General features: G+C 37.8%; 1 protein-coding gene and 1 pseudogene across 4 annotated transcripts in view; one reads left to right on the top strand and one right to left on the bottom strand.

The window, feature by feature from the left end:
- Window positions 1-813, bottom strand: part of LOC308556629 (histone-binding protein RBBP4 pseudogene) — a 1,254-nt pseudogene extending 441 nt beyond the window's left edge. Inside the window, exon 1 of the transcript in view lies at window positions 1-813. This exon is cut by the window's left edge and continues 441 nt beyond it. The product of the transcript in view is annotated as a histone-binding protein RBBP4 pseudogene (transcript).
- Window positions 814-47,759: 46,946 nt separating this feature from the next.
- On the top strand, window positions 47,760-108,812 carry IL15 (interleukin 15). Of its 3 annotated transcripts, XM_081135515.1 has the most exons (7): window positions 47,760-50,232; window positions 69,477-69,598; window positions 99,390-99,487; window positions 101,278-101,362; window positions 102,613-102,657; window positions 105,063-105,200; window positions 107,901-108,812. In XM_081135515.1, exons 2-7 carry the CDS (start codon window positions 69,533-69,535, stop codon window positions 108,009-108,011), a joined length of 543 nt encoding a protein of 180 aa, XP_080991641.1. In that variant the 5' UTR covers window positions 47,760-50,232; window positions 69,477-69,532; the 3' UTR covers window positions 108,012-108,812. The 3 variants fall into 3 exon arrangements, with proteins under 3 accessions (XP_080991641.1, XP_080991639.1, XP_080991640.1); XM_081135513.1 differs by lacking the exons at window positions 47,760-50,232; window positions 69,477-69,598 and adding an exon at window positions 98,370-98,468; XM_081135514.1 differs by lacking the exons at window positions 47,760-50,232; window positions 69,477-69,598 and adding an exon at window positions 98,381-98,468 and having other exon boundaries at window positions 108,460-108,513.
- The last annotated feature ends 35,367 nt before the right edge of the window (window positions 108,813-144,179 follow it).

The raw sequence follows: 144,179 nt of genomic DNA on the forward strand, positions 1-144,179 counted from the left end.
GTTCACTTCAGCAGTGTGAGCATCAACTGAGTGGCTTGGTTTGGAAGTATTATTTGAAGGAATATTCCAGATCATAAATTTCTGATCATCAGCAACTGACCCAAACAGGGACTCATGGAGCAGATGCCAGGAAGCATCTTCCACTACTGCTGTATGCCCTGTAAAGATGATTTTGCGTCCATAACTTTTCCTTCCTTTGGAATAGCATTGATGTCCCAAAGGCAGATGGTATGTTCATCTGAAGCACCATGCCAGTGTCCACTGAGATTTGGGTTCCAAGAAATCCCATAGCCACAGAGACGCAAGTCTGGGGTTCACTCTCCCGAAGGATCTGGTTTAGAAGGATGTTTTGTATAGTTAAAAACAAGAACAGCACTGGATGGAGTTTTTGTTGCAATGATGCAAGGGTTCTGCACCATATAATGTACCCTGTTTACTTCTCTTTTGTGGTTGATCTTGATTTTTATTTCAAGTTTTCCACTAACAGAGTCCAAACCTCCAAATTCTCCTTTGCTACTGTCATAGTGTGAGGCATCAAACTGAGCATCATGTTAGGGAGCTGCACACTGGTTGCACAAGGTGGTTTTTTTTATCCGATGTGTGTGTACCCAGGACAAGTCAATGAATGCCGCAATCTTTCCCTTCTGGTCTGGTTCTGTATAGAAGCTGCTGCGCAGTTAAGCTGGACCACTCCAGAGCATGAGGCATCATTAACTCATAAAGGAAAAGGGTATTTTTCCCCCATATTTTGTACTTTTCATTGATCACACATTCTTCTACTGTGTCATCAAAGGCTGCTTCCTTATCAGCCATGGCAGGCAGGCAAGCCAGGAGCGGTGGGGAGGCTGCAGGCACTCCTCTTGTGCTTATTTTTAAGCTATTGTTAATTATGGACTTCCTTTATGATTCTGCCTGTAATTTATGTGCAAGTTGGAAGATGGCCTATCAGGATCTTAACCCAGAAGTCAGGGTGTTCTAAATTGAAGTATAATTAACAGCTTAATGAATTTTATTATTTACATGGAAACAATGAACAAATCCAAGTTGAAGCAGTGCTATTGAGTGGAGAGAATGCCAGTGTCAGAAAACTTGTAGTCAAGTTTTTACCCCCATTTATTAATTATGTGACCTTAAGTCACTTAACCTTTAAGAATCTGTTTATTTTTTTTCATAAAGTGACAATAATCACGCTTGTTCTAAAGACCTCACCTGGGTGTCATGAGGACCAAATGGGCTAATACTTATCAAATCGCTTTGTAGTCATTAATGCTCTAGACTCAGTTCTACCCCATGACCTTGGCATCAACAGTGGTGCATTGAAACATCTGAGCTAACTGAACTACCAGGTGTCAGAGTGATTCAGTGTTATTCATTCCTATTTTTTTCAGCCATTACTGAATGTAGGTTTTGGACACAAAAAAGTAAATGGCAATTGTGAGTTCTCTAGTTTCTGTCATTTAAAGGAAAAGGAAAAATGACTTTTTTTTTGGCCAAGTTGTTAAGTTTACATGAACTTTACCTGCCATCTCTTAGAGTTCTACAAGTAGAGGCTTTCTTTCATAATTTTTTTTCTTTTTTATCCATAAGAATACACAAATTTTCATATTCTAACTGTACTGCCTCCTAGCAGCATAAAGGATGGACCAAATGAGACCAAAGAGTCACAGTTAAACTTTTGTTGTTGTTATTAAATTTGGTTAGAACAAAAGTGTAGGCAGTTAAAATTGGAAAGCATTGTGTAGAAAAGGAAGCCATGAAAAATTGGTCTTTAATTGTCTTTAAAGCTAATTGAACACAGGGACTTATAAATAGAGTTATAATTTACAGGCTAATAAATGCCACAGACATCTTGTTATTAACATGAAAATCAGCAAACATCCAAGGAGAGACTAGTTTGAATATGGCAATTCTAAGGACAGGGAAATAAAATACAGATCAATTATCTATTTTCTTTTCAATTGGTGTATAGTGCTCTTCTCTAAATGGAGAAATTAATAATAACTTCTAGGCTTTCTGCCCTGGTTGTAAGTGTTGTTGAAAAAACGGCCTGCCTTCATGACATAGCAAAACACTTATTTTAAGAAGCAAGGTTCTTTGTTGGAATATGACAAAAATGTTCTCTTTCTTTCTTTAGCCCTAAGCTATTAAAAGAAGTCTGTAAAACTATATTTTCTATGCTAATATGACTTTCCCCTTCATTTGCAGATAGAAAAAATGAGATAAAGAGAAATTGAAGAATATCAGTCTTTTTATCATTTTCCACCACCATTTTCTGTGTCTTTTCTTCCTAACAAACTAATTGTGTCTTGAGGAAGAGACCATGTCTTACCCATAATAGACCACACAGCCTTGGTTGGAGTTACCAGGTCGGTATGTGCTGTCACAGAGCTCCAATCCTCTAATGCATGTTGCAATGCATGGAAGGAAATGGTTAACAGTAAGCCTGTAATCTTTCCTCTAGCCTCTGGGCCTCCTTGAAAATCATCTTAGGAAATTTATAGGAGGAAATTACAAGTTTGGGAGGTTCCCAAGATTCCTTTACATGTAAGGACTTGCTAAAAAGACTGATAGAACTAAGAAAGGCTGTTATACTCACAGCTAGATTTTATTATAGCAAAATCAGCAAAGGGAATGGGCACATAGGGAAGGTTCCAGGAGAGTCCCAGTGGAGTCTTATGGACAGTGCTCACTTCTCCCTGTAATGATGTGGGACAGTAGACACAGAGTATTGCCAGGGAAGCCCACTCAAGCCTCAGGGTTCAGATTTTTTCCCCAGCTTTACTGAGGAGTAATTAATAAATAAAATCATATGACATTTAAAGTGTACATTATAATTAATTGATGTATCTATGTATACATTGTGAAGGGGTTCCTCCAGGTAGTTAATGAACATATCTATCAACCCATTTGTTTATTTATTGAGAACATTTAAATTCTATTCTCTTAGAAATTTCAATTACTCAATTTAGTATTATAGAGAGAGATTGGGGAAAGGGTACAAACTTTGAGCTATAATATGAATAAGGTCTGGGTACCTAATGTATAACATGGTGGCTGTAGTTGATAACACTGTATTATATAACTGAAATTTGCTAAGGGATTTAGAAATTTATATTGGGGATCAACCATGTAGACATGGCTGACTACCCCGGCTTACTTTAGCCCAAGCCCCTCAAGAGATCAAGCTAATACTGCATGGCCCAAGTCTCCCACCATAATTCATATTGTCAGCATAGACAACCCTCAGTAGCCTCAGACCTCCAGTTAAACAAAGATATTTCTATCAGGCATAACGTTTCAAGAACTTAGAGTTTACTTCCCAGGAGCTGGGGACAAAGGGCAAGGTTATCCTTCATTGTATATACACATTATATCTTCTGTTTATACCATCTTTACTATATTGAGGCTATTTACATTATATTCAAAATAAATAAGACTTGGTTGAAGTTGCTAAGTACCTCATTGTTGAAATTCTATATCAAGTACTTGTAGATGCTACTGATGACATAATAGCTGCACTGGAGGCAGACATCAAAGCTCAAGAGGTCCATCAACCCAGAGTTGATGGCTTCTCCGAGCTGAAGTGGTCCCTGTCTAGTCTTCCTCTTCTCTTGTGACCACAGGCCTCCAACGAGGAGACTGTTGGAAACTGTATCTAGTGGGAGTATCAAGACCTCCCCTATGCTGCTGCAGGCCAAGCTGCAGGGTTTCGTTTCTTTTTCTTAATTCCATATCTTTTATTCAAGCTAAGTAAACTTGGTACTAGGCAAAGGCTACTGTATCTCATGGGTTTTATTATCAATCCAAACCCGAGACACTTGCTGATGGTTGAGCAGAGTGGATATTGGATAAGATAACTAATATTTGTGGCGCCTACAATATGATTGACCTCTTTAATTTTTCCAATTAGTTGCTTTAGTTCCTACCAAACTTTAGTAGCAGTAAATTTATTAGCTATCTTTTTAGATCTTCCACATTACTATTCCCATCTGTGACCTGTTGAATTGTGAAAGAAATCTAGAGGCAAACCTAGTCACTGCCACTATGGTTCATACTAATCCACCATAAGCTGGGAGAGATTTAGATCTAGAAGTTCTCCTTAGAGGTTCTTGGGCTTTTTATACAAATTGGTCCATAATGAGGAGAGAAGGGAGAATTATGATAAAATGATTTTTAACAAGGATGCAAAGACCATTCAATGGGGGAAAGGACAGACTTTTCAACAAATGGTACTGGGAAAACTGGATACCCACATGTAAAAGAATGAAGTTGAACCCTTACCTACACCACATACAAAAATTAACTCTCAATGGACCAAAGCACTAAATGTAAAAGATAAAGGTATAAAATGCTTAAAAGAAAATACAGAGGAAAGCTTCATGACAGTAGATTTTGCAATGAATTTTTGGATATGACACCAAAGGCACAGGCAACAAAAGAAAAAAAACAGGCAAATTAGACTTCATGAAAATTAAAAATTTTGTTCATTGAAAGACAATATACACAATATCAACAGAGTATAAAGGCAGCCTACAAAATAGAGGAAAATATTTGCAAATCATTAATATGAAAAGGTTTTAACATCCAGAATATATAGAGAACTTCTAAAACTCAACAACAACAACAACAACAAAAACAATTTCAAAATAGGCAAAGGACTTGAATAGACATTTCTCCAAAGAAAGTATACCAATGGCCAACAAGCACATGAAAAGATGTTTGAACATCACTAATCATTAGGGAAATGCAAATCAAAACTACAGTGAGATACCACCTCACACCCATTAGGATGGGCACTATTAAAAAACAACAAAACCCAACAACAACAACAAACAGAAAAAACAAGTGGCCAGGGTGTAGAGAAAATGAAATCCTTATGTACTGTTAGTGGGAATGTAAAATGGTATAGCCACTATAAAAAGAGTATGTCAGTTCCTCAAAAAATTAAAAACAGAAAATGCTATATGACTCAGTAATTTCACCCCTGAGTACATACCCAAAAGAAACAAAAGAAAGGCCTTGAAGAGGTATTTGTACATTCGTTTGTGGCAGAATTATTACAATAACTAAAATGTGGAAGCAACTCAAGTGCCCATCAACAGGTAAATAAGTAAAATGTGGTATATATATATCAGACTTAAAAAAGAAGAAGATTCTGGCATATGCTACAACCTAGATGAACCTTAAGGACATTTATGGAAAGTGAAATAAGTCAGGCACACACACAAAAAATACTGTGTGACCCACGTACAGAGATACATAGAGTCAAAATCATGGAGATGGAAAGTAGAATGGTGGTTGCCCTGGGACAGGCAAGGGGGGATGCGGAGTTATTGTTTAATGGACATAATTTTAGTTTTACAAGATGAAAAAAGGTATGGAGATGAATGGTGGTGACAGTTGCACATTATGAATGTATTTAGTACCATTGAACTATATAGTTAAAATGATTAAGATGGTAAATTTTGTTATGTTTATTTTGCCACAATAGAAAAAAAAAATGGGAAAAACCATATGATAAGTCGAGTGATACCACAAAAGATAAGAAAAAAAAAAGTTATGTTTTAGTATTTATAGTCACATTTTATTTCTGTTTTTTACCAAGTGGCTCTGAATTTTCATTTTGCAATAGACCTTGCAAATTCTATATCTAGCCCTGCAATGAAAACTTCACTCAGGCATTAAAAAATATATTATCTGACTGGACCAGCTAAGATATAGTTGAATTAGCTGACAGAATTCTTCAACAAGTGCAGAAAAATAGAAGCAATGTTACAAACATACACTGCAATTGAACTTGCCAGAGTCTTAAACCTGAATCAGATAAGGATGGTGGAACCGACAGTCTTTCTAGCCAACAACACATCTTTTGTTGTTGCTGTTATTGTTTTGAGATTAACCAACAACATATATTAAACACTACTCATTATGGTCATTTTAGTTTAACTCAATCACATGTTTTGAGCTAATTTAAAAATCCTCTGGTATAGATTTTGAAAGCAGTATTTTGAAAGCAACAACATCTGGAGTATGAATTTCTGATTAGGGCACTTTGAAAGTTAACCAACCAGCCCTAGAGTATAGATTGAAATTCCCCTGTGTACACATGTTCTCAGCCATTTCAACTGAAGCATTGTTCTGACAATGTAAAACCCAGCTAGTCCCTTGTGGGAGCTCCAGAGTTCCTGGCAAACAGGAACTGATTCATTAGCTTTGACATATATTTAAGTCTAACCCATTTTTTGAAGCAAAAATAATCTTCATTTCTGTCTTGACCTCTCCCCACCACACACACACAACACAAAACAGCTGCCGTGACTCCAAGGTATCGCTCTTATTGCCACCAAACCACTTAAACTCTCCATGCCTTAGTTTCCTCACCTATAAAATGAGGACACTAATATTACTCTTAGAGAATTCTATATTCATTTTCCCTTTTCAGTTTAAATATTACTTTCCCTGGGAAGCCCTCCCTGATTTAGTTGCCCTTCTTATTTCCCTTATAATACTCTATCTCCTCTTTCAGATAACTCAGTATGCTCCATGATCCTTTACTTATGTACCTAACATACCATAAGCTTTGAGACCAGAAAATTAGCATATGTTACTCATATCTGTCTCTCTAGTGTCTGGCAGAATAGCTGCCTAATAAGTATTAATTCAATATATTTTTTATTCATTTAGAAATGTCTATATGGTTTGCAGCAGACTCTATTGCTATATAAAAGGAAAGTTTCTTTTTCAGGCTGCCAGTCATCTTTTTTCAAAGATGCAGAACTTCCCTGTAGCAATTCTCCTCCGTAAATGTTAAGTGTTTATAAGGTTTAGAGATGCCTTCTGGCTAACTTTGTAAAGGACGTTTGCAATATTATGTCTATATATCTTCTTCCCATCCATATTCTACCCTCTACTACCACCTCCCAAAGAAATACATCAGTTTGTTTTCTCTGGACATCTATGATTGATAGCTACAGCCAGAGACTCTCTACAGGCTTGGTCATAGCAGCCAGAGTGTCATTCAACCAAGACTGATGAAAGCAAGACTGAGTATCACTGCGTATTGAGTTTAATTGTCCCTGAAAAACCCTTCCAATATTCCCTATGGAAAGATAGAACTTGAAGAGTTGAAAGTTCCTGTATTCTCTGTTTGTTTCTTTCCCCTTGAAAACTGAAATGTAGATTATAACCTATAATAATTAAAAAATTCTGAACTATTCTATAACATGTTGAGATTGTCACCATTTCTATCAACAAGCATGAAAAACACCAAAGAGAAAAATTATAAAAAATTAAAACACTGTGCTCCGTCTGAGTGGCTCGCTCAGTTGGTTGGAGCATCATCCCACACATCACAAAGTTTGCAGATTCCTTTCCAGTCAAGGCACCTGCCTAAGTTTCAGGTTCGATCCAGGGTCAGGGCGCAAGTGGGAAGCAGCAGATGGATGTTTCTCTCTCCCATTGATGTTTCTCTTTCTCCTTCCCTCTCTCTCTAAAAATCAATAAATATATCCTCAGGTGAAGATTAAAAAAACACTATAGAAAGCAACACTGAGATTCCTCAAAAATTTAGAATAGAACTACCATATGATACAACAATTACACTTCTGCGTATCTATCCAAAGAAAATGAAAACGCTAACTCAAAAAGATATGCATCCCCATACTTATTACATCCTTATTTACAATAACCAAGACATGGAACCAATCTTCGCGTCCACTGATGAGTAAAGAAAATGGAATATGGATTATTATTCAGCCAAAATACAAGAAGAAAATCTTGCTATTTGTGACATCATGGATGGACCTTGAGGGTATGATCTAGGTAAACTAAGTCAGAGAAAGACAAATGCCATATGATTTCTATTATTTATGAAACCTAACCCCCAAAACAAACAAACAAATAAACAAAAAATAAGTTTATAGATACAGAGAAGAGATTGGTGGTTGCCAGAGGTGGGGGTGGGAGTGGGGGCTAGGCAAAATGGGTAAAGGAGGTCAAAAGGTATGGATGTAGTTATAAAAGAAATAAGTCATGGGCATGTAATGGATACAGCATGGTGACTATAGTTAATAACACTGTATTGCACAATTGAAAGTTACTAAGAGAGTAGAACTTAAATGTCCTCATTATAAGAAAAGAAGACATTTTTATAACCATGTATGGTGATGGATTTTCACTAGACTTATTACTATCATTTCACAATATATACAAATATCAAATCATGTTGTATACCTGAAACTAATATAATATTTTATATAAATTATGCCTCAGAAAATATATATGCTAAGGTATTGAAAACAATATAATTATGCCCATGGACAAAAATGAAGTCATACAATGTCATACAAAGTGATGGTATTAAGGGAATCATAAACACAAAATCTCAAACAACTCACTAAAACAAGTTTGTTTGTTTTTTTCAGTGAAAAAATGATGCAATAATGTAACCCTTTGGTATTGAGTTAAATTGAATAGGAAGCATGTTTTAGAGTTAATTTATCTAATCACAATTCCTCCATTGTCAGAATTCTTTTAGACTTTATTATGTGAAAGATGGGTTCCTTCACATCTTTAATCAAGCTCCATAATTCATTTCATCAACATAGTGCAACATATGCCATCAAAACATAATGTGCCATAGATCATTCTCCTGACAGAGCTTCATAAACCAAGGAGTCTGGGAAAATAAATCACATTGTCTTCTATGTTGCCTTGAAAGTAAACATGAATACACATAGAAAGGAAATACAAAAGGAAAACCACAGTAGAATCAAACATAAAATGTCATTAAAGACTTTAACATTCCTACACATCATGTGAAAACAGAGTCTATCACAATATTTTTTTATTCCCCTTTAAAGACGTATGGGATTAACTCATGACTATTACAGATTTTAATTCTGTGACAATATTCAACTGTCTTGATCCTCTGGTGACGATGGTTGAAGGCGGGTTACGCAGTATAGCTGAACCCCAGGTGACCCAGGCAACTGCTGCAAAACCAACCTTCCAGAAGCCATTTCTGAGCAAACCATTCTCTGGCTCCAAAATCTTAATGATTTTCCATAAAATCTCAGTGTGGACTTGTTCTATCTGACCTTATGCTCTAGCCAAACTTCTTTATTCCCTTAACCTCCCCTTTTGTGCCTTTCCCACACTGCACACTCTGCCAACAATTTCTTTCCCATCCTTTCAAATGCCAACATTTTATGAATCTTTCTCTCCATAAAAAGTTCTTCCCAACCCCTGTCTATGGTAAATACTTTCTATCCGCAATTATTATTTTGTCATACCGGCCTTAACTTCTTTATAAAACCATAAGCTCTGTGAAAGCGGGATCCATAAGAGATTAATTTTAGAATGCCTTAGAATGTTGTGATGGAATATTTGCTAATTGAAATTAAATTTTGTATCTTTGGGATTGAAAGAAGAAATTGATCCTCATTTGAGAAATTCTTTCTTTTCACACATACTTGGACTGGTGCTCTTAAGAGATGAGGGATGGGACAAAGAGGGAATCATCAAAAGCCCTCTGGGTTTTGTTTTTTTAGAAAAAAAAAATAAGTGGCCCAGCTTTCTGCCTTTGACCCAATTACCGGACTACTTATCCACACTTCAAATTTAGAACTGGTCACTAAACCTCAGAAATAAGTGAGTTTAAGCAAAGCAAAATGTGAAATGATTGTCAGAGAAAGTAAGAAATTATTCCTTTAAGTGCAAGAAAAATATAAAATGGAAATGGAACAGAGTTGAACAAATTCTCAGTTTCTATGCAAAGGCCCTATGTTACTTGATGAAAAGTTATAAGAACATTTGAAAAGATTACAAATGTAAATTGAAAAATATCTGATATTTAGCTCAGACAGTAAAATTCATACAGAATAAAACTGGAAACAGTAATTATATAGCTCCACATTTTGGAGGGCGGTCACATTTTAGAGTCCAGAATAAAAGTAAATCCCACACTCCCTAAGTGGACTTTTTTTTTCTTTCTAATTTCCAAAACCATTTGTCAACCTGTTTTAAACATCAGCTACAATGAATTACAACACAGAAAAATCACACTTAGATTGGAAGCGAAGTGAGATTAACCTGGTAGGTCATATCTTATTTTCAAGCATTCACCTCCAGCATCAGATTAAAAAATAAGACTTTTATTACCTGGCATTGATGAAAGCAGAATTTGTTCTGGTGAGTTTTCCTTCTCTTTCAACCTTTTGGGAGAAAATTTTCAATTGTTTTAAGCCAGCAGAATAACAAAATCCCAAAACTTTTGCTATCTAACTCTTTTCAGAGCACTGTTAAGTTAATATGTGGAAACTTAGAAAATGTAAGTGTTTTGTCTTGAATTAAATGACTATGAAATCTGGGTCTTTTCTGGTACATCAAATGCCCTAGGATATCTGTTTGACTGTCATTTTAATAGTAACTTTCTAAACTTGATCTAAACTCCTAAGTTCATTCCCTATATAATATATAACATCTTGGGAAGAAATTTTAGTAAATTTCACTCATGAAAGTGGCAATAGTATGCTCTAAATTTTCAAAGCTTGGTGATTCAGATTTTATTCTTTCTTTGTACTTGAGACTACATGACATGATTAGTATCAATCCAACCAAATGCAGCCTTTGACTGTTTTGCCATCTTATCACAGGTTGCTTGTTTTATTCTGTTAATATTTCCATTTTTGTATCCACTCTTTACATTAATCTCCCATTGCCTCTGAACCCACTTTAACTTGGTTCCCTTCTGCCACCACTCAAATGAAATTCCTCTCTCAAGGGTTACTGATGATGTCCTAAATCCAAAACTCTCTCCTTAGCCGCTCTCGTTGGCTCTCTACAATACTTGGAACTGTTGGGCACTTTCTATTTCTTGAAAGAAGTTAACATAGGAGAAAATCTCGATTACTTTGGGTTTAGATATGACTATATAGCTACAACATCAGAGGCATAATCCTCTCCAAAATATACAAAAACTCTTAAAACTCAACAATAATAAAATAAACAACCCAATTAAAAAATGAGCAAAAGATCTTAACAGATACCTCACCAAACATATACAGGTGGCAAATAAGCAAAGGAAAAGACACTACACATCATATGTCATCAGGGAAATGTAAATTAAAACAACAAGATACCACTGCACACCAATTAGAGTGGCCAAAATCCTAATGCTGACGAGGATGTGGAGCCGCAGGAGCTCTCACTCATTGTTGATGGGAATGAAAAATGGTACAGTCAACTTGGAAGACAGTTTGTTGGTTTCCTACAAAACTAAACATACTCTTACCATATGACCCATTAACCATGCTCCTCGATATTTACCGAAAGAAGTCAAAACCTTAGTATCACACAAAAATCTGCTCACGGATGTTTATAGCAGCTTTATTCATAATTGATAATTGCCAAAGCTTGGAAGCAACCAAGATGTTCTTCAGTAGATGAATGGCTAAATAAACTGTGGTTATATCCAAATGGAATATCATTTAGCACTAAAGAGAAATGAGCTATCATGCCATGAAAAGACATGGGGGCACCTTAAATGCATATTAATAAGTGAAAGAAGCCTACCTGAAAAAAAGCTGCATACTGTATAATTCTAACTATATAACATTCTAGAAAAAGCAAAATTATTGAGATGGTAAAATGATCAGTAGTTGCCAGGGATTAGGTCACTATTGCTTTATTAACGTAATAACAAAAATATCTTCCATGACCCTACATTTCTCTCCAGATACCGTCCTATTTCTCTGTTACCCCCTCATAACCAAACTTTTTGACTTGTTGTTTTTTTTAAAAAAAAAAACAAAAACAGGATTTTGGTCATTCCCCCTGTAAAAGCCTATTATGACTAACCTTGATACATGTACATGGACCAAGAAAATCAAATACTTCAGGAACTGCATCATAAATCTCAAGTGTTCTCTTCTGACCCAAGCTCTGGAGTTGTATCCTCACTTGGTTCTTCACTGAGCCTTAACTGAGCTACAGCTAGACTTGAGCTTTTAATAAATCATTCTTGAAAAACTCTCTTCTGCCTCAGAAATAAAAGCTTGCAAACCCTTGAATTTTATTTAATTCTGCAATATTCTTCCTTTTCTCTAAATGCCACATAATTGAATCACAATACAAGTTATTTTGGAACTTAAAACACAATCATCTTGATGCTAGAGCAGCTTTTGAAAAATAAACAATTCTTAGCACAAAATCTCTAAACCCAAATCTTGCTATTCTACCACACTGAATAAAATCCACTTATAAAGTCACCTTTTAAATGTGCTTGCATGTAGAGAGAGGATGATTATCTCAAAATTATAGCTGGATATTCAGATTTTATGGGAAAATTCAAGGAGGCCCAGAGATACCTGAGAAGCATATTAAAATTTCTGAGAATTTTTCAAGAGCTGATTTCTTAAGAAAGTGTGAGATAAGTCTGTTGACTTTAAGCAGTGTCTGTTTTCTTTAACTCCTTTACTCCCTGAAACCAGCACTCATTAGGCAGGTCGGAGCAGCAAGGCTCCTTCCCATCCAGGCTATGACTTATGCCGGCGACCATTGTGCACCTGCATTTTTTAACTTCATCTGGAGCTTTTTAAAATGACATTTCTAAATATATTGCATCCACGTTTCATGGAGAGGAGTTCAGGCATGTCTGCTTAAAAGCTTTCTTTGCTTCTGGTGCAGAGTAGGGGAAAACCACTCCCCATACAATGGAGGCACCAAAGCTGGGAGATGAGAAGAATGAAGAAACTGAGGCAGGTTTGCTGTGAACCTACCGTGAGCTGCGCCCTGCACGGGGCTTGTCTTGTTCTTCGTTAGGGCTTAGTTAAGATAGAACAGGCATTAAGACCTGTGTTTTTCTTCATTCTTTAAAAAAGATGTAGAATTACCTGCATTGGAAATTCATGGAGTTTACTTCGTCCAGCCTTTTTAAAATTTATTTCTGAAATCACTTTGGATCTTCGATTGTTTTGAATGCATTGTTTTCCTAACGATGTTTTCCAATTTTATTCAGAAATGAGATGTCTGAGTGGACAGAGTTTTATTAGTGAGTGTTGATAAGTGCAGTGTTAAAGGGGAAGTTGAGAACCTTTTACTTTATCAAATGGAAGTTGTTATCTAATAATTAAGTGTTGGGACGTGAAGACAATATCTTGGGCCTGCATTCTGACTTTCTAAGCCTCATTTTCCCCTCTGTAAAAGAGGGATGTTTACTTTGAGTTTTCCCAGAAGCTGAATATAAAACAGGAATTTGAGTGCAAGTACTTGATTGGAAAAGTAGAGAAAAAAACAGTAGGAATGAGTGCTAGTGAGACAGAGAGGGGATGGGAGCCAACAAAAATGTGTGTTCTGGGGAAGTTAATATGTAAGCCTTGGGACCTGAGTCCCACTGGGGAAAATTTGGGAGTCAGTGCAGCTACCCCACAGAGGTGTGTGTGTGGGGGGGACAAGATACCAGCTCTTGTCAGTCTTGGAAGAAAGATGCTCCAAGGAAGGTGCTAGCCAAACTTGCCAACCACACAAGCTAACACTGTGGACTCTGACAGCCAGAGAAAGCCCTGGGGGAAAGGTTGAGACTGCTGCAGATGGAATGTTGGGGAGTGTGCACTAAAACGGTAAGGGGAAGGGAATACAAGTGGATAGCAACACCCCTTATTTCATAGGGTTCTTGGGAAAATTGAATGAAGCAATACATTAAACTTAAAATGTACTGAATACTCAATGTCTGTCCCTCAACCTCGGACTGCTTATAAAGCTTCATCTACTCATTTTCTTAAATATCTATTGGTCACTTTTTTATAATTTAAATATTAGCCTTAACTTAAATATTTTTGAAATAATGCAATAAGTGGATGATTATTTAAAATATAATCTGTAAGAATTAAACAGTAAGACTATTTCCATAATTATAATATATTCCTGGTGGTATATAAAAGTGGCAATATAGTCAAGAAAATTACTAAATTTTCCCTGTTTTGTGTACTTTCTTAGACCTAGCTGTTTAAGAAAAAAAAAAAATGTTGTGTTCTTGTTACTGTCATAGGGCAAAGTCAATATAGCAGTGAAAGAATAAGCTGTGTTCCATTCTGTCTCATATATCAACAAAATTACCCCCTGACTTCAGACATGCTGTGATTTCAGATAGTGGATGATATATGGGCCTACAGAATATAACTGGATTCCCAGGCTACAGTTCAGTTTTGGCCAAATGTAGTTTGATTTGTACAGAGAAGTAAAATGATAGGAAATACATAATAACAAGGCAGTATTTTAACTGTTCATCTAGGCTATCAAGAGTTTTGAAAGACATTATTTGATCTGTTACTGTTTGACAAAGCTCTAAAAGCAAACATGAGTCCATTGATAAGGTATATAACCACCTAAAGGCCAAACCGTTAGAGAGATAGTGTGAACTTTATGGCATGGCTATCTCCATTATTGGTAGGAGTGTTGCAAATAGAAGTTCAAAGCATAGAAGTTTATCTGCTCTATGTAGAAGATTAAGTGAGGATTTCAACAGAGCTTTAAGTTAAACAAATCTCCTATCATCCTCTATCCCTTGGTAATGACCTTGAAAGCTTTCAGATCTCTGTTTCATCTTTCTCTAGGAGCAATGTTTCCTAATGCTCACTGGTAGAAATGGAACTAAATTTCTCTAGTCCTGATGAGAAGTTCCACTCCTTCTATTACAACCCTCCCTGCCTCCTCAGTAAGCCTTTTCAGAAGAAAATTGGTAATTGTATTGAATACTCGTTTGGCATTGAGTGGACATCAGTTCACATTTTCAGGAACAAGGAAGAACAGAATATACGGAATTAGGCCCTTCTGTTCTTTTTGGAAAGTCAAATAAAGGCACCAGAATGGAAGTAGGCTAATCTCTGTCCCCAACCATAGCCAAATCCATGTGATAGTCTGGAAAAAATTTAGACAGGTGGCTATTGGTATAAAGTTTGGTTTATAATGCTTAGAAGCTTGGTAAAGTTGATAGATGTTACATATAGTTTCATTAATCCTGAATGGTATTAAGATGTTTAAGGAAGCCAGGTAAAGTGTTTAGAGAATTATGTTCTGTGTTCCTGAGAGGAGTATGGAGAAAGAAAAAGTTTTTTATTAACAAAGGTAACGTACAAATTAACGCTAATATGAGGAAAATACCTCTTGGTGATATATCACTCAGCAGATGTAAAAAGTAAATATGCGGTTTATTTTTATGAGAATAACTACCCGCTAAGATCAGATTTGAACATGAAAAGCCTCTGGCTAATGCACCTGCCCACTTGTCCTTATTCATATTAGATCCAGAGCCTCAGCTTCTTTCTCCGGCCTCGTTTACTCATACAATAAGTACACAAGTGCTTCTCCGATGTATAATGTAGTTGTGCTCTTTAATCTGTAGATTTTTAAATAAGAACGTAGCATAACCAAATCTGTTTCACAGCTGCAACGCTCATGGCCACGTAGACTGTGGATGGTGGCTGGGAGTGGAAGGGAGTGAGAAGGGGCTCCTGAAACCCAGGGGTGAGATTTTTATTAGCTCACATTTGGGTAATATAGGTGAAAATAGAGAAGCATGGGCAGGTTTCAATATTGTTTTTGTGCTCTGTCAATAGATCTTGGTGAGTGATTTTACATGTTCAGTGAGAAAGAGAAGTCATTTTTTGCTTCCATTTCTCTAGCATAACAGAAAATCTACATAACAGAGATGATTAAATTTCCTTTTGGAGAAACTCAAAGGAAAAATAATAGAATGCCATATTCATATCATAGTGCTTCTTGAGTCATGCTGGGGGATTAATAACGTATTATTCATGAGATCAATATATAACTCATAGAACACATAAATATGTGGTTATCATTGTTTCCTTGTGAATAATTTTGCCAAAAATTATTAACATAACTTAGTGCTTTATGATTTACAAGTGCTGGTACGTATTATCTCATTTGTATCCACATAAATATGCCAAATTCTTTCTGACATAGTGTGTTTGTTCAAGCTCTTTCTTTTACTAAGGAAGGCTCAACTGTACTCTTTATGTGATTACTCTAATTATCCTTAAAGTCTTGGCTTAATTGTCACTTTTCCGTGGACAGTTTCCATGCTTCTCCAATCTCAATTATGTTCTTCTCTATACCCTACCATAATATTCAGAAAAATACTTTTTCTTCGGAACACTTGCCACTCCTTGTAACTATGTATTTATACGTGCGATGCTATTGTTAAAGGCCCTCTTCTCCGCTCCATAAGATCCATAAGGGGAATGGTTTGTTCCCCTTCTGTATCTGCAGGCCTGATCACAATGCCCGGCTCAGTAAAAGGTAAATATTCTTCTTTTTTTAAGGATGAAGGAAAATAATTTTTTAAATGCCCCCCATATGTATATGACATATGGCACATTTTTCATCGTGTTTGACTTGAGATCCTCTCAGGACTGTGTTGGCATCATTATTATTAGTATCATTCTGTATTGTAATTTTCCTGGATCCACTAAAGCATGAATCCCTTGAGAGCATTTATTCATATTCTCTTCATCTTTGAGCTACCCTTTAGTTGAGGGCATAAAATAGAGCAGGTACACAATTGGCTGACTGAATGAGTCATTGAGACCCCTGAGGGTATTTTCCAATAATTCAAGAGGTTATGAGGACTTGAACTACGGTTGTAAATTGTATAAATTGAGATAAAATAGAAACAGAGATTCTGTTAGAAGTACAAGCAGTAGGACTGGACAACTTATCAACTAATTACATATAGTGAATGAAAGAATGAAATTTCAGATGCAAGGACTGCGTTTGGGCAGGAAGACCTTACATTTTATTAGGCTGAACCATGGGAAATTCCTGCTTTTCTAAGGCAAACACCATCAGCCAGTATTGTCAGTTTCACTGGGTCCAACAGATACATTTGACTTTTATGATATTGAGTTTGAGGTATTGGTAGTATCTTCGCATTCATTCCATATTTAAATGCAAAATTCTTCCAGATTGTGGAAGTGCTATAGAATTTGGATAGATTTATCAGTTTGATGGTCATTTGAAGTACAGTCATGGGAGTGTAAGGAAGAAAAGGAAGAGTCGAGAAAAATGTTAAAGAACATATATACTGGTGGACACAAGCTATTTCTACATATTTTTTCTGATTATGAACAATGTCCTAAATTTATATGTATGTTTGAACAAAAAGCTTATGTTTTTGCAATGTGTCCTCTGTTTATTTACCAAAATGTCAATAATGTCTATATTTTAAGGTAATTCAAGCTAAATTCAATTTTATAAATATGTATTTGCCTACTACCATGTGCAAGGTGCTGGTAATATAGCAATATATAAAAGATATATGGTGGATGTCCATAATGCATAGTAATATTTGTAATACCTGAATCGTATGTAATGTGTCCTTTATTAATTAGTAAAAATCATAGTTGTAGTAATTAAAGAGAAGGGTGAACATTAAAATACACTCTCTCTTTGGTCTTTTAATTCCACTCCTCAGAATTTTTTAATGAAATAGTAAGAAATTTGCTCAAAGATTTATGTACAGTATTATTTAATGAGTTATTATGTATAATAGTGGAAATTTGGAAACAAATGTGCAAAAGAAAGTATGAACATTCAGTTGATTGACTGCTGTGAAGCTTTTAAAATTCATGTTTTTAAAAAATATTGACATGAGAAATGTTCAGTATATAAAGTTAAATGAAAAAAAAAGACCACAAATCTCTGAGTACAGTGTAATCTTAATTTTTAAACACACATGGGGAAAAGACTAGCAGGAAATAGGTCAAAATGAGTTATTAGTGGTTCTTTTAATGGTGTTGGATTATGAGCAATTTTCATTTTTTGCTTTTCAGCCTAGGTACTTTCTCAATCATGTAAAATGAACATGTATTATTTTTGTAATTAGATAAAATGACTTACCATATTGATTACTACACACAATTTTATATTAGTATAGAAGAAAAGGAGATATAATTTTTCTACCTTTGAGGAGCTTGAGAGATGAGTCATACGTAAGCAGGAAATTTATAATTAATAATAATAAATACAACAGTAAAAAAAAGATAGAAAGAAATTTAATTTGAATACCTGCTAGTCTGGTAGTATGCTAGGTACATTCACCAACGTTATCCCATTTCATCGTACCAACATTTCATCATATCTTAGTGATGAGGAAACTGAAGCTCATTAAAATTAAGTATCTTGCCTCAGGTTACCCAGAGATATGAAGTAGTAATGTGAGGATTCAACCCCAGGACTGAGTCATTTTTTGTAAAAAAATTATCTCTTCCACCTTGTATGCTTGTTCAGTAGAAAGGCACAGGAAGAAGAGACGACCATAATCATTAACCTAAGCATCTCAATGGAAGCCATGAAAACTCACTCATTTATCTTGAGAGATTTAAGGATTGTCACCAACCATAAAAACTGAAGAGTATTTTTTTAATCCCTTCAAGGACTAGTTCAGTGAATGTCTTATATACTCAGTGTGCTACGAGTACAGAATTTTTATGTTTCTGAGAGTTGATTGCTTTAAAAGATATAACATGCATCTCTGTATAGTCATCAATTGCTTCCGCAAAAGGGGAGTCCTTAAACACGACAGATAAAGCAGTGATGGGTGATAAATGGCTGCAAGCTGGATTACTTTTCAGGCCATTCTCCTTATCTACAAGTGATATAAGTTGGCAGAAGTCAGAAGTTTTAATCAATCCTGCTTTCATCTATAACAGATCTCTGCCTGAAAAGGAGTGGGCAGCCCTGTGTCCTTCCTCTCCTGTCTCTATTACAGGGTCTTGGGCTGCATTTTCTCTGACGCAAGAGAAGAATTTATTCAAAATAATGGTTCTCATTTAGATAGGGGAGTGAGATCTATGACTGTGCCCAGACAGCACAACCAGACCTAATTCTACCTCTCTATTAAACAAATAAAACATCACCCTTGTGTCTGCTCCTGAAAAATGTCTGCCGCTAGCTTAAGATTTATTAGTTTTCCCAAGCTCCCATTATAAGAAATCTGGGATTTCTTCTGTTGTTTGATTCAGAACTTTAACCATGCAAAAGGGTTTCAGAGTAGATAAGAAGGGGAAAAATGTGAGATATGTTTTATTTAATAAAAAAGGCATTAAAATATTTTATTTACCTTTCATACATTAAAATGCAAGTTTATGATCATTAGTTTTATTATTTTAAGAGCCATCTTCTTTTTATTTCTCCTTTAGTGGGATGTTAAATGACTTGGGGAAATAGCGAGTTCCTTCACTATCAGAAAAACTGGGATCTCATTTGGAATTTTGCCAGTGTATCTAGTATCCTGAAATGAAACAATTTATTTTCTTATGCTACAGTATTGTTAATAATCACCATTATTTGTGTGTACTTTAAACTCTGAAAAACTAGTATTTTTTCCCTCACTTTCCAAGTGAGGACACTGAGGCTCAAAGTGTTTGAATACATTATTCTTGTTGGTAATTATTTGACTGGGAATACTGAGTCCTAAGTACAGATTCCATACTTCATGCTTTTTTTCATAGGCAATGCTCACTTTTATGTAAAACAGAATTTTTGAAGCACATGAAAATATGTTCATTATTAGTCATAATGGAAATGCAAGTTAAAACCACATTGAGATATCACTTCACACCCATTAAGATGGCTATTATAAAAAATAACAAACAAATAACAAATGTTGGCAATGATGTGGAGACATTGGAACTCATACACGTTGCTGGTGGAAATGTCAAATAAGGCTGGCACTGAGGAAAACAGGATGGCAGCTCCTCAAAAAGTTAAACACAGAATTCCCATGTGATCCAGCAATTTCGCTTCTGGGTATATACCCCAAAGAATTGAGAGCGGGGGCTCAAACAGATACTTGCACACCAATGTTCACAGCAGCATTACTCACAATAGCCAAAAGGTAGAAGCACCCCAAATGCCCATCAACAGATACATGGATAAACAGAATGTGCTATATACATACAATGGAATATTATGCAGCCTTAAAAGTTAATGAAATTATGGTACATGCTACAACAATGGATGAACATTGGAGACATTATACTAAGTGAAATAAATGAGACACAAAATGATAAATATTGTATGATTCCACTTAAATGAAATGCCTAGAATAGGTAAATTGATAGAGACAGGAAGTAGAATAGAAGCTACCAGGTGCTGCGGGGAGGGGAAAATGGGGAATAATTATTTAAGGAGTATAGAGTTTCTCTTTGGGGTAATGAAAAAGTTCTGGAATTGGCTAGTGGTGCAAGTTGCAAAATATTGAATTACACACTTAAAAATGGTTGAAAGGGTAAAGTTTATGTTATGTATATTTTACCATAATAAAAATTATAATTGATACAAAAATGATAAAATTTGAGTTTATAAATCCATCTCTCTGATATACATTAGAAGTTGAACTTTTGTATTTGCATGATAGTAGGTTGTATTCAAAATAACAGACCAAGTTGTGAGGGATGCTGATGACCGTATGGAATACGAAGATGTCTGGACAGAGAAAGACAAGATAAACACATCAGTATAACTGTACCTCTCTAGTCACACACATTCCCCAAATTTGAAAGATTGGAGAATTCAATACAGCAGTAATAAGATTAGTTGAAAGAAGTTACATGAAGCTTCATTGAGGATACAGAGTTTAGCCTATACAAATGAGGTAAAAGAATTGGGTGTGAGTGAGCATTTAAAGCCCCTGATCATGTAGTAACTCTAACGAAGGACTAAGCATGTCAGTTTGAGATTCAGATGATCACTCTGTACATAGTGGCTCTGTGTTTTGTTCCTGAGCTCTTACCCTTAAGAAATCATATTATTATCAGGATTGTCAACCTCACTTCTCTGAAATGCTAAATACATTTTTTCTTGATAATTCTGTAGTTTATCAGCCACAGGAAGTTTTACATTAAATGCAGACATTATAAAGTACATTAACACAACATCTTTTATACTTTGAGTTCAGGGTCTGGAATAAATTTTTTAACTATTGGGGCAGTTTTATATATTTGGCATCTAAAGAATTCATAATGTTTAACAGAACCAGGTAAGTGAAAGAATCTAAGTATAAATTAAAATGAGTAATAGATTTTGGAATTGTGCTTTTAAGCTAAAACTATACCCAGGATTTTGACTAAGTTTGCAAAAACTGGAGATGCATTCTATTTATAATCACACTTTATTATATTTACCGGACTTTTAGATGTATAGGCAGGTTTTTCTTGTTACAGTTTTGTGAGTTGTCAGGAAGTTATTTAAATGCTATAAAAATAAAAGAAATTTATAAGTACAATCTAAAATATTTTAGAAAATGTAATTTATTAAATTTGTCAAAGGAATTATTTAAAGTAGTCTATTCCATTTGAATTAATTGAACAATCATCAAAGAAAATGTGAAAATAATTGCTCTTTGCTTATTAGTTTTATGGAGTAGAACAAGATTTGTCAGTTAAATTAAGAGCTTAAGAGAAGCTAGTTTCCTTTATAATTACAACTTTTATAAAAGTTATAGTAATATAAACACAAAGTAACTAGGCAAAGCTTTTGCCACTCACAAAGGCCCCTTCAAGACATTTAAGAACTCACACTGATGATCTTTACGTGAAAACTACACTATAATTCCCAACTATCTATTCCCCATTTCCTCCTCTACATGTATTATCAAAATACAGCCTGTGGTCTTCATAGGAGGGATAGTTATTAAAAAAGGGGATCAGAAACTTCCACCGTGGGAGCTCCTTGGGTACAGAACAAGTCAATGTTTCAGGCCAGGAAAATACAGGGTCTTCTCCTTTCCCCTTCCCCTTCCCCTTCCCCTTCCCCTCCTCTTCTCTGTCCTTCTCTTCCTCCTGCCCCCCTTCTCTTTCCCCTCCTTCTCCTCCCCACAAAGATCATTTTCTCACCATAAAAGATCTGCCCCATTCCTAAACTCCTTGCTCATCCAGGTTTCTGTATGGCAGCTCCATAAGGCAGTGCCTGTGGGTTGACTTGACATAAGAGCAAGGAAGGGCCATTCTGGAAAGTATCAATTTTGTTATCTTATTTGTTAGACTGATTATTTTTTTAAAAGTCAGAAATAATTTAAATGGTGGAAATAATTCCAAGAAGGTCTGGCATAAGAAAAAATAGTTTTTATTTTATTTTCAAAATATATTTTTATTGATTTCAGAGAGAGAAAGGGAGAGGGAGAGAGAGAAACATCAATGATGAGAGTGATTGATCGGCTGCCTCCTGCACGCCCCCTGCTGGGGATCGAGCCTGCAACCCCGGGCTGTGCCCTGACCGAGAATCAAACCTAGATCTCCTGGATCATAGGCCGATGCTCAACCGCTGAGTCACACCAGCTGGGCAAGAAAAAATTAGTTTTTAAAAAACAGTAAACAATAATTTAAATTTTATCATACTCTTATAATCCTGTTTTCCTTTCTTGTTGACCAGAAGAGAATTGTATTTAATAAACTGACCTGATGACCTTGTATAACAGATACAGAATTCATTTTTTCAAACAACTTCATTTCTTTCAGCGAGGTGAACATAGTGAAAGTTTACTAATAAAGTAGGCAGCAAATAAGCCAGACTTTCAGCACAATGTAGACCCATCCAGGGCAGAGTTCCCGAGACAAGGCTCTATGGACTCCTAATGGGTATTTCATAAAAAAGAGAGTTCTAGGGTGAAACAAGTTGGTTAAAGCTTTTAAAAATTAACAGCAAGATAATGTAAATTCTAAGAAACATACCACCCACCTTATCTTTACCTTATCATGGTTGAAATTCCGTATTATTTTGCTCTAAGGAGTTTTGATTACTGATTTACTTTCCTTGAGTCGCCTCATGAGACCCTTGTGTTCCAGAGGACACAATTTAGGGAAAGATAATCTAAGTGTAAGAGGCAAAATTGCAGACAAGTTAAAAGTTTGTTTGCTGTACCTCTTTTCATTTTTCTGCCATTTCTTTTTTATACCTTCGTGTGACCTTAATTATGTTTTCAGGAGTATTTTATTTTAAATTATGGAATGAAGTATTTCCCTAGTGTTGGATCTTGAAGGAAAGGGCAACAGAGGTGGAGAGTATAGGGAAACCCACACCAGGACCAATAACATCCCATTGGGGAGACCTTAAAAAAGTTCAGTCAGTTGCTTGGGTTAAAGCTACATCTTGCAACCGAAATTGTGGATGAGAAAATAGTCATTTTCATTAACAATCTGATAATCACTTTCTTCTACTTTGAGGTGAAGACTGGAAATTTCAAATTCTTTTTGAAGACTTTTCACTATTATCTGCCAAGCTCCCTAGACTAGTACAGCTAATGCCATGTACCTGAATGGGTCTTGCTTGCTGAAGCACCTGCTGATTTTCAAATGCCACACTTAAAGGCTCTTCTGGTTCACTGGCTCTCTCGGCTCCTCTGCTTCTCCTTACCATGTCACTTGGGAACATCTCAGTTGTTGCATGTCACATTCAGGCAATAAGGAACTAGGAGAACTGACTCAGCCTTGACTACATCTGTGTCCAGCTGCTCCCATTGCCTCAAACCATGTTGGATGCTCTTCTGACTGACAATCTCTCCCTATTTCTCCTGGGGAAGCATATCACTACCTTTGTCATACCTATTTTAATATTTTAAAAACCCCATACCAGTTCACTTTTGCTAAAATAAAGCTGCGTAACAAATAACCAACAAATCTTAGAGGGCATACAAAGTTATATGTTTATTGTTCACACATCTGAAGTTAGCTAGGGATCAGCTAGGCAGCTTTCTGATCTTGGCTGGGCTCACTCACATGTGGGGATTAGCTGGGTGTTCATTTCTCTAAGTTGCTTTGACAGATGCAGGGCAGCTTATTGTGGTCCATGCATTGCTAATCCTCCTGCAGGCTGGCCTGGGCATGCTCTCATGCCAATGACAGAAGCACAAGATAATAAGCAGAGACAGAAAGACTTTTGGAAATTTAGGTTCAGAACTGGCTCACTCCCACTTTTGATCTAATCTGTTGGCCAAAGCAAGTCCAGAATCAAGTAACAGGGCAGGTCATTCTGTCTACAGGGGCAGGAACCACAAAGTTACAATAGCAAAAGGATTGAGATATGGGGACAGATGAAGTAATGCAGTCATATGATGCCATTTCCCACATCTCGGTCCCAGACACATTTGAAGTTGAGTAAGGGCAAACCAGAGCCTTAGTGTTGAACTTTCCTACTCTCCTTCCTCTGTCTCAATTTTGTACATTCACCAGGACCCTAAGGAGCTGGCTTCCTCCCCTTCCTCTTATCATAGGATGGGATCTCCCTTACACATTATTGTATGATCAGGCCCACCAAGCAAGCCTCTTTAGTTATGAAAGAGTGAAATAAAATAACTTAGGAGATTCTTTTCTATTTTTGACATCTGGCTCCCATGACTAAATTGTTGCTAGAGAAACTGAGAAATTTAGGTTTGAATCTCAAGAGTTGACTGTTGGCCTCTTTGCTTTAGGTGGTACCCTTGCTCTCCTTCCCTTGAGAAATAAGCCTGAAGATTAGCTTTGAATATTTAAGGCTGCCAGTGAGCACAATTTAATGGAGAAATAAAAATGCATCTGTTTAATATTTACAAAATACACTCCCATTACATTTTATTTCTAACTTCAGGTACAGATTTTACTTCAGGCAGTGGATTTTATTGCTTGATTTCATGGTTTATTCCAAAGATACTTATATTTTGATACAGGATCTAAGCTATTTCACTTCTCTGGGTTTCCATTTCCTTATCTATAAAAGTCAAGGTATTGGAATTGAAATGTATGAGTTTGAGAAAGTTACTTAACTTTTCTAGGTTTTAGTTTTCTCATCTGTAAAATAAAGGCTATCAGAAATCTCTTGCAACATAATATCTTGTTATTCTTAAAATTCCAAACACCCTCAAGACCTACACTCAATACTCAAACAGTAACAGTGGAATAACTTTTATACTGGGCAAAAAGGAAAGTGGCTGTTTGGAGACCAAGGCTTTATTCAGTACAGTTCAAATCTAACAAAGGAACCATAATACAAGTTCTAAGGCCAGTTCTGCTGGAGACTGGAACACCGCCTGTGCAAAGACATCTGGAGAATGTTGACTTTCTAAAGATGCAAGATAAGGATACCCAACATACTTGCACTGAAAGCAGCTAAGTGCTTAAAAGAAGATTGACAGTCTACTTAGAGTAGAAGGAAAGTCAACTGAGAGCATATGAAATAGCAATAGAGGCAGCAAAAACAAAGTTTATTTATCAATAATGCTGTAATTTATTACATTTCAGTATTTCAGGCACTGTACCATCATTTTTCCACCAATATTCACAAATACTCTGTCACTTTCAGTAAGATCATCCTGATGACACACTGGTCTTAGCCAGAGAGATATTAAGAAGATTACTAATAACTTGATAAAGATATTTATGATGCAAACAAAATTACTGATATGAGCAATCTGCAGGTATCTTAAAGAGAGACATGACTCCTGTCACTATTAATAGCTATAAATGTAATTAATATTACTTTCACCTAAGTCATTTTTTTTAGAGGGGTAATACTGACCATAGTAAAGGGGTTTCATATCTTGAGATTGCATATGGATAAAGAAGACTATTTATAAATAAAGAAAAGACTTTTTAAAAATATGGGTCTAAACAGGTACAGAAATGAAGATGAGGAGGTACCCCTCTATAACTTCCTCCTATGAGCATTCAGAGATGGTAGGTTATAAACAAAGTGGACACTTCTTGTACATACTATTTCTTCTTAAAGGTTTAAAATAAAACCTTGATGGGCAAAGCTTCCTTCTGGGGCAGTAAACAATGGGAGAGGGCAAGAGAACTTTGAGTTCTTGGTGCATGTGGTATGATTTTCCTTTCTGACCTGAAAATCATGCCCTCCCTTTACCTAACAACTACAGATGAGACTGGTGTGGACCAGGACTCAACTCTGGTGATTACCTAGTTATATTACCAATGTAGTAAATATCTATCTCTCTACCCCTCCCCTCCCCTCCCCTCCCCTCCCCTCCCCTCTCCTCTCCTCTCCCCTCCCCTCCCCTCTCCTCTCCTCTCCTCTCTCTCTCACACACATTCATGAGTTCACAGGCTAAAACAATGGTACAAAATATACTGTGTAGAAAAGTAATATTGGAGTAAATTGACTGACATTTTATAACAACATTGAAAATGTGCCATAGGATATAAGGGAAGAACTTCACACTATGAAACAATTCAAAATTGCTTTTAAATGTAGAAAAAATAGAAAACACAAGCTATATACAAACTATAAAAATTAAAAATTTTGAAACAAAAGCGACACTATATTGGATAAATCATCAGATGAAGAACAACTAACATAGAAATTAGTGTGTTGAGCAGCACATCTAGGAATTGCCCCAGAAAGCACGAGGTAATAACAAATAGAAAATTGAAAGATATCACTCATAACAATAGAAGACTAAATATAGGAATCCCAAAAGAAGAAAAATGGAGGTAACTAATGAAATAAAGAAAATAATCTTCATAAAATTTAAAATCGAGAGACTGATTGAAAGGGCTCCTAGAGAAACAGGAGAAAGATAAAACAAGAGAGAAAAGGAAAAATCCAGACCTATGCACCTTAGAGTGATGCTGAAGAAAATTGAAGATAATTCTATTGACCTCAAGAGAACAGATAAAAAGAGAAAAAAATATAATCAGAGTTAGCTCAGATTTCTCAGCAGTAGCACTGTAAGTAAGAAGATAATGAAAGAATACTTTTAAGATACTGAATGAAATGGGGTGAGGGAGGGGAAACTGGAGGAAGACTGTAAAACACACAAACTTCCAGTTATAAGAAAGATAAGTACTAGGGATGTAATGTACAAGGTGATGACTAGCTAACACTGCTGCTGTACAACATATAGGAAAATTGTTAAGAGAGTTTTCAGCCTGGCCAGCATGGCTCAGTGGTTGAGCATGGACCTAGGATTCAGGAGATTGAGATTTGATTCCTGGTCGGGGCACATGCCTGGGTTGTGGGCTCGATTCCCAGCAGGAAGAGTGCAGGAGGCAGCCGATCAATGACTCTCATCATTGATGTTTCTATCTCTCTCTCCCTCTTCCTCTCCCTTTCTTTCTCTGAAATAAAAAAATATACATATTTTTTTAAAAAAGAGAGTTTTCATCATAAGAAGGACTTTTTTTCCTTTAGACTTTTCTTTTTATTATATCTATACAAGAGGATGGGTGTTAGCTGAACCTATTGTAGAGATCATTTCACAATATGTATAAATCAAACCATTATGCTGTGTACCTCAAACTTATACAGTGATGTGTGATTTATTTCTCAATAAATTTGAAAAAAAAGATATTAAGTGAAAATAATTTTGTACCTAGAATTTTATACCTAGCCAAATTGCCATTCAAATATGAGGACATAATAACCTTAGAAGTTATGGTAGGCAGAACTCTACATGCCCTCCAGATCCCTGGCCTATGTGTGCACACCCACATAATACCCTGGACTGTAAATATGGTGAATTTTACTCCTGTGATTAAGCTATGTTGGACAACACAGTTGACTTGGAGAAAGTGAAATTATCCAGATGGGCTTTGTCTAGTTACATGAATCCTTTAAGTCTAGATCTAGAAATCAGAGACAGAGAGAGGCAGAGATTTAAAATAGCAGAGACATTCATTCTCCTGCTGGCCTTGAAGAAGCAACTGCCAAGTTTTGGAGAGAGTGACATAGCAGAGAATGGCAGGAAGCCCCTAGGAGCTGAGAATGACTCCTTGGACAAAACCAGCAGGAAATAGATTCTGCCAACAACCTGGGAATGGATTTTTCCTCGGAACCTCCAGATAACAACTTCTGCCCAGCTAAAGGTTTGCATTCAGCCATGAGCGCTCCTGAGCAGAAGACCCAGGTTTCTGTGCAGATCCCTAACACACTGAAACTCTGAGATAATAAATTTGATAACTTTACAGTAAATGATTACATAGCAATAAAAACAAATGTGGATGTCTTGCCACATAAATATTTTATTGAAAACAAGTAAATTTTTCAAATAAGGAGAAAAATCTAGTAAATACTTCAAGATTAGAACAAATCAAAACAGAAAAGCGTATCTTTATTTCACTAACAAATATGGTTGAAACCTCTTAAATAAAACTTAGCTAATTAGTTCCAACCATATATATTTTTAAAATCATGATTAAGTACAGTTACTTTTAAGGCATAATAAATTACCCCAAAACTTACCTGTATAGAAAGAAACAAGCATTTTATTTTGCTTTAGACTTCAGGAGTCAGGAACTTGGAGAGGACTGACTGCAACAGTTCTCACTCAGGGTCTCTTTCCACTGCAGGAAGATGTTAGCTGGAACTGCAGTCTTCTACTTTGCCTAATAGTTATAGATTGTGAACTTCAGCTTGGCCATGTGTTAAGAAGAACTGGGGGAATTTAAAATGGCTTCTTTGTAGTCCGATCAGGGTCTTTCAAGACTATTATTGTCTTGCATGGGATTAAAAAATCTTATTTTCCTGTCAAAGCTGAAAAATGACTTTCCATCAGAAATGGTTGGTAAACACAGAGCAACATTGTCTACAATTTAACTTGATGTGAAAATGTTAAAATCAAAAGCAAATGGAGACCAGCTTTGAAAATTCCTTGGTTGTCTAGTCATACCACAAAGCTTAATTCACTTTGCCCTGCAGTACTAACTTGACCTCAGTCATTACCTGTTTATGTCTCTGGAAATCATAAGCAGAACTCGAACTGTCTCCCAAGGTTGATACGAGGTAGCCGCCACCAACTCTAGTATAGCCGATCACTGTAGAATACAAACAGCCGCTGCTTTCTCTCTACGTAAACTGCTTCATCACAGTGTACCCTTGAGCCTCAGTCCACGTTTTGGTTTGAGTTCTGGCTTTCAAGCTGCCTTTTTGACGTGTGCACAATACATTTTTAGCAATCGCTACTTCAGTGATTTATTGGTTTACTCTGGCTATTTATAGAAGTTTGAAAAACATTGCACACCTATTTTTTATTTACTACCAATCCCACCAACTATATGCTAAGTGCTATGTTACAATCTTAGCTAAGAAGACCAATAAGATCGTATTTCTGCCCTAGAGGAGTTTCTAGCCTCAGGGCAGAGCCAGATGTGTGTGTAAGGAGCTAATCACAGTTTTCCACAAGTAGCCCAATAACAATGGCATGAGCAAAGCATTGTGAGAACAGAGAAGACTCAGCTAAAAGCAACCAGGAGACAGCTGCACTTTAAGCCTCAAGATTATACTCCTGCTAAATAGGACTATTTCATTGGCAAAAGATAACATAATTTAGAAAAAGTAATGTGGTATATTATAACCATGGGGCAGAAACTGTCAACATCCTTTACTTAAAAGGAAAGTAGTTGCCAATTTAAGATGTTTGATCTCGTATCACTTGAGGAAAACCAAACAATTTTTGGTATTCTTGGGTTTTGTTCGCTTGTTACTTCTTTCTGTTATGGTTTGGTTTTATTAATTGAAAGATTACTTTCTAAAACTCCATTGTCTTTGCAAATCAAAACCACAGTGAGATACCACCTCACACCTGTCAGAGTGGCTGCTATCAACAGACAGGCATAACAAGTGTTGGAGGAGGTGTGGAGAAAAAGGAGCCCTCGCTCGCTGCTGGTGGGCATGTAAACTGGCACAGCCACGATGGAAAATAGTATGGAGGCTCCTCAAAAAATTAAGAATAGACTTACCATATGACCCGGCAACCCGTCTTCTGGGTGTCTATCAGAAAAATTTGAAAACATTTATTCATAAAGATACACATACCCTATGTTTATTGCAGCATTATTCATGGCAGTGACCACATGAAAACAACCTAAGTGTCCTTTGGTGGGTGTTTGGCTAAAGAAGATGTGGTAGATGTGTATGATGGACTACTACTCAGCCATCAGAAAGAATGAAACCTGCCATTGCAACAACATGGATGGATCCTAAGAGTATCATGCTAAGAGAAATAGGTCATACAGAAAAGGACAAGAACCATATGACTTCACTCATATGTGGGATATAAAACAGAAAGCAAAAAATAAACAAAACTGACTCACAGACACAGACAAAAGTATGAAGGTTATCAGAGGGGAAGGGAGGTTGGAGGAAGACGAAGAGGGTAAAAGGGGTAAATATACGCTGCCGTGGGGAGATTAGACTCTGGGCGGTAAACACGCGATGCAATATACAGATGACGTATTACAGAATTGTGCACTTGAATTTATGTGATGCTATTAACCAATGCCATCCCAATAAATTTAATTTAAAAATACATCACTTTTCTAAGGTCATTTAAAGATGCATATAATTTTGCCTTCAAAAACTAAATGTATCTCTTTTTAAAATTTAAAATTCTCTTTGATTATTATTTGTAATTGTCTACTATTTGTGAGATGTTGATGAAATGCTGTAGAACACATCAAGATAGAAAAAATAATCAGCTTCTGGCCTTATGAGGCTTCTATTCTAGTACAAAAGACAGTGCCACAAAACCAAAACAAAAAACGAAACAACAAAAACATTAGGTAAAATAAAATGAAGGCTATTAAAATGTTCTGGAAAATTAGGTGAATGTGCTTTGAGTTTTGATCTTCACGTTTATTGTTTCTCGTTGCTGCCTGTCATCTCAACAACATAATGTAGCTTCAGGTTTAGATTTTTAGTTTTTTTTATAACTTCATTCTTAGAATAGAGTTTTATAGCTGAAAGTGACTCTACATGAGGACACTAAGTGTCAGAGAAGTTTAGTTATGTCTGTGGTCACACAGTTAAGCAACAAGGTTCTGACACAATGCTTTACAGTGTTTACTCTCTAAATCAGGGACAGCAAGTTCATGGCCTGTTGCTAAATTTGGCTCACAGCTATGTCTTAATGTTATTATTTTTAGGTACTTCAGTATTTCAAAATAATTTCTCTGATTTACCCCGGGCAGGGCATGCCTTCTTAATTTACATATATGAATGGTTTGAGCATCTTACAACGGTGAGCCCCCAAGGGCATTTGGGTCAGAAATTCCTGCTGAATCTACACTCTACAGCACATGCCATATACCACATGAAATGCACTACTTGCAGTTTCCAGAGCCTGCTAGGTTCTGTTTAGCTTCTGGGTGTTTGCATTTACAGCAGCCACTTCTTGGGAAAAACATTCCCATCTTACCTTTTCTTAAACTGAGTGTTATTTATATTAAGACTCTGCTAAGAAGCCGCCTTCCTGGGAAGTTGGTCTGTCTGGCTTTGCCATGTCTTCTACATGTAAGCATTGCATCCTGAAATTATCACTAACAAAACATGTCAACTCCAAGTCGTAATCATCTATTTACTTCCAAAGAAACTGAGGACAGGTATTATCTCTTCATCTTGGAATCTCTAGTGCTGTGCAGCAACATCTCTGGCACATTGAACAAAGATTTCAATAAATGTTTACTAATAAATGTTATTTTGTCAAATAGTGTAAAGATGGTAAAAATGGCATAGGAGTTCCATATTTGTATGTACTCTCCTGGAAAAGTACTCTACGTCTTAGAAAAATACTCAAGTGTAAGCACTTTCTTTGGATTTGTGATTTAACATTGTATGCTTTTTAGTCTTTAATAATATGTTAAAATCCTCTATGGAAAATAATTATAAACCTTAAGTTACATAGTCAACATGATATTGAAAAAGGGGGAATAGACAAAGAAAGTTTACTACCTCAAAAAGAAAACATTTTTCAAAGTATGGGTTAGTAAAGTTGGATCTAGGCCAAAAGGAGGTAAAATATACTAGTGTAGAAGAAGAAAATCAATAAAATTTAGAGCGAAGCCTCCTGCACTGAAGGCTCCTTTGAGCTCTAAGTCTCTCTGAATGATGATTTTTTTTTCCAACTGAAGACTGCAGAGGAAGGCAGCTCGTAGTGGGAGGTGCACCTTGGCTTTTGAGTTTGTCATCCCCAATTGCGTGTAGATTTTAGGGTTCTTCTCAGTAATGAACTCCCAACTCAAGCCCTTGTGTCTCTCAGGCCTGTTGTTTCCCTTCTGAGATGGTTCAACTCAGACTTCATTACTGAAAGGTGGGAAGGGTACATAAAGCCTTACTTATTACATGGAAATGTTATATTCAAGAATGCAACTGGCCTGGCTCCAGTGGCTTTTTGACATTACAAGAAAAACTGGCAGCTGTCTCACTGAGAGAAACTTTACCCCCCATGCTGCTGCTTAAAGCAAAGCCACTGGCTTTTCTTGATTCAATGAGATTCCCGTAAATGCCTAGGACTTATAACTTGACCAAGCTGAAATCCAATGGTTTCTACAGGATTGCAGCCACATTTCAGCCATAGTCCCAGCTAGGCAGAATCAGAAACGGATGTGGTTACTCTGCTCTGTTGCAGGACTCCAGACATTTTTCATAGCTTTGTCCAATACTTCCCTCAGTGAATCTTGTTATACTTTTACTTGCTCTTAACTTTTGTCAATGGCCTGGCCGTTTGGTCTGGCACTTCCAAAACAACACAATGACAGATTAAAGATAGTACTCTTTGGGGTCATGAACTTGAGAAATACAGTCATGATTAATGATGATACTTGTCTGAGTCACACATGAAGGCTTCTCCACCCAGATGCCACTAATGCTGCCTAAATCACAAACATATCAGACAAGGCGATACATTCACCCTCAGAGACTTGGCAGAATTTAAAGGATTCTTGGTTTTTGATGCAGAGGGTACCACTATCAGACTTGTGATTCCTACCAAAGTTGACCTATTTGTCTTACAGTGAGGGAAAGACTTGTTACACAGCACATCGCCCCTGCTGTGCCTAGAAGGCTGACTGTATTAGATCTTTGAATCTTTTGGGGGCGGGGCTATCAATAATACCTCACTGCTGCTGACATGTTTTTAAGTTACAATGTTATTTTTCCAGTCCAATCACCCAACTCTAGTCACTTTCTTGTATCCCTTGAAACTAATCTATACCACTTTTTTGGCTTTCTGCACCATTTGCTTTTGAGAAGTGATGCACTGTTTATTATAAAGGCCACTCAACAATGAGGAGTGGTCACAGAATTGAGTGGACTTTCCACACTTCCCGCCATCCACAGACACCTGGTGTTTGTGAGTGTTGGAATAGCTCCTGAAAAATAATCTCAAAACGATTCCAGACTCTCTTGCAGCTCCTCCTTGTCCACAAATCTTAGTAGGTTTGGTCACTAAATATAACTACACTCTCAGTCACTTTCTAAGTAATAATGATCATGATGAAAGGGAAGTGAGAGTATACAGACTTTTTAGAATATGAAAAATATGGATGAAAGTAAGGCATCCCTAGACCACAAGAAGTATCTTTTTTAAGTTGTTAAGGTCCAAAAAAATCCATTGGAAAAAATAATACAAATCATTTGAAATCCTTTTTAAAATTTTCATTCTTAAATAAGCACAGTCAGACATTCATGGGATGTGCGCACTCGTCAAACACTGAAACCTTGAAGCCAGACTGGATACCACCACCCTCATCTCCTGTTTGACATTGATGACACTGCAGTACTTTGTTCTTATTACCACCTCAACCTAGGAAACTCAAGAGTTTCTCACAGTACATGTCACTCAAAGGAATTTAACAATCCAAAGTCCAAACTGACTTTCCTTGAGCTAGTAGTTCAAACAGTAGCTGATGGATATCAGAAAGGAGTGTGTTTACACTGAAAAACCTAAACATCTTCCCCACCTCCCTGTGAGTTTGCGGAAGCGGACCAGGGCACGGTGGCCCACAACATGGGAGCCACAGCACCACAGGGGTTGCAGGGCTCTTTCAACTCCAAGATGCTCTAATTCCATGTTGAGAGAAGATTCTTGCACAGGAAGACATTCTGTCTTTACCGCAAGTGGATTTAAGGACAGCATTACATCCTGCATCCTGCACTCTTCATAATGAAAAATATTAAAATGCAGCATACAGAGGAGTCAATAATTTGAAGCCAGGCACCTGTGGATTTGTATCCTGCATCCACTACTTCCTATCTGGGGACCAGGGAGTCATTCAAATTCTCTAAGCTTCTTCAGGTGTAAAATTAAGATTACATATGCACACCTCGCCTCAGCACTGGGATAATTAAACAAGATATTGTAAAACTCTCAACCAAATGCTTAGTACATTATAAGTGCTCAATAAGTGTTAACTATTAAAATGTAAAATATTAAGCATTAGTTGAGTATGAAGAAATTTTTTTAAGATGTTGAGTTTTCTATAAGCAAATCAAGTATGTCACTAAATTAAATTAGGAGATTGACACTGAAAATAAAGATTTATGAGCCTATTTAAATAAATATTAATCATTTTCTGAGTACATTCTATCTTGTTTAAGAGCATATGAACTTTAAAAAAAGTATGCATTAATTTATACTTATTTCATGAAAGTATAACCCCAAAACAAATTCTGTTTTCCAGATTGTCCAGAAAATTAAAAGATGGTACAGTCCTAGGAAATTATTAACGGCATTGACAACTTGCTTTCTAAATACTTAAAAAACATATATTTAAATTAAATACATGATTTATACATGAAGTTTTATTTAGTAAAAACTTACATTTAATGCAGCATTGCATTCATCAATATAAAGGGTAAAAGAATCTCCTGATCTTTTTTCCCCCCACTTAAGCTTATTGCCAGTTTCTGAAGGTTTCCACTCTGCCTGTCAAACATTTTTTTCTCAATATGAGCAAAATAGATCTTGAAAACAATGGCATTTCTCATTTGCCTTTTGAAAACAGAATAGAACTGAAGAGAGAGGAGAAAAAAAGGGAGGGTGGGGTGTGTGGGGGTGGGGTGGGGGAAATCAAGTTACAACAATATTGCTGATACGGGGTGAAAGAGAAAACTTGTTATACTGGTTTTCCGCATTCTTATCAGTTTGCAAATCACTTGTGATAGTTGTGCTTGGTTGAAGAGTTGATTTAAATGGTAATGTAAGAAAAAAAATCTTTGAATCAAATCATAATTTCTAGATAAGCTTCAGATCTGACTGGAGTACGCTAATATCATATTTGACTGTCTTTGCAGCTAGGAGACATTAGTTTGCCACAGGACCCAGGCACATGATTTTCATTGAGCAGTATTGTTCCTATAAACTCTGACTTCATGGAATAGTACAGGGTAACAATCAAGAACTGGAGCAGAGCCAGTGAGCAGTGCAATAGCATTATTTGGTGGTAGCACCCCTGTTGATTTGGTGGGGCAGGGACTGTACAGCTCTAGTGAAGTGGTCACCTCTAATGCAGCAGGCAGAAGATGCTCTGTAGGACTGAAATGAGTCATGCACGATGTAGCACAGGAAACTGGAAAACAGTAGTAGTGGACCAGAATCAACTAACATTCTTGACATGAAATTATTGGTATGAGATTCAAGAAGAAAAAAACCTATTCATCCACAGGGAAAGCAACGGTATCCCAAGAGAAATCTAAAAATCTCTTTAAAATCTTGAAAAATTTATCTACATGTTTTCTGTGCATTTTTCTCTACCTCTGCTCTCTCAATAGTACTCTAAAGAAAGATTTTCCCTCTCTGTCTCTACAATGGGAGAACATGGAAGCAAAAATAATGACCCACTGGCACAGAAAGATTACCAGAGTAAGATTCTCAGAGTATTTTATTGTGTGTAGAAACTAAACTTGATTGGAGTTGGGGAAAGGAGAAGACAGGTAGAACTAAAAGGAAGGGCCTGGCTAAGAGGTAGACAAGATAGTATCATGAGACAGAGACTCAACATTGAGCAGTCTATCTATGTAGACCCTCCCTGGAATCCAACATTTGTATCCAGCTCCCTTTGCAAAATCCCAGTGTTGTATGCCCATCCGAGTATGCAAGTATTTTAGGTGGAGATGAAAGCAGGAAAGGTAAACTCTACTCCTGACCAAGGTGGAAATAAACAGAAGAACCATTGGACATTACTCTGAGCCTGAGCAATAGTGAATACAATGCCAATGTTAAAATCTTCATATGAGGCCATTGGTTTCAAGCAACATTATGAGTTCTAGGAAATTCTGAAAAAATCTGCAAATATTCTCAAAAAAATCTTTCCAATGCTGAATAAAAATTTTAAAAATAGCAATCACATGAATAAATGGGATCTAAAGAAATTGATGGAAATTCTCTGAAGCCAGGAATGAAGCAAGAACATAAGTCCAGGAGGCAACTGAATTTTGAAGCTGCCCAGTGACCCACTGAAACAGACCTCTGGTGACTTAGAGCTTTGATTTTTAATGACTGAAGACAGGCAAGACAAAGATTAAAGCCATTGGTTAGCAAGGAATTAGATTGAAGACCCCTGTGCAAAGCCCCGTGGAAATCATGGAAAGGATGAAACAGGAGACCTCTCTGACTAGACCTGACTTTGGCTAAAGGGAGAAGCAATAGTTTTTCCAAAATATATTTGTCCATAGGCCTGCTCTTTTTTTAAAAAAATATATCTTTATTGATTTCAGAGAGAGGAAAAGAGAGGGACAGAGAGATAGAAACATCAATGATGAGAGAGTCATTGATCAGCTGCCTCCTGCACCCCCCCGACTGGGGGTGGAGCCCACAACCTGGGCATGTGCCCTGACCGGGAATTGAACCCCGATCATCTGTATCCTAGGTTGCTGCTCAACCGCGAGCCACGCCTGGCTGGGCCATGGGCCTACTCTTTCATGGACTTGTAGCTTTCTGGGACATAGAGAAAGCAGGCACATTCTTTCTTGGTGAAACATTCTCATATCAAACCTCAAAGATCATGAAACATGTAAATCAAACAAGGACTTGTGAGTGAGAGACTGCAGAACTAACAGATAGCAGAAGGAGACAAATATTGGAGTTATTAGAAATATGAAATGAGTATGACTAATAAATTTATATAAATAAAATATGGAATAAAAAACATGAGTAAGGGTCAGGCCCCTATCAAAGATGAGCTGGCATAGTTGAAAAAAAGCAAAATCAAACTTTTAGAAATGAAAAATGTAGCCAGTAAAATGAAAGCTAAGTTAACAAAATAACAGTTTAAGAGAGAATTACAAGCCAGAAGATATAAATTGAGAAGTCATACCGTTGTTACTCACAGAGATAAAGTAATGGGAAAATGCAAAAGAGGTTGAGAAACATGGAAGACAGAACAAGCTAGTCCAACACATATCTAATCAAAGTTCTGGGGAAAAAAATAGACTGAAGAGGCAATATCTAAACGGATAATAGCTAAGAATTTCAAGAGAACTAATGAACTCATTCTGATGATCACTAATAAATCCCCAATAAGAGAAATTATATGTAGGTATAAAATTTTTCTTCAATATACAGATGTAATTTTCTCCATCAGATTTTCAGCAGGGCCCATTCTGTTCTTGCCATTGTGGCGACCAATAGTCTTTCCACCTGCCTCCCTTTAATTCTCAGCTTATTATTTTTATATAACATCCAATGGTCTCCTCAGCCTGTTCTGTACGTATGAAAATAAAAAGTGCAGAGCACTAAATGAAACAAGAGTATTTAGAAAATAACAGAGAGAAAGATGGATTATGAACAAAGGAATGGCAACTATACTAGTATGTGACTTCCCTACAGACTTCTCAACAGAAGCCAGAAGGCACTAGAATAACATCTTCAACATGAAAGTTTCTTTCAACCTTGAATCATACCCAGCAAAGACATCCTTCAAAGAAAGCCAAATTAAAGACATTTTCATGTAATAAGTGGTCTACCACAACAGATTTTTTTCTGAAGGAAAGGCTGAAAAATATACTTTAAGAAAATGTTAGAAATAAGGTCTGATATGTATAGAAACATAGGACACAAAGGGAGATAACTAGAGAGGGCTTACAGAAGGCTTCAATAGTCTGGGTAATCTATTTCATTGTGTTTATTATATATTATGTATGTTACATGTGTTCTTTTAAGTACTAAGTGCATTGCAATTTTATTTTATTATCCAGAAGAAGACACTTTTATATACAATTATTTTTTAAATGACAAGGAATTTTATAAAAATCAATGGGAAAAGCTAATTTAATAAATAGTATTGGGAAAATTATACATTCGTTTGGAAAAATGTAACATGAAATATCAATAAGATGTGATACAAACATACATGAAATTCCAAGTAGATTTGACCTACAAAGTTCTTAAATAAGATACAGGAGAATATTTGCATAATTTTGATGCAAAACAGAATGATAGATTTGACTGTGTACTGTACTTTTATGATAAGAGACATCATGAGCAAAATTAAAAGATATATAACAAAAAAGACAAAAATTGTATATAACAAAAGTTATTCATTACTATATAGAGAGCCTTTATAGATTATTTAGGGGGGGAAAGGGCAAAATAAGCAAGTAGGCAACTCACAAGTAAAGTAACTACAAAGGGCAAATATGTTAGTCAACCATGCTAGTAATTTAAAAAATACAAAGCAAAAACAAGATTATTTAATTGGCTGTCAGATTAGCAAAGAATAAAAATTATCTTTAATGCCCAATGGCATTATGAGAAAATAGGTAACCCTTAGAGTATTATTTATATTACAAATTTTAAAATATTTTTGAAGGGTAATCTATTAATATGTATCAAAATTTTAAATGTATATATGTGTTGTAAGAGCAACTTGATATTTTTTGATTTATTATAAAGAAATAGTAATTGGATACATGTACAAAGATGCATTTTCATTGTGATATTTATACTAACAAAGAAATTATAACCAACTCAAACTTCTATCAACAGGGGACACTTTATTTTTTTATTGAATTTATTGGGGGTGACATTGGTTAATAAAATTATATAGGTTTCAGGTGTACAACCCTATAATACATCATCTGTACATTGTATTGTGTGTTCACCACCCCAAGTCAAGCCTCCTTCCATCACCATTTATCCCCCTGTACCCTCTTCTACCTCCCCCACCCCCTTTCCCTCCAGTAATACCATACTATTGTTTTTGTTTTTTGGTTTTTGTTTTGTTTTTTTTGCTTAATCCTTTCACCTTTTTTACCAAGCCCCCCTCCCCCCCTCCCCTCTAAGTGCATTATAATTTTAAAAACAGTTGAAAATCAGTATATTTCCTCTAGGAAAAAAAATACTGTAGCATAAGAGGAAGAGCAGCACATTATTGTGAAAATCAAATATCTGGAAAAAGAATTTAAAGAGGATGGTAAAAGCTTTTAGACACCTGTTTGGCTTCTAAAAAAGGATTTGTGTAGTTGTTCCTGATGACTTTGAGCATCAGTCATATGCATAGGGCAGGCTGAGAAGGAAATAACTGCACATTATGTAAAAATAAGAAGCTAGGAATTAAAGTGGGGCAGGTGGAAGGGCAACTAGTCAACACAGTGGCAATAACACAATGAACCCTGCTGAAAATCTGATGCACAAAATTACGTCTGTGCACTGAAGAGAAATTTCAGAGTTCTCTTAGAGTAAGGCGCAAAATAACGAGGTGAAGGAGGAGATAAAAGGACAACAGGCATGAAAAACAAAGAGCAGAGATACACTTTTAAATGTATAGATAGTGCTGAGGGGGGAAGCAAGCTGTAGGGACACCCGCAGCGTATTTATCGAGCCCCTCCTGTTTGTAGGATCGGGATTGATACACACATGTCACGCTGCTTACTAATATGTTTACTGACAGGAGAGGTCAGCATTATTTCTCTAGTTACGTAAGAGGAGATCAAGCCTCAGAGAAGTGGCTTACTAAAGATAACATAAAGATAATACAGTTGGAATTTGAACCCAGCTTTTTCTGATTCAAATGTCTGAACTGTTTATCTTTCCCAATAACGTCAACAAAGTTAAAATTCAAGTTATTTTGGATAAGAGTTATATTATATTCATGACAGACAAAATATCAATGAACATAATATTAAAACTTCATACTCCCAATAATATGGCATGGAAATATATATGTATCAGTATTTATCATATAGCTCAGAGGAGAAGATAAAGATAGCAATATAATTTATGAGTGTGAATGCAGATCTCTAAAATCAAATCAACAACTACTGAATTCAGTAGTTGAGCTGCAAAAGAATAAAAACCACACGCATTATTTAATCTTAAAATTTATATAATATTAGATTTAAATATGTCAAAGGAGAAAATGTATTATAACATATCATTTATATAAACCAAAGAAGTTCAATTATAAGGTAATCTCAGTTATACCCTAAAGACATTTAATAACCTTAAAATTCCTCTTTAGTAAAATGACATATTAAATGAGGATATACTTACTTCTTTCATATGATAAAGAATATTTTTCTACCCAACAACCAAAATTACCATTTAAAGGTTAAAATACCAGAATAATTCCCGGTAAAATCAAGAAACAAGGTGGTGGTGTCCCTCCATGCACTCTCCAGGGAAAAGAGAGTTTTGGTAAAATAACATTTATTTATTTTTAAATTCTCACCTGAGAATATTTTTTCCATTGCTTTTCAGAGAGAGTAGAAGGGAGGGAGAGAGAGAGAAACATCGATGTGAGAGAGACACATCAATTGGTTGCCTCCTGCCGAATCTGCAACTAAGGTACATGCTCTTGGTCAGAAACTAATCCAGGACCCTTCACTCCGCTCTAAGTACTAACATAAACCAGCTAGGGCATAACATAGCTATTTGATTGTGTTAGATAGGAAAAAGTCTCAAGGTCAGGGCAGTGCTTACCAAATGCTATTCTTGCTAAATGTTAAAATATATCATAGAATTTTGCAGATGCAGCTGTAAACAAGATGAGCTCGACAGGAGCCCAACAGAAAAAGTGTAGCAAACTGCAAATATGAAATCAACATTAATTAACCAACTAGTGTATATAAGCAACGGCTAAGCCTGCCTTTGGGGAGATGGAACTTTGGATGTGGATCCCCTTTCCTTTACTTATTGCAGGTAAATGAAACCACCTAAGGACAACCAAGTCTTGTTCTTGAATTGAACACCCCAAGTGGTGAACCCCATGTGTTCAGTAACAATTGTGCTATTGAGAAGCAGGACACATGATATCATACTATTAAGCACTCCAAACATGTAACAGAAGCCTCAACCATAATAAAACTGCTGAATTTAATATGGGGAGGCCCCCTGACAGCCAATCAGCAGCTGGCCTTTGCTAGTAACAGCTTAACCTCAATCTGTTCACCCCAATGAAAAGTTCATCACGCTAATTATCTTTTTTTAAAAATTGATTTTAGAGAGAGAGGAAGGGGGGCAGAGAGAGAGAGACATCAAATTGTTGTTCCACTTATTTATGCATTCATTGGTTGCTTCTTGTATGTCCCTGACCGGGAATCAAACCCACGACTTTGGCATATAGGAATGATGCTCTAACCAGCTGAGCTACCCTGCCAGGGCCTCATGTAAATTATCTTAAATCAATTCTCACATTATTTGGAAAGTATGGTAAGCTTGTCAACATTTTAAATGTGGAAACTGTAGCTTGTCCAGGATTATGCAGAAATTAAGTAGTGAATCAATATTTGAACCCAGGTCTACCTCTCACTCTCCAATCTGTTCCAGCTTGAAGACGTTTATATACCTGGTTTCTGAGAGGCTAATCATTGCCAACCTTGTGCCACCATCTCAGTGAGGAAACAGATACACACCCAAAACAGCTGGAGAACAAATACATGCCAATTTGACAAACAAGTGCAAAAGCATTATTCTAAAGGGAGATGAACATGAATTGAAGTTAGCATGGAACATCTTCTTGAAGGGGAAATCTCTTGAGCTGGCCTTTGAAAGGATTTGGCTTAATGTGTCAAATGTTAACCAGAAAAAAAGAGCTAGAGAAGCACATTTGAATAGCCAGAGAAGTAGGAAGTAGCAAAATGATGTATTCTTTAGGGTAAATATAATTATACAAATTTACAAAGAGAGAGAAAACTCAGTGGATGCGCTAATGAAAAGCTAACCCTAAGGAGTTAGAATCTGATTTTGCAGGCAATTACCTTAGGGTTCAACTGTGACTACTCCCCAGTATGTAAAGTTGGTGTTTCATCTTTTCCTTTGCAAGTCAAAATAGCACTTCATCATCTGTTTCTATGTAAATTCAAAAAACTGCCTGATCAAATCTGTTTTACTGCTTATCTTGTTAAAATTTTAGGTGCAGACACAATTTTTTTTCTCCTACATATGAAAAAGATTATTAAATTCAGACTACACAAAAAATCAGATGACTCAGTTATAAAGCTGAATGCTTTATAGGTTCCCAGAAAAATGTTCATTTCACAATTACTTTGAAGTACTATCACAAGATCATTTTAATTGGCTGGGTTTTTTTCCCTATGGTTGTTTATTGATTTGGTCTCCAAGAAAGTATATGTAAACTTGTGTGTGATTTATTGAAGCACAGGTCAAATTATGAAAATGTTACTTTATGTCATTTCTCTAGCTATATGTCCTTTCGCATATTATTTATTGCACCCTAGTTTTGCCATGTGTAAATTGGAAATAACTCTGACACTATTGAGTTTAATTTTAAGACTAACAATGGTGCATATTAAGCCACGAGGGTATACCTGCCATAGTGTAGACAGTGAGTAATATAACCATTGTTAATCATATATGGGCTTTGCTCAGTGAGCTTGCAAAATATTAGGGAAGACGTGACTTTGCTAATAGAGATGGGTTCAAATAGTGGATTCAACACTTAATTTCTGTGTGATCCTGGACAAGTTTATTATGGGTCTCCAGTTTCCAAATGAAGCCAAATAGATTAAAAACTATGCCCTCATTAGAGTATTTCCCAATTTTATATTTCCCAATTATGCCATGCTGACTCACAAAACCATATCTTATCTCAGTGGATCCACATCTGTGAGTTAAGTTTGTACGGTTAATTGCACTTGCTTAAGTAGATTAGTCTTTGAGGCTTTAATTCCATGATTCCTTTCCCTCAGTTTTTGAGTGCACAGAATAAGTATACATCTGGCATGAAAATACCTAGTAAACAATCCTAGAAGAAAAGATAGTTAATTAAGATGACAATTGTGATATTACCTCAAAGTAATTGTGATAGAAAATTCTAGCAAAGAATTTGTATAGGATTATCTGTAGTTATATTAACCTACAAAATTCACCCACATTATAAACTTCTTAATGTGGCGATTATGTCACATATTTTCCCTTTGGAAAGGAGAGACTATTCCTTAAACTCTACTACTTCATATAATCTGTGGCATGTAGTCAGTAAATGCTAGGGAAAGGGTGATTTGATAACATTAGTTTTAGGCCTGTCAACGCCTATTTTGAATCCACAAATCTTAGATTTCCCAAACTAAGCATTCTATAAATGCCAACAAAGGTAGATTTTGAAGGGAAGACCTGTATTTTGGGGGTGAGACAAGCAAATGAAGCAACAAGGCTTCTGACACAATTCCCATGCCCGTAACTAGCTCTTTGTGTGTGGATGAAAGTACCTTCAAATACCATGCGTAACTATTTCCTACAGTTCTATTTTTATTATGTTTGAACATAAAAGTTAACTTTGCAAAAATAAGATTTTCCTTTGCCTGCACTATAAATTCATTCCTTATTTATGTTTCAAATAGAACAATATTGCCAACCTTCCCCTTTGAAAGCCGTTTTTTCAGGGAAACGACCATTCAGTGTTTTTGTGAGTTTCTGACTTTATGCAGTCCACAGTAAATTTTGAAATGTTTTCTTGGAACGTAGCACCATTTTCTATGTGAAATATTGGACAAGAATCCAAATAGGTATGATATTACACCTACCCAAAATTTGCTTTGCCATTTCAACTGCATGAGAGTGGTTATTTCTGTAGTTTGTTTAATTAATACAGTGTTTATTGACAGCTCTTTCCTATACTGAACCACAGTTGGCTTTTGGATGAGTCTTATGGGGGATATTTTGAAGAGTAATCACTATTGTCCCTTTTAATTTAAGATCTACAGCTGAGCAATTTTAGTGATATCCTTGTCACTTAAGGCATCAGTTCTGAGGTCTATCATTCCTTATGTATTTCGTTAGATACAAATTATCTAGTTTCTCTATGCCCCAGTTTCTTTCAAAATAAAGTAGAAATATAGGCTGAGTTTCTTTGTAAGACTAAAGCCTCTTCCTGGCAATGTCTTTAAGACTCCTTTAACCAGAATGAATGCAACCTGAGTTTAAATTTGAGATTCTCCAGCCAAATTTTATATGAGGACTTCCTCATTTTAATAAAATATAAATCAAGCTGTAAATGAGAAACTTTTTCTGTAAAGATCAAAATAGTAAACATTGTTTAAGCTTTGCTAAATTACATGGTATCTGTTGCAATTTCTCAACTGCAAAAGCAGCCATACCCAAATGAAACAAATGGGTGTGGCTGAATTCTAAAAACAAAACAGGCCAGAAGCTGCAGGCCATAGTTTGTCAACCTTTGATTTAGATCACCTTCAGTTTCTCACAGCAATATTTTGTAATTTTCAGAGTACATGTTGTTAAATTTATGCCTAAGTATTTTATGTTGGATACTTTTGTAAATTAAAATTTTTTAAATTTCTAATTATTGATTGATGTATAAAACATATAATTTATGTTTATGTATTTATCTTGTATTCTGCTAAATTCACTTATAGCATTTGGAATTTTACTGGTTGGTTCCTCAGGAACCTATTCTGTGCAAATAAATACATTTTACCTCTTTTTTTCCATCCTTTATGACTTTTTCCTTTTTCTATTTTATTGCACTGACTAGATTCTCCAGTACCAGTTGTACAGGAGTGATGAAAGCAGACATCTTTGCTTATACCTGATTTTAGGAGTAAAGCATTCATCTTTCACTATCAAGTAAATGTTAGCTATAGACTTCTCTGCAGTTGCCATTTATCAGATTGAGAGAGTTTCCCTTCGTTTCTAGTTTGCTGAGAGGTTTCATCACGACTGAATGCTGAATTTTGTCAAGTGCTTTTTCTTCTTTACTCCACTACTACTGAGCATTACATTGATTGGCTTTTAAATGTTAACTCAGCTTTGCATTCATTACATGGATAATTCCCATTTGTCCCCGATGTATTATCCTTTTTATACATTAGGTTAGATTTTTAATGTTTTGCTAAGGATTTTTGTGTTATTTTTAAAAAAATATTCTTCTGTGGATTTCTTTTCATGTAACAACTTTGCTAGTTTTGACAGAGTAATTATGGCCTCATAAAGTAAGTTGAGAAGTGTTTCTTCCTTCTATATTTTCTTAAACAATTTGTCTAAGATTGGCATTATTTTTCCTTAATTCTTTAATAGAATTTGTCAATGAATCCATTTGGGTCTAGAGTTTTATTTGTGGGAAGGATTTTAATTATGAATTAGATTTCTATAATGGATATTAATTTAAGCATTCTATTTGTGTGTGTGTGTGTGTGTGTGTGTGTGTGCATCAGCCTTTGTAACTTGTGGCTTTTAAGGAATATGTCCCTTTAAGTTGTCAAATTTATTGCCATAAAGTTGTTTTTTATATTCTTTATATTTTTGTCTATAATGTATGTAGTGATGTCTCCTCTTTCAATGTTGATATTGGTAATTCTGTATTTTTCCTCTTTTTTCTTGATCAATTTAACTAGAGATTTATCAATTTCATTGATCTTCTCAAATAAATAACTTGTTTTCATTGATTTTCTGTTCCATTTTAGCTTTTATTTATTGTTTCCTTCCTTCTCTTTGTGTATATTTCCCTTTTTTTCCTAGTTTCCTAAGGTGGAAGCTTATTCTATTAATTTTAACCTCTTTTGTGTATAAATATTGACAACTATACATTCTTCTCTAAGAATTACATTAGTTGCATCCCTTAAATTTTGATATATTTTGTTTTCATTATCACTCAGTTCAAAGTATTTTATAATTCCCTCTGTGATTTCTTCTTTGATACATGGTTGATTTCAAAGTTTTTTTCTTAATTTGTAAAGTTGTCAGAACACACTTTGGAAAACTATTAAACACTGTTCTTGTTTAAAACTAGACATACTTGGAATATAAAGCATAGGTAGAAGATAGCCTCAGGAGTAGGTTAATAATACAATCTCATGTGATATATATATATATATATATATATGATAGATAGATATATAGTATACAGATATATATACTCTCATATTATATATCTAAGTAAGATATTTCAACTAAACTTTGATTGATAAGGTCAGCCTTAAAAGACTGTACAGAATAGTATTATTAGCACATCATCATTTCATTTTATTTAAACCCCTTCTACCCCTACCAAATATCAAAACATTTAAGATTCCATATAATTTTAAGAATTAAGTATGTTACTATGTAATTGTTTTTAATTAATCTCAAGCTTGAAACTAGGTAACTAGGTGTCCTTTCCCCCCTTCCCTACTTTACACCTCAGTTACACACAAAATCATCCAGCTCTAATAGAACCCAGCCAGAATCTGTCAGCTACTAGTTCTGCTGTTCTGACTCTGCCAGACTTTGGTTAGTCACTTTATTACAATAAACATTTTTAGTGGGTCTGTAACACTCAGGCCATTTTCATTATAGAAGCACAATGAGATCACGAAGCATGAATTCAAGGAAACTGATGAGTTTCCTGCCTGATGGTAGCTAAAATTTTTCTGGACAAACGGATAGTGCCCGCAATGAATTTTTTGTGTTCAACGTTGTGGTGGGTAGTTGTCAATTTAGAGGCTGCAGAGGGTAGGGGATGTGTACTCAAGTCAGACCACAGGAGTTCAAATCCTTGTTGGGCCACTCAATTGCATGTGACCTTAGGCAAGTCGTGTAATTCCTCTGGGCCTCGGTTTCTCCATCTGGAAAATGAAGGTAATAATAATTCATATCTCACAGCATTGCTGTGAGGGTCTAATGAGTTAATATTTGTGCTCAGCAAGTACCTGGGGACACACCAGAGGGACTACAGAAGTATTTACTGGTACTGCTACAGCTCTGAAAAAGTGGTAGTTTAGGAAGCTCTTAAAAACTTAAGTAATCTTTAAGAGGAAGACTATTATTCTGTCAGTACCATGCAAAAATCAGAGGTGAGAGTAATCTTGAAGTAAGGCTGCATTTTAGGTATGCTTTAACCAAACTGAAACTGAAAAGTATCCTGGATCATATTTTTCAAAGACCGGAAGTTCAACTTGTTCTTGGCCTGTGAATTATTCTAAGAAGGATCATAGGTCACAGTCATGAACTTTGAACACCAAATCAGATTAACTGACTTTTAACTTCTTCCACATAGTCTCAGAAGCTATAGAAAACATTTACTAGTAATTTATTTTAAAGACAATGGCCCACTTGCCAAACATTGTCTTTGGAAGGAAAAATCAAACAGTAAAATTTATTAAACTATAATTTTTTTACTTTTTTATATTTAAAGAAATATTATGGTCACTTCTGTGAATTTAGTTAATTTTTGCTGCTTTCCACATTATAATTTTATTGGTTATCTTCAGGCAGTTTCAAATTATTTCATCAATCTTGGTCTTTGCTTTTAACTTATACAGTGGAATTTACTTGCTCATTGGTGTAATTTTCAATATCTTGCCCAACAGCCTGTGGCAACTGAAAAATAAGTTGAATATATTAGACTTTTCTGTTTGTGCTCAGTGCAACAAAAACAATTTATGCTGAAAACCCAGCTCTGTTGAATTGCAGGCACTTATATAACTAATTCAAAAATACTTTTCTTTCTGTAATTAAGAAAACAATATTGACCTACATATTTGGCAGGCAAATGGTAGAGCAAAGCATTTCTTATGGCTATAATCATTTTCCATTTCACTTTATTGTTATTTATGTCATTTTATCTCCCTAATCTGACTAAATACATTCTATATCATCCCGCCCATCTTGTAAGCTCGATCAATATTTGAGACCAATTTTATTATTCTATGTGCTCAGATGGTGCTTTAAAGCTCAGCTCTCTGAAGAAATTCTCATCAGTCTCAGCGCTGTGAAAACTCTTCACTGGCTTAGAACCTTCAAGGTGGCCCTATGTTAAAAGTGTACCGTCAGCCACTGATCCTCCTCAGTCCTGGGCATCGCTGACAAGGTTCTGGAGCCAAGCGAAGAGCAGGGTCATCTAGTTCTCCCTGGCAGCCCAAGAGCAGCAGGATTTAGGATGTGATGATACCCCTCTGGCAGCAGCCATATCCGGCTCTTCTAGGCAGTGCTGACTGTGGCCAGTGAGGTGCCTTACTGGTCATCTACTTCTGTCACCAGCTACAGAGCACACAGCATCCATCCTAAGGGAGCTGAAAGAGGTACAGGAGAGTTCACCTTGCAGGAGCCCACGAAGCTCTGCTGTCGTCGGAGATGAGGCCGGGGACACAGATCCATTTCTCCATCCCTAATCTCTATATCCACACAGACACATGCTTTAGTCCTTTTGTGGCTGCCATACCTTTTGCAACGGGCTCCAGTCCAGACACACACTCTCTCGATGCGCGCTCATTCTGCAAATCAGAGCTTCAGCATATTGCTATGAGAAAATCTGATTGGATTGGAAATCATTGGCATTATCGCCAGAAAATTCAACATTACATTTTCTTGGATAGAGAAGAATGATTGTTTCATTTCTTTAATTATAATTTCCAACTATGGTAAAATTTTGAATGGTTGTAAAAACTTGTTTTTACATTTTTATATTTCAATTATTTTGTTGATAGTGACTAGAGCTCAACTTTTTCATGAAGATATGAAATGATTTTATGTAGAACTTTATGCAATCTAATATTTAAATCACTTCTAATATTTTTCTATTTTATTTTTAACATGTATGTAATGCAAAAAAAAAAAAAGCATAGATAAATGTTCTATTAAGCTCCAGGGAGCCTTATTTTTTTCTAAGAATAACCCTAAAAAAATTGGTGGAGTACCTTCCGTTGGGGACATTCGGTGGCTCACACCTGTGCAAGGTGCTCCAAAGTGCTTCCCAAACTGGGCACGAATCCTTTTCTGCTGCCTCTGTCCTGCAGATCACTCGGCCTCAACAATAATAAAATTCCACAAGATCCCATTAAATGGACCACGCGCAAAATTTACACTCGACTCTGCATTAGATCCGGAGACGAGCTCATTCCTTCAAGTTCACCCTCCGTGCCAATTGCCTTGGACAAAGTAGTTACCCAACGTTTTCTCTATTAAGACTTCAGAGCCTTCCTTCTTCTAGCCTGCCCTGCGAGCCAGAGGGCTGGTCTGGAGAAGCAGCCCATCCCGATCCAACACCTTTTTCCCTTTTCCCCGGGCGGCTCGGACGCGCACCTCGCCCGGGTCTCCAGGCTCCGCCGGGGCAGCCTCCCGCGCCGCGCCCGGCTCCGCGGACCGTCTCCTCGCGCTTTCTAGGCAGGTGCCTAAGGAGGTACAGGCCCAGGCGGGGGCCAGCGCCCCCCGACCGCCTCCCGAGAGCCCCTAGGCGTGGCAATGGCAGAAACCCGACAGGCTCATCAAGCCCAGGGGGAGGGGAGCCGCGACACCTGGGATACTTCTCCAGGAGCCTCTGCCACCCCTCCCTTCCCCCAGCCGCCGCGGGTGTTTATCTTCGCCTCTGCTCCTCTTTTCTCTTTCACTTTTCTTTTCGCTGGGGGCTGGGACTCCCTGGGTTCAGAGCACTCAGGGCAACCCCAGGTCACTGGCTGGCTGTCCCGGCAGCCCCCAAGGGCAGGGAGCCGGGCGGTCGCGCCCTCGGGCTGCGCTGCGCGCTGCCCCCCGCCCCGCAGCCCGAGCTCCATGGAGGTCGCGAGCTGCGCTCGTCCGCTCCGGGAAGGGAGGTGGTGGAGGTTGAAAGGGCGATCGCTTTCTCGCCCAAAAGTCTCCGCCTCGGGCCCCACCCCAACCCCAGTTGGACCCACCCATCTCCGCGGACCAGCCGCCGGCCAGCAGTCCCGCCCTCTTATGGGGAATACTCGACTTCGACTTCAGTTTTCGCTGGCACTTCGTGCAGACGCGGTGCACCTTCGGGCTCGTTCGTCCTCCCGCGCGCTCGTCTAGCCACCCTCGGCTTCCAGAGGCGCGCAGGCTGCGGGGTCCTGGCCGGTGGCCGGCGCTCCCGAGCGCGCTCCACTCTTTGCGCGTCGCCGGCTGCGGGCGAGACTCCGGGGCGTGCCGACGGTGAGCGGTGACGTGCGCCTGGCTCCTGTCGCCTGTCGCCAAGCCGCCTGTTTGGAGAAGACGCCGTCTGGCTGCACAAAGCGCTGAGTGAGTGGCTCACCTCATTGAGCTCAGAAAGTTCAAGAAAGGTACCGCAGCTCCTCGCTTCTTCCTTACTCCCTCCCAAACCCCCTGCGGGCCAGTGCAAAGGTGGGCGTGAGCCTGCACGCGGGACTGTCTCTGCCTTTGCCGGCAAAATCAAGTTATCCTCCTCTTCTTTGATCAGGAGCCTGGTCTTCGAGGGAGAGGAATAGGAAGGGAATGGTCATTGTTTGGCGGTCAGCCCTGGGACTGTATTTTTAGTTCCAACCCTGGACAAGACACTTGTCTCTTAGAAAAGCAGTATTAGAAGCTTGGAAGCACTGCAGGAGGCTTGTGTTGCATTCGAATTCTTATGCAAGATGGCTTTAAATGAAAATCCAGTTAAATTTTCCAAGTGTTATTGAGACTGCATGTTGCAAGGGTATACAACTTATTGGAATTTAGCTATGTAATTCTATGCATTTAAGAGTTTGTTAACCCCAAGGTATGTATAAAGCAAGGTTGTTATTAAATGATGTGTATAACAGATTCTTAAACAGGGTGAATCAGAAGTCTTGAAAGTGGAAGTGGTTGTCATTAGCTATTATTTTCCATTGTGTTTTTAAAAACAACTTTCTTTTTTATTCAGTGTATTGGGGGTGACATGGGTTAATAAAATTATGTGGGTTTCAAGAGTGCAGTTCTATAATACAGCTGTTTCCTCGTGTTTGGACCCTGGTAGCAGCATCAGCCTGTCGCTGATAGGCATCTTCATCTTGTCAGTGTGCCTGCAGAGGCTGTGTTGACTGGCCCCCACCAACGGACCACCTCTGGGTGCTACAGCACCCTGCTGGGCAGAGGCTGCCAGGCGAACTGTGCAGTATAAATTTTAAACTTCTGTCGTTTCATTAAAAAGGCATGTAGACAGAGGGAGATGGTATTAAAGAAAGAAGGTAAAAATATATAAAGGAAAGGATTGAAGGCAAAGCAATCGCCACTTTAGATTTTAAAAGTGATGAGCCCGGCCCGAAGTGGCTCAGCGGTTGAGCATCTACCTAGGATCCTGGAGATCTAGGTTCAAATCCTGATCAAGGGCGTGTAGGAGGCAGCTGATCAATGACTCTCTCATTGTTGATGTTTCTATCTCTCTCTCTCACTCTCCTTCCCTTCTCTGAAATCAATAAAGATATATATATATTTTTTAAAGTGATGAAAAATTTAAAATTTTACTTTCTATAGTTCAGAAATCTCAGAAAGTTCTGAAGGTTTGTTATGATAGTGTTTTAATGTTACATTCTTACATTTCTCGCTCTGTTTTATGCTCTCAAAGTTTTAGTCATACCCCGAATGACCTTTCCTGCAGGACCATCTGCTCTGGGATAGTGACAGAGAGGACTTGGGTTGGCCTGGGCTGGCTGCTGGTCTGGAAGCTCTACTAGGCAGATTCTACTCAGCTTTTTCAGCGGGTCTCGGATCCAATACAGTTTGTAAGACATTTGAATTCACTGCTTTGCTGGTTTGGAGTGGGAACTCCAGAACCTGATTGGAAGCTATAGTTCTGGAATTTGGAATTTTCCTACAGTTTACTGGTGGGTTTAAGAAAAACAACGTGAAGCTTTTTTGTTTTAATTCATGAGATTCATATATGTCAACAGCTGTATCACAAAACATAGTGTTTGTCAATGAAATGCATGTTTATAAACCGCTTTGGAGGATGGGGAAAAATAGCAGTTTAGAGTTTATTGAAATAAAGTTTGGTAATTGGAGGATTTTAAACCCTAGAAGGTTCTCCATCTGAGGTTTGCTAGCTCTGAGTAGACCTCTGGAAGTCCTGTGAATGAAGTCCTGAAATTTGTGTATAAGTGGATTTTTCCGAGGAAAATATCCATAATTCTAATCAGCTTTTTAAATGGGTCTCGGACCCGAAACGCTTTTTAAAACATTTTAAAATTTAGAAGACTGTCCTTTTTTTCTATCCTTACCATTAAGTGTTGCTCATTATGTAGCGTTTTTTTTGAAGGTTAGGTAATGATAACGTAGAGTGCTGCCTTGCGCCCACAACTTGAATTATGGGAAATAATACTAATCCTAGCTAATTTTTTGAGTTCTTATCAGATGTTGTTCCAAGAATGTATGTATTTCTTTTAAATTGTCATAATAAACTTATGTGATGGTAGGGACTTTATTTTATAGTGAAGGAAATGGAAACAGAGTAAATTAAATAACTTTCCCACAGTTACAGTGAAAATGTGGTAGATCTGGGATTTGGGCCCAGACAGATTTGATCACTGGTGTTTATGAGGGATGCTATTATTTCCATAGAAATACTTCCCAGAATTTGACAGTGACAGTCAACTGCTATTTCCTTTTTGACTCAGTGTTATAATGATAGAATGTTGGTTTTAAAGCAATGCTTATATGGTACTTACATGATTGACATTATTAATTATATATTTAAAGATTACCTTTATGACCGAATAATATTGTCATGAGTGTCTATATGTGTTTGGTTCTTTGGAAAAATTTCTTCTGTGGCTCCTGAATGAAAACATTTGTCTAGTTTGTACCCGTTTTTGCTGACAGAGCTTGACAGATAGTAGGCAAATGTGGATTGATCTATATGTTTATATCTATCGATCTAACTGTCTGCTCATCCATCCAAGCAGAAGCCTGGGATTCGTTGAGAGATCAGGACTGAAGACTTTCCCATTATATCACACCCAGGGTGGTATAGTCAGCTATTTGGAAAGTCCGCTTTCAAAAGGCTTATGGGATAAGGGTTGGCAAAGAGCCAGCTTCTTTCTTCAGCTGGATATTAGCTCTTGGATTAATTACCAAGTGATTACAGATTACTGACTGAGACTATTGATGCTGAACATTGCTTTAGTGCTTGCTGCTACCCTATTTTATGGATTGGATGGGAAAATTCCATAGGAGAGTTGAGAGAACATTTGGGGTTGTAGCTAGTACTGGAATGTGTTCTCTACTAACTATTTAATAGTGAATTTTACTAATTAACTGTTCTAACTATATAACTATTATACTTATTACTTTGCTTTATGTCAAGGAATGGTATCCTGTTTTTTTGATTTTTTTTTAAAGGTTATTTAGTGCTGGAATCAGAAATAGAAAATAAGAGGCTCCTTGATCTCACTTCAATTCAACACTACCATTTGTACATATTTTATATCAAGAGGCCGGTATCTATATGCATATATCTTCCAGTGCTTCATCCCACTTTGAGTCTACTGGTGTCTTGCCAGTTATTTTTAGAAGGGCAGAGGACTGTATATAGACCACATAAAAATGGACTAAAACCTCTGAGTCCTTATCAGCTGATCATGTTTTAACAACACACAATTGTTTCTTCTCCAAGCACTAAGGTTCCTCCAATGCTGACAGGATGCAAGGAAGATTAGGAGAGTGACAGAAAGTATTTACTCAGATAAAGGAATTGAAACTGAAAAGGATCCTAAAAGAGGAATATATGATGGTTGTAAGGTAGTGGGGGGGGGGGGAAGGGGAAAGGGGGAAGCTCTACTTATCACATTCATGTGAAAAGAAACCAGTGACACGTTCGAAGATCTCTTGTGTCATTTCTCCCCTTGCACACTATTAGCACTGACCTCTGAAATATTCAAATAATTATTCTTTAACTGAACACTTTACTGTTAGAAATTTTACAATATAGCTCTCTAATTTCTTTGTTCTCCTTCCTCCGCAGCAACAAAAATAAGTATAGAAATTTCAATTTAATTTTTTAAATCAATAATTTTATTGTTAAAAACAATTTTTTATGTTACTTTAAGTATTATTAGTAGGTAGTTAACCAAAATAACTCATTAACTTTTGATAAGAAATTATTAAACATAAAACTAAACTATACTGGAAATGTAGAGATGTACAGATGTAGGTATGAGTGATGTTAAAATGAACGCTTTCCTTAAAGAAGGTTGCCCTAACCTCAGTTTTCCAGATTGCCCCATCATGTGGCTCCCGGGAGAGGCAAGGCGCCGGTGAGATTCTGGATGGGGGAGCGAGATGCCTTTCTTTCGTAAAATGGGAGGAGGGCAGTTATGAAAGGGGAAGAGAGAAAGGAGAACTTGCTAGAAATCTGCTTGCCTCAGGCACATTTCAGGCATATCACTCATAAAAAGGGGTTCCTCCAAAAATAGTGGACCTGGACATTGGCTTCTCTGGAACTCTTTATGCCTGTGCAGACCTTGGGAAGCCGCGGGCTTCCCCAGGAGCGCCTGTACTTCGCTTTGAGGATCCCTGATCTGGTTCGGATTTGTTGCCCACCCCCACCCTTGGTTTCTGGGCTGCCCTGGTTGGGGAGGGTGGACGGTAAAGAACAGAGTCTGGCTGATCGGGAGGCTTCCTGCTTAGAGGGGGGGGAGGAGTAGGCTCCAGCTGGGCTTGGGGCTTGGGTAGCCTTTGCAGCCTAGTCTCTTCCATCGTCAGCTCCAGTCACACTTTCTCTGTGCTCTAGACACCCTTGCTGTTCCTTGTCACCCCTTGTCAGCCTTCCCGCGTCCTGTTCCAAACACCCACCCTCTGTCACTTTTGCTGCTCCTCCTACTGAAGGATTTTCTCCCTTATATGAATTTATATGCTGCTGTCTGCATTCTCCTGTAACAGCTTTTGTCTCTGTAAATTCATCTTATTATGCGTTTGTCTCTCCAGTTACATTCTAAATAAAGACGGGACAGTGTGTCCTGCGCGCCCAGCCAAGGGCTGGCCAAGTAGTGGACTTGTATTGCCTTCAGTGAGCGTGAGTCGGATCATTCAGCTTGACAGCTAAGCGGAGGAATGTACAACATGTAGGAAACATAAGTAATATAGCAAAAACAGTGTTACGATATTATAATAAAAGCTGTTATAGGAAATTTGGTTCTGGAGTGGGATTTATTGAAGAAAAAGCGAATTAGACATAAGGAAATTAGTTATGAATTTGTGGCAGTCTTTCAGGTGTGTCGTCTCATTCCTATCACCTGCCCAAGGGCATAGCTCTAATAATTATTCTTTCTCTCCACCATCTCTATTTTTCTCTCTCTCGTGGGTCTTTCCCATCACTATATAGCCATGCTATATTTTTTTCCCATTAAAAAACCCTCATATTTCTTTCCAGCCATCACCTAGTTTTTCTGTCCCGTTTTATGGACAAATTTCAAAATCAACTCTGTTCTCTCTCTCTAGTTTCTCTCTTCTTATTCTCTCTTGAACTGGACAGGCTGCGATCCCCACTGTGCCACTAAAAATGTACTTGTCAGAGGTTCCAAGAACCCTCATGCTAAATGCAGTGGTCAGTGCTTGGTGCCCACCTGTGCACAACCCCAGAGTTCTTGATTGGCTTGCAGGCTGCCCCCCTCTTCTTATTTCCTTTTACCTCGCCAGCACCTGTTTGTCCTCTTTACTGGTTCTTTATTTCCAGAACCTTTTAAATATGAGTTCGAGGGCCCAGTCGTTAGGCCTTTTCTCTGTCTATACTCACTCTCTTGGTGATCTCATACAGTCTCATGGCTTTAATGTCCTCATATACTGATGATTCCTAAATTTATATCTCCAATCATGACCTGTCTCTGAACTCTAGACTCGGGTATCCAACAGTCTTTCAACATCCCTGATTGGATATCTAGTACTCATCAGATTCTTGACTTGACCCAAAACTGCTTCTCCCACTGTCTTCCAAACCTCACTTGATGGCAGTTCCATATTTTTAGGCGCAGAGGTAGTCAATCAATGAATCTTGGAGTTGTCCTTAACGTCCCTTTTTCTCACACCTCACATTTACCTTCCACTAAGGCATTTAGCTTTATGCTGATTCCCACATCTGACCCTCTTACCCCCTTCACTGTGCCACCTGTGTTCAAGCCATTGCTATCACATCTCCTGGTATTATTTCAAGAGTTGGTCTCCCTGCTGATATACTTCACCCTCCACCTGACCCCTTCTCAATACAACACAAGAGCCAGAATGTTTCACTTCACCTGTTTCCAGTTGCCTGCCCTGCCTTCATTAAATAATAAAAGCAAAAACAAACCCACCAAACAAAAGAAAACACAAACACCCCTGAAATCAGTGACTTAACCCCCCCCCCCCAGTAATGTTCTATTTGTCATTATTCTGCAACTGGGCTATCTTCAGCTGGTTGGTTTCTCTTAGGTTGCTGGGGATGAAACATTCCAGAAGGTTTCATCAACTCATGTGTCTGGCACCTCACTTGGGCTGGCCGGAAAGTTAGTCTTTTCCTCTGAGTCTTTCTTCTTTATCCATGAGAGAGAGCTCTTGTTAGCAGCTGAGGAGGCTGCTTCCTGTTCATAGAGAGTTAGGAATCTCGAGACATTCTTTGTTCTCCTTTTGGTTTAGCTGATGGTAGTTTTTAAAGTACAATTTTCTTATAAATCTTGGGGGCTTCCTGTAAATTTTACTAAGGTTCATTCCCTTAGAAAAAGACATACCCACAAAACTCTTAAGACAGGCGCCTCTTGATTTTGGCTGCAAGTCAGAATGCTGTGGGAAACGCCCTTGGGGTTTTCAGAGGCGCTTTCGTCTTGCTGACAGAGTCTATGAGGCACTATGGTTTAAATCTTTCCGAGGTCTTAATGAGAGATTTTTCCAGCCACACACTTGATTTATCTTTAATCAGGTGCTAATAGACCCAGGATTTGATCTTTGCCTAGACTACTTCTTTCTTTGAGAATCTTTTGCTGCCTAGACAGGCAAGTATGACAATGTTTTCTTTTCCAACTTAGCAAGTCCCGGTGGAATGGTTTCTTCTAAATTCTGTCTGAACATTTGAGTTTGTCTTTCTCTTCCTGTGATTATTCCTAGGCAGCAAAATGAAGTCCGTTATCACATTTAGAAATCTTAACCATACCCACAAGTTCATGAGGTAATTTCCTTAATTCCATGTTATTGCTGGTGACAGTCTTGCTATTACACGAGTTGCCCTCTTTCCAGGCCCTGATAATAATTTCATTAGTGCCCTTCTAGCCTTCACTAACAGTGTCCTTGCTACTCTTCAGGTGTCTCCCCACCACCTGGTCTTACATCATTTTCAGTGCCAGTTCCTAATTGCTATGTAATAAACAACCCCCAAATTTAGTGGCGTAAAATAAGAACCATTTTATTTGTTTAAGGTTCCCAGCTTAGAAATTCATGTAGAAAACAGTGGCAACGACTTGTCTCCACTCCACAGTGTCTGTCGTCTCAGCTATGTGACTCCAAAGCTCATGGACCGTCTGAGATGGCTCAAGACATTGGGTAATATATATGGGGTCTCTGGCTGTTGGCTAATTCCTTCTTTCTCTCCCACTTGGCCTTTCCACCAGACTAGATTGGGCTTTCTCACAGCATGATGGTGTCATGATTGTCAGACTCCTTAGGTAATCTCTAACTTCTATAAAAGAGGAAGTGGGAGCTTCAGATGCTCTTAGGAGGCCTGGATATGGAATTCCCAGAATATAACATTTGTCTCATTCTGTTGGAAAAAGCAAGTCAGAAGGTCCTCCCAGATTCAAGGGCTGAGGACCTTGACTCCATCTCTTGATGGGTAGTGCACCATGCTTTTTCAATGAAAGAAGGTGTTGATTAATTGCAGCTATCTTTTGGAAATCTGCCACACATTGTGATCCTGTTTAAACAATAATTAAGGCATGCCGCTCCTCTATTCAGACTCTCCACTCCCTTCTCATTTCACTTCATTAAAAGCCAAATTCCATTCCAATGGTCAGAGATACCCTAAGTGACTTGTAGCTCCATGACCTCATGCACTCCTTCTCCCTTAGTTCACCAATTCAGTCACACTGACAGCCTTTCTATTCCTCAACGATTCTGTTCTGTTCTTATCTAAGGGTCTTTGAACTTGGTGTTCCCCCCTGCCTAGAATGCTGTTCTCTCAGACATGACCCACTCCCTTAACTTCTTCAGAGCTTGGCTCAAATATCTCCTTTAAGTGAGACTTCCCCTGATTGGTGTACTTCAAACTGCACTGCCACCAGCACTCTGGGCTTAAACTCTGCTCCACATACCTATAACTGTCCGACATACTGCCGGGTTTTTATAGTACCATCGCTCAAATTCTAAGAGTCAGATGTGTTTAGAATTCAGATTTTTTTACCCCAGATTTTGGAAAAGTAACTGTTATAAACTGAATTGTGCCATGCCCCCTTCCCCTAATTCATATATTGAAACCCTAACCCCCAATGGGACTGTATTTGAGTAAAGAGCTTCCAGGAGGTAATTAAGGTTAAATGAGGTTATAAGGATGGACCCCTAATCGGATTAGGCTGGTGTCTGTAAGATTAGGAAGAGATGCCAAGAGTGGACATGCACAGAGAAAAGGCCATGTGCAGACACAGTGAGAAGGTGGCTTTTTGCAAAGCGGGAAGAGAGAACTCACCAGAAACCAACCCTTCCGGCACCTTATCTTGGAGTTCCAGCCTCCAGAACTGTGAGAAAATGAATTTTTTTTGTTTATCCTGTCATGGAAGACTTAGCAGAGCAGACTAATAGAGTGATATAATGCCTTTAATATATACCAGGTAGCAATCAAGCCGATTCACCTCCCCAAAAGTGAAAAAATACAGATGATAAATAGTTTTACATCAGTTCAGTTCATGTTTGGTTAACCTATGAATTAAGTAAAAAAATTTCAGTTTTTAGAGCCTTTTGATTTAAGATTTTCAGATAAGGAAGTTACATATGTTTTAAAATTATTTGTTTATTAATTTCCACCTTTCCCCATTTGAACATGAGCTACGGGAGAACATGTATTATTGTTATTTTGTTCTTTGCTATAACTCCATCATCTGTCAGTGCCTGGATATGGTAGTCTCTAATAAATATTTACAGAATGGATGTTAAAGAGTAGGGTATGTTAAAAGTAATGGGGGATAGAAAGAAGAGTTATTTCAAGGAAGATTGAATTTATTTATTCATTGAATTGATTTGTTTCCTTTGGCAACATAATTTTCAGTGCTAACTATGGGCCAGAGGCTCTTCTAAGTACTTGAGGAGCCTTGATTCAGTGGGAGGGGCAAAGTATGGAGAGAATCCCGGTGACTTCAAGAATTTAATCTTGGAAGACAGGATGAAAGAACATCGCAAGAATAGGTGTTTGTTACAGCAGGGAAATGGATGAACTTGATTTTGCAAATATTAAGAGTGAGATAAAAGTGGAACACACAGCTTCTTATGTCTTATAATTCATTAGAAGTACTGAACTGGAGATTGGGTGAGCTATTTGTACAAGAGATTTTGGTTTGTGAGTTAATCGTAGAGAATTATTGACTGAAACAACTGTCAGAATATTTCCTCAGGAGGCAAATGCTCATATAAAAGGTTTGGGATCATAAGAAGACCAGAGAGACTGTTATGTCACTGTACTAGGCCCTGACAGAAGAAATATTCAGGAAATGTCTTCAAGAAGCTATTGGCCAGTTTCCAGGTCTTCAGAATAGAAGGTTAGACTTTCCACACTTTCCAGACTTTGCTTGCCTGTCATACTTTGCCTGCTGCTCTCACAGTGGATTTTATATCTCCGTATGCCTATCCTTCTTCTCTTTTTTAATTACAGTATAATTGACATAAAACATTATATTAGTTTCAGGTGTACAACATCATGATTCAATATTTGTATAGTGGCAAAACGATCATCACAATTAGTTAACATTCATCACCACACACAGTTACTAATTTTTTTTCTTGTAATGAGAACAGTTGAGATTTACTCTCTTAGCAACTTTCAAATACACAATAAAGTATTGTTAACTATAGTCACCATGCTGGACATTACCTCCGCGTGACTTATTTATCTGGAAGTTTTGTACCTTTTGACCCCCTTCATTCATTTCACCCAACCCCAACCCTGTCTCCCGCAACCACCAATGTGTTCTCCGTATCTCTTAGGTAATTTTAAAAACAACATATCCACCTTTAAAGAATCACTTCCTTATGAAGGCCTCCTGGCAAAACCCCAACTTTACCACCTCTCTGGCCACCTGAAAAATATTGGCCACAACCCTCCCTTGTGTTCTCTTCACTTGATACTTTTTAATACTATGTACAGTATTTTATGATATTGGCTTGTGTTAACATTGACTCTCTGGTTATATGATAAAGGTGGTACTGAGGTTGGCTAGAATGTGATGGTGGAGTTGGAAGGGCTGAAGTTTGGAAAACATTGCATCCTTGGGTGATAGCACCTTGCCCAGCAAATAGTAGACCTTTAATTATATTCTTTTTATTGGCAGTAACTATCCCATATTGTGGAGGGGTCAAGTAATATAAGGCTCTGAGAAAAGGAATTTGACTAGATTTGACTGGAAGTAGACCATCAGTGATCACATAGCTTTTGGGAAACCGTTCCCAGCATATTCAAAAAAAAGAAAACACAGTTTCCTGAGGGCCTTATTTGGGCCAGGCTACAGATGGAATCCTTACATTTGTTATTTGGATGATGCTTATGAGCTCTTTAGATTAGCATAAACTTCATAGAACTAAAAAAAAAAAAAAGGACTTTAATATTTTGCGCCAGTTTTATTGTTGAAGGGATAGTTTTATAAATTGCAAAATAAATTCTTCAATAAATGCAAGGGGGAAAAACAAGGCACACCCTATTCTCTAACTTCCTTCAAATTGAAAACCTTTCATTTTCCTAATTCTGTTTATCAAGTGTTTTGAAAAAATTTTTCAATAGACAAAAACAGTGAGATAATTTTGCAAAAATTGTAGTACAGTTGGTATTTATTTAGTTCTGTTGAGAATTCAAGAGAACAAATATACAGTCATAATAACATTACTTTGTCACTTTAAAATTTGCAGTAACCCCAAATGTCAGATTAAAAAAAAATCTATAGTTTATATCTTTAGAGTCTACCCCTAGAAAGCAGATTCTAGTCTTGTTGTTTTGTGAAGGACCTCTAAAACTTCAGACATGTGACTTTATGGTGGCTTTTTAGATTTGATATTGAGGTGTTTCTCTTCTAAAACCTTGACCTTTCTTAATTCAAGGCACATAGCCTCCTAAGTTTATAAAACATTTGCTTCCAGGCTATGGATTTGAATCCAGGTAGGCTAGCAACAGACCAGAAGGTCTCCTAAACAATAGCACATTGAAGAGCCTACACTGTTGTGTTCCAGATTTAACAACTCCACAACTCTCTACTCCTCCAATACCTTGTTCCCCAAGAATCCTTTCAAGACTTTTGCTCTAGGTACCCCTCTGTCTGGTGGTAGTGATAGGATGAGCAGTTACTTGGATCCAAGTTATAGACGTATAAAATTGTGTTGCCAATCTTCAGGTTCTGTGTGACCCACAGTCCAGGCCCAGACAGCAAGTACCAGTCAAGGTTAACACGTGTAGTGAGGCAGGCTTCTCCCAATCCTACCTGTCAGGGAAAATGAAGGTGGGAACAGGATACAGCAGCTAGAACATTCCTCTCCATCTCATCCACTTCTGGGCCCTGACTGTTCAGCTCTGGGCTGCCAAACTGAGATACAATTCCCTTCTCTCTCCAAAGGGATTTTCATCGACTTGGCCTCAGTTCCTGAGCACGACTTCACCTTATTTCTCTGGAACCTAAAGGGCGGATTTCCAAAGAGGGATCCAGCTGCCCTTATTGGTTCTTCATCTAACTAATTCATACAAGAAACAGTAGCTATGTCAATATATAATATTTGCCATTATTATCATCAAACCATACTGGGCAAAGACCCAAGTGTGAAAGCAAGAGTGTGGTGGCTTAGCCACAGTGAGAAGGAGATTGTGAAAATTCTGTGTTCTCATTTGTCCAAGCTTGAAAGGTGGTAATTGAGTTGCAGTGAGTTAGGATGAAGCAGAGTTGTTTCAGAGCAGTGTAGATGGCATTTTACTTTAGTTGTTCTGACCCAGAAAGTAGCTATATGGAAGTAAGTGGAGTAAAGTAGATTGTATTGCAGAAGTATTTCACTGGTGGTGCTGGTGCTGGTGCATCTAAGATCTGAAATTAAAACAATTCAAAATATACTAATACAGTCCTTCAGTTATTGTCAATACATATGGGATTATAAAGCTCCTCCCCGGACTATTGTAACCTTAGATTTTGGGAGTAAATTGACCTTTTTTGAAATTGCAGCTAATGTGGAGAGATAGCACAATACATCACACATGCCTGTGCTCCCTGTTCACTGAATGAACTACTAGTGAAGAATTGAAGTGGGAACCCCAGACACAGGGTCAACCCCAGTATTACCTCTTTGTGTGTAACTGCAGCAATAAGTCTAATTTCTCAACACTTTTGTTCTCTTCTGGAAAATTAGGATAATTAGATTAGAGGAATTCCCTGAGGTGTCAGATCTGACTGTTTTGAGGCTTAGCACAGGATAGATAAGTTTGATAATATGCTGACAAGCAATCTGTGACCTCCATAGATATACTTGGGCACTGGAAGGGACTTCAGACGTGGCCCAAGCTGGCCTCCTTATTGTAAAAATAAAGAGACTGAGGTTAAGAGGCATGAAGTACCCTGCTAATGTTGCACAGCTGTCTAAAGACGGAACCAGGACCAGGCAAGTCTCTAGGCTTCCAGTTCACTCCATGGTTTTGGTAAGATTAGGAAAGTTTCCAATGTCATCAAAGAGCCTTAAATCTCAGTATTATATGAACTACAGTTTTGGAAATTATAAGGTGCTATTGATGCATAGAATAGAAAGATGGAAGTCTGCATGGAGTCTAGTAAAAGGCAGGATGGTGAACACCGCTGCCATGTTTACACAACAAGTCCAAAGAGAGAGATTTTATGTCTGTAGAAATGAGTGTCTGTGGTCCAAGCACATGATAGCAATGCATTTCATGTTAGTTGCCTAGAAGACTATGTTCTATAACAGAGTGGAGATAATTTTCTATGTTGTCTTCTAACCTAGATGATATATTCTGCAAGACCTCCCAGTTTCCTTTGTTCCCACTCCATGTTTGTCAAAGAATCTTCTTATTAATAATTTGGTCATTCAAGTTAATAGTGCAACCTCAGTTATTTAAGGATGGCTCTGGTGCAAGAAGCAGCCACCCACTTGTAGTCACTATACCTCTCTACGCCTCTTCTAAAAAAAGGCCCCAAAAGTGCACCCAGAAGAAAGGGTCAAAATCTTAACGGCTGTAACAAATGTGTAATCTTATGGAAGGCATGAGGCACACCGGGTGTTTGATGATGCCTATCTAACCCATTCTTTTTGCTCCAAAGCTGGGGGAGCAAGAAAGAGAAAAGTGAAAAGCACAGACTAGAAAGAAGAAAGGCATGGTAATCTCTTCATAGTAGTAGCTTTGGGAACTACTATTTAAATAACAATATTTAATGAGAACCGTGAAAGAGGCGGTGAAGAATTCCAGCTGTTATCCCCTAACCTGGGGGCAGCTTTCTGTTAGCTGTGGCCCAGGTAATTAGGCACAGGGACCAGCGAGGCTGTGACAAGCCCTGCTGCCCGGTGCAGGGAGGGGAAGGCCAGCAACCCCGCGGACCCTGCAACTCAGGGCCCCAAGCACTCGGCCAGTTGCCAGAGAAACTACATTAACAGAGACAGTCTGCACGTCAGCAGTCGCATAAGCATTGTCACTTTGCCATATAGACTTGAGAAGTTTAGGCTGCTTGTCAGAAAGCAGCCGGACAAGCAGTGCTTTAGAAACAAGACCGATGGGACTTCTACAGCAAATTTGTGGCCACTGTGTTGATTCAGAGATCCAAAGTTCAGGGTAAATCACTGCCTACATTTCCTAAAAAGCCAAGTGTTTGGAGTGGGACACCTCGGAGGCCTTGTTGGCAGGAATACTTAAACACTGGAAGAAAGACAACCAACTCCAGGGAAACTATCTGGAGACTGGAGACTGAGGGATTATGTGGTCTAAAGCGCTTCTGTGTTTAATACAAGATCAGCTTTGCCTAAGACTTTCTAACTTAATTTAAGCGTTCTTTCTGAGGACTGTGGTAATCTTACCTCTTTGCTTCTGTAAGGGGTGGGGAGAAGCAATAGAAATGTTTGAATCCAGTTATTTGCCAGCAGGAGATGTGCGATATAATTAAGCTGCCGCTTTCACTTATAGGCTATTATCAGCAGGTAATAAGAAATGTGCATCATTACAAATTGTCATATGGCATCACATGCTGCAGCAGATGAGATATGTCTTCCGTAGCAGCAGCAAGCAATCATATAGAGATTGGTTCCATTATGCCTGCTATAAATCATAGCATACACTTTAATAGTTAAACAATTATCTATAGTGGCAGTACTGGAAAATTGTTGGGTAATGATTGACTGATTTTTATGATGAAGAATAATTTTTATATGGATCCTTTTATATAAATACATGAAAAATTTAAAAGAAGAAAATTCTTTTTAAACATATACTGTGGAACTTTTTATTGGTTGGCTCTTTTATCTTTAACTAGAAATGTTTGAAGGGCCAGGGAGTCACCAAAATAGCTATATACATACACACACACACACACACACACACACACACACACACACACACACAGGGTGTCCCCAAAAACGTATACACACTATGTCTGTAGGTTCTATTACATTTTGAAAGTGAAATGTATTTTAATAAACACTGCGTTTATAATTATGCAAAGTGTGTATACATTTTGGGGGGATACCCTTGTGTATGTGTGTATGTGTGTGTGTGTGTGAATATATATATATATTCACACATATATATATTTAGAGTAAAAAATTACATATATTTAAATTATACATATTTAGTATCCTTATTATATGAAGATGTTGCATAGCAGGACCAAAGAGGCAAAAACTGGCCACTACTAGATTTAGACCTCTCTTGTTTTCTTTTGTTGGAAGCCACAATTTAACAAGGGATGAAAGGAAAGTGTTTCTTTCTTCTTGAAGGGCTAAAACTACGAGACTTCTCTCCTTTCTTTCTCTTTCCCTTCTCTTGGAATTGTTTCTTTGTCCATTTATCTCTCTTCCCCCATCATGACTTCATGTTCTTCAAAACTTTTAGCTCAAATTTTCCAGCTATGAAACCCCACCTTGTCCCATCTGGCTCTCTCTTCTGCTTCGATTATGCTGTGCTAGGCTCTGCCCTTTTTATGGCCGTTTGACTGCCTTTTTCTTTGTGAGAATTTTAAAATTATATCAAGGGATATGTCTTGCCAATTAGACCATTGCAATCCAAAGTATAAAAATGTTTGTTTCTAGTATTTAACCCAAGAAAAGAGCTGGCACCAGGAGGTAAGTCAGTCAGATCACTAACACATATTTAGTTCACCTACATTTTTTCATAGCAAGGCGTCCCTGAAGAAGGAATCAGTGTAAGTTTTAGTCCCTGTAAACTGGCACTTTAATAACACTGAACTAGACAGTAAGGGTGTTAATGGCCATTTTCTTCTTGTCAGTCCTATGGGAGGGTGGAAGAGCCTGATGTAAGGGATCCAATGGTGGGTTCATGGTGAGGTGTTACTTTCACAGACGTGATAATCACTAATAAGAGTGACACTTTTGAATATTTATTGTATGTCACCTCCTGTTCTGTGTAGTTTGCATGAATGAGCTCACTTGAACCTTGCAGTGACCAGTGAGGTGGGTACTCACATTGTCCTCATTCTGCAGAGGGAGAAACTGAGGCCCTAAGAGATTAACTTTCCCTAAACTTTGCTGTTAGTAAGTGGCTGTGTCAGAATTCAAACCCAGATCTGTTTGAAACCAAAGTCTGCAGTATAGCTAGTCAGTGTTGTACAACAGAAACTTCTGCAGTGATGAAAATGTTCTGTGCTGGCCGGTGTGGCTCAGTGGTTGAGCACTGACCTATGCACCAGGAGGTCGCCGGTTCAATTTCTGGTCACGGCACATGCCTGGGTTGCAGACTTGATTCCCAGCAGGGGGAGTGCAGGAGGCAGTCGATCACTATTGATGTTTTTCTCTCATCATTGATGTTTCTTCTTTCTCTCTCTCCCTTCCTCTCTCTCTCAAAAGAAATAAAAACATATTTAAAAAATGTTCAGTATCTGTTGTGTCCAGCATGGTAGCCAGTAACCACATGTGGCTTTTGACTGCTTATGGCTTTTGAGTGCTTGAAATGTAGCTGGTTCAACTGAGGAAGTGAATTTTCAGTTTCATTTTATTTTCATTAACTTATGTTTCTATTCAAGTAGTCACATATGGCTAGTGGCTACTAAATTGGACAGCACAGCTCCGAATACTTTTTGGATGTTGCAGAGTATAAACTAATGGGAAACCAAGCCAAGAAAATACATTAATAGAATATGCTATTCTTTCTCCATTTCTAGTTTCCCCGGATCCCACATTAAAGAAAAAAGGCTGTCAAATCTGCTGCCATATGGATGCAATAAGATTTAATTTAAACATGAATTAGTGACTGCCTCCACTGGTTCAAGCACTGTACTAGGCTTTGGGCATTCTAAGTGAATAAGCTATGGTTCTCACATTCAAGGAGCTCATAGCCTAAGTAACTCTAAAGAATATGTTATACATTTTTACCCCCAAGTTTCTTCATAGATGATTGCACAAAAACTTAAATCGCTACTGTCTAATACTTTGCAGTGTTTTGCCTTTAATTTTTAATATTTTCTTAACAGTCATAGACTTCCTTTTTACTCCAAAACAATCCTATCGATGCTATCTCTGAAATGTTCCTGGAATCACTCCCCTCATAATCCATTTACAGTTATCCATTTGCAGAAATATCAGGTCCTATAGTATTCTAGTCACCTCCAGTTATTTGTCTAAACTATTTAAAATCCCAATCTCATCTCCATATGTTCCTCTAGTTCTAATTATAGCTATGGGACTAGTAGGGGGAAGAGAGTGTGGTCCACATTTTCATGCCTCCTTTTTCTAGTTTTAATTGTTAGAAGTTGGAGATTGAGAGGGTGGCATAGGGCCAAAGGGCCGGATGTCTCCTGACTTAACTAGGCTATCTTCCGTTGGTTGTTGCTTCTTTTCCTGGCTAACAGTAACTAACCTTCAGTATGGGAGGTTTCCAAAGTAGGGCTCTCCTATGGAACATGCCTGTGAGTTCTTCCACACACATATAGTGGCCTCCAACTGGCCCTCTGTGGGTGGTTAAGCTTAACCTCTTGTGGTGGTACAGCTCAACAGGTGTAATTATCTGAGTCCCATTACAAGGAGGCCAGGCATAATCACAGCTTTGCTGGATCAAGCACTGGAAACAAAATCCGATACTTTTCTCCATTATTTTTTTCTTTTGCCAGGTAAGTTTAGGAGCATATCAATAATAGCATGGGCAATATGATGTCCAGCCAAGGGATAAAATGCCAGTGTGTATTAATCATTTCAGGCTGCCATAAAAAGATACTGTAATTGTACTTCTGGAGACTGGGAAGTCCAAGATCAAGGTGCTGGATGATTCAGTTCTCTGGTGATTCAGTTCCTGGATTGCAGATGGCTCCCTTCTCACAGTGTTCTCACACGTTGGGGAGAGAGAGAAGCAAGTTCTCTGGTGTCTCTCCTTATAAAGGCACTAATTTTATTATGAGTGCCCCACCTTTATGAATTCACTTAACCCTGATTACCTCCCAAAAGGCCCATCTCCAAATACCGTAACATGGGGGGTGAGTAGGGCTTCAATGTAAGAATTTGGGGGAGACATAATTCAGTCCATAGCACAGTCTCTCTTGTGTATAGCCCCATAGCACTTCCCATCTTGCCCTTGGCTGGTGATTTCAACCTTTGCCTATCCCTACCTGGTATTTTAGTCTCCTGTATATGGACTGGGGATGAGGTCTTGAAGTGGAGTTAGTGGTTTTTAAGTCATAGACATCCTAAGTGTTTGCCTACCTCTGAGTTATCCTTGGAGCAAGTGTCTGGACATAGCTATGAAACTCTTTTTAGAATGTGGGCCAATCTAATGCTTCTTTATGTCCAACATTGGGTCCTCATCACCAGTTCTAGGGCAAATGTAGAGCCACATGCAAAATACTATTAAAATACCATTCCACACCTACCCTCTTGAATTCTGAACCTCTGCAAGCAACATTTCCTTTGCCTAGCAGGGGTGGGGAAACTTTTTTCTGCCAAGGACCATTTGGTATTTATAACATCATTTGAGGGCCATACAAAATTATCAACTTAAAAATTAGCTATGAAAAAAGCTCCTAGATTTATTGAATTTTGAGTCCTGCCTGCGGTTCCTTGGCAGGGCCAGATCAAATGATTTTGCAGCCGTGTAGGGCCCCTGGGCCGGAAGCTCCCCACTCCTGGTAAAATAACACTGCTCATTCTTCAGGGTGTGCTCATTGAAATCATTCCAAGTTCCTTATCTTCCCCATCTCTTTGGAGTTGCCTCACTCTATTTTTACATGGGGCTTTCTTCACTCTTCTGTTGAAACACTAACAACATTAGTCCCCCCCCTCCCCCACACACTGGTTGGTGAGTTCCTTAAGGATTAAAACCAATTATTAGAGCAACTAACATAGGTCCTTATATACAGTTTTGAGAAAATATTTTTAAATAAATAGTTCAGGAAGGTACCAGTGTGCAAGCATATATATTGAAAGTCTAAACTTTTGGATTTAAAATTATATTAAACTTTTACTAAATCAGTAATAGTCAGAAATAAGATTATATATACAATTTTATTATTTAGATATTCTTTACATCATGAACTATACTGAACTTTGCTAAGGTATTTCTTAATATATTTTATAAAATAGGAATTAATAATACTTAACTCTTTAAAATGGCATAAATAAGTTAGACTACCTTTTAAATAGGAAATATACTACTTTATGGTTTCCTGATGGTGTAATCTGTTGGCATATTTAAATCTCTTCAAAATCACATATTCTTTGAAAACATGATGTTATAAGGTTTTATTTCACTACTAAGTGTCTGAATGAAGACTTTTGTCATTCACTCTTAGATGTTTGCAACTTATTTTCAGCATCTTCCTTAGAAGTAGTCAGCAACTTGACATTGAGTCTACAAATACATCTCACTCACATTTGCTGTTTTGTGGTTTTTTTTTTTTATGAGATGAAAAACATTTTACTAGAGAACTGTAGGAAATGTTATAATTTATTGATGTATGATTATTTGTCTTCCAAAATGAATTGCTGTAGTCAACATGGATTTGAGTTAAGTTATGGGAAAGTCTGAAGGTTTTAGGAACGATTAATCCAAAAAAAATCCTATTGACTTCTGAAGCTTTCCCCATATGAGTCTTCCTGTCTTTTCTAGAATGATCGGTGTGGAGGTAACTAAATCCAAGGAGGGGACAATCATGCAATACATAATTTTAAATCTTTTTATCCCTTCCTTTGACTCCTACAGAATCCATTTCTCCATACGTCCATCTGGCTGTTTGAAGCAGTGTCCCACCATGTGCCATGCTGGTGATGTCACAGGACGCAGAGAAGTCAATGTTAGCATATAGCCAGCCGACAGGAAGTCATGTAAGTAAGGTTTTAAGGATTACATCAGGCAGTTTAGATCTGTTTATGTAACTATGTAATTAATAATAATGAAAATTTGGCAAACCAGGTGAAGTTATATGTATATTCAGAAAATTTTAAATGAGCATCTTGGTTGAAAAAGAAAATGCCATTTAGTCACAGAATACTTAAAAGCATTTTCTGAAGGCAGAGAACATTGCATATATCAGAAGTAGGCAATTTTTTTTTCTTTTTTTTTTTTTTCTGAAAAGAGCCAGGTGGTAAATATGTTAGGCTTTGTAAGCCAAATGATCTTGGTCATAACTACTCAACTCAGCTTTATTGCTGCAAGGCAGCCATAGACAGAATGGGTGTGGCTTTCTCCCAACAAAACGTTATTTACAAAACAGGTGGCAAGTGAGGTTTGGCCTGTGGGTCATAGTTTGTTGGCCCTTGACGTGTAAGATGAAGACATTCTACATCTCACTTTCGCTGTTATTTAGGTTAATTTGAAAGCAACTGGAGTGCTTAAAATTAAGTAATAAATGGAATTCAACTACTTAATTTCTGAATGATTTTACCAATGTCAAGAAGTTAGAAAAGAATGTAGATTAGGTTTTTCGAATGGCTTATTGAAACTTTTGAAAAATATTTAGGAATGATGTAAAATGAAGTTCAACCTCAACTAAACAAAATACTTTCAACAATAAAAATAATTTTGTTTTTTTTTAAAAAAAGAACTGAACAAAATAAAGCTACAGACATAGAAATCCAAGGAACTGGCTTTCTCTTGATAAAGTGAACACACCCATTTCATTTTTTTAAACTTTCAGTTACTTTAGCTCCTTCAGAAAAAATCCTGGAGCATGTGTGTAGATCAGGATAAATAGTGACATAAAGGGGTTTATAAAAACTGAAGCTGTTTATAAGAATCTTAAGAGGAAAAAGGTAATTCTGGTCTTGGCAATCATTTCTGGAATCGGAAAACAGTAAAATAAACATAAATTGAAAGGAAAAGTATGAAGAACAAGCTTTTTTCTTTCAATAACCTACAAAGTAAAACCTATTCTCTAACCCCATATTCTTCCTTGAAACGGCTCTGTTTCCTAGAATTTTAGTTGGGAATTCCCCAAAGTCAAGGAACTTACGACTGAACACTCCTTAGGTGTTGCTACCATTGAGGGATCCAGCAATCATTAAAGGAGTAATATGTCACGATAAAGTAGGGCTCGTTCCAGGAACTCTATTAGAGTCATTCATTATATTAATTGATCTGAGGGAGAAAAGGCACATGTTAATCTCTATAGAAGTTGAATAGTCATTTGACAAAAATTCAACAGCCATTCTGGATGTGTTTTTTTTTTTAAAAAAAGGACAGCTCAATCAAGTAAGAGTTAAACATTTTATAACCATGACAAACTGACAGACTATTTATGCACTAACACGCACATACACACACATCTGAGCCCAGAGACAGCATTATAAATCACTTCAAAATGCTGGAGAAACTTCAGTTGTCTCTGCTATAAATACAAAGGAAATAAGAGTGCACAGTTCTCAGCCCAACTAGGGACGCTCTGCCAGTTATTAGTCAACAAAGCGAGACAGGAAGAGGAATTTGAGGATAACATTTAGAAAGGTGAAAGTAAAACTGTTATTTGTAGATGACTTAATACTTAGAAAACCCAAAAGAATCTGAAAATTTTTTATTATTCAACTTCAGCATCAACAAGAGAATAGATAAATCTGACACATTAGAAAAAAATCCATTGGTTAGCAAAAACAAATCAAAACAAAACAAAAAACCCAGCTACCCTGGGGAAATTCTAAAGGAGAGTGATCAACTGGGAGGAAAATATTTGCCTCTCCAATCACCAAGAGTTTTCTCTCTAATGTGTTAGAGATTGTGGGGGTGTGGGGAAGGGCGCAGCACTAGGACCATGGGCAAAGATCCTAAAGGGACAGTTTGCATTTAAAGAAATACAAATAGTATTTCAACTGATAAAAATATTCATCCTCCTGCAAACTGCTAGTTATTTGATTTTATTTAAGGACTATGGGAATATAAGCATATATTTCTAAATCTGCTTGCTTTTTGTAAGGATACTTTGAAGGAGTATAACTAATGAACTAATAAAGATGGTTGTCTAAGTAAGGACAAGAGGGTAGAGGGAAACGGCGCACAGGGACAGGAATCAGGGCACAATTTCGAAATAAGTGCCTCTCATATGGTTTTGTTTTTCAACAATGTGAATATATTACCTTTACAGAAAAAACGTTATAAATGTTTTTTTTGCAAATTTGTAAAGTGAAGAATTGCATCTCATTTTATTTTGTATTCGTGATTATTTTAGCTATTGAATTTCTTAAAGTGTTCATTTGTTATTTATGTTTTCATTTTTTGAAATTAACTCTTCAGTTCCTTATATTTAGAGATATTTTTCTTTTTTTAAACCAAATTTTATAATTGCTTACAATATAAGGAACCAGTATATTGGAACTTATTTATTTCACTTTTGTTTTTTCGGTCTGTTCATCTTATCATTTTGTTTACTGTACATTATCTTACAGAACTTAGTGATTTTTATTTTGTCAAATCTATCAATCTTATTTTTGAAGTATTTAAAAATTGCTTTAAAGCTTATCTAGGATAAGAAAAAAAAATTTTAATGTCTTTTTTTTTTAAAACAAAAAGCTGGAGTTTTTTATATGCTGTGAGATGAGAATATTATTTTTCTCCTAAATAGCTAATCAATGTCTTCTCAGAATCTTTGTTAAATAATAAAATAATAACATTCCCTTACCTGCTGCTTTATGATTCAGTGCCTCATTGAGTCATCTATCCATACTTCAGTGACAAACTTATTTTTATTTGTGGTAAATTTTAACAACTACTAGGTCTAGTTCCTCTTTATTACTTCTCTAGCTCAAAATTATTTTCGCCAGTGGGTTTTCCCCTATCAACTTTAAGATTGTAGTATCAATTTCACTATGTTAATTCTTATGTCAGTTTTACTTCTAATTTCATTTCTTATGATAATTTGGAAAAATAACATCTATGTAGTATATAGTGAGTGTTTCCAAACAGGAATAAAATATACTTCTAAAATTATTTAACTGTCTGATTTTGTTGACTTTTTATATAGATTCAGTACATTCCTTATATTATTAATTCCTAAGTATCATATAATTTTGTTGTTCATATGGACTAGATAATATTTTCTACATATTGTTAAGATACAGATTGATGAATATAAAAAATTTTGGTTACTTAATTGTTATTTATCATTTATTTTGTTCCAAAGCATCTCATAGAACTTGCTATTTTAGTTCTTATGATGCCTCATGTAATTTGCTTAGCTTTGTTAATTAAATAATTGTAGAATATACCAGTAGTGGTTTTATTCTTTTGAATAATTATAACTGTAGTATCTATTTTTCTGCCATTATTTGTATTAATCAGAAATCCAGGAAAGTGCCAAAGAATATTATTGGGGTATCTTATTTTGATTCCTGAATACATGGGAATACCTATAGTGGTTTGCTGGTAGGCTTGAAGTTGGTATTAGCTTAAGGGAGATTTGATGATCTTAAGAAATTATTATTCTATTTCTTTGATTAAGAGTTTATTATTTTTTTAAAAAAGAACGGATGCTGACTTTTGTCAAGTGGATTTTTAAGGCACAGCTGGTACAGTGTTTGAGAGATTGGGCTGACCGGAATTTGAAGCCCTACTCTGCCACTTAGCAGCATGGCTACCAGTTTCATCATTTGTCAGATGGACGTAGCCATCCTTCCTGCCTCATAGAGGTTCTACAAACAATGAGCTAAACCTTTAACCTGTTATGCATGGCCTTTGAATTATAGTAGGCACTTAATAAGCAATAACTATTATCATCACCTAGTCAAATGATGGTGCAGTTTTTCTATGGAACAACTTAAGATGAAAGAATCTGAGCCAAGCAAGTCTGACAAGAATCAGAAAACAGTGGCCTAGCCTATTAAGAGCATACATCTGTCTACCCTGTCTTTGAGCACCTAGGGTTCAATTCACACTCTATTTTTTTCATTCTCAGTATACCACTCACCTTTAAAAAATGGGTTTGCTTTGTCCGGTGAGCAAGATTAAGAAACAAATTCCTTTTCTGCTTTTCAAAGCTCTATTTATTCAGTTATAGGGAGGAAGGGTGGAATTTAATCAAATACTAATTTTTGAAACTCTTCAGGTTTTTTAGTTATAATGGGAGATGATGTGGAATGTGTTTATTTTTTGCCATGTAATGGTGTGTATACACACATACACACAAACACACACACACATTTTTGCTTTGTGTTGAAAGGCCAGGGAAGAGAGGTATCAGAGAGAAAGGTGGAGTGTGGAGTGTAATGAGCTTGGAGAAGTAGGCAGTCACTAGATCTTGTATTGCCTTAAAGGTTATTCCAAGTATTATCTTGCAATGAATCCTAAGGTCAACAAGAAACTTCAAGAGGATTTTTAAGCAGGGGAGAGATATGATACTATCTATGTTTTACTAGGATCTTTAGTCCAAGAAGAACAAATTGGGGGGAGGGTGCTCTTGGATAGTGAAGAAGACAGTTAAGAAGTAGTCCAAGTGAAATGGGATGGTGGTTTGGACTAGAATTCAAGGAACAATGTGACAGGTTGAGAATAGTCAGTGTGAGACTGAATAAAATGCTTAAAGTGACATATCATTGATGTTAATAGGCCCAGGGGCTACTGGGTACTCTGTGTCGTTGACATGGCTCAAGAGAGATCGATAGCCTTTGCTTTAATTAATAGCTGCTGTCCAGAAAAGCTGGCTTAAAGTTTCTTTTCTATAGAGTGGTTCCTAATTCACCACTGACCTCATGTATAAAGTTTGAAATGCAATTCCACTGTGTTTGAGGAGGGATGAAAATTGTGATATGGAATAATCATGCTCAGTTAACTGCTTGCGGCCCTGGCAGGTATGCAATGCCAGGCCCCAGCATGTAATGGAGCTACCCATTAACTAGTAATTTGTTGTTGCTTAAGAAACCAGCTAACCAAACTTGTTAGAAAGGTATATCACATAAAATTAAGGACTTGCCCGGCCAGGCGTGGCTCAGTGGTTGAGCATCGACCTAGGATCCAGGAGATCGGGGTTCGATTCCCAGTCAGGGCACATGCCTGGGTTGTGGGCTAGGCAGCTGATCACTGACTCTCTCATCATTGATGTCTCTGTCTCTCTCTCTCCCTCTCCCTTCCTCTCTCTGAAATCAATAAAGATATATTTTTTAAAAAAAATTAAGGAATTTTCATGCATGGGTTTTGTAATACCTTTTTTGATTGTTTGGGGTTTTTTAATTGTTGTTTTTAATTTTATTTGTTCTTTTTACCCTTTGATCCCCTCACCCACCTCTTCGGCCTGACCCCTGCCTCTGGCAACCACCAATCTGCCCTCTGTAGCCACAAGCCCCTTAGCGCCCCCCCGCCCAGCTCACCCACTCAACACAATGCCCCCGAGTGTCGTGTTTATAACTTGTCTCTACATAGTATTTAGAAAGTTGTGAAAAGACTATGAGGGTTAGTCATCTACACATAAAAGCATGAACCCCACTGTCACCATCTACCATTAGTAAGGTTATTTGTTTAATCCTCAATTTTAATTTTCTGATACAATAGTTTTTCTAAATATTCTGTGGAACTCTAACCTGACATGGTTAAGATTTTTTTGTGGGACATTAAGCTTTGTCTACTGTGACTGTTAGTAAAGTTTATTTTACAGAAATGTAGTTTGTGCATTAAAAAGTATACAGGATATATGACTACTTTTCATTTATACATATTTTGTAATTGTGGTTAAATCGCTTTATATTTTATTTTAAACTGTTAAATAATTGGTTTGTGATAGAGATAACATTTAATGCCACATACGGTGGAAAATATATGTACATCCTGTTAAGCCATATTTTCTTGAGAATGGAGGGCCTTTTGAAAGACAGATGCTGCAGATCTTCTGAACTTCAGTCTACCTTTCCGGGCAGAGATAAAAGATTATCTCTGCCTTTGTTTTTCAGCCACACTTGGCTGCCTCTCGAGTGCGACTCCCCTTCACATTAGTATTTATTAGTAATTTCAAGGTGGGTGCGGAGGTAGGCGGCAAAGCTAAGCCTGCCACCAACTGTGATCTCAACCTACTCCCAAGGGCATCACCTCGCTCTGAGGACTTATTGCACACACTTCTACCTGTTTCTCTCAGCCTTCCCACTCTCCTGGCTGCAACATCTGCTTATCACATCTTTTTGATCCTGAGGGCAACCTGTCTTCTAGCTTTCACAGACAGGTGGTGGTTTCACTCTACTCTGGAAGAAACCCTGTAGACCAAGTTTCATTTTAGAGGGAAGAGCCTCAGGAAAGTTGGGCAGTAGGGATTTTCCAAGCAGGAGGTGACTTTGGTTTAATTCTGGGGAGTGCAGTCGAGTGGTAGAAACATGGATGTGAGATGGGCTGCCTGGTCCCTGCTCCGCGCCTGCCACTGACTCGCTGTGTAACTCTGGGCAAGTTATGTAATTTCTCTGTTCCTCAGATTTCTCATTTTTAAATGTTGATAATGACAGCGCCTTTGTTGTATGGTTGTTGTAATGAAACAAAATTAGTTAATCTGGAAGTAGCTCAGAACAGTAACTGATAAGTAGTATTTGATATTTGTTAGCAGTTTTTTTTTACTATTATTATTAATAGTAAAAAATATGTTTCTTCTATATGTTTGAAGACAAAACATCAGAAGATGCCAAAGTGATAAGTGTAGATATTTTTCTATATGCAATGGCGGTTGTAGTCTTTGCATTTCAGTAATCATTACTAGTGACTAGTAATGTGAAATAAGGTACAGTTTAAGGCCTTCTATGTAATTTATAGTAATTTTAAATCTGTAGTTGTTTATAATTAAAGAAATATTGCAACAACTTCTAACCACTGTGTTGCCTCAAGGATCTGTCTGTATATATGAGAAAATGTACTAGTTTGAGAGTTTTAAAGTCTCATTATTGATCATTGCACTGTTTTCAGTGGTTTAGCAATAAGTACATTGTCTCTTAATAGCTGTCACTTTTATTCCTTCGTGACACAGATAAGTATATTTTCATCTTGTTTTCCTTTTATCTCAGTGCATAACTGAGGCTCAGAGAGCATAGTGTTGGGGTGGGGAGTGACTCCATTTTCTTTTTGTTTCAATCTAGTAGTTTCAATGCCATTTCTAACTGGTTAGTCTCCTTTCTTTTCAAATGACCTCACAACAAAATTTTGTGGCATTACTCTATCTTTGTTGAGTTGTCATCTCAGTGACTTTACAATTTATATACTGTCCCACAAAATCTTGAGGGTGTGTATGACAAAGCAGAAACACAAACTTAAACATTTTGCTCAAAATAAGGGATTTCAAACATTTGTGAGTAGCAAGGATTTTCCATTGACAAACATTCATGGTATCTAGATTGAAAAGTAGATTTAATATATTATAACAGGGAGCACTCCTAACCACTTATGGTCTGGTGTTGCCCGATTTTTAAAAAATTTCATAAAGTAGTGATAACAAAGTTAAAAAAATGTCAGTTTGTAGACAATTATATATGTTGATTGCAGTCTCTAGCTATAAGGAATGTCTTTGATTTTCTTGAAAATACAGTGCAGTTGCTAATCTTCTGGCTTTTAGCTGTGCCCTCTCTCAATTTGTAACTTATCCCACTCCCTTCTCCCTTCAGGAATGTTTGCTTGCCCTGTAAGTAGCAGCTTCCTTCTTATTTCCTCCTGGGAGTGTCACTTCTATGCATGTTTTCACAGCACCCTCCTCTAATATGTCTACTATTATATAATTGCTGTGAGTTTATCTGCCTTCCACATTGGACTGTGAGCTCAATGAGTGCAGGCATGACCTTGACCTTGATCACTTGGTAGCTCCACTTCATAACACAGCACTTAGGATGATTGATATTTGTTGAATGAATGAATTTGAAGTAGACTGGAATAAAATTTTGTTTTTTCTTTTGTGTGTTCTTTATCTAACTAAAAATATAATAGAAGCCCCGTTTTTCTGGATCAGGACCCATAGTTGTTTGACATTAAGAGGAAACATACAATGATCTGTGTTTTCACTGTGTGCAGCAGATCAGACATTCAGATCAAGTAGTCAAATGGTTTCTTGTTAAATGGTTGCTTTATATGATCAAGGAGAAGATGTTATTTGATTGACTTTGTGTTTTTGGCAGTTCCCTTAGCACATTGCTATGGGAATTATGGTCACCCAAATCAGATACCTCAATTTTGCCTTACCGTATCAGCACACTTCGTGCTTTAATGATATCTTTCTACCTCCTATAGCTTTTCTACAGCTTCCTTGGGCCCCCTGAAATGATACTAACTTCACAGTCCCACTGTCCTCAGAACTCTCCATTATTATATGGCAGCTTTTCAATCACATCTGCCTTTTGTGACATTCATAAGAGATAACATGTTTATTACCATCTCACAATATATCTCCACTCACGTTCTACAGTTTGTCACCTTTCCCTAACTTTCCACTACCAGCCAGAAATATGTTCTCTGCGCTGATGTGATTAGATCAACCACATCTTCCTCCCTCTGCCCCAATAATCTCCCCACTGTGCCATATAACATAACACAACCAGGGATGATATTATATATACATTTAGGGTAGGATTTGGGGGTGAGGTGTATAATTCTGCTTGCCACACCCTATGACTCAAAACAGTCATTGACAGAGTTGGAAGTCAAGCCTAGGTTTGGCTGAACTGCAGAGGGCCCGATTTTATCCATGGCATTAATTATGGAAACCAGCCATATTGCTGTACAGCCAGACTGTGTGGGTGCCACAGAGTGCTATACAAAGTATGGCCTCAAAGGATTCCAACGCAAGCTTTACATGCACACTGCTCCCGTAAAATACGAGATCCAGATGGTCAAGAATCATATAAATTAGGTTTTATTGTGTGCTACACATTTCTGTGAATTGTACTTCTTTTAGTTTAGTTTTCCCTATTTTGTTTCAAGCTTTGATTTGTACTTTGCACCCTGTCTCCCCTCTGCTTATTTTATGAACACATTTTAAAAATTTGGTTAACTAAGAATCGTGCTTATTTCAGTTTCTTTTGGAAATTTGAGGTCAGTCATAGTTTTTCTCCTTATTTAAATATGTTTCGGAGATAATTGACTTTAATTCCTATAGCAATGTGCTAAGGGAACTGCTAAAGATATAAAGTCAATCAAGAAAAATCCCATCCTTGATCCCATAAAGCTACTGTAACTAGAGACCACATGGAGTTTTATGAAGCAGAATATTTGATTTGGTGCACACAATGCCAAAAAACAACTGTCATTTTGTTGATTTAAAATAACTTAAGCACATATATGACATATATTTCTTAGGCTGTTGAGTGTATAATTTTTTTTTGAAAGAATCATTGATTTTTGTTGTTGTGGTTGGCAGCATAGAATCTTCTTTTTTTCTTTCTTATGACAATGATAGGAATCTTTTTTCCCCCCCATGATTTACCAGGTCAGACAGATCATCACAGACTGTAACCAGCTCAGTTGTATCAGGAACAATGTAGTTTGTGTGTGAAACAAAGGCCAATCCTGGCTTGGTCAATGACTAAGACATTTGGGACAAGTTCCTACATATCTCTGAAACTCATTGTCTCCAACTATAAAATGAGCGGTTCCAAAATCCTATCGTTTTGAACACGTTTTACATACTTCGGCGCATTTCCAAGTTGCTGGAAATAGTTAATTTATTTCAGCTTCACTGCTTAGAAATTTGTTTGTTGGGTCTCCTAAACATACATGAAAAAATTTTACATTGTTCTTGAATATTGTAGTAAAGTTGATTGGCATGTGCTGGGGCTTACTATACTTAATCAAGCTATAGGATTGTTTTTCTGTCTTTACAAAATAAAACTCTTTCTTGGGTTCCAATTTTTTGCGCACGCTGCTCTTCTCAAATAAGGTTTCCATTTTTTTCCCTTTTCTCTTATTTCATCAGAAGTATCTTTCACACTCTTTGAATGTTATTTGGTCACAATTTATGCATGATTGTTCTTACTTTAATGAGACATTAATATTTCTGCTATTAATAATTACCAAAATATTAAAACACAAACATCATGATGGCTGGCTATGTGGCCAGAGTGGATGTGTGTTGTCGTAGCAGAGTTGTTTTTTCTTTCTTTGTGAAATATGTTGTATGAGACACTGGTGGTGTCATTCTGATGGGTTCTCCTCGAGATTGATGTCCCAGTTGTGACAAATCAAAGCATCCATCAGATGTTTTAAAGTGTTAAAGAAAATTAAATGAACACTTAAATTAGCAATGGGGTCTGAGTTATAACTTCTCTCCCTAGAAGGGAGGATATTACGGGCAACATGCACATAGGGAATGATTTTTCTGGTAATAAAGTGGGGAAAATAGCAACCAGAACAGAACAAAACTATTCACGATGCTGTTCAGTATGTAAAGAGCAAAAGAATTTTCCCTATGCAAGAACCTCTACTACTATATGTTTGCAATGATGCCTTCGTGCATGGAGAAACAGATGTTTATCTGTTTTTCTTTTAGTTTTATTTTCTCTTAACACTGCCATTCTATTAGTACGTGATTTCATAAAGCTGTAGGATTCTCATAGGAAAACTCTCGAGGCCATGTGCTTTGGAAGCCAGTGTGTTGATTTTTTAGCTGGATAGCAATATTTTATTATAGCTGGAAAGCATGTGACTAACAGTGTTAGAAACAGGAAGTCTAATGCTACCAACACCGCGTCCGGAACTGAGCTATCTCCTGTGTTTTATGTGCTTCATTCCATTGAACAAATATTGTATTAGTTTTTTATTATTTTGTTGTTTGAATATCAGAGACCTGTCAGATGGTTCTGTTTCTTTCAAACACTTGATGGAAAGTTTTGTTGTAAAGCTTCTTTCATGGAGATGACTTTATGTCTTGGCGATAAAGGAAAGTCCCATAAAACTTGATCGGAAATTGTCTTTATGAGTTGCCTCCCTGTGTGCTATTAAAACCTCAGAACTGGAGCGTTAGTCTTAACTCAGAGCTGTGTTTGCCTGTTGTATCTTTGGCTGCATTCTTCATCCTACCACTTTCTTCCTACGAAGCGTCTCCCCCACCAGCCTTCCTTCAGGGGCCCACTAGCCTTGTTCAGCCCATCCCTGCTGTACATTAGAGCCAAGCTTTGTGGGTATCTTCCATGGCTATTTGCATTGTCAATACCATATGCCATTTATGTTCAGTCATTCACCTCTTTTGTTACTCTAGACATAGTTCCTAAGAAGTGATTCCTGCCAGGGAGTCCTCAATGAGTATTAATTGAACATCTGGGGGAGATGCTTTTCAATGAGATGAGTATACTTTAATGCCAATTCTTCCATATTAAAACATCTTTGTTTTCCACTTGCATTTTGCACTTGTATGTTGTGGCTTTATGTCTTTCCAAGTTAGCATCTTTGGTATCAGTTCAGCTGATACACACACCTATATGCTCACTGTAATTTTGGGAGTGATTAATGTTCTATCTTATGTTAGTTAAGCAGGACTTGAGAGAGTGCCTGTCTTCCATTATTGTACATCATTTTTCTTCTTTCTTCAGAACACCTTTTTTTAAAATCCTTGCCCTTGAATATGTTTCTATTGATATTTTGAGAGAGAGAGAGAGGAGAGAGGGAAACATTGATGTGAGAGAAACATTAATTGGTTGCCTCCTGTGTTCGCCCCGACCAGGGATGGAGCTGTAACCTTCAGATGAGCCCTGCAGGGAATAAAACGGGCTGCCCTTTGGTGCGTGGGACTGTGCTCCACCGGCTGAGCCCCGGGCCAGGGCTCCCTGGAACACCTTTTGATTTCTACTCTGAACTCTCCTGTGAGATACACTTTGAAACACGATTTCTTTCCTTTTGTTTTTTTCTTATGAGTTGGTATGTTTATTTAACCTGAGTGAAAGTAATCTTTCTTTTTCCCTGGAAACAGGTTGCTCAGCATCCAAGGTGGAGTCTAAACTATACAGCCATTTCTAGTATTTGCCTTTAACAATAAATAAATAAAAAGATAAGTGGCTGTCCAGTCTGGATAGGCTGTTTCTTTGTGCCTTAATGGCTACGGTAGCCCACATGTTGAAATGCTCTAAGTAGGAAAATAATTTTTTTTCATCTTCTTTCCTGCTAATGTTTATTTGATGTAAATATTCAGTTCTTAGCTCGATAATGGATGTTCCAGGGAATCAGAGTGACATAAGAGGATTCTTAATGTATTTTTATTCCCGTTTAATTTATGTTTTATATCTTTTTACCGGAAACTGAAAGAGAAACGTGTTTCTCCCCCTCCCCCCCAGGCAATTATTCTGCATGGCCTTGTTTCCCTATGATTGGGCTTTCTTTCTTTTCAGGTTATGATCCACAGAACTGACTGGATACAGGGTGATTAGTGCAGAAAACTCACTCTCTCTTCTGGTTGTACATAACTCCCAGGCATTAAGTGACCCATTTTGTTTTTCCTAAGGCCAAGAATCATTATTTTCTTTAGGCATCATACAGACTGTGGTTTTCAATTTAATTAAAAAATGTACAGCTCGTATTGAAGTAATTTCTGCTCACAAGTGATTTTTCTAGACACTTGTTCACATTTTTTGTTAACAGTCAATATCCGATACAGCGCTTTAACAGGTGCACTCCCCTACAGATTGTCAGTGTAAGACTATTCTTTCAGTCTACCTTTCCTCCTTCTGAAATAGTTTTTGCTGAACTGTAGGATTTTCTGAACATTTGTTCAGAATTAAAAAGGCAAGTTTACTATTATCTTCCCATATAACTGGTTGATACATTAATATCCAGTTTTGTTCTCCTTATGTATACCTCTCTGTCCTTCAACTAAGATTCATATTTGTTAAAAGAAAATGTGAACACTAAGAAAACTTTACTTAATGATGACTAACTGAATTTTCTTTGCTGAATCTAACCTTGGAAAACATTGATAATTAAATTCCACAAACAAAATTAATTTTATCTAGTTATAGATTTTTTTCCCATCAAACTTTAGAATCAAACTACTTAAAGTATAATGTACTAGATAGACGTTTTAATCAGAAAGTTAGTGCTGTTTTACCTCTGCATGTTTATAACCTATACACGTAATCTTATAGCCATATTTAAAAACATATAAGCTCTGCCTGGCTGGTGTGGCTCAGTGGTTGAGCGTCAGCCCGTGAACCAGGAGGTCACGGTTCAATTCTTGGTCAGGGCACATGCCCGGGTTGCAGGCTCCATCCCCTGTAGGGGCGTTCAGAAGGCAGCCGATCAATGACTGTCTCTCATCATTGATGTTTCTATCTCTCTCTCCCTCTCCCCTTCTCTCTCTAAAATCAATAAAAACATATTTAAACTAAAAAAATACCCCAACAACATAAGAACATATAAGCATAATGGCAGGGTTTTTTTCTCTCTCATTCTCTATATCAGCAAACATGCTCATGTGTGTGAACACGTGTACACACACACACACATACACTAGAGAGCCAGCATTGGAAAGTTCCCTGAACACTGCGGGAAAGTAGAGAGACTCTGCGGTGTCACAGAAACAATCTGGACTTGGTAGCTCCTCTGGGTTTTTCCACTAACTGGGAGTCTGTTATTGAATAGCTTCTGGCTCACTTGTATCTTGTCTGTATATTAAGACAACATTCGAAGTTTACTTTTACATCAGTCATTGGTATGATATTTGTTTGAAGGTGGGAGGAGGTGATGCTAAAGGGGAAGAAGGAAACTTTAGGCTGGAGAAGGGGTGGTACAGATTTTCTGGGGGCAAAAAAAGCATTGCTCACTTTTCACTTTTACCTATAGTTAGAGTTCTAAAGGTGGCTACCACACAAACTTACTGTGAATGGATTTGTACAGAGATTGAAGAATGACCAGCTTTAGTAGGCGGGCCAAAGTGCAGCAACAATATGAATACTTGATAAGGCAAATTTTATTTTAAATACAGCTAAGGAAGCAACAGTAACAAAGAGTGCCACAATACAGATGGAATCGCCTATTGGGCATATGTGCTGGCGAGACTGGGAAATTTCATGTAGTATCTCAACTAATTAGGACCCAACCCTGTACTTATCCAGCTAAAAGTCAACACATGGGCTTATCATTGAATCAACTACAAATTAGCACTCTTGAAGAATCAAAAGTCTTTCCTGTAAAAAAGATGAACATTGATGACAAAGAATCATAAATTAAGTTATGAAAGTAGGGCTATTGAACAGATTGAGGTAATAGTTTGTTTAATAACAGCTGATCTGAGTGTTTATACTAGCTGATGTTAAAAAATGATTTGTGATGCTTTTCTCTTTGGTTACTCATTTAATTACTAGTTCTTGTCAAGTACAACTGTTAGGTCACATCACTAAGAATCTGAAGTTGTATTCCATTCCCAGAAAATCAAATTAGATCCCTCCGTTTGACTCTGAAGGTCACATGCAATCCAACTCCAACATGCCTATTCAAGTGCATTTTCTTTCAATACTTTCCAGTCAGTGGTGCCTCTTAGGTTTTCTCATTCTCAGATGGTATTATTTATGCTGGGTCTGTATTAGTTGGAATATGCTCCTACTTCAGATTCAAGTTTTATTCAGTTTCAGTATTAACCTCAGTTGCCACCCCATCCAAAGTCTTCTCCATTTGCAGCAACATTTATTCATTCCTATTTATTATTCATTTATTCATGTATTCACAACCACTCCACAAATATTTATTGAGTACCTTCTATGGTACAGGTTGTCCTTTCCTAAACATGAGTTTTTATTGCATGTATAGTCATATCCAAGTAATTATATTGAGATTGTATTTTAATGTTGATTTTCCCTCCTCTTTGAAAGTGAGCTCATAATGGCAATGATTATGGGTTGTTTCTTTGTTTTTTCAAGGAGAGACCATGATAGCGTAGACATGACCAGGCAGAGAGTTAGGAGGCTGGTTCTGTGTCTCCTGTTGGCTGCAGCTTAATTTTGGGGTAATTCAAACAAGACATTAAGCTTCTCTCAGGTTTATTGCAATGTTAGGCACTATGGGAGATACACAGATAGATGTATTTTATGTATGTTTGTTACTTACTTGCATTAAAAAATGATTTTATAGAGCCAACAATCTAGAAGAAAGATCCTTAACCTGAGATCCTGAGACCTCTAGAGGGATGAATGTTTTAGCTTCAGATGATTTTAATGTAAATTTTTGGATATGTGCTTATATGAATTTTTCTGAGGAGACAATGAATAGCTTTTAGATGTTAAAGGTGTCACTGAGCCCTGGCAGGATGGCCCAGTTGGTTGGAGCTTCATCCAGTGCACCAAAAGGTTGTGGGTGTGATGCTAGGTCAGGGCATGTAAGATAGACAACCGACCCATGTTTCTTTCTCATATCGATGTTTCTGTCTCTCTCTCTCTATAAATCTATAGAAACATATTCTCAAGTGAGGATTAAAAAAAAAGAAAGGTGTCATTGATCATTTAAAAAAGATATTACAAAGCTCATGTCCTCCATATGTATAAAACAAGTAGCCAACGAGAGAACAAGAGCCACAGAAGAACAACAATGTGCTGAGCTGGGCGTGGGAAAAGGTAAAATGGTATCTGACTGGTCATTTAAGGAAAGGCTTCCTGAAAAAAATAACTGTTTGAAGCATATGTATCTTTTGGCTTCAGCTTCCTCATGGGAAAAGAAGATAAATTATAGCATTGCAGTTATTCTTTCCAGTTATAAATTTTTTTTTATTAGATCACCAAATACTTGTCAAAATGCCAGTCACATCATGAGTATTCGGGAAACATCTGCTCATTAATCCTGAAGTGAAACTTTTAAAATGTGTTGTCCCAAATATACCCACTATCTTGAGTTAAAATTGTAGAATATTATAGCATTAGCTCCCCAATGTTCCATGAATGAGAGGAAACTTAACAGATGTTTATTCATTGCTCACTCTCTTTCACTTGGCAGAACAGAATGCTTCATTCATTCGTCTCCTTTATTGATTCATAGCATTTTAATACCTTGTATTTTATTATGCGTTTCATTACAGCATTGTGGGTCTCCTCTTTATGCTTTGTCGGGGTAGGAACTATCTCAAATCTACCCTATATTATCCACATTCCTTTACACATCCCTTACCCTAGATTACACATTCCTTTAACCAAAAGGGAGCTTAATAAATGTTGAATGATAAGTGAAGGATGCACATCAAAATGCATCAAAATAACCTGTAAATTGCCTGTTTCAGCTTAGCACAGATGGCAGGTTCAAATCTCAACATGTCTTGTCCTCTGTGAGTTACTGTGGGCAAGTTTCTTAAACTCTTTGCCCTCAACTTCCTCATCTGCAAAGTAGAATAATGACAGAGTCTACCGCATAAATTTACCTGAATGAATTAATGAAGTGCTTGGAAGAGTGTCAGAAGTTAGGGAGAATCCAGGTTTGTGGGACTTCAAGCTTGAACAGTGTCTGACCCTCTTCAAGAAAAAGATTATTAAATTATGAATACAAAATTTGTCAACTAGGACACTTTTAAGGCTTTATTTAGATTAGGAAAATAAATCACAAATTACAGAAACAAACAAAAAAATTGCCCGGCCAGGTGCTGCTCTGTGGTTGAGCATCGACCTAGGATCCAGGAGATCGCGGTTCGATTCCCGGTCAGGGCACATGCCCAGGTTGCGGGCTCCATCCCCAGTTGGGGGTGTGCAGAAGGCAGCCGATCAATGACTCTCATCATTGATGTTTCTATCTCTCTCTCCCTCTCCCTCCGTCTCTGAAATCAATAGATATATTTTTAAAAAACCCCAAAAACTGAAAAATACCAAAACATTCCAACATATCATCATTGTGATTAATAAACACCTTAATCATCTTTATATACTTTATTTCTTACAAATTTTTGTCTGCATGCACTTATATTTCCTCTTTTATGTGACAATGATTTTCAATATTTTCTATAAAGAGAATGGAAAGAAAAGAAAATGTATTCTTTTCTCTCGAAGTAGAGAAAGTAGATTGAAATTTGTAGTTTATTATTGATGGTTTAAGAAGTATTCATTTACCTTCATAATGCATTACCGGAAATAACACATTTCTACCTTTTCCAGGGCTTCACACTCAGGGATTTCTTGTTTGGAGGGAAGTCTGGGAGAAATCCAGCTTTTGAGTCTCTCTTGGCATGAACTCAGGGAGGCCACCTATGCCTCTGCAGTGACTCCAGCTTGGCTAGGTCCTGCTGTTCCCTCTTGACTCCCTATCCCCACCCTTGTGAGAAGGTCTTGCTGTGAGAGTTGAGGGGAAGGTGGCTGAGAGCCGGGACACAGTGGCCATGATGCATTGTATTCACATCCTCAGAGTCACAAGTAAGGTCCAGACACTCCATGGTCTATAGATAAGATCTATTAGGGTTAGGTTGTCCTTGGAGTCCAAATAGATTGAAGACAGTGCCAGAAGCCTGCCTGCTGAATACACCTGCTCATAGTACCTGCTGCAAACCCAGGTTGATTTCTAGAAGTCAGAAAGTGACCATCCTCTGGGGCCACACTACAGGCAATGCAAAATACAGGCTTTGGAGCCCCACTGATTTTGTGTGAAATCTGCCTCTCATTCCAAGTGCTCCATAAGTAAGCACTCACCATTGTTATTTTACTCTTTCATTGCCAAATAATTTTTCAGTAAATCCCTAGGAATTTTGCAGTGAATATCTTTTGTGATAATACATATATTAATTTTTAGGTATAATTCTTTCTCTCCACTTTATCACAAACAGGGAGGGTAGGATTTCAGATGACCTAAACTTTTACTAAAATGGATTTTTAAATGGTTGCACCAGACAAAATTTGTGCTTAATACTTCATAATCATATTAATATACAGTCTTATTGAGATAAAAATGCTTTAGTTCCTTCATTCTTAAATATCATTTGTAGTGGACGTCAGGCTGTGGCCATATTCCCCTTCAGGAAGGAAACATTTTTTTATCTCAGCTACTGGGAGTGCTACTTGCTAGAGCTTTCAGCTGACAGTCCTCTCTGGGAGAAACTTTCCTTTCAAAGGGCACACCCACTCCCCAGGGGCAGCCTCCATCCGCTGTTCTTTGAGGGGAGGGGAGGTCATAAACGCCCTTGTTTCCCCAATTTGCACAGCTGCAGAGGGCCACCCAGCTTCCAAGCTCCACAAAGCCCAGTTACTGCCTGCAGAATGGCCTCGTTTCTTCCTCTGCCCATTTCTGCTTCCTTGCCCTCACAGGTAGTGATTCTGCAAACATGCTCCATCTACCTCCTGCGCTTAAGTCCATGAGAATCTCCTTCCCAGACAGCCTGCCCTGAAACACCATCAATTTTTTTAAGAAGCACAATCTTTTTAATAACTGCTTTTCTGAGAATGAGAGTAGAGATCATTTATAAGATGTGACCCAATTTCAGAAACGTTCAAATTGAAAAAAATGTGCTTCTCACATTCAAGGGAGTGCCCTCCACGTGAGTGCTGTGATTGCTTGCTGCGCGAGCACGCTGGCTGCCGCCGACAACCTGAAGCACTTAGAGGCCTCGCACCGAGGCCTTCACCTGAAGGAAGGTCACAGATCGTTCTTTCCTTTTCTCACTGCATGCTCTTCTAGCTTGATCTCCGCTGAACTCAAGGGTTTAAGTCAACACGTTATTTATCCAGCCCTGCCATCTCTTGAGCTTCTAATCTACATATTTGTCTGTCTACCAGAATATTTCTTTGGTATCCCACCAACCTCCCAAACTTAACGAGTCCAAGACTGGATGGCTCAGCTTCTCTCACACCAGGCCTGTCTTGTGTCCAATCTCAGTTAGTGGCCCCACTGCCCTGAAGTTCCAAACCATAAAACCTGTTATTCATCCTCCCTCACCCCACGTACCCAGAGAGCCAACAAGACCTGCCAGTTTTGCTGGGAAGTAGGGCTCCAATAAACAGCCCCTTTACTGCTTTTCAGGTCCTATTGCCACTTCCTCAGTTTAGCTCCTTATGTGGACCACTCCAATAATAATTCATGCGCTTTCCAACCTTCAGTCTTGGTTCCTTTAAATACATGTTCTGCCCAGTGGTCAAGATAATCTACATCAAGTGCACATTTGGTCATGCCTTTGCCCTCACGAGCACCGTGAACAGCAAATTCTCCACCCAAGCAAGACTATCTCTGTGACTGAACCCATTTATCACCATATCGCTACCAAGCCCTTCCTCCAACCTGATGTGCTAGTAAAAGTGGGTGCTTGGAGTGGGCCGGCGTGCTTCCTATTGTTTCACGCCCCTGTGCCTTTGCCCACTATTTCCCTCTGCCTGAAAAGCCCTTTTTTTCTTTCTTAGATTGGTTAACTTGAATCACTCTCTAAGGTAATTTATTTTTGCCATTTCCTCTAGGATGTTTTCTATCAACCTCAAAATCTGGATACCCAAACTGCCATAGCATTTATAGTATATAACGAAAGTACATGTGTGTTTCTGTGCTTCCCTAAAGGATGGGGACCATGCTTCTCCGCCTTTGGAACCCTAGGGCCAGACACGCAGAAGGTGCTCAGAAATGTCTGCTGAACAGAACTGAATAGTGAAGATAGCTTGGCCCTGGTTTCCTGAGTCATTGTTTATTTGGTATATTATCAATATTCCATGATTCTTTCTGGGACTCTGTCCTGAAATCCAGCTCTCTTCCCAACATCTTGATAAAACCGGCTAATAATCATGAAACTTAATGTTTTAAAAACCTGAACTCTTGACTTTTTCCTCAGACCTGCTCCTCTTGCAGCCTCTCTCATTTTAATCATGGCAACCTTCCCTTTTGAGGCCAAAACCTTTCAGTCACCCTTGACACTTCTTGCTTTCATCGCAAACGTCCAATTCATCAGCAAATCCTGTACCTTGAAAATATACATCTCCCTCCAGCTCCCTGACTATTACCCTGGGTCGTTAGAGCCACCCTCCCATCATCTCGCTGCGCCCACACTCACTCACACAAAGCGTGGTCAATAAGGCCGCCCGAGTGTGCGTCTGCGGCGGCTCAGCGTGGGCCTCAGCTCACCTCCTCCCTGTACCAAACATGCTTACCTGGGTTTTTCAGGTCTTCACCCGCTCTCCCCTACCTCACCCTCACCTCACTTCCTAAATCTCTGGCTGCATTAGTCCCCCGAGACCTTCTCCCACATGGTCTTTGTATTTCCTGTTGCCCCTGCCAACAAAGTTACTTCCTCAGACACTGTTTGCTGACTCTCTTCCTTTAGGTTTGTGCTTGAATTTAATGTCTCCTTATAGAGGTTAATTTCACACACTGTATTTATCGATCGCCACAGTAATTGAGTACACCATCAGCCATACTTTCTAATTACTCGTTTGTTTGTTTTCTAACTTTCTGGAATTTTTTCAGTGCTGTGTCCTTAGAAGAAAAGTGACTTGCACATAGTAGGGGCTCAATAAATATTTGATGAATGTGTAAGTGAATGAAGGAACCAAGACTAAACTCCAGTTCTTAGCATGTGTAATGTTGGGCAAATCACTTACCTTCTCTGAGTTTTACTTTATCTGTAAAATGAGGCTGACTAAGGATGCCTGCCATGTTTTTCCTCAAAGGTTCTTGATGAGCTGCCAATGTAATGTTAATAAATGGTCTTATGAGTCCTTATGCCTTGTGCACAATCTAAAATGCTATACATGTAAAATTTACTTTTCACAATAATCGTAAGAGGCATGTTCAATGATTACCTCCATTTTGGGGATTTGGGGGGAAAAAATGAACCAAGGTATATACATGTCTTGCAGTCACCTAGAGAGTCAGAATGAGTCAGGACTTGAAGGCACAAAGCTGTGACCACATTAGTGTTGACTGGCGGCCCTGGTTGTGTGCTTCCTAATGCTGTACCTATGCTTAGTGAGAATGGCTCCAGAGGGGAATCCTGTGGCTTGTATAACACACTCTTTATCAGGTGGAGAATATTTCCACATTTTGTGTTTTAAGAACTTATGCTGAAAATTAAAAGAACTTATGCTGAATTTTGTCACATATTTTCCCCATCTGCTAAGGCATTCATATGACTTTTCTCGTTTAACTTCTTCATGTAGTGAATACACTAATAAACTTCCTGATGGTCACCAACCTTTCATTTCAAGAATAAAACCTATTCAGTCATGTAATTTTATTCTGTTAACATACTGCTTGATGAAATTTGTTGATATTTTATTGTAGAAGTTTGCACCTATGTTCATGTAAGAAATTGCTATATAGTTTTCTTTCTTAGGATATGATTACTTAGTTTTGCTATCAGATTTGTGTGCCTGTGAATTAAAATAATCTTATATTACCAGAAGGATTTATTAGTTCCTTGAAGGTTTGGTAAAACCTTCATAAATCAGTCTTTTTATTACTTATATTTAGACTAATCTTCAATCAGGTTTCTTCCATCTTTTTGAGTCTATTTTAATAATATATATTTTCTTAGAAAGTCAATGTTCAAATTGATTTATATGAACATATAATTTATAAAAATTATTCTAGTAATAATGGCCCCTTTTACATTTTTAATATATATAATTTGAGACTTTCTTTCCTTTTTAGTTTTGATCAGATTTATTTTACAAAGAACCATCTCTCAATTTTACTAATTACTTTTCCTACTTCATTAACTTCTGCTTTTATCTTTACTAATACTTTATTCTATTTTCTTTATTTTTATAGATTCTTGAGATTAATGCATAATAAGACATTTCAACCTAATTGCTTTCTATGAGAGACTATAGGACTCTCTGTGATTATGCTTTTGCCATATTCAACAAGTATTTTTTAACAAAGTAGAATTTTCAGGTTGACATTTTCTTTTATATTAGCATTATTTAAAAGGTTAATTTTTCATGTATAAGTGGATAGATTTAAAAAAAAATTTCTAGTCTTTTATTATTGATTTTTTAAATCCTTACCTGAGGGTAATGTTTATTGATTTTAGGGGCTAGCGGAAGAGAGAGAGAAACATGGATCGATTGCCCCCTATACATACCCTGACCAAGATCTAACCCGAAACCTAGGTATGTGCCCTGGCCTGGAATCAAACCTGCAAACTTTTGGTGTACAGGACAGTGCTCCAACCAACTGAGCCACCCAGCCAGGGCTTAATACTGATTTTCAGTTCATTATTATTGGTACTATTGTAATTCAATATTATTCAATTCTATAATCTAATGTACTGATACTGATTTGTGATCACAAAATGTGTCAGTATGATTTTAGATTTTTGTAATTTTTTGAAACTTTAATTTAGGTTTAGTATGTAGACATTATTTGTCTAGGTCATTGACAACATTTTATGAATGTATGATGTGTTCATTTTTTAATGTGCTATTTCTGTAAGGTAGAATGTTTTCTTCTATCCCTATATATTTTACCCAATATACATATATACTACATAAAACCTTGTTTATTGTGTGTGCTGGAATCAGCTCTAGTTGGCTTGTGAGAGCCAGTGGTTAAATATTCAGGCACTTTGTGAACCAGTTGTTAAACCATTGGCTTGAAATCAGTGTGGTAGGGTATTTACGTAACAGAAATTGGCAAATGTTACAAATCAGTGTGGTTTTTATTTTTATTTTTGAGAGCCAGCTTACTTGCGTAACACAGACCATAGCCCTACTCATTTTTTGTTTATGTATAAATTTCTGAAAACTGTTTTAAAATCTTTAATAACTTCTTATTTTTCTTCTATATAATTTGAAGCTATATTGTTAGGTGCATGGAGATTCATGATTAATATATTTCGTTGTAGGCTGTAACTTTTATAAATGTGCATTATCTTTTGTATAGCTTAATACTTATTTGAATTCTAATTAGTCTAGTACTATTATTACTATACTTTTTCATTTCTTACATTTCCAAGTTTTTTGTACCATTTAAAAAAATTTTATTAAATTTATTGGGGTGACATTGGTTAATAAAATTATATAGGTTTCAAACGTACAATTTTTTATACATCATCTGTTTATTGCATTGTGTGTTTACCACCCAAAGACAGATCTTCTTCCATCACCATATATTTGACCCCCTTTACGCTTTACTACCTTCCCCCTCACCCCTCTTCCCTTTGGTAACCACCATACTGTTGTTTCTACCATTTTATTTTTGTTCCATTTCTTATAAATAGCATATTTTAAAATTTATCTCTGCCTTTCTCCCTATTTATAAAACACAATCTAAGCATCTGTCTTTTAGTAAGCAGACATAGTTTTTATCACATCTTTGCATGCGTGGGTGGATATACTTGTATGTTTAGACTGACTACTGCCACATTATGTTTTATGTGTATTTTTTGCTGTGCCTCCTTTGTTTAATTTTTCTTTTCTGCCTACCACTGCCGTCCATTAGGTAGGTTAAATTTTCACTTTCGTTTTAGTTTGGAAATTATAATGATATATCTAGGGGTTTCTTTTCCTGTAGTAAACTTTTCTTTTGATTTTTGCAATTAATCATTGTGAATATGTTGCACATTCTCCAGCTAAAATTATAATCTTAACATGAATATTCTTCTTCCGTTTCCCACATCATTTTCCGTAGGGAGATTATTCATGATTTTTCCCCATGCTGCTAGTTGGAAAAGTGCACATTAGGTCAGCGGTTGCCCCTGGTGGTAGGAGTTGAGAATGGAGTGGCTGTAAATTGGCACGAGAGAAATTTGATTGTAGATGTTTTATAGTCATGGTGATGCTGATTTCACGGATGTATACACTTGTCAAGACTCTGCATATCATATATGTAAAATGGGTGTATTTTATTATCTCGAAATTATACCTCAATAAAGTTGACATTAAAAGTGTGGTGGAGAATATCAGAGAGAGCAAGGCTGTAGGATGTATAAAGGGCTCATTAGAGGTTATATCAAGAAATTATAATGGCACATTTTTTCCAGCAGTACCTTGCAGCTTGGAATTTGAAATTGGCAAAATAAATGTAGCAGGAAGATGAAATGTGGGGGAGGCTTAGGGTGCTATGTCGGATAATATTAAAATGATTGACTGATGGACACCTGCTGGGTAAGGAAGCAAGTGCAGCTAAGAAGCTGGTAGTTGTGAGAATGGGGACAATGTAGTTGTAAAGAAATTAAAAATAAAATCCAACGAACATGTAATATGGGCTTATTATGTATCATGGATGCTTTTATGTGCCGGAAGTACAAGAGTAAACAAGATTTCTGACCACAAGAATCTCACATTTTTGCAAAATAAATAAATGAATGAGGTTTTAAAAAAGCACTTAAACCCAAGTATAAATGTTAACTTTTTTATGCTTCAAACTTCCTTAAATATCACATTTTTTCATCTTTTTTCTTGGATAACATTTTTATTTTCCTGGAATGTATTTTATTTCCTGGAATGAAATATAATTATTTCACAAACATTCCGTGGATCTTACACTTTCTAAGTTCTGTTGTTAAGGAATGCTCTTTTCCCTCTTTCTCAAATACTAATAGCTTTCTAGGTTCAAATCATTTTCCCTTAGACTTTGAAGATTTGTTCTATTTGTCTGATAAGTACCATGATCAGATTCTTTCTGATTCCTGTTGATTTTATTCCATAGGTGCTATTAGGATGGTGCTCTTTAGGAATTAAGAAACTTATTTTAAAATTACCATTTTTTTCACTTATCCTTTTATTCCCATCAGTGTGACCCCTAGTGTTTTTTCCACCTCTATGAAATTTTGTTTTATCATGTCTGTGATTATCCCCTCCTCTCTGTTCTCTCTTCTCTCTTGGGAATTCCTTTTCAATACTGTGTTGGAATTTCTAGACCTATCTCATAATTATCAGCTCTTTGTAATTTTGTACTATGGTTTGAAAGAATTTCTTTGTCTTTCCCAAGTGTTTTGAATGCAGCACTTTGGGGAAGTGGGCTAGAGGAACAGATCTCATTGACTGTTCTTGGACAGTAAGGCAAAACATCACAGCTGTGCTTCTCTGGAGAAGCTGTCCATTATACCTGCCTTAGAGAATTGTACTAGCTAACATTTTTCAAAAACACACAAGACCTTTTCAAGAATGTTTGCACATAATGATTAAAAAAAAAAAAAAGTCCATCACCATGGACAGTGTGGCTCAGCTGTTGAGTATCACCCCTAGCACTGAAAGGTTGCTATTTCAGTTCCTGGTCAGGGCACATGCCCAGGTTTGGGATTTGGATCCCTGGTTGAGATGTGTGTAAGAGGCAACCAATCGATGTTTCTCTCTCACATCGATGTTTTTCTCTCTTTCTCTCCCTTCCTCTCTCTAAAATCAATAAAAATTTTTTTTTAAAGCACATGAACATATTGCTACATAGAACTGTGCTCAGAGATATGCCCTCTAGCTACATATATGCATCATTGTCTGTCTTATATGATAAACTTTCTAGGTGTCCTATATTTACCTTTTATGATACTATCTATTTAATTAATGATTTTTGAATAGTCATGGTAACTACAGGTCTCCAAGTTTTATCACTGCCTTTATCCTTGGCAGTATAGATATATAAATGTTTACAATTTGCTTTGGAAGCATTTCAGTATAATTAAGCAATTTGTATTGTTTTAAGTATTCCTAAGAATTTAAACATTTTATTTAAAATATATGTATTTAAGATACATATATTTTATAAAACTTGCATGAAATAGTATTTTTAAAAGAATAAACATCCTACCTAATCATTTATTTTTGTTGTTTCAACAAACTGTGAGATTTATAGGCCCTATTAATGTGTGTGGCCTTATAAGAGAATTAAATACCAACTTCAGATATTATATTTGTATGAATTAATTGTTTAAAATCACAGTAGTAACCATGGTAACATAGTTCATAATGTGTTTTGTTTTTCAATATGTTTTTATTGATTTCAGAGAGAGGAAGGGAGAGGGAAAGAGAGAGAGAAACATCAATGATGAGAATCATCAGTTGCCTCCTGTGTGCCCCCTACTGGGGATCAGGTTTGAAACTTGGTCATGTGTCCTGACCGGGAATCAAACTGTGACCTCCAGGTTCATGGATCAACATTCAACTACTGAGTCACACTGGTTGAGCTAGTTCATAATGTTTTTTTAGACTTACTAGTGAACACAGATTGTTCACGAAATTTTATATTTGACATTTTCATTATATTGGTGTCAATTGAAAGCAGCTTGAAAGCAATTACTGAAAAATGCTAGTATCCCTAATGATAAGAAAGTCTGAGGCATTTAAAGATATCAGTTTCTCAGCTGTACTCAAATGGGACTGATAAAGAGATCCACAGTAGTCATAGGTCTGCAAACTATAAAGCGTGGGTCAAATGCACCGACCATCTGTTTTGATGAATGAAGTCGTATTGGAACACAGCCATACCCATTCATTCATGTGTTGTCCATGGCTGTTTTCACTCTGTAATAGCTGGGGTACGTCATCATTACAGATCCTGCAAAACCTACAAAGCCTGATGTGCTGTCTGGCCCTTTAGAAAAAATGTTTACCAATTCCTGCTTTATAGAGGGGCAACAGTTTTGTCCACTCTTACCCACTACTGCTTTCAGACGGGTATCATATGACTCGCTTTTCTCTGAATACACACTGCATTTGTTGGTGTATGTTCTTGCTCAGTCTCTTTCCTCCACCTAGAATGTTGTTTCCTTTTAAAACTCATGTCTAAAATCTTGAAGGTGTGATTCTAATAACACTTCCTTCATGAAATTTTATAATGAAAAGAAAATTCCCTGGACATAGCTCCCGTGCACTTCCTGACATATACTCTACAGTCCCCTGCCTCTCTTGTGTGTGCACTTGCCTGGCATAAGCAACCATGATTAAGTCCAATTTTCTACCTATTCCAGGCCTACCTGTTCCTTGCAGCTTAATCTGGCTGGAGAAAACACACACGGGCATGCCGACTAATTTTACTTTCTGGCCATTCATGACCGTGGACTTCCAATAGGCATGGCTCTCATCCCCTGCTAATTTTAGTTTCTTCTCCTTCTTGCCTTGATGGTGATTTCTTTTACTGTCCTCTGTCCTCAACCCCTAACACCCCTTCCCCATCCTCACTCTCTGCTGATGACTTTTAGTCCTAATTAACTGCGAAAAACAAAAGCCGTAGTCGAGAACTTACACCTCCACGTCGACCCGCCTTCCAGTAAAGGGTGGCTGTGCTCTCACATTCACGATACTCCACACTCAACCTGGTTTGCCCTCATCTTTAGTGTTTTTGAGTGAATAGATAAATGTCTTTACTGCTACCGCATAAACCAATACTTACAACTTTTCTTTTGTTGCTAAGTCTATTAAAATGTATTTTACATGTGTGACTAGGCAAGTAAACAAACAGACTAAAACAAAACAATCGTGTTAGATTATGTTTTGTCACCACGATAAACTATAATGCTGGTGTAGAATGTTCGTAACATATTCACAATTCTTTTTACAAGTTACTGCAGAATTAAAGCTGTTAGAACTGGCCAGATGTGTTGATGTGTCTGCCCAGTCTTCCAGATATGTTACCCCTGGGCAATGACATCTCTCTAAGCTAGCAGTGGCTGCCATCAGGTCAACAAGCACAGGGCAGTGTGACCCAGTCACAAGATTCCCAAACTTCCTATTTGAGCTCTGGGAGCTCCCTAAGGGTCCGGCTGGGACTTAGTCTTGTTTTTTTGTTTTAACACCAGATGTAGGCACCCAGTTGAATGAAGGACAAACCAAAGATGCTAAGTGCGAGGACATTTTATGGCCACGTGAAATTTGTACTCCAGGGTTACACACTGCTTCTGCAGCTCTCCAAAAATATGATGTAAAAGGAAATGGGCAATTTATTTCATCCCTTTATTTGCCTCTTATAAGTAATGAACCTGGTTTCAGCCACTTCTCTCTGCCAGGTTTTTGGTGAGAGTCAAGTGAGATAATGCCTGTGAGAGAACTTGAGTTCTGTTTTGCATCAGAGCAGTTTGGAGGCAGTTTTGCACTGTCAGAGAGAAGTGGCTTTTTATTAGTCACTTGGAGTGGGCCAGGTGCTTCCTACAGTAAGGGGGCCTACACTTCACAACCACAGAGTTTGTGAAAACCCTTGCACCCCTCCTCTCCCTGTCCAACCTGGATTGTGAGGTAAAATTTCTGTGGCTACATGTCCAACATTTACCTGAAGCAAACCACTGAACCTCTCAGAACCTCCATTTCTTCACTGTAAAGTAAGAGTAGTTTCTCTCACATAATGATATTGCCAGAATTAAATATGGTAATGTACATGAAGTAATTTTGTAAACCTGAAGACACTGGGTAAGCAATACATAGTCTAATATTACCATCATTGATACTAATTATATTAATAGTTCACATTGTGTCTTGGCCAAAGAGAAAGGATTAGAATATTTTACCTTTTCAGGTTTTCTTTGACCATCATGGATTACACACACACACACACACACACACACACACACACACATTTTTACTGATTTTTTTAAAATTTTTTTTTTTGAGAGAGAGAAACTTTGTTCAGTTGGTCTCAAAGCCTGGCTGTTCTTAAACTTGCTGTGGGGCCTGGGCAGTTTACCAAATGCTGCTAACCCTACCTCATAAGATTGTTGTAAGGATTAAATGTGATGCATCTATTAGGTGACTAATAGAGTGCCCAGGGGAAAGTAGGTGCTCAATAAATATTAATTCCCTTCCCTTTCTGCCCCCCACCCCCACTAGTTTACTTGTGTTTTTAATGGATCATACTTTTCCCTGGATTTTATCATAGGATGTGTTCTGGATGGATGGCTGCTGGAAACCCATTGCCATAGCCAGCTCTTCTTCAATATTGAAGGATTTACCCTGGTATTGAGTAATGAGAATTTCGGTAAGAATAATTAGATGAAGATATTATATGGACTTTTCTAAAAGGTCACTTAAATCACAGACATTTTATAATATGACTCTTCTTTAAAGATCTTGGGATGTAACAGGTGTCTGTTCACACATGGATTGTTCTTATTTTGAAAGTAAATATAATAGGATTCTTATCTATTAACAACCTTGATATGCTCTTCATGTCTTATAAATGTATTATTTCACTTATCTCACCCAATTGTTCTTTAAATATTTATCTCTTCAGTGAATTGGGTAGTCTGGGTGTTACTCATTCTTTCAGTATAGACTAAATGAATCACAATCTTAGTGGTTAAAATGACAGTCAACACTGCTAGCTCTCTGAAATTCTAAAGCTGTGACACCATGAAAGAGGCAGACAAAAGTATCAAAACTCTGGGAAGTCCTAAAACAGGTGATATTTCTAAATCACCAAGAAAAATTATTAGATAGTGGCTCTCATGGTGGCATAGAGTATCTTCAGTTGGTTCCATTTCTATCCAGTTTTTTCTCTAAATGATATTAGTTTATAATTAATTTCATATAGTTACATGAAATTAATATAGAACTATAAACCTGTATTAGTAATTTGTTATTAATCCGTGCTGTATAAAATATGTTGAACTATTTAAAAATGAAAGAAGGATGAGAGGAAGATTAAGGATAATAAAAAAAATAGTGGTGATATTAGTAGATTTGTAAATTTTGTTAAAATTAATATGTATTAAAAACATATTAAAGACTTTTGCCCACAAGAAATAAAGCTGGAGGGGAGGGAGCAAACCAAGTAAATTCTAGTTTTATTAATTCTGTTAAGGAATATTAACTTTAATTTTGATTTAACAATATGATAAACTAATTTAAATATCACTTTTTAACTAAAATAACCATTTTCTCTGATTATATTTTTCAGAAACCATATTTGAGAAGTACATCCATCCAGTGCTATTTGTGCTTACTTCTGAACAGTCATTTTTTAACTGAGGCTGGCATTCATGTCTTCATTTTGGGGTAATTTTATCTATAGGCATAAATATGATCATGCTAGTGGCCATGACCATTCTTCTTCAATATCTTCTCTATGAAATTGATTTGTGTTCAGTTTGCCTACACCTGAGGTAGTCAGCATTTGGGCAGATTATGGAGACTCGGAGGAGGTTTGGTAAACACTGAGCATTCCTACATCCTAATAGTGTAGAAAAGAGCATCAACATCCTGCAGATAAATTAGACCTGTTGGTATATAACTACACTTGGAAGTGCATTTCTTATGAATATCCTGCATGATTTTCATTGCAGTAAAAATGGACGTTTAGGACTGGCTCATGTTACTCTTTTATCTATTCCCTGCCACTGACTTCTTCTATCCTTTGAACCCTATCTTAGTTCATTTGGAAGCATTTCTTTCTTTTTTTAGACATTTTGTTTTTTCTCCTAGCAAACATTCATATTTTTCTACGGCTATTTAACTAGCAAACATTCATATTTTTCCACGGCTATTAACTTTTTTTTTCTTTCTTAAATGCAACTAATACATTGTGCTCTAGACCTAAGCAGCCACCCCATAGTTCTATAATCTGACTCAGTTCAGCCTTCCTCTACTCTTTATCTCACGGTGTGAGGAACTGTAGATTTGTGCAGATAAATCTTCCTCACAGGAAAGATTAGTGTTGGTTCTCGTGCTTCTATGAAAATCCATCAACTATCAACTATTTTTCGTGAAGCTTTAAGAATCATTCCATAGTCATTTGGTCAGTTATGTGGCTTTTATCCAGATTTTAAACTTTTGTTTTACCAACATTAATAAGTATATGATCACTCAGCCTAGATTAGGCTACAGTCTAGGCTGCAAGCATAGCAATGATATGCGCAACATAAAAGGGGTATGTTTAATATACTGTAAAGAATATTTAAATTTGCCCCATTGATGTGGCTCAGTGGTTGAGCATTGACCCAGGAACTAAGAGGTCACAGGTCGATTCCCAGTCAGGGCGCACACCTGGGTTTTGGGCTCAATCCCCAATAAGGGTCTTGCAGGAGGCAGCTGATCTAAGATGTTTCTCTCACATCTATTTCTATCTCGCTATCCCTCTCCCTTCCATTCTCTAAAAAAACACACAATAAAAACATTTTTTAAAAAGAGAACATTTATATTCAAAATCACTATGTGAAAGTGATTATTGCTCATTTTTAAAAAAATAGATCTTTATTGATTTCAGAGAGAGGAAGAGAGAGGGAGAGAGAGATAGAAACATCAGTGATGAGTCATTGATCGGCTGCCTCCTGCACGCCCCCTACTGGGGATCAAGCCCGCAGCCCAGGCCTGTGCCCTGACCAGGAACTGAACCACAATCTCCAGGCTCAACCGGTGAGCCACGCCCGTCTGGATGATTATTGCTCATTTTAAGAATTTTATGTATTTATTAGACTTAAAAGCCTCATGGGACCTCTACTTAAAGTTAAAACAGTAATTCATTCAAAAACATTCACTGAGCCCTACCACACATTAGGTGCTGTTTTTATTTCATTGTAATAAATTGCACCTGGTTTTTATAAGTTATTCCTTCAACTTAGGGTTTTCTCTAATCCAGGCTGGTCAGCCCCCGAGTTAGCTTAAAGTGTCAGGGTGTTCGGTGTTTCCGTTCATCCACAGGGCCGATCGTTGAATGCACAAAGGCAAGGAGAACACTCATCTTTTCACTGGTTGGGATAAGACATTCTAGCTTGCTCTTTCACCTTTAGTATTTATCAAAACAGTACTATGGTCATGCAAAATGCTTTACTTTTTGGTTTTGCTTTCAGCTGTATCAGTGTGAGTCTTCCTAAAACAGAAGCAAACTGGCATGATGTAATAAGTGATTTGAAAAAATTTGAAACTCTTATTCAAGTAAGTACCTATTTTTCCATAAACTGTCTGGTATAACTGCTGTAGAGGAGGCCTGTCCCTGTGTTTTGCTGTCAGTCTTAATGCAATCTCACTTGAAACAATATTTTTGTAGAAATTAGTGAGCCTTGTGAAGTCTTAAATGAAAACTTTTACTTACAATTTTCAAATCCCAATGATCTTTAAACTCAATTTAAAAGTGGTCTAGCATGAAGAGCTCTCTGTCACCACAGCTCAGAGATTCACTTTTTTTACTAGAGAAACCAGACATCTTTGTGGCAATTGCGAGAGGAATAGCCTGACCCTGGGAAAGGCTCCCTATTCTGTGGGCTAGAGAACCCCTCTCCAACCTAAAGCCACCCGCTGGCCTGGGAGAACCTACAGGATGCAGGGGGCAAAGAAAAGGGGCCCACTGACAACTGTGGTTAAGGAAGTATCTTCTGCCCCAGTGGGTGACACAGCAGGGACCAGAGAATCCCAGGGCCATTAAGTGTGCTACCCTTCCAAATTAGCACCGCAACAATTCTGAAAACTGAACTGTCCTTGGAATCCCAGAGCACAAACAGGTCAGAATCTGCTTACTAAACCTAATCAAGGTGGCTGCAGGCCAAATTAGAACATTAAACAGGACCAGTATCTCCTAATGTCATGGCCAAAATACCTGAATACAATTGAAAATCACTCATCATATGGAGGAGCAGGAAAAACCACAACTTGAGTGAGAAAAGATAACAGACAGACTTTGAAACTGACATGAATTAGATGTCAGAATTATTAGACAAGGATTTTCAAGCAGCCATCATAAAAATGTACCCACAGGCAATTACAGATATTTTTGAAACAACTGAAAAAATCAGAAAGTGTTAGCAGAATAATAACAATGTGTAAAAGGAACCAAATATAATATGAAAATTATAATAACTAAAATACAGAACCATTGATGCAATTGCATAAAACTACACACACTTTAGTTCACATAAAACTGGTGAGATCTGAACAAGGTAGGTGGATCGTATCAATGTAATTTTCTGATTGTAATCTTGTACTATGGTTATGTAGGATATCACCATTGCGGGGAAATTGTGAAGGGTACACAGGGTCTCACTGTATTTTCTCTTACTATTGTACACGAATCTAAAATTATCTCAAAGAATTTAATTTAAAAAGCTTAATTTAATGTTGTCAGTAGGTCATTCTCAATATATCTAAAGCAGTGCATGGTTTTTATATTATCTAATTTTGTTCCCTTTCAGTCTATACATATTGATGCCACTTTATATACTGAGAGCAATGTTGATGTGAGTACAGTTTTTTATTTTTTCAAAATTTCTCTATTTTCTAGTTTTCAAAAGTCTAAGAAGTATATATTTATAAGTTTACTAAAATGTATAGTTTTAAAATCTAAATTTTGGTGTTTTCTTACACGATCAATGCATTTTCATAAGTAATTATTGAGATTGTAGGACTTGGGAACAAAGAGCTACATCGATGTTATTTTGTGAAATACATAAAAGCCTTTTCCATCAATGTCAAACAAAATATATTATATAATTTTGTGATGCAATTAGATCATGATGCAGTTAAATGCTAGAATCAAGTTAAGAGATTCGATTTAAAAGTATCCAGCATATCAGTTGTTTCCAGTGCTGTAGTATATTACCATCTTTAATCCTATTTCCTACAAATTGCTTAACTGCATTTATGGTTCATATTTTGCACGAATCTCTACAATTGTCAGAAAAGGATTCTGTCTGGTTTTTCTGTAAGAAGAGAAACAAACACAACCCAGAAAACCTATCAAAATTCAAAAATAATCTTGAACTTGTTACATGAATACCCTGGCATTGCCTAAGGCATGTACAATTTCAGTCATGTTGCTGGTCCTTTCCCTCTGGATTGGTTCCTAAAAATCAAGAAACAAATCCCTGACTTCTTCACCTCATATAAAACAAACTCCGTATTATGTACTATTCAGAACAGTGAGTCCTCTCTATTATTTCTTAATTGAACTTCCCTGAAATAGAAGGTTTTGCCCCCATGAGGAATTTCTAAGTACTACTGGAAAGAAGCCATAGCCAGAAACGAGGAAAAACAGATATTCATCGACCACTTGCATCGTGCTGAGCACACAGAAATCGTCTCCCACCTTTGGCTTCAGCATGCTTTCCATTTTTCTTTGCATTTTTTCAAAGTAGAAAGCAGTCAACTAACCACCAACTCTCAGCATCCTGAGATTGCTGCTTTTTTTTTTTTTTTTTTGCATAGAAGATAACTTTGTAACTCATGGGTTGTAGAAAGAAGCTGAGATTGACAATGAGATTTAAATCTTGACAGCCTTGGAAGTGACTGAACATTTCTAAACCTTGGTCTTATTTTATGATTTTATTTTAATTATTATTTATTTTATTATCAGCTTGGGGATGGCATTTACCTTTTCGATCCTGAGAAGCTGCTGTGTGGGGAAAGGAATATATTAGTCTCCCCTTATCCATGGGGGATACGATATATTCCAAGACCCCCGATGGATGCTGAAACCATGGATAGTACCAAACTCTATATATACTGTGTTTTTTCCTGTACATACCTAAATACCTATGCTAAAGTAATTTTATACATTAGGCACAGTAAGAAATTAACAACAATAAATAACAACAAACTAGAACATTTACAACAATATACTGTAAAAATGTTATATAAATGTGGTCTGTCTCTCAAAATATCTCAATGTACTGTAGTCACCCTTCTTATGATGACCTGAGATGACTCGATGCCTGTGTGATAGGACGAGGTGGAGTGAATGATGAGGCATTGTGACGTAGTGTTACCCAACTGTTGACCTTCTGATGATATGTCAGGAGGATCATAGAGCCATGCCCTATGAATTGGTTATTTCTGGAATTTTCCATTTCATATGTTTGGGCTGTAGTTGACCACGGGTAACTGAAACCACAGAAAGTAAAACCACCTGTATGCCAGCACCAGGCCCAGGAGTGGTTCCTTCTTTGTTTCACTCCTGCAGGGAGCACTGTGCGGGGCCTGCAGGGTCCCGGCACTGCGCAAGGCACGGAGCACACAAAGTCAAGCAGCGCGCGGGCAAACCCCCAGATGTTCATTAAAGGCCTCTTTTCTTCTCAGTTTAGTTTTTTGTTAAGGTAATTCTTGTGGAAAACATATTTTTAAGATACCTAAAAGGCACGTTTCTGATTTGACTAACTAGGTACTAACCCTACTTTGATTTTTCTAATAAATTTCTTGGAATCCCACCTGCCTCTGAAACTTGGGGACTTGAAGGGGGAGCTTGATTGGCAGCTACCGCTGTGTCAAAGGTTAACAGTGCAACCCGGTCCCCAAAGTTCCTCCACTCTCGCTGTTAGCGTTTTCAGAGTCTCAGGCCAGTATCATCAGCGTCTGCACAGAGGAAATGTGCTCAGTGAGGAAAGATGGCTCATGATTTCCACGTTTCATGGTTCATCTGCGAAATATCACTATCCTTCTTTATTGATTTGTTATCAGTTTGTTTCGGTTTCGATTTCAATGTCGAACAATCAAGCTGCTTCCTATGTCAAACTTCTTAGGGGTATTGTGTTGCCTTATAAAATACTTGGGTTGATGTTTTAAAAAAAATTAAAGTTGCATCTATGTGAAAATGCTAAAGGGGAGAATAGTTTGTTTTCAAAACGGTTCTTTGTAACTCTGTTTTCAGCTCCGTTGCAAAGTAACGGCGATGAAATGCTTTCTCCTGGAGTTACGTGTTATTTCGCAGGAGTCGAATAACGTGGACATTAGACAGGTGATCGAAAACCTCACCATCCTAGCAAACAGCAGCTTATCTTCTAATATGGTGAGTTGCTCAGTAGTTGTGCAGTTACAGCAGGTGTTTCTAGCTTGACTGGATATAGCGGATATAATGGACCAGCAGACCCTCCCAAGGGAGGGGGAGCTAATTCCACTGGAGTGGCATCCAGGGTGGCGCCTCGAAACCCTTAGCCGCTCGTTGATGTATTCACTCAACAAACATGTCCTGCATGGTGCCGGGCAGTGTGCTTCGGTGCGAGAGTGACAGTGGTGAACCAGTCGGATCACTAACCTCAAGGTGTTTATCACCACGTGCAGTGGATAGACATTAATCTAATTGCATAATTAAGAGTTTGGCATGAATAATAGTAATCCACATTTATTGGGTTGTTACTCTGTGCCAGACTCAGTCCTTCAAGAGTTAAGTGGTAATTCATTGAGTCCTTACAATAAATCTGTGGGACAGTTTTCCTTGTTTCGAAGTTGAAGAGATCGAAGTATTGAGAGCTTAAATCATTTCCTCCAATTCACGCAGCTAGGAAAATGGGGAGCCAGGGTTTAGACCCAAGCAGTTTCACGTCAGAGTCTGTCTTCTTGTAAATGCTGCAAAAGGATAATAAAAATATTAATACTTTGAGCATTAAATATTAATAATTTGTACTATCCCAGGCAACATGAACAATATGGGCTTCCAGGAGGACAAATACTGGGAACTCCCACAGTAAGCTGGGAGATCAGCTATGCAAAGGCCCTGAGGTACAACAGATTTTGGCCTTCGTGGCAAAATGCTAGTGGTCAAAGCAGAGTGGATAGAAATAAGTTTTATGAACAAAGAAGACATAATAATAATTCATTAATTTAGGAAATACTTTTGGGGCCCCTTTGTAGGCCCTCGGGAAAACAGAGAGCAAAAATACATATGGTCTCTGCTCTTAAGGAGGGAGGAAGCATAAATAAACCAATCAATAAGCAAATGAGTAAGTCAGTTACTCACTAAGTCCAATGCCAAAAAAAGACAGATAAAGCACTGGCGTTCTACTTTAGGGAAGGTTAACCTACTAAGATGACATTTGGAAAAGACGGGAAGGAATGAGCCTTAAGAATACATCGGGGAGTATGTTCAGGTGGAGGCAACTCAAAGTGCAAATACCCTAAGCTACACCTCGGATTTTTCCCTGAGAATTCCAGGCTGCTTTAAGTCTTTGCTTAAATGTCACCTCCTCAGTGATGTCACTTTACAATTGCATTCCCATGTCCACGTTAGCATGCCATGTCCCCTTCTCTGCATGTCCCACTCTCTGGCATACTATGTATTTTACTTAATGAATATTTTCTGTTTCCCTACTAGAATGTCAGCTTCAAGGGGGCAGATATTTTGTATTTTTTTCAGTGCTGTATGCCAACGCCCAGAACAATGCCTGGCATATGCTAGTTAGTCAATATATTTATGAAATGAATATATTAATGTTTAAAATACTCTTGTGGTATGTTATCTTTATCCTACTGAAAGAAAAACTGACCCATGCAACACATAATTCATAACAGTATCAGTGGTCAACTCTTTTATGCGATGCTCATAGTCACCCTCATCATGGCATAGTGTGGGACATATAGTGGAAGGAATGGGCAGGACTGCACAGTCAGAAGACCTGGATGTGGAGAATTTCATTGATTATGTCAACTGAAATGAGTCATTTAATATGTCTGCCTTCCTATCTGACATGATTATTTTCAGTATTAAATAGGACAGCGTTATATGGAATATGACAGTGCCTGGCATAGAAACTGTGCTTGATGAATATTGGTGAATCTGAATTTCAAGTGCTTAATGGATATAGAATCTAATTTTGATTTTTGCTGGTACAGCTTTCATGGTTCAGATGATCTCTAAAAAGTGTATTTATGATTGCTGCATTTGGAATATTCTAGTTTCGTGAAACTGTGTTTGAATTACAACGATTTACGGTATTCACCTAAGTAGTTCAATTCAACCAGTAATGATTGCATGAATACTATGTGCAAGGCCCTGTGCTGTGCTGGATGCTAGGGAAACAAAAATTCATAGCTTTGCTCTGCCGGAAGAATTTAGAGCCTAGTGTTATAAACAGCATAAAACTCTGTAACATCAATACGATATGCGATGTGCTGTGAGGGAGAATCTAAACCAGGGGTTCTGAGAATGTAGCGATGGTGCATTTGGCCTACTCATGGGAGCTCACCTGTTCAGGAAGGACATCCTAGTGGAGACAACAGCTGAGAATCTTAGGTGTGAGTAGTAGTAGCTGAAATAAGAAGTGTTGAACAGACAGAGAGAAAAAGTAAAGGCAATGAGGCGTCTGATATCGTGGCCTGTGCATGGGGATGAAGGCCTGAGCTCAGTGCTCCTAGGGCATAATGTTTGAGGCAGTGGGGAAAGATGCAAGAAATAAGAAAGGAACAGGTCTTGGAGGGCCTGTGTGCCATGCTGGAAGGCATGGACTTCATTCCAGGGTGGATGATTAGGAAGCACTGAAGGCTCTAAGCAGGAAGTCCATAGTGTGATAGACATGGCTTATTTTTTTCAATGTCCTTAATCCATTATAAGAAAAATAAGCTCACATCAGATCTCCCAGTTCTTCCTAATATTATATTAATTTGCCCAAGTTTTCATGTCTCAAGAGCTCCCCATATGATTCAAACGATGTGATAATCCCAGGAAAGAAACATATCAGACTTTCCATTCTAATTCTTTCTTTTTATTTGGCAGAATATAACTGAGTCTGGATGCAAAGAATGTGAACAACTGGAGGAAAAAAATGTTGAAGAATTTTTGCAAAGTTTTGTACAAATTGTGCAATTGTTCATCCGCATTTCTTGATTGCAGCGATCCTCTTCAGCGTGTCTCTTATTTGTAAACATCTTCCCATTGCTCAGAGGCAACAAAACACTTTGCATTTCCAGTGTGCTGCCAAAACAAGTGTTTCTAGCAAGAAGATGATCAGGGTCTTGGAACAGATGAACTCCTAGAAATGAAGGCAGAAAAATAGCACTGAGTAACGTGGTGTCTATGAACATTTATTTTTAACTTATTATTGAAACTGTACATATTTGTAGCATAATATAAAATGTTGAATAAAATTGCATACATATTTTATCCTTTGAAATTGCACTGATGTTTTACTTCTTGTAAGAACGTAAGGGGCATTTGTTCGAGGGCTATAGTCAAATTATTTAACAGCTGCCAGGGCTGGGACCTCTGCTTCAGGGAGACGTGTGTGCCAATCAGTGTCGGACCACTGACTACCAGCCTTCACTTCCTTCACCAGGTGTGGCACCCAGAGGAAGGACCAACCGACTAACAATGAGAAAGGAGGAACAAGCTGTGAAACCAGGGCTTTCCTTTGTAACTTAGTTATTGACACATAAAGAACTGCTATGAAAGAAACTGCAACTTTCTGGCATGAAATGTGGCCATAAAACCTTCCCTGACAAGTAGGATTGTATATAGAAAACTAATGATTGCAATGATATTTATATTTCATGTTCTCCCAAGTACAGGTACTTTATTTTCATTTTTTTGGGCTATATTTGTATAATTAACTGATTTGTTAGAGCCAACATTTTCTGACACAAAATAATTGTATATTGTTTCAATATACTGTCTAAAATTTGCAAGCTCTCTTTTAGTGAACTATGACTAAAATGAAATGTTCTTGTCTCATCACAAATTTCTTTCACCCAGTTCTCTCCTGACTCTTCACTGAGAGACTGTCACTGCAGGTTAGGAGTTGACCTTTTATGAATGTGCTTTCTCTCCATGTGACAATACAAACTGGTTCTCTATTGCGACATTCTTTTATCACCCAGTGCCCCATCCATGCTCATGTATTTCATTTTCCTAATCAATATATGCTTAAAATTTTCTTCAAGATAGTTTTGGAGAAATCTGTATCCAATTTGACTTTCAGGCTCATGTGTTGGCTCTCAGTTTTCTCCCTGATCTCAGTCCAGACAAATAGTATTTGGCAGCCACACTTTAAAGTTGGGATTGGAAGGTGTCAGTTGTTTGTTTGCTTGTGTGTGTGTGTGTGTGTGCGCGCGCGCGCGCGTGTTTAATTTCATCTGAGATGAAATTTTTAAAATGTATCTTTTGTTCACCCCACCCTACCTTTTCTAATGATGAAAAGTAGGGAAAAGGTGCCATTTCAAACTCTAAGTTTCCAATCTGATCCTTAGACAAAAGTTAGCTTCTGTTCAGTGTTTGTTGGGATGGGGGAAGGAAAATCATAATGGCAGTCACATTACCATTAATACTTTATAGTGACCAAATACCCATTCTGGTTATATAAGCAGGCAGGTGGGTTTAAAATTTGGCACTTGTCCGTCCTGAAAATTAGGATTCCTCTCCCATTAGTTACTTAACATGGATCATTTCAGTTAATCTTGAGAAACTCAAGGCATAGATGTGCAACTTCTTAAAATACTCTTCGCTAACTTAAGAACAGAGTAATGATATAAAACATTACCTTTTATTTTTCATTCCTATATTCTTAACAAAATCAGTCTTTCATTTTTGTTTCAAAGTTTTTTCTTCTTGATCTGTCCTCTGTAATTAACCAGCCCAATGTCATTTGCCTAGACAAAGATACTCTGTTCATGTCTCACCCACTGCCCTAAATGCTGAAAGTGTTTTCCATTTGTCATATAATAAAGCACAAATCCATGGGCTTAGAACCTCAAGTAGTAAAGGTAAAGCTAATAAAAATCAGGTTTATGGTCCAAAGTCCTATTGATAAATTAAATTCTTATCTTTTCTTTATTTCAGAGACAGAAAAAACTGTATGAGAAAATATTATTTCTAACTTCTCCCAGAATAACCAAAAGGGACTAGAAGGCAGAGGACATGGAAATGCAAACAGGAACAAGACAGAATTGGTGAGCCCGGAGATTTTTAAAACCCAGTCACAGGTCTAGTTTTATATTCTCACTCTTTCTCTTAGAACAGAGAGTCAATGGAATTATTCTGTTTCGCTGCTGTTGCTGCTGTTGTGAGAGAAGCTTATGTTTTGAAGTGTTACTGTTTATGGCCATCAAATTCAATGGCTCATAAGGTAAAACTGACATATACAATATGAAAATCAATTAATACTTTAAAAATCAAGTAATATTCTCCTCCTCCTATGCAGAGAAGTATGAGAAAATGCATTTTTGTTCCTTCATCTGTGTTATATCAGGCTCGGGTAAGCTTTCTGCATTCGCGTGTGAGTCACGGTTAGCATATGCATGTCATGTATAAATATTTTGCCCAGAAGAAATCCCGTTTCCATAGAGATTTAGTTTCATGCTTTTGAGTGTGCCTGATGACTGAATTTTCGTTTTCACTAAAAATTTATTATGCAAGGTAAACTTTAGCTTCATTGAAAAGTCCCCAGTTGTATAATCTGTCTGATGGGACACAGAAAAAAATTAATGAATCATTAATAGAGAGTCATGATATTTTACGTCTTCGGTCCTGGATTTCAAAATAAGTTTGAGAGGGATTGAAGAGGAAATTGTTACACAGAAGCAGAATTGAAAGTTGTGCATTCAGTTTTTATAAAGCTGTGAATGAGACAGTCATAGTCTCAGCCCTCACTGAGTTTATGTTCTAGCAGGGAAGTCATATTACCAAATTAATTCCTTGAATGCTCTTTCAGTTATTATCAGTTCTATGAAGGGCACCAGGAGAGCATATAAAGGAAGGCATAGACTTGTTCAAGACCTTAAGGAGAGCTTCTTTGAGACAGTGACACCTGGGTTTAACTATACATTTTAATTAATTATTATCTGGGAGAGGGGGAAGTGGGAAGAATCAATTGGAGAAACAGCCTTCCAGAACCTGGATCAGGAAGGATTATGGCATGTTCAAAGAGTGGGACATAAGGCCAGACCAGCCAGGCTCAGAGAAAGCACTGAAATAAACTGGTAAGCTAAGTATCATCTGGTCTGATAGGCTCTGGTAAGGATTTTGCTTTGTACTCTAAAAGAAAGAGACTCATTCTGACATGTATAAAAAATACAGGAGGCATTGTTTCTAGTGTCCATAAAAGAGTTGAAGTCAAAATCTCCTTACCACTGAATCCCAGGATAATAAAATTACTTTTTATAACATCATCTTACTTGGGCCTCATTATTGCAGTCATTGAATGAATTCCTTGTAACACTTAATGAAGATCAACTTCAACAAGTAATTGTTTGTTCACTGTCAACTACAACAAACCCGTTTACCATCCCTATGATGTGAGAGACAAAAGGTCGCGAAATTCAACATGTAAGCCCAACGTTGGGCTCTGAAGACAATCAGAACTGAGCTATGGTTAGCATCTTAACACAGGGAAGGCTTCTTGAAAGAAGGCCTTTCTAAATCACATTTTAATGAGAACCATGTGATATGATGGAGGCCTGGTCCTTCTCATCCAGAAATATGGGGCAATGGAAGGCACCAGGATACGTGTAATGATGGCACTGTGCTGACTAGTGGGGGGGCACAGTTCAAACGGGACATGAAAAAAGGCAGGGCAGGTGCAACAGGGTGGAGAGAGAAAGCAGGTACACTTGGTGTAAGCAGGGACTCGTGGGGTCAGGCTGTGGAGAGGCTCAGAAGAGACAAAGGCTGATGTGTTTAAGGAGAGGATAAGAAAGGAGCAATATTTCTGAATAAGTGACAGGAAGAGCCTAAAGGCAAGACTGGGTTGTCAGCGCACTGATGGTTCCACTTGATGAGCACGTCCTTTTCAAGGATATTAAAGATCACGAGCATCAGCCAAGTTCAGTTTCCTGAGTTGATTTAATAACGTCAGAGTTCCCCGTATGGCTCTCTGAGGACACACCAGGCTGATGGAAATAATAACCCTCTTACACTCTTATGGTTCTTTAAAGTTCACAATGCACTTTTATCTGTATTATTATTTTATTTTATAAGAGTTTCTGTCCCTCATGGGTACAGATGAGAAGAGATGCAGAGCCTGTGAAACATTTTGCGTATGTTACTGAAGTGTAAAAAACAAAAGAGAAAGAAATCACCTGAAACTTTTGTCCATGTTCAGCTGGGTATTTATTCTATGCCCTATTGCCTTTTATATTTTATTTCAAATAAGCACGAGCATAATACTTGGGGCGGAAAATTGTTTGTAGTTAAAGAAATCAAAACAGAGTTTAAGCACATATTTTTATTTCATATTTTGGTTATTTTTCTTCACACAATTCTATTCTGGTGTTTTGTTTGCTTTGCCCAGATGGCAAATGCACCATTAAGTTTATCCAGTCTGAATTAATTATCTTTTTATAGGAAAAGAAAATCCTTTCCTTTTGACAAGTAAGATGTTTATGCTGTAATTATGAATAAATAAAAGTAGTTGTTATACACAGCATTATTAATAGCATTGCTTTAAACATCTCTGCAAACAGAAAGTTAACAGGCAGCCACAGTCAGACGTTATCTCTGTGATGCTATTACCTGCTTTTCATTTGAGTGGCATTTTGATGGGTGACATGGGCATTGGAAAAGGGATTTTTCCTTTGGTAAGAGAGAGTAGGTTTGCAAAGCAGAGGAACTCTTTATCCTCACAGAGAGATCTTTTGAACTCTGACCCAGAAAAGGGAAGACAAAGTATAAACTAACCCTTGTCACCACCAAGAGATCATTTCTCTTGGAGGCACTTGTTTGGGCTTCAGACTTCCCCTGGTTGAAGGAACTTGGTTTCCCATGAAGTCACACTGTTTTCTCAGCAGAGCTGACTGGTTCCTAAGGATGCACTTCATTCCTTAGTTATCTTTATTTTATTTCCAAAAACAAATATAAAATGTGCCCAAAGGCATGAGTACTCGCAAACAGCGTTGTAGTGAGGGCTGGCTATAGGAGCCCCAAATGTAAGTTTCAAGGGGGTGCATTGTCTATAGAGAATTGAAAAACAATAATAGAATTGTACCCTTGAAATCTATCATTTTATTAATCAATATCACTCCAAAAAATTTAATAAAATTTTAAAATAATTGAAAGTCTGTCTGCTTTTATGATCACTATGTGCCAATGATTCTAAATGATACCAGTTTTAAAATACAGACAGTCCCGGCTTACAATGGTTCAACTTAATGATTTCTTTTTTGTCTTTACAACAGTGTGACAGTGATATGCATTCAAGTAGAAGCCACACTGGAAATTTTGAATTCTCACCTTTTCCCAGGCTAGCGAATCACACTATGATATTTTCTCATGATGCTGTGCAGTGGCATATTTTTGCTTTTCAAACTCTTTATACTGCTTTGATTTCTCTGTCACCTTAATCACCTCTCAAATACATTTTTAACCTGGGGTTTACAAATAACTAGGTTGTAGGATATCTCTAACCCTCAGAAGAAAATGTAAGTGTATATGGCAGTGTGCATATGATGTTTTTCAGGAGAGGGCCCATAGTTTTCATCAGATTCTTCGGGTGTTCCATGAATCAAAAGGACTTAAAAATGTCTCTCTGGGAATCCCCTCTTCCCCATTAAGTTAAAGGGTCAGTCAGCATTATATCTTGTGAAACTTGCACTACACTTTAATGCACATTTCAGGGTCTTGTTGAAATGCAGCTTGTGACTCATTGACTCCCTGGCAATCTGTTGCTGTTGGTCCATGGGTCACACATTGAGCCACAAGAATGTAAAACTCATGAAGTTTGACATCAGACAGCATGTGTCTCTAAGTTGTTCCGGAGGCCACAGCCATGACTGAGTAGACACCACAGAGATGTGAAACCAGATGTGGCCTCAGCCATCTGATGCTGGGCAATGTGCCTAACTAACCACTCGGAGCCTATTCTTTTGTCTCTCAAAAGGTGATTACAATATTCTCTGCCTGCCAGCGTCGTCGTGAGTTAAGTTAGATACCGACTACGGAGTAGATAATACATAGCTTTCTTCCCTCCCCCTTCCCTAAGCACTTTTTGGCTTCCTTTTACTGTAGTGAGGTGATTACTTCAGAGTTATAATCCGCAAAACTGAGGACAGACTCAGAGTATAGTGTTTTACATGCCCAGAATTTTCTTAATAAAGTTCTCTCTATCTTAATACCTCCTGGCCTCAAGAGAAATAGCATTCTAGCCTTTTTTATCCATCACATTTCACCAGTCAACTGCCAAAACAAATGGTCTATTTGCTGTGCTTTTTGTCTTAGCAGCTGGTTGCCCTGGGAAATGCTGCCTTTAAGCCAATTTGACCACTGCTTTCTCTCACCCTTATTCCAACTTCAGCACTTGGTCGCACCAGTAACATTGACTAGCTCTCACCTACTGCAGCGAATCCTATGATATTCCCAAATTCTTATGCTCTCTCCCAATTCATTTTCAAGCTATTCCACCTGCTAGACTTCACCTATCTCACTATAACAAAAACTGCAATTTTACCTTATTACTGGTGCTGAACCTAATAGCTTGCTTACATTATTGATATTAATTATTGATTTGATATATGGTCTTGGTTACTCATCTCAATTTTTGTCCTCAGATTTTCAAGAATCAAAAATGTCTAGGTTGCTTTGCATCCCAGCTCCCATGACAGATGAAGCTGGGGGCTTACATGCTTTGGAATAGGTTATGGTTAGTCCTTCCTGTACTTGAGATTATTGCCCTTGCTAAAGAAGGATTTCATGCTCTCATCATTAAGCTACAAAGGCAGGATGATTTGGTCACTAATTTTTTATTGGCAAAGTATCAAGAATGTGATTAACATGGAACTTACATTAATTTGACAAATTATCATCATTGAAAAGGTCTCCCGGCAGATAATAGTGTACAATTGTGGTAGAAAACAGAGGTCTTAATCTATAATTTTTCAGGTTTTGAAGTTACCACTTGTAAAAAGAGATTACAATTTTAAAAAAGGAAGATGTGTTTTCCTTGAAGACTATTAGGCTCAAGGTTACCAGCCAACCATAATTCTTGTTTAATTGTCCCGTTACCAACTAGTCCTGTTTATGTCAGCAACACCTTTAATAGAATGTCACTTCAGATCACTGAAATGCAAAGACAGGCACTTTAATCTACATTAGCTACAAAATGAGTACCTTGCCCACAGGGATTCCGAGCTATCATGTACATCAGTGGTGATGCATGTTGTCTCTGAAATCTCTCTGGAAGCCACAGCTATTAACACGATGGGTACCATCTTCCTGGGACATAGGTCAGAGTGCTTTCCTCCCCCTTTCTAAAGGAGGTTTTGGGTGGTGATCCAGGAAAAAACAAAGATTTGTGGTTTCTAATATTATTGTTTAATTTTAGAGTCTCTGTCTAAAAAACGGGAGGATTTGACTTATCTACCCAATTACTGGGTGTTAGTTCTGCAGGCCTGGGTGTTTTGTTATTGTCAAGGGCCTATGGTTATCTTCATTGAGTAGTGTGACCTCATCAGAAGAACTCCCCAATGCCTGACTGTTCAGATGTAATTGAAATATGTGCTAGTATAGTTAACACTGCACTGGTCCTAATATATATATAGAGAGAAGCCATGTATGTTGTTGTCCATTAACAGCTAGAAATGAGAAAATACAGCAGTAAAATTAACTAAGAGAACACCAAAGAGACAATTTGAAAACAAATCTTTAGAGATGAAACCCCTTATAGAAATATATGATTTTTCAGAAACTCAGTTATTTCATCAATAAAGCAAGGATATAAATGGATGACTATGCCATTTGGTGACAAGAACAAACATGATGATTGTTCTCAGCCATAAGTTGGGGCAGTAGAATATTCTTTGATTCTAGAAGTAATTGAAATTTATGGAAATCATTGTTAGGATGGCTAATAGAATTTGTTACATGACCAACAAATTCCCACGGCAAATTTACCATCTTATAGGTAACTTACCATAACTTACTTTGCAAATGCAAAGCCACAGCATTTCCCCTTTGTCTCTAAAGTGTGTATTGCAGAACTTTGGAAATCATAACTGAGTTTTCCACCTTTTTGGAGCTAAATTGCCCAGACCTCAATGAGGACAAGGTGCGGGAAAAGAGGCAGTCACACTTCCATCTATCTCTAACTCAGTAGAGTACTACCTGGAAGCCTGCTCTTAGATATATTCCTGGGAGTGTTATGGGAACTCTTGAAAGGAGTCTTGAAAGGAGCCTGGTGGAGGTTAAAACATGCCTCTCAAAGGAATTAACATCAAACACTTAATGGATGAGTAGAAATTTACCAAAAGAGGTGGTTAAGAAAAGTCCATTCCAATACTTTGCCCTGACCTCAGGATTTTTGCTGCTCCCTGGCCTCAGGATTTTTGCTGTTGCCACCTTGCCCTCATCACTTTCACCTGTTTTGAACTCTCTCCCTGACCCTGTGACCGTCTCAATCTTCCTCAATCTTATGGCAATGCCTACATCTCTCATTCCAGGCTCATTTTGGAGTAAAGTTTTTACAATCTTTTGACCTTAAGTGCTTCACAGGTTGTTCTCTGATAGAACAAGGATAATATTATGTTTTATTTTCTACCCACCATCACTTTCCCCAAGGACTAAGAATTTGATCTTTTCTATACAGCTGTTTTCCCACATAAGAATAAAATTGTTACTCTGGAGCAGTGATTTGCAACCTTTTTCATCTCATGGCACACAAACTAATTACTAAAATTCTGTGGCACACCAAAAAATACAATATATATATATATATTTGTCAATCTGACCAAAAAAAAAGTATAATTTTAATTCATTCACAATGAACAGCTATTGGTGTGTTGTCTGCTCTCTTTCTTTCTCTTTTTAATTTGACATCTAAGGAAAAATAAATAGGTATTGCATGTGTTAAACATTCTTATGGCACACTGGTTGAAAATGGCTACTCTGGAGGATCTTGTTTGAATGTCCAGCCATCACACACAGAATAATTAATCAATCCAAAATGCTGATTGGAGTTTGAAAAAGAAGGCAGGGCCCACAGAGGGATGGGACCTAAAAATCCGCCAGGGAATTTCTGGTGGCTCATTCCACATAAAGGCTGTTATATTCTGGGAAGAACTATTGAGTGCATGACCCCTGACTTTTCTAATAATCTTTGAGACTAGCTTAGATTTTTTGTGTGTCATTGACATTTCAGACTTTTCTGAGTGGTTCTGGTGACTTTCCTGGGGTCACTTTGTGGTCTTGTGTACTACTCAGCTTAGTCTTATGTTTCTTCCATCAATGGCATAGGCACTCTGTAGCCACACGTCCCACCACACCTGCCTGGGTTTTCCCATCTATACAACTCTGTAGTCTCTGCCGCCATTTGATTGTACAACTACTGAAAGACCATAACACTTAGGTTTTATATTAAGGTGTCATCTTAGAAACCCTGGACTTGGAGCACAAGTTCAGGCTGCCAGCCACCTCCTCCAGAGAGGTTTCTGAGAAAGATATATGTGCAAAAAAAGAAGGCAGACAGCAGCTTGTATCAGCCACTATCACTACCTTGGGTTTTGGTACCTCAAGTCCCAGTATGGAATCTTTGGAAGCTATGATGGATGATGGCCCTATGGTCCCTCCCTCTTGACTTTGACACTGCAAGCCCATCCCCTAAATCTCAATGCTCAGCACAAAGATCAAGAGGGTTAATAAAATATTAGTGAAGAAGAATAAAGAATGGAACATTTTCTTAATCCTTAGAGAGAGGAGAGTTAGCCTGACTGACTACACAGCCCAAGAAGTCTTAGAATGGCTTCGATTGCCAGCTCCAGGAGAAGAAAGGAGTCCCTAGAGTCAAGGGGAGTCAAAAAGACACCCCTCCTCCCTGCCCCCACACACTGACTCAGACCTTTAATCCTTCCACGTCACATATACTTTGCAATATTATTTAGCACAATGGTCCAATAGAACACCTTTGAGTCTAACTATGCTATGTCTTTGAGTTATCAGGATGTTTCCTTCTGGCTGAAGAGAGGTGTTGAGAGTTCACCTTGCACAGTGGTCCTGGAGAGGATCTTGTTGGTTGGGGGTGATATTGCCTGGAAATGGTAAAATGGAAAAGGAGCAGCCTTGAGCCCCCTTAAAGCACCCAACAGTGGACTCCATAGGAAAGTTGTGGGGGAATTATGGAGAACTGAATTTTGAGACCAGTTTAAAATTTCCTCTTAATTTTTATTTATTTTATTTTATTTTATTTTTATTTTATTTTATTTTATTGTTTATTTTTGTTTAAAATATTACACATGTCCTTTTTTCTCCCTAATGACCCACTCACCCCATCCCCTCCCCCTCCCCAGTCCCTCTTCCCACCATTGTTCATGTCCTTGGGTTGCGCATATATGCATATCAATTCTTCGGTTACTCTCTCCCCCTCCACCCTCTCTTAATTTTTGAAGTTCAATAAAAATTTCTCAATCTGGATTCTGAAACTTTCCATCAAAAAGGCCCACTTTACTTTTCCAATCTCATCTATTTCCTTAACATTCCCCCCCCCCCCCCCCATCAGTTGTGCTATCCTGGAATAACTAAGTCCTTCCTTTCTGCTGGTCTAAATCCCACGTACTCTCAGGCTCGGTAAACAGCACCTTCTCCAAGATTCTCTTACCACAACACCTTGGGACTTTCCGATCTGTCCCACTCTTCATAATTCTAGGTAAAAACCTATGCATCATGCCACATTATCATATTATCTTGTGAGTGTAATCAAGTTCTTTTCAAGCAGGTATGATTTGTTGCTCAAAATAAGCATCAAGTTGGCAGCAAGTTTCTCTTGGGAGAAATCTTTTTCTTTCTTGCATTCCCAGGGCACTAGTAAATCATACATTCATTCTGCTTGCAAATGTGTGCGACCAGATGGATAGATGAACGAATCTGCATATCTCCAAAATTAGTTCACCTGCCAGTGATAGTAAATAATCTAGGGTCAAAAAGGAAAAGATAAAGACAGATGACATTTAGTACTTTAGAAGAAACATGTTTGAGAGAGACTGATAACAATTCCTAATAGGAGGCCCAAATTAAGCTTTTTGAGTCAATTATTGAGTAGTTGGGAAATGGTTCCTGCATAAACCAAATACTTACGTTGTTCCTGGGCTCCTGACACAGCTATGCCTTTCATCGTGATTGACCCAATCAACTGTTCTGTCATTAATTTGTTAAAATATGTTTTTATTAACTTCAGAGAGAGGAAGAGAGGAGAGAGAGATATAGAAACATTGATGAGAGAGAAACACCAATCTGCTGTCTCCTTCATGCCCCCTACTGGGAATCGATCCCAAAATACAGGCATGTGCTCTGACTGGGAATTAAACCGGTGACCTCCTGGTGCAGGGCAGGATGCTCAGCCAACTGAACCACACCAGCTGGGATTCTTTCATTCATTTTTAAAAATCATGTAAGTCTCACAGGTTTGTTATGGGAAGATTAGATAATTCAGATTTTAACAGAGAAAAATTTAAATTTAAATCCTGCATAGCACTGCTATTTAGAAATCAGCACTGTGAACAATTATTTTTAAAATAATTTGACCCTCTACTTTCAGTTAATTATTTCCCCTGCAAAGTTAACCAGTTGCATTTTATTAAATGGTTATTCTTCCACATATATACTTAAATACTTTTCTAGACTCTAATGTTTTTCTTCATTTGTCTGTAACCTTATTATTTGAGCTGACCAAAACATCCTGTGGGTATTAAAGATATTAACAAGTAAAAATGTGGAAAAATGACATGAAAAGTTAGATTTGGAAGGAAATGTAAAGGAAAAGTTTTAGCTTGCACAGAATGAATTTAAAGTTTTTGCAAAGTTTTTAAAAAGAGGCACAGAGTAGGGATAGAGTTAAAATAACTGAAAAAAGAGTGAATCCATGATAAGAAGTTTTGGTCATAAATGGAACAAAGATAAAGGGGTGTCACAGAGGCAAACAGATGTAGGGGAAGCTCTCTGTTTGCTTCCTGGAAAAAGGGTTCTTTGGCTCAAGATCTGAGATTTTCATTGCCAGAGATAGCTGTATTCCTATCACAGTGACATGTGTACCAACCTCTCAGAGCCTGACTTTCACTAAATGTTTGAATTTTACTGTTCCCTTTTCTCTGACTTGCTACTTAATGAGCTTATTTCTGAATAAAACTGGTTTCCTATTGGCTTGTGACAGGGAAAGAAGGTGCTAGGTTGATGATGCATGTGTCTGATCCCTTAGCATTTATTCACCTCTTTATATATGCTTAAGTTACCATCTCCTCTGAGTTCATTATGTTGGTGTCACTGAGATTTGGATCTGCACATATAGGAGCAGCGCGATGACTTTTAAAATAGTTTTTCTCGGAGCAGAGCTAACAAGACATGTAATAAATAGATAGTCAATCTTGGTTTCAACTGAACCAAACAATTTAGAAACCAAAAGGTATACTTTCTGTATTTCCATAAATTAATGTTCACTCCTACCTTGTTTCTATTCTAACTAGGAAGAAAAGATGGGCTCTGGGCCCCTCACTTTGATGCCAAATTCTTTAAGGAAGATTTAAAAATTTACAGATATTAATTATTTACTCCAAGAAAGCATACTCATGTTAAAAATGTATTAACTCCTCTTAGAAAGAGTATAGGCTGGGGTAAGAATTCAGAAAACTTGAACATCCCTTACACAAGGCAGTCTACACTGCCTGCCAACCTCTCCACACAGGACTTCACTGAGCGCTCCTCAGAGCGACTGGTGGCCAGGCAGAACTGAGGGGCCCTCCTAAAGCGCAAGTGTCCCAACCTGCTGTAGCCTGAGGGCAGAGCAAGAGAACTGAGAGAAACCCTCCCACACTCCAGTTTCATACTGAGTGTGAGGTGGCAGCAGTCTGTGACGGGATGGGGCAGGATAGCCGAGAAAGACCCTTCAGAGGCGCACACATGTGGAGCCTGTCTCATTATTACGGCAGAAAGATCTGGGAGATCCTTCACAAGGACTCCTAGCCTTCTGCCTAGTGCTATGTAATGGCGGTCAATCATTAGAAAAAGATCAAAAGCTGAAAGAAACCCCCCCACACAAGTGCAAAGGCACTGTGGTTGAGGAGCGAAACTGAGGGGAACCCCTTGAACCCCAGGTCTTATACTGGAGACCAGGCAGCCTCTTCTGAAGAATCTGCAAGCAGACCTGCATGTGTAAGTTCAAATGATTTCAAACAAGGAAACCGAAGCAATTCAATGGAGAAACCAAAATCTTTCAACAAACAGTGCTTGAAGAAGTGGATATCCATATAGAAAAAAAGGAACATCTCACACCGTACATGAAAAATAATTTGAAATGTATTATAGTCTTAGACCTAAAGCTAAAAGTATAAAGCTTCTATAAGATAACACAGGAGAATCTTCACTACTTTGATTTAGGCAAGTGTTTCTCAGAGCAAACTCAGAAAGCATTAACCATAAAGAAAAATATTGCTAGACTGCACATCATCAAAATTAAAACTTGTTCTCATGAAAATTCACCATTAAGAAAACAAATAAGCCAGCCTCAGACTGGAGAAAATATTCTTTCAAACTACCCAGTCTCTTTCCTGGCTCTTCCCAGGCTGTGCGGGTGCCTCCCCCTGTCCAGGCCCTTTCCTGGATCTTCTGGGGTCCCATGCCCTTATTCTATGTGGTCCTTTTCCCGGCTTCTTCCAGGCTAGACTCCTCCCTTTGTGGTTGCCATTTTGGTTCCTACTGCGCATGCCTCGGAGTTCTGCTTCTCATGTGGCTTCTCCTGTGCAGCCTCAGCAGAGAAATCCCCCTCGCTGTTTATTCTTCCCCCAGGTAATCTGGTAATCCGGATCCTGCCAACAGCCTGTAGTCCTCAGGGAGACTGGAAAGCTGGTCTTTCTCGCCTGCTCAGTTAATGTCCCTTTGGTGATGGATACGGCCGTAACCTGGAGTGTCTGTGAAGCCATAGCTCCTGGGATTAATCAGATTTAGGCAGTTTAGCTCCCTTCTCTTTTGTTAATACTTAACTAGCTACCTAGGCTAATGCTAACACCTTGATGCAGGTGTGGACTATACAAATGTATGAATTTTGTCAAAACCCTTGACATGTATACTGAAGATTTCTTGACTGATTGATTTTTTTAATTGATTTTAGAGAGAGGAAGGGAGAGGGAGAGAGAAACATCTATGTGAGAAAGAAACATTAATTAGCTGCCTCCCGCACACCCCCTCCTGAGGATCGAACCCACAACCCAAGAATGTGCCCTGACCAGAAATCAAACCTGTGACCTTTTGGTGCGTGGGATCATGCTCAACCAACTTGCCAGGGCGACACTGAAGATTTCCGTATTTCACTGTATGTAAATTATATTCAACAACAAAAAAATATTTTTTAAATTTTCTAATCTTACTTTTAATCAAATACACATGACTTGAGACACTTTCCCTCTGTGGAGTTAATATAGTCAGATTTGATCGATCTTAAAAAAAACTTTTAAGAATATCTTTTTCCTCCTAAGACTTTGGGAATATAAATAATTCATGTTCACAGATATGAACCCAACCTTAAATTGAGCTAGGCGCACTTAGTGAGTGAAGTTCAATCACTAACAGGTGTAAGGCAGCTGCTCTGTGGGGAAGTGTCTGAGGATTTCAAGCAGCCTGACTAATGGATTCATTACCACCTGGAGCATGACTTCACTGTGTGGCAACTGTGTTAAAAATTTTAAGCCAGGGGATTACTCCCTGTTTTGCGGTAATGTCTTAAACAATGGGATATTTCAAAATATTTAGTCAATGTACATTTACTAAGAACTCACAGAAGACACAGCCCTACCCAGAGCTGCTTTGCAAATGCCAATGGAGCGCTAAGACTAATCTGTGAACAAGCATATCAATCTCATTGATCTAAGTCAGTGTTGTCCTTGAAAGTCCTTGGATCTAGGTTTTCATTTAAATGATAGTCTTTTTACTTAAAACCTTAAGAGCTAATTTTTAAAATTACAGGCAATGTTTATTACAGATTTCTTAAAATTGGCTTAATCATATTCTTTTTTCAAATATAGTTCCAAATTACACTTGATTATTATTTTAAAAAAGTCTGCCCTCAAAAGACGGTGATTTGCTATCATTAAGAACATTTAAGAGCCCCATTTGTAGGTCCTGGTGTTATTTCTAAAAATTGCCTCTTTAATTTAGTTGAAAAATATTAAAGGAGTACTTTCAAGGTAATTGGCATGATGATGGATGCTAAGAAGATAACATGAAAAATATACAATTTCTACCTACTCTTGCTCCAACCCTCAAGAAACTCAGAAATACCTTTAAGGGACCAACATTCTGCCACTTGGAAAGAAACTTTTACCTTCCTCCCTTTCCTGCCCAAGAGATTTAGACAGAGAAACCTACTTCAGGAAGGAGATCTCAGGATGCTGCCTTACCCTAATTTAAAGTTAAATATGGTAAACAAGAGGGCTTTGGGCAGGTGCCTGTTAGCTAAATACCCCATGTCCCATTGTTTCTGAGCCACATAGCAAGGATTTTCCTGCCATGTGTGTTCTGCCTTCCTCAGCTACCTATAAATAACCCACTCTCACTTCTGAAATCTAATACCCCACTCCCCTGTTTTATCCTTTGTCCAAAATGTCCTGTATACCCAATGTTGCCTCACTGTCTTTGGAATTTTCATAGATGTATCATGTCTAAGTGAATTCTCCATGTGCATGTATTGCACTTTGATTTTTTTCTGTTAATCTATTTGTTCATTTTGTTATCAACCCAGCCAGAAGAACTTAGAAGGTGGAAGGAAAAGTATTAATATTTTTTTAGCCCCCACAACCTCCAGATACTACAATTTTATAAATCCATGCTAGAATCATGTAGAAGTTGCTATGTGGTCAGTGAAGTAGTAAATAACTTCATCTGAGATAGACTTCAAAGAGGCAGTAACAGAGAAGAAATATGAGTTTGGTAGGCAAACAAGGCAGGAAAACATATCCCCAATAGAAAAGTCAGCTTGTGTGATAGCATGAAGGCACAGAGCCAAGGAAGATATGTTATGTATAGTGATTTGCAAATACTCCAAAAGCACAGAGTACAGAAAAGTCGCTAGAGCTGCATGAAAAAAATGGGCTTGTAGGACATGTGAGAAGTTTCAGTTTTATCCTACATAAGTACAAAAGTCAAAGATTCTTAAGCAGGGAACTAATATATTCATATTTGTATTTCAGAAAGATTCCTTTGCTGCCAGTGACCAAGAAGGCCTTAAAGTTTCCTTCAGCTTGACTAAACGTTAGATTTCTTGAAATGTGGTGTTGGAGGAGAGCTCTGTGAATTCCCCGGACCACCAGTAAGAAGAACAAATGAGTTCTAGAGCAAATTAAGCCTGAAACATTGCTGGAGGCAAAAATGATGAGAAAGCAGGGTTCTTTGGAAAAGACAGTAATGCCGGGGAAAATAGAAGGTGACAAGAAAAGAAGAAGACCAAATATGAGATGTATTGACTCTGTAAAAGAAGCCACAGGCATGAGTCTATAGGAGCTGAGCAGGGCTGTTGAGGACAAGACACTGTGGGCATCACTTATTCATAGGGTCGCCAGGAGTCAGAGCCAACTCAATAGCATGACATGTAACATATATAGGCCTCTGACCTCCCTTTTCTTAGAGCATTTACTTTAGAAAACTTACAATTGCAAATTATTTCTCTGTCCCTATGAAATGTATGTAAAGCTCATTAAAAAACCTCTTGCCAGTTTTGCAACCCAGGGAATATCTTTCTCAAGGACCTGGGATCCATCCCTTTGAAATGTAAGCATCAAGAAAGATAGTTCCCCTGTCTCCCAGTCTCTGAGGGAGGTAGGAACCCAACTACCTTGGGCTACTTGTTTCAAGTTGTAAAACCACTTCCTATCATGAAGATAGGAGTTTACTTTTCAACTGGGTAAGGTTAATTGGCAAACATAGGTGGCATACATTTCTTCCAACCTCAGTTCTTAAAAATACTTCAGCCTTTTGTTTTAACAGAGTTTAGTCTCTCTTCCCTATTGCAGCAGTCTGGAATAAAGTCTTCCTTGCCTATTTAACAGGGTCCAGGTCAATTTACTTTGACACCAGTGTAGACAATGATTTTACAGATAAGGGGGAGGGTGCAGGTGATTAATTATGAATCTTTACCACATGCAGGCAGAGCTATTGAGATTTCACTAAGAAATTAGGAGAGGAAGAGACAGAAATAAGAAATATTTAGAGAGCAGAATCTATAAGATTTGGTAACTAGGTATTTTTAGATATGAATGGAAAATGCTTCTCAAGGTTTTTTTAATTATTGTTTTTATGAGAATCAAACCTTTTGATTGGATGAATGGCGCTAAGACTCATTGATGAAGAGTATAAAAATGTATCACCCTGGCCAGTGTGGCTCAGTTGGTTGGGTGTCATCCCGTGCACTGAAAGGTTGCTGGTTCGATTCCCTGTCAGGGCACATGCCCGGGTTGTGGACTTGATTCCCAGTTGGGGGCATGCAGGAGGCAGCCGATCAATGTTTCACTCTCAAATCCATGTTTCTCTCTGTCTTCCCCTCTCCCTTTCCCTCTCTCTAAAAATCAATTTTAAAAAATCTTTAAAGACAACAACAACACTCAGGTATGAAAATTGAGATGGGTAAGTACATTTTTCTCAACCCAACTTTTTGGGCTGATATTTGGAGGCCCTCACAAACTGCATACCTTAGACAAAGTTCACCTACGTTTATTGAAGGCACAGTCTATCCACAGAGAAAAGAATGTGGTAGCAGGTGAGATTGGCAGATCTCCTCTTGAGAAAATGAAATTTCTCTCTTAGTTTTTCCTTTCATGCCCACCATGAGCTCTTGTAAATATGTTGCTGGCTGCAAGGAGCATTAGGGGATAAGCATCTAGCATCTGACCTCTACATTCATCAAGACAATCTCATCACTTCTACTATTTGATTAGATTTAATGCTGGAAAGAAGAGTCCATTTGAGAGATATTGGCTAATAATAGCATTGAACAGATTCAGATTTTCTGCATATTTCAACCAGAACATAAAGCTCTGTCTCCAGGGCCATTCTCTACATTTCATCAACAGACGGTGTCACAGTCGATTGCTGTGCTCTTGTACCAGCATATAAAATCTAAAGTAGCTATCCAAGGGAGCATTAAATATAAAATGCCCGAATCATTCTGTCTTACAAGGAAACATATGGGGACCTCCGCTTCCTAATAAAAAAAACAATGGGGTGGAGACAGTAGCCACGGGATTAATCTGCATCACAAAGCTTCACACTCAGCAAACAGCTTGAAATGTGTAACAGTTTTAGGCTATTAAGTTTCAAGTATAATGGAATTTTGGAGGGGGTGTATTATTTCCCAAAATTTCCAATATACTGAATCTCTCATTGGGCCCTAAAAGCCCAGATGAGCTCTTTAACTTAATTCTGTGCTTCCTTAGGCAATACTTTATTAATCATGTTCAGTACACACTTTATTTCTCCCAATATAATTCCAAATTACTCCCAAATTTTAGTCATCCTCCCAACAAGAAAAATCCAGAAGGAACGAACTGGATTTAATCTCATCTTTTCATTTGAAACTTTGAAGAGTCAGCCCGCTGAGGGTGAGGCCATTTGGTTCTATCAGTGAACTAAATTGTGCTTGGAATGGGTCAGTAATGCAAGAACAAAGAGAAGGTGCTTTGAAACTGGGATGATTATAAAATTCCAGAGGTCCTGTATCTGCGTAGAGACTACTAAACCGGTAGCATCTCATTCCATGGACTTGGAATTGAACATAGGCAGGGTGAGCTGTGCTGTTCCTACTTGGAAAAGTACAGAGAAGGAACACTTTTGCCCTGCCAGACGTAAACCTGTGGATGCACATCCTGCTAATATCCTGCTAATTCTGTGAATTTATGCATGCTCAATATTAGCCCAATATTAGCCCGGAAGTTAGGGAATGGAGCTGCTTTGTACATGTTGACCCTCTTTCCCTCTCTCCCTTCTCCCTTCCTTCTGTCCTTTCGTCTATCCTTCCCCCCTGAATGGTTAGAGACCACTAAGGCATCCCCCCACTGCTTGATGCTGTTGGAAAAATCTTTGAGGCCTTTGAAATAGTTCCAACTTAATGTCCTAAAAATGTCATTTTTCACGAAAACCAAGATTAAAATGTAAAGGCTTCTTGTAGAAATCTCCAATTTTTTGAAGATCTAGACATACATCATATGGATGATATTATTTAGTATGTTCTAGTTCTAAAGGATTGAGAAGCAGTTTGTTTTCATGCCAGTAGTCATATAAACCAGCACACTCGAATGATATAGAAAATTCATATTATTTCCTTCACTGTTCATTATCATAATTCAAAATTACAGAACTCAAAACAGTTGGGTCTCAAGAACATATTTAGACAGAAAGAATGTGCATTTCTAAGTTGGAGTATAGAATATGTTGTCTAATTTTAAAATAAAAACTTTAAAACAATTTATTTTGAACAATTAAAACTAATAAAATAATGATTAAGTGAGAATTTTTCTTTCACACAATCTTCCTGCCCTTTCTTCCTTCTGTCTACTTTCTGAAAGGCCCCTCACTTTTTCAGTGTCCACTTTTCCTCTTAGCATGTCCCAACAAGGTCAGACTCCCTCCTACCTAGGCCTCTGGAGATAAATCCAAGCCAGTGTCCCTGCATCTTTCGGAGTCCTGTGCTCTGTGGGGGTGGAGATCCAGAGCTTCCAGTCTGTGATGGTCCTTGAACTTTCTTCTTCCACAGCAAACCTCTGGGCATTACACTTATAGAAATCTCAGGTTAGCAAAGTGCTTAATGTATTTTTCTTCAGAAAACAATGGCAGAGTATTTCAGCTGTTCAGCAAATGGAAAAGACATGGTCTGTTTATTCTGCATTTTGATATTTTCTCCAATTAATGTATTTTCATTTAGTTCTCAGTTATTACTGGCTTCTAATCTGACTTTTATCTCAGTTTTTAAGGTTATATTTGTATTTTCTTTAATCAAAAGAAAAAACCCACTATAGAATATTCCTAAGCTGCACTAGTTAATAATTTTGTGATTTATGAAAAATTACCAATATTATTGTCTCCTTTTAGAATTTTTTTTAATGTGAATTTTCCTCCCTCTAAAATCTACATTTGCAAATACAGGGTTTATTTCTTTTATGTCTGAGTGAAATCATATGGAGACTATAATTTGTGTTAATTCCAGTAAGCAAGAAAAAGATTACTATATATCCAAATCAGCAATCTGGTCCTCTTTTATAGCCCCTCTTTCCAAAATGACTCCCTTTTTAGCCTTATGCCTCTGGGTACAGTATTCTGATTTTGCTATTACCACTTATGGCACTGGGCTCCAGGGGCGCAGAAACGTTTCCCCAAATGATTTCCAAATTCAATCCATCCTTCAGTAATTACATTTGTAGATAATGGAAAAGAAACCATTAACGTAGAGTGCTTTTAAATCATAATTAATTGCACATGCAAATGCACTGCTAAATTTGGATGCTCAATTAGACAGCTAATTGCATTGAAAATGAAAGTGTGCCCTTAAATTGACAATATGGGCCTGGCCCACCATGTGCATCCTCACACTTAAACAAGCAACAGTTTCCTTTCTTGATGCAATTGTAGGTGCGGAAAGGGGGGAAAAAATGCCACCTGCAGAAGGTGGAAGATGTAGCCAATCATAACTGTCCCACAATCTATATCTGTAATACAGATGGTCTAAGGTCTATTTTAAACAAGATCCTCTGAAGATGAGGCACCCTGAAGATTACAGGAGTTTTAAGGCTCTCTAAAAACATTTACTCATGAAGGAAATGCTGTACTTATACAATAGCTTATTCTTTGAAAATGCAGGAGACATTTTCCTACCGGCCTTTAACTAATTCCTGTAATGTTTAGTATCTTGAAGCTCTGTGATAAGGAACTAGGAGTTAAATTGGAATATTTAAATTATTATAACCAACATTATTGTTCATAGATACATTGTCCCATATTTGGATAGCAATGACAGTTAATATTTGAAGATATATTTGCTCATCTCATCATAACTCCATAAGATGAGTAGAATATGTGAAATTATCTACATGTCATAAGCAGGAAACTACCATTCAGAGAAATGATGGGATTTGCCCCAGAAAGCCAATGGTAGAAAAGCAACTGCAATCTCCATTTTAAAACTCAAGTCTGGTGGTCTTTCATGAAACCAGCAGTGAGTACTAAAAATATGCTTTGTACCATGGCCAGTGTGGTCAGTCGTTAGAGCATCTGGCCAAGCACCGAAGCATCAAGGGTTCGATTCTCAGTCAAGTTCGGGTTCAATTTCTGGCCCCTGTAGGGGCAAGTGAGAGAGGCAATGAATTGATATGACTCTTTCACATCCATGTTTCTCCCTCCCCCTCTCTCTCTCCCTGTCTCCCCCGCTCTTTTCCATTCTCTCTAAAAATCAATGGAAAAAATATTCTTGGATAAGGATTAACAACAACAATGCTCTGTGAAATAAATGAGCCTAAAATCTCTAGCACTCTAAGATAAATTCAAAAAATTTCATAAGATTTTGTAATTTAAATAATATACCATCTTACCAGCAAAAGCAGTATTTTAGGCAAAATAATGGCCCCCAAAAATGCCTATGTGCTAACCCCTGAACCTGTGAATATGTTAGGTTATTCACAAAGGGGAATTAAAGTTAATAATCAGCTGATCTTAAAATAGAACCTTACGGTAGGTCCTGGATTATATGAGTGAGCCCAATTTAATCACAAGAGTCCTTAGAAGTGGCAGAAGAAAGTCTGTGGGAGCTGTGACTACAGCAGAAAGGCACAGACAGATGCAACATTGCCGGCTTTGAAGATGGAGAAAGGAAGCCATGAGCCAAGGAATGTGGGTGACCTCTAGAAGCTGGTAAAGGCAAGGACATCTGTTCTCTCCTAGAGACACCAGAAATGGACACAGCTCTTCTGACACCATAAAGTTGGCCCAATGAGATCTGTGTCAGACTTCTGACCTTGAGCACTGTAAGATAAAAATTTGTGTTGTTTCAAGCCACTTAGCTTGTGGTAATCGGTTATGGCAGCCAATGGGAAACTAATACAAGTTGTGTCTAAAATGGACACAGATGAACTGTAAACAAATGCTTGTAAAATAAACGAAAGATGTCTCTTCAATGTTGTATCTGTACCAGTATGACATAATGACACATGGCATTTGCCTCAGAGCCCATGTCACTCCATTAGAGCTCAAAAACCATTTCTGACCTTTTCTTGAGAGTTTACTCACATTTATTGAAATTGCTGGTTAAAAGAGATTCATGAGCCCTTGCTTGCAAAGACAGTTGCTTTTATTTTCCATTTTACCCAAATAAGCCTAGTCAGGCCCTGTCAGTGGAGGTCCATGTTGATGTAAGCTGCTTCGATGGCTGACTCTTTCTCTTTTGGACATCAGACTTTGTATTTTGAATTGATTTCTCACTTATTCTTGAGAGATCCTAAATATAATCTAACAGAAAAGTTGCTTGAGGGTATAACAAGTGAGGCAAAAGAGACCTGATTTAAATTTAGCTAGATTGAATTGCACCTTGACATTAACCAAGTTGTGTCCCAGATAGCCACTGTTAGAGTAAAACTTGGCCAGTAATTGAGTTTCATTGATTCCAGGATAGTTAGGCTTTCCTATTTTAACACATTAGAAATCAACATTCATTATAGAGCCGATAACATTTTACCACCACTTGCATGGATGTGTACAACTTGGCCATAACTGTTCTCACTTTTATCACTTCTAGTGATTTGCTATGTGCATTGTTCTGACTGCAAGTCAAGGCTAATCGGCATTGAATGAGAAGTTGTCATGTAAGCAAAATAGGCACAGAAACTGTACAGCAGGACATACATTTGCTCTTAGTGAAACAAACACTCATTGCTGGCGGAATAACTAAAATTATATATTTCTTTTTGTTGTTGGCAAAGCAAAAGGTTAAAGAAAGATAATACTGACAAATAAATAATGAAGATATATTATGTTTTTTTAATAGATTATATGCAAAAAGACTGCCTTTTAGATTCCAAGCAATGCAACTGAAGGCAGGGGAAACTGACAAGTTCCTCAGGAGAGATGAAAATTTTTCAAGGCAATGAGAGGCTAGTGGGACTAATTCATGAATTGTGCTGGACATTCATTAAAGCATTAATTCATAATTTAATCAGCATTCTTTCCTAGTAGTACAGTCATTGATATCTTAGATTAGATAAATAATAATGAGAAGTGGAGAAATGGAGGAACAAGAGGGGTGGTTTCATTTATATATTGCTCCTATAGCATGATGCAGAGGCCATTTAGAGTAACAGAATATGGAAACATTTCAAACCATTATAAATTAGGTTTTACTCTTTAGCTTTTTTACTCTAACTAGAGCAAGGTAACTTCACTGAACCTCTATGCTGATGTAGAAAATGAGACAATATTTACTTAGAGCTGTGATGTAAGACTTAAATAAACTTTTTATCTGCTTCTCTTTCCCTATAGCCAAAAAGGAATGTTTATGGGTCAGTTGTGGAGGATTTCCAAGGAACTTGAAATCAGAGAGAGGAATTCAATTCCTGGCTCTGCCTCTCACAGTGCGACCTAATCGTTGTTAGCTGCCTGCTCAGTTCTGGTGGTGGTCAGCCTCCAAAATGGTCCTTAATGACCTCCTGTGTAATCTACTCCCTCACTGGGCAAGGTTTCATGTGTGTGATCAATGACAGAAATTATGTTAGTTCACCTTTGAGTTTAAGTTATAGAAACTGCAACTTCTGTGTTGGGCAGCACGTGATTTGGGGGAAGCCAGGTGCATTATCTTGAACCTACTCAGGCAACCCTGTAGAGAGGCCCACATGACAAGAAACCAAGACTTTCAGACAACAGCCAGCAGGGAACTGAGGGCTCCAGCTAGTAGTCATTAGAGTGAGTCTTCTCAGAAGCAGTGCCTAGAACCGTAGTCAAGGCTTTCCAGTATAATGCAGCCACAGGTGATTAAAACCCCATGAGAGACCAGGGCCAAGTCATTCAGCTAAGCCACTCTGGGACTCCTGACTCCAAAATTGTGAGGTAATACTTGTTTGTTGTTTGAATCCAGTAAGTTTTGAAGTAATTTTTTCCATAGTAATAAGAACGAATACAGTCTCTCATCTAAAATAATGAAGATAAAACTTAGTTCATAGAGTTTGGAAGGATCAAAAGAGAGCATATGGTAAAATACCAGTACAAATGCTAATTATTATGATTTTACAGGTCCATTTATCACACCTCAGGTAACCCTGGTGTACTTAGACTTCCCCTTAATTCTGAATAAGCCACTAGGAGGTATTGTGTCAGAGTCCCCAAGACCGTCCTCAGGTTTAATGATTTGTTAGAAGAATTCACAGAACTCTGATAAGCTGTTATACTCACGATTATGGTTTATTACAGTGAAAACATACAGATTAAAAAAATCAACAAAGTTGTAAGATGCATAAGGCAAGGTCCAGGAGAGACCAGACACAAACTTCTGGTTGTTCTCTCCAGTGGAGTTGTACGGACGGCACACTTAACTCATCCAGTAACAATGTGTAATAAGACATACAGAGTATTGTCAACCAGGAAAGCTCACCTGAATCTTGGTGTTTTAATCGGGGATCAGTCGCATCGGCATAAAGCACACATGTGACTGGCCTTAGTTACTCTTCAGTTTCTTCAGAGATCAAACTGATACAGTATGGCTCAAGGCCCCTACTATATATGACACTGTTAGCATGAACTCTGCAGTGTGGCCCAAGGCTCATACAAAGACAATTTTATCAAGGAGGATATTCCAAGGGCTCTGAGGTTAGCTCCCAAGAGCTAGCAAAGGCCAGTCTTTACTTGGAATGTGCAGGGTTTGAGCTGCCCAAACCTGCTGAGCTAACCCTTTACTGCAAAGGTATGATCCTGTAGATTTATAGGTTTGCATTTATTCCTTCATCTATGAAACATCCTCACCATGCACTCTGGTCTACCTCTTATTTCCAATTATGATAGGTCTTTCTTAGAATTATGCTGCTCTCATGCCTTAAGGGAACATCTGAGTGGCTCTGGTATGCAATAGAATTAAACTGCAAAGAATTCCATCTTTTTCCAGAGAACCAATAAGAAAAACCCCAGATGTCCTAATTGTGACTGCACCTCAGTAATGCTGGGTGGTGAGTTGACTTGAGTAGCGCAGCAGAAGAAAAGAGCATACTCTAGAGAAGAAGCTGCAAGTGTCAAAGTCAGGGCTTGGCATTGTCTTATTTTTCCCCTGACTAGTTGGGTAACTTTTTCTGTGGCTTTGTTTGAAAATTAATCATGGTTGCAAACTTTAAAAAATAAAAATTTGTTCAACACATATTGGGTTTTATGTACTATGCTCTTGGTGGGAAAGATGATGATACATACTTTAAATATTTTTCTTAGAAACTGGAGAAATTTTTGTAGATTTCTGAGGCAGACATTGGCATGATTAAAGTTGATCTTTTAATGGAGTAGCATATAGAATGGATTGGAAGTGGGAGAAAGTGAAAAAGCCAAACTGTTAGGTCAGTGTCATCAGCTCAGGTTGTGCCAGTGAGGAAGAAGACAGAAATAGGTTTTGGGTAGGCAACCAGCAAGGATGGCCAGTTTCCCTGCCAAATCATTATGTAACCAAAACCTAGATTTGACTACCTGCCTCAACAAAAGCCAAACTCATGAACAGGTGCAGGTGGGAAGGGAAGAGTTTTATTCAAGTGCCAGCCACCTACGAAGATGGGGGACTCTCATCCCAAAGCCCATCTTAACACCTCAGTGTAGGCAGGGGTTTTTATAAGGAGGAAGAAGGAAAGAAGTACAAAGAGATCAAGGGCATAGGTTGAAAAGTTCTAGAAGTGCAGGCCAGCATAGTCCACTCTGATAAGGACCTCAAAACTGGTTGAGTGATAGTTGTGTGTGTGTCTTCCTGGTTTTACAATTGACAGTCAGATAATCTCCTAGGGTGGGGATGACTGAAGGTCAGAGTCTGTATTTTTTGGTGTTAGTTCCTAAAATTCTTATACAAATATGCTGTTTATCTACAAACTACGTATTAGTCAGAATCAGCATTTACAGAAACAATGTCTAAAGAATGGTGAGGTGGGTTACATTTCCCTACTGTTACAATTAGGCTAAATTTTCAGCAGTCCTGGTGTAGGAAACCCCTAACAGAATTCAGAGGCTCCATGCGTAATCAGTTCCATGTGGCATATTTAAATTATTTATTAGACAATTTTAAGGAAACACACATTGGTCTCCAAGTAATGGGGAATGTACCCATTCCCCATTTTTCCCCTTTAGCCTAGACTATTCTTCTAAAGTCAGTCTTTTCATCTGACTGTGTTTTGTTTCCAACCTGTCTTGTCACCTTTTAACCTTGCTGTTTTTCTGTCCATTTGTATCCTAACCTTCCTACTTGGGCTCCATATTCAACAATTTCTTTCACCCTGGCTCTTAACAATTCCATGTTTTACACTGTCTATGTATGTCCACAGCAGCCTCTTCAGATAAATTCCTTCTCAGTTCTGCCATCCCCAGACCCCACTTTCTTTGGTCTGCTGATAAATCCATGTGCACAATGCCTGTGAGAGTCTTATTGAGTAAATGAAAACTTTGATTTATACCAAACTATAGAGAAACATAACCTTAAATCATGAGACAATGAACTTGGTATTTGAAGTTGTTTATTTCCTCCATCCGCATTGGTTGACCTCTTCTTTCTGTACATGGGTCTCTATGGAGGACTTTATTAAGGTGAGGAAACTGGCTTGTGGTCGGGAAGCCCTACATGGCCCCTTATTTATAGAGGTGAATCAGTTTCCACTTTCTGGATTTCTGTTCCACAGACTTAGCTTTTATATCACATAGTTCAGCCTCTAGCCACAAAAATCCCTTTTACCAGCTGCAAAAAAACTCAAGGTGATCCCCATAAGCCAGACTTACATATGGATGTAGGAAGGGATGAAGCCAAGACAAATTGGTGCAGCCCAAGACCAGCCTGAATGAACGATCAGGAGCAGTTCCATAGGGTGGGTGAGCTGCCTCCCTGACAGTGGAGTTCAATGTTCACAGCACTGTATGCCTGTCAGAGGTCCACCTCCCATCATTTATTCCAGCATTGTCTCCTTGTCTGGGCAGAGTGTGAATCCTTTCCAGTGTTATGGTTCAAGAAATTGAACTGTGGTAGTTTTTACAGATGAGTGGTCACAATATCAGGGTCTTCAGATGGCTTAAAACTGAACATATTATTTGTTGCAAAGATATGGCCACTTTGGAGCCCTGGTGTGGCTGGAGCTCACATTCCAGCTTCTGGAGCTCCCTTGAGTATCCTTTAAGAGGTCAGCTCATCTTCCCTGGCCACATGCTTTGTTTTAAGCTGTTCCCTTAGCTACTGGGTCACCGTTTCAGGAATGGGTATGTCTGATAATACACCCTCTCTGGTACCCCTAAGGTTATTAGTACAACAATCCTTAAAATTCCAAGCGATTTAACGCTTCGTTTGAGTACAGCAAGGAATCAGGGTACTGAAGTGAATAGACTCTACTCCTCACCTCATCTTTGAAGAGAGCAACTCCAAGAAATAAATGCCAAAGCTATAGAGGAAAGCTCTGAATACTTGAGATGGAAGAAAACAGGTGACAGAAAGATAGTTAAGGGACTTGATTAGAGCGAGCGTATGTTGCAGTTTGCTTGGGGCAGAATTTGTTTATAGCTATTGCCCTGGAATGATCATTACAAGCACTACTTTTACTTTAAAAACTATCCTGGTTTAGATGATAGGTTATATAGTGACACTAAACTTAACTGGCAGGTGCCCCACATGGTCATGTTTAGAGAACTGAAAAGCAGGTGGAGCACTCTAAGGAAAAGCAAAGGTGTGTGATCCAGAAGTCCCTGAATGCCCCAGAATAGGGAGAAATAGTAAGGATTCTGACTGAGAAGACAATTAAGTGGGGTAATTAGGAGGTCACTGGTGACTTCCAGGGGGCAGCTTCTGAGCATTTTTGAGGCAGATGTTGCAATTTCTGTGGAAAGGCAACTGAGTTAGAGAGTCTGCACTAGCCAGCTACACTTTAGAAAAATGTGATAGAGGAAGAAAAGAAATAAAAAGTGGGGCAAGTATATAAATGACTTGATCCTAAAATATGTCCATTGATTTCAGAGAGAGGAAGGGAGAGGGAGAGAGAGAGATGGAAACATCAGTGATGAGAGTCATTGATCGGCTGCCTCCTGCACTCCCCACACTGGAAATCGGGCCCGCAACCTGGGCATGTGCCCTGACCTGGAATCAAACCTCGATCTCTTGGATCACAGGTCGATGCTCAACCACTAAGCCATGCCAGCCTGGCTGCAATATCATTTTTTAACTGTCACATTGGCAATGGTGAGAGGAAAGAGGCTCTCTCATATCACTGTTGGTAGAGAATAAATTATTATAATCTGAGTGGAGATTGGCTTGGCAATATGTATGAAAATATAAAATGTGTGTTCTGTTTGACCTAGAAATTTCTACCTTCAGAAATTATCCTCCAGATACTCTTGTGTAAGTACAGAATGACTTTATATGAGGATATTTATTATAGAATTATTTGTAACATCGAAATATTGGAAATAACCTAATGTCTTTCAATAGGAAACTGGATAAATAATAGAAAAGTGTTGAGTGCTTAGTATGTATCAGGTTTATTTTAAGTATTTTATTTGTATTGACTATTTTATTTTCTCTAAACCAGTGATATCAGATCACAATCACCCTCCTTTCATAGATAGGGAAACTGAGGCATAGAGAGGTAAGACTCTTGCCCAAGGTAATATAGCTAGTAAATGGTGGATCTTGGATTTGAACTCAGAGCCTAGTTCTGTAACCATTGGCATAGACACGACTTGTTCTATAAAAGAGTGAGGTATTTTATTGTTTGTATTTTTAAAATGAGATAGACCTATATGTACTTATATGGAATGATCTCCAAGGCATAATTTTAAATGAAAAGAAGATGGTGAAAAACACTGTATATTATATACTATCATTTATGTTGAAAAAATATATTTATGCCTGTCTATGCAGAGACTCCCTCTGAAAGAGTACGCAAGAAATAGGGGTTGTCTCTGAGAAGACAGTGGCTGCGAGATAGAGGTCAGAGGTAAAAGAAGACACATTTTACTGTATTCTCTTTTGTCTTTTGGATTTTATACCATGAGTTTCTATTACTTTTTAAAGTTAATTTTAAAAAATTAAAGTATAGTTGATATACAATATTATATTGGTTTCAGGTGTACAACACAGTGATTCATCATTTATATACCTTATGAAGTGATCACCATGTTAAGTCTAAGAATCATCTGTTACCATACAAATGTATTGCAATATTATTGACTATATTCCCTATGCTGTACACTATACCACAGTGACTTATTTATTTTATACCCAGATGCTTGCCCCTCTTCATTCTCTTCACCTTTTTCACCCATCACCCCACTTCCCTCCCCTCTGGCAACCACCAGTTTGTTCTCTGTATCTGTATCTGTAAGTCTGCTTCTGTTTTGTTTTATTTGTTCATTTGTTTTGTTTTTCTGGATAAAGTTAATTTTTGAAAGCAAAAATAAAGGTGATATTAAAAACAATAAAATTAAAATATAGGTAGTAATGACAAAATGTAGGTGGTAATTGACAAAATCTGGGCTGAAAGGAGGTAAAAAGCCTTGGCTGATGTGTGCAAGAACAAGACATGGGCTTAAAGGACAGGACGCACTGGGGTAACTTGAGGCTTTACAAAAATACCACTACATATTTTTTATAGGGTAAAATACATATAAAATGGGATTGACCCTCTTAACGAAATTTTAAGTTTACCATATAGCATTGTTAACTATGTGCATATTTTTGTACTGCAGGTTTCTAGAAGTTATTCATCCTGCATGACTGAAACTTGACACTCATTTGTGTTAGTCAGCTCAAGCTTCCATAACAAGCTACATTTGGACAGGACAACTTAAATAACAGACATTTATTTTCTCACGGTTGTGGAGGCTGGAGGTCTGAGATCAGGAAAGAAGCATCGTGGGTTCCTTGTGAGGTCTCTCTTCTTGGCTTATAGGTGGCTGTCATCTCATCTTGCTATGTGCTCACATGACTTCTTGATGGTAGGGGCAGAGAGAGAGTGAGGGAGTGGTCTTGTGTTTCTTCTTACAGGTCATTAATCCCATGAGACCAGGCCTTTATTCTAATGGCCAAATTTAGCCATAATGACGCCAAAGGCCCAATCGCCAGCATAGTCACATAGGGGCTAGGGCTTCAACATGTGAATTTGAGGAGGACACCATGGAAAAACAAGTCTGCATTTCCCGTTTTTCTCAACCCCTGGCCACCCCCTTCTACTTTCTGCCTCTATGACTTTGACTACTTTAGATAGCTCATATAAGTGGAATCATTCTGTGCCTGGCTTATTTCACTTAGTATAATGCCCTCAAGGTTCATCCATGCTGTAGCATATGACTGTCTTTCTTGCTTTTTTAAGGCTGACTAATATTCCAATGTTTGTTTATGCCATACTTATTTACCCATTTACATGTCCATGGACATTTCAGTTGTTTCCATAGCTTGGCTGTTGTGACTAATGCTGCAATGAAAATGGATGTGATTTCTCTGGACTTAGGCAGGTAAATTCCCAACGAGAGGGGTTTGCCAATTTCTTTTTCAAGAGCTCATAATCCCTCTATCCCTCTGGTGTCTGCCTACTACACTGCAGGTATAGTAATTCAGGATTATGTATTTGTCTATGTCAGCAATTTTCAACCGGTGTGTCACAAGAATTTTTGAAACATGCAATATCTGACTATATAGCCAGGGGCACTGACTGCTTTTCCCTTAGATTGTCAAATTAAAAAATGACAACAGCCAACACAACTATAGCCACCTGGTGTGAGTGAATCCAAATTACAACTATTTTTTGTGTGTGTCAGATTTGCAAAAAATATCTTTTTTTGGTGTGCCGTAGAACTTTAGCAGTTTATGTGTGCCATGAGATGAAAAAGATTGAAAACCTCTGGTCTATGTATTTACCTTTCATGCAGGTTTTCTGAAGCTGCTGTAAGTCTTCCAGCTCTCTTTTGTTCTCAGTGGTCCAAGCTTCTCGAGTATGCTGGTCTCATGAGCTTTTTGAATTGAGAGAGTCAGAAATTAGGCCTTCTGGCAGTTTCCTGAAAAGCCAGATCAGTTGATACATGTTCCAACTCTTTTTCTACCCAGGGAGAAGCTGGCCTTTGGGTGTTACCTCCTGTTCACAATGACAGGGGGAGAGCAGCTCTAGTGAGTGAGGGCTGTTCATCTAAACCTTCGCCTTTGTTCTCAGCAGCTTCCAACCTGATGCTCTTTCTTGTCAGCACTTAGATTTAGACAAGACAGAAACCATTCCCTTGGGCAGCCACCAATTTTCCTACTGGAATTGGTGTGGCTTGTTTCCTGCTCACCTGTGGTGCAGGAGCCTCTTGTTTTCTGGATTTCTGACTAACGAAATTGGTCCATGTATTGTTACTGAGTCGGGGTCTCTGGGAGGGTGTGAGGCTTCCTACTCTGCCATCTTGCTAATGTCACCCCAGTACCACCATATTTTTATTAAAGGGTGAAAGTTATGGTGAAATGAGTATACAGCCTAACGTGGGTGACACGGAAGTTTGAACTGCTCAGTCCGTGAGACCTGCTGCAAGAAATCGTTCGGAATAGGCTCAGTGTGACATGGGATGGTCACCAAAGAAAGACCTTGTTTTCTGAAAAAATTTTTACAACTTTGTCTTATCATGTCACGAAGAGGGAAAGAACTCAGTCTGGGAATAAACCATTCTTTCCCAGCAGTGACCTGAACAGTAACCAAGTAAAAGGGCCATCAGCGGAGACCGCTTTCAATAGAGACTGGAATCTCTGTGGCACTGTGGTGGCTGCTTTATAACACATATGTTTTCTCTTAAACGAGGTTTTGGATATTTGCACAAGGAGAATCCGTAATAGTGATAAAGATGTTTTGAGGTTGAAGAGAGAAGTGAGTCAAAGGAAGCAGAATAAATAACTGAAATAGCAGGTGGGAATAGGGCGATTTCCCTTTTCTTAAATTTTCATGCATAGTAATTGGGGTGGGGGGGCAATGTCCATTTCAAAATGTTTTCAGAGTTTAAAGAGAAATTATTTTCTCAAATATTGTTCAAGTGAATGTGTTCCATCAGCATAGGGGTTCCAGAGAATTCAGAGTGAGTGGCCGTAGAGTGCATTTAAGGGAGTGGGTGATAAATAGACACGAAAAAGCAAAGTGATGGTAAGTAGGAGTGAGAACACCGAAGCCAAAGCAACGTGGAGAAGCTGCTTGGGGCTAGTAACTGACACCATGAACTGATGAGAAGGTAGAAGCTGGGAGGATGTCGAAGTCATAGGATTGCAAAGTTGAGGATTATTTAAATATATATATAAAATTAACTAATTCCAAGGCACTCAATTTGAAGTAATGCTGAGCAGAGATTTACCATCCAGGTATTAGACTTCTTAGTACCTAAGATTTATTGCGCTTTGGTAATGGTGATGGTGATGGGACATGCTGACAGAAACCTAAAATTTTTTTTTCATCAAAAATAGGAGTATTATGAAAGAGCTCTTCTGACCTGGTTCAGAATTAAAATTGGACTTCACCCTTAGCTTTCTCAGACAAGGATGTCTCCCTAGCCACCTTAACATTGAAGCTGCATTCGCTTCAGTGATCTCCAATGCTCTAAGGCCAGCTCAGAGCACTTTCTCCTTTTATCACTCCAGGCTTCCAGATCTCAAATAACAATGATAAGTTTCTTGGTAAAATTTTTATTTATCAAAAGAATATGGCCACATTATAGAAATCCTGAAAAACAGAGGAGACAACACCACTGATTCATCTGTAATCTACCAATTTAAAAATCAGTGATATAATTTTGGTATATTTTTTCCGGACATTTATATTCTTATATATTTTTGATCACTCAGTAAATTTAGTTTTGTACTTTGCTTTTTATATATTAACTTATGGCCAGCATTTTCCATTATTGCATAAAATTACGTTTATTTACCAGTCTTTAACAGTTCTCTAGAATTATCCATCATTATAGATTTTTCATTTCTGTTTATATCACCACTAAATATCTTTGTACATATGACTTTTTCTATATGTTAGGTTACTTCTCTAGGGTAGTATCTCAAATGTGGACTATTGGGTTTAAAAATTATAAACAGCTCAGCTAGTGTGTCTCAGTGGTTGAGTATTGACCCGTGAACCAGGAGGTCACAGTTCAATTCCAGGTCAGGGCACATGCCTGGGTTTCAGGCTCAATCCCCAGACTAGGGTGTGCAGGAGGCAGCCGATCAATGACTGTCTCATCATTGATGTTTCTATCTCTCCCTCTCCCTCTCTCTGAAATCAATAAAAACATATTTTAAAAAAACAACTATAAACATAGTGTTATTTTTAAATTCTTGTTAATGATTTTGCTAAACACTTTAGACACATTAAAAAAAATACTATCTCTATATTCAAGGTTGGTGTTTTAACCCCATATATGGATAAGGAATCTTAAGCTTAGGGAGGTGAACTAAACTACTGAAGATCACATAGCTGGCAGATAGGTGAAACTGGATATGAACCCAAAGTAGAGATCCAGAAATGAGAAGCTAAAACCTTGTACAAGTTGCAACCCAGTAAAGAAGGTGGGTGTGGGGCTTGCTATTGAGATCTGCTGTTTCAGTCTCTATAAAGGGAAAAATCAGCCTTTGACTTCAGTGCCATTTTGTTCTGAATAAGGAACCTAATAAGCTCTGTATGCCCCTAGCAATTAAAGAATAACATCAAAGCATTCACTTTATCATTCATTCCTTTGAACTAAGAGAAGATTGTACATAATGTTGACAGCTGAAATAGACACATTAGGCATTAAGGGGGCTTTAATTATTGGTTTAATGTTTAACTATATATGTTAAACCAAAAGCTTTAAGACCTGCATTTCAAACTCACTTAATTCATTAATACCCCTTTTAATTATAGATATCTTAGAGTTGTAGTTCCCTCTAGAATTAAACTTTTGTCAAGAAATTGAACTAAATAATAACTATTGAACTCAACAATGGATTCCAACCAGTGTAAACATTAAAGTGACATGGTTAAAATTAAGTAAAAGTGTTCAATGGTGTGGTCTTAAAAATGATATATCTGTTTTTAAATGGAGGCGTCAACAAATGACTATGGATGGCTAAATCAAAATTCCAGAAGTGTATTATGGACAGTGAACAAAATACCCAGGATTTTTTTTTTTTTAATTAGAAACTATTATCTGTACTTCAGTTACAAAGCAGAGTCAACTCTTGCCCAAGACTTTGGTTTTTTCAAATCTCTAATCAGTATTCTGTATATTACTGATGAATCCAAAAATATGATCTGAACCCAAGCCTATAGACTTTTATTTTTTTGTGTACTTTCTCAGAGGGATTCACCTGAAGGAAAATGAAATTCAGTTCTATGAAAAGAATTTTAGAAGCATCTGCAGTGAACTGAAATAATATGGGAGGAATGAAAAAAAATAAATTATTCACTAAAAAAGAAAAAATAGGCTTTTAAAATCCTAACAAGAAAATATCCCATTGCTTCCTAAGAAATGGATCATTAAGCCTTATCCATGACATGGGGAAGTTATTTCTTCATCTTTCTATAATACTTGCCTGAGTTAGACTTTTTTTTCTTTATCAGACCTGATGTAATTTTGTCCAAATCTGGAAGAGACTAAGCTTTCTCTCTCAATTCTGTTTGCTAGCTTCTTTCTTGAGGTGCCTCTACTTCAGTTTCCTTACTTGAGATTTTTATAAGATTGTAAATGTAAACATTAAGGAACAAAATTTAAAGACAAGGAATCAATAATGTTCATGAATATTTAAATAAAATATATATATTGTACCAAACACAGTGAAAAGCTTTGCTATTTAAAGTGGATATGCAGCAAATGTCCCTTATAAAATACATGTGTTCTGCAAAAAGCTTTTCCAATACCTTGAATTCATATTTGTCAGAACTGACTGAACATAATATGGTTGACTCTGTCATTTCACAGTCATACTTGGAAGTATGGAAATATAGCTGGTGGTGAAATTAGAATAGATCATATAGGTGTATATTGTTGGAGTGAATGAGTGAGACCGAACCTGGGTTCTGCAACCTCGGTACTTGAGTTCTTGCTAGGAAAGAATTCAGAACAAAGACTCAAACTATAAGAGTACATTTATTTAGAAAATCACAGAGGTAAAAATAAGTAATTTGTAGAAGAAATGGGCTGAGGAAACAAGTTATAGAGGCAAAGGAAAGGCCCTTGGAGCTTGGTAGTGAGGAAAGTAATGGTAACAACCCGCCTGGCGGGAGGAGTAGGAGGAAGGGAAATGCATGGACATGTGCCAAGAAGGGAGAGTGCACTGGGCCCCTTGTACCAAAAGTTTTAAGGGTTGAAATTTTAGGGGAGGTCTCAGGGGAAGATCTTAATAGAATATTCCACAGTTTTCTAGGTGTGTACTTTTGAGGTCTAGGTCTCCACTGATTGATTTGGTCAGAACCAGGGCAGGGGTCATTATTCAATGCAGCTGGTCCTGAGGTCAGCAGCCATGGCTGGTTTTGTTGCTTTTCTGGGCCTGGAACTGAAATACAACTGACACCTAGATGTTATCTCTAAGGAGGAAAGGTCAGGGGGTCCAAATCATATGGCCAGCAATATGCTAGGGGAGGAAAAGCCACCCTGGAAATGAGGTCCCACCTTACAATTGTTTGCTAGGCACCCAGGGCTTTTCACCCTGGTGACCTTCTGTACCTGGCCCATTGTCCTTGCTCTGTTCATGTCTGTCTACCTGCCTACCACACATCTATTTCCCAAACCTTGGTTAAGTCCAGAACAGAGATGAAAAATTCATAGTAAAGTTTTCCGTTGTGTGGCATGAAAGACATCACTAATCAATCAGTGTAATCTTTCTTGCTGATCTCAGACACAGACACAAGATTCTTCTTAGCACAGCTCTCTAGGAAACTACTATTATAG

This window comes from Miniopterus schreibersii, assembly GCF_964146895.1.
Source record: "Miniopterus schreibersii genome assembly, chromosome: 4".
Taxonomy (NCBI): Eukaryota; Metazoa; Chordata; class Mammalia; order Chiroptera; family Miniopteridae; genus Miniopterus; species Miniopterus schreibersii.

Bases quoted from the DNA above. Each gene is read 5' to 3' on its own strand.
- IL15 (XM_081135515.1), top strand. From the start codon at position 69,533: ATGCTGGTGATGTCACAGGACGCAGAGAAGTCAATGTTAGCATATAGC. The intron at 101,363-102,612 runs GTAAGTACCTAT...GTTCCCTTTCAG, and splicing joins AATTTGAAACTCTTATTCAA to TCTATACATATTGATGCCAC. The intron at 105,201-107,900 runs GTGAGTTGCTCA...TTTATTTGGCAG, and splicing joins GCAGCTTATCTTCTAATATG to AATATAACTGAGTCTGGATG.